We start from the raw sequence: 131,319 nt of genomic DNA, 5'->3' as shown, positions 1-131,319 counted from the left end.
ACCAGCTGTCTCCGGAGCGGAACCTGAGCCCCTAACCTAGAACTGTTACACAGGATGATGCCCTTCAGCATGTCCTACGCTTGAAGATCCTCCCTATGGAAACATAAAGTACGGCAGAACACAGGTTTACAGCCGTCATTGTAATCCTAATTGCCTATCGTCATTGCAAATCCTTTACCTGATACATGAAATCAATAACTCTTCCCAAATCATGAAAACTGTGGCTCATTCATGATACTGCAGCTACAAATACAGAGATGGCGACGATTTAAATGTTGCCTCTTTCTTAATCCCCACAACAGGTCTGACACCAGGAAAATTATGACTCATGGAAATCAACAACCGAGCAGGAAAAAGGCAGTCACTGAATACTAGTTTCATCTGAAAATGTTCACCACTCATGAGCTGTTCCTTCGTTAGGCTTAAAGGAGCCTAGATCTATCCCAGGACGCCTAAATGGAAGAATCCTAACATCGACAGGACCAGGCCTACGGTGTGGACCCTGATCAGGAAGGGCCGTTCTCCAGCATTCAGACAGGACAGAGGGAGAAGGGGACCCGGGGACGGGCTCTCCAAGCTCCAGGACGGACAGGGCCCTGGAGTCCCAGGCCCCTGCGCCCTCCTGAGCGGGACTGGGCGCGTTCCACGTCAGCCTGAGCACCTGTCAGGGCCCCCATGTCCTGCGTGGGCCCCCTGCTCTTGGGGTCACAGCACACACTCTGCAGGGTCCTTCCTGCCACCTGGGCAGAGGCCACAAGCCAGCAGCCCCTCCCCAACATCGGGGAGAAGGGGGCAGAGTGCAGGCATCAGAGGAGCCTCACTCAGACGACAACACCCCTGGGTGCCAGGGGGACGGGTGAGGCAGGTGAGGCTGAGCCCCGGAGGGGGACAGGGGTCGGGGTGAGGTCCCTCCCGGAGGGTGGACAGGGGCTCAGCGGGCAGCTGGGCGGGACCGGCTGTCTGTAGTTGCACCGCCTTCCTCGAGCACCGTGTCCCTGAGAGAAGCTTCTTCAGATGCACACAGGCAGATTTCAGACAGAGATCAGCTCTCCCAAAACGACGAGGCCTGCGGGGGAGGCCGCCCCAGGTCTCAGCGCCCCGCCACCTGCAGGAATTGAACTGCTCGGACTGAAGGCTCAGAAAGCCGCGTCCCGGCTCCCCGCGAAGCGCCCGCCCCAGCCCCGCACTTCCCGGCGCCGCAGCCCTGCAGCGCCGGGCCTGGGTGCCGCTCCCCGGGGGGACAACGGGGCTGGGCGGGGGCGCCCTGCGGCGCTGGTCCTCTGGGAGTCCCCGCCCCGGAGTCTCTCCCTCCCCTCCGCTCCCCCTGCCCCGCTCCTCGCCCTCCCCTCCCCCTCCCCTCCCTTCCCCCTCCCCCGCCCTCCCCTGCGGGTCCCCAGAGGAGCCGCCCTCGAGGTGCAGCCTGCTGAGAGTGAACAGAGAGGTCACTTCATTTCTGCTCGGTGGTTGAAAAAGACTGAAGTCGCTCAGTCGTGTCCGACTCTGCCACCCCATGGACTGTATCCTGCCAAGCTCCGTCCGTGGCATGTTCTAAGCAAGACTGCTGGAGTGGGTTGCCCTTTCCTGCTGGGTAGTTAGGAACAAGCAGTTTTTCCCTCTAAACGTGACACAGTCACCCCTCCGGCCTCACATCTCCTACCTACGGTCCAAGGTGGTGGCGAGCAGTGGGCATAACGTCCAAGCCAGCTCTGCAATGCCGGAAGCGACGTTAGGCCCACCTGAGGCCCTGCCTGTGGCCGGGCACTTGCGCCTCACAGTTCCACTCCGAGTTAGGACCTGTAGGTAAAGTCCCTTTACCCTTGGAGCTGAGGCTCACAGAGGCTGGGTGACTCATCAAGGCTGGGCAAGGCAGGACGTTGGCTGCTTTGATTATGAATTTAAATTATTTGCACAGTACACGTTTTACCAAATTGGGTGTCTTATAGAGGCCAAGGAAAGCATATTTTAAAGAAATTGCTTCCGTATTTTAGCCAACAAATATTTGAATAATTTCTGATTCTGTGAAGCAAAGAGTGTGTGAGCCGTCCTGATGGGAGGAGAATGTGTGGACTAGCATTCAGGTCTGTCTGTTGCCAACTTCCGCAGCTCCCGGGCGCTCAGCTGGGGTGGGGCTGGCCAGCTCGGGGTCTCCACTGTGCTTGCTCAAGTTAGCATCAGCCTCGCCCCTCGGCTGTGTGGCTGCTTTCCTCATCTCTTTCATCCACGCTGGGCCTGGTCATCTGTGCGGCCAGCGTCCCTCCACGGCGAGTGGCCGGAGGAGAAGACCGGAGGAGAAGAGTGTTCTCGGGCAGCGGCTCTGGGGCGGAATTTGACCATTCGAATATCAGCTACTGACGGGGAGGGAAAATACCGCCACAGCGGCGCATTAGAGCTGTGTTATCTTGGCTAGTTGCCAAGGTGCTGAATCAACCAGAACAAGGAAACTAGAAACGGAACAACTTTGCTCTAGAAAGGCTGAGTCCTGCCTCACTCACATGGTCTCAGTGTGAGCACCAGGCTGCCCTGCTCCGTGTTGACGCCATGAGGTCTTCCTAGACCAGGGAGAGAGAATCTAGACACTGAACCAGTGGACAGACAGACACTACTGTGCACACAGAGGTACGCACATGCACACACCTAGGTACACACTCACATGTACACACACACACCCAGGTACACGCTCACATGCACACACACACAACCCCCCAGGTACATGCTCACATGCACACACACACCCAGGTACATGCTCACATGCATACACACACCCAGGTACAGGTACATGCCCACATGCACACACACCCCCAGGTACACACTCACATGCACACACACACAACCCCCCAGGTACATGCTCACATGCACACACACACCCAGGCACATGCTCACATGCACACACACACCCAGGTACGTGCTCACATGCACACACACACCCAGGTACATGCTCACATGCATACACACACCCAGGTACACGCTGGACTTGAAAGGGAGGCTGGTGTGTGAGGACTAGGATGCAGTCTTTGTAACTGAGATGTGACTGTTGTAAGATGCAACTGTGCTGAACCAAAGTGGCTGAGCGGGGCCTTGATCAGAACCCGCTGCCCACAGGGCAGGGGCTCCCTGGGTGCAGGAGTAGCCCTTGTTGAGATGAAAATGAGACTCTCCTTTGGCGGGGAAGCCTCACCTCCTGGGGAGGGGGGTCGCGGGCGTGGAAGCTGCCTCCCCTGCCGCGCTGTCTTCTCCGCACCGGGTTCTCGCCGTTCGTCTTGTCTTTCTGTCTGTCTCTCTCTGTTCACTATAAGTGCTAAGCGATTCTGGATTTGTCTTTTTTTGCTGAATTCCCATCTGAATCCCCAGCGTCAAGAGCGTGGCTGGCATGCAGCCGGGCATGTAGCGTACAGCATGGCTGGCATGCTCAGTAGCCGTTTGTTGAATACTTGAATGACCGTTTATTCCCAGGGAGTCGAGGCTGGGTACTGGACGGGCCGCCCATCCCCCAGGGCCCGTCGAAAGGGCAGAGAGTCTTGCCGCTGGGAAAGGGAATGGAAACTCGGGGGCCCTGGGGCAGGGCAGTTGGCTATTTGGCGCCCTGCGGAGTCTGTCCTGGAAAGGCACGGTTTTCAGCTGGTGGAGGGGCCCGGGCTGCAGGCCCTGGATGGATGATTCCGGGGGACCAGGAGGAAAGCAGCTTTCCCCGGAAGGAGAACGGCCGCTTTGCCAGCCGACAGTGAGACTTGCTTCTGCCTCCAGACCCAGTCCTGCACCTGCTGGGCCGTTACCTGGGGTGGGGTGGGGGCCACCTGCCCCCCACATCCTGTTGTTAGGGGAGCAGCCTCTGAAGCCCGGCGCCCCGGGTTAATCCCAGTTCTGTCACCAACTTGCTCGGTGACCTCCCTGTGTCTCCGCTTCTTTGCCTGTAGGTGGGGTGCCATGAGCAGTCCCCTGGTGGTTGTGAGAATGGAAGGAGCTTGTTTGGATCTGCGAGCCTGGCAGTGTTTGCCGGCATCTCAAATACCGTGTCCGCCGTCCTCCTCCTTCTGGGGTGCCCACGCCCTCGGCTTAGGCTCCCCTCCAGCAGCTCAGGGCACAGGGAGGGCCCCTCCGGCCCCTCCCACCCTCCCCGTCCTAGGCACGCCTGGCACCTCTGGTCATGAGAAGAGGGGCCTGGCGTGAGTCAGCCCACCTGCCCCCTGCAGCCCCCAGCCATGGAGGCACGCCCTCTTCCGAGGAACTGGGGCTCACCCAGGCGTGGTCTCCAGCCTTGTGCCTGAATCACTGTCACCATCCCTGTGGGCCCAGGAGCGGGGCAGCCTTGCCCGGCTGCTCTGCTCCGGTCTGCCTCGTGGGCCTGTCTGCGCCTCCCACCCTGGCCCGCTCCAAGGCTGGTCCCCTGATGATCTCACTGTCAGACTCTCCCACATGCCTCTTACTCTGCAGCTCCAGCTCTGCTTTCTGCAGAGTCTTCCCTCCCGTCTCTCCTCTCCTGCTGGTCTGCTACTCCAGGAAGCCTTCCTGGACTGGGAAGGGATTCAGCATGGTGTGGCCCACACATGGCAGTGGGAGCATCCCCTGGGGGCTGGTGGGAACGCAGACGCTCAGGGTCACATTTAACCACAAGCACATTCCAGCCTGAGACCTAGTGAGCGAGGTCGCTCTCGCGGTTCCAGACTTACAAGATGGACGTTCTGCGAAGCTGCGTCAGCTGGTCGGGCTGACTGGGGCAGGGGTGGGGGGTGTCTCAGATTCTGTGAACAGCGAAGAGGGCTGCTCGGGCCCAACCCTGAATCTCCTTTCAACAGCAGGCTGCCCACCAGCTTCTCCTATTTGCTGGAGGCTGGACATGCTGACTCCACTGCGAGGCCGCCCCGTGGGGCTGGGTCAGCTGAGGCCAAGGGTCCTCAGGCCACGCCCGTGGGTCACTGCTAAAGTGCTCCAGGGGGGCCTCCGCCTGGGACCCCAGAATCTCCCTTACCTGGGCTCAGGTCGACTGAGTGTGGCTCAGACTGGCTCCCTGCAGGTAAACAAGGTGGGGTTGGGGCTCAGGTCACCCCAACCTTCTCTTCCTCTCTCTGCTACCACACTCGTCCACGTGTGGGCTCCTGAGTGATGATCGCCGTTTAACCTCACGTAGCCCAGATTTTCCGAAACTTAGATTCCTTTTGTCACTTAGCACCCATGAAGGTCTTGTGGGAATAACCTTGGGAAATGCTAATTCCATGCACATGCAGATACATGCATGACGACACACGCATACACATGCACGGGCACACATATACGCACACACGCAAACTTGTGCACACATGCACACACGCACATGTATACACACATGCATTCCCCACATGGACACACATACATGTACACACATGCGTGCATGCACGCACACATGTACCAGTCACTGGGGCTTTCGCGTGGGGCTCTCTTGGGAGGGGTAAGCTGAGTCTGGAGGCTTCTCCGAAGCCCCTCTGGACAGAGGCCGTGGGGTGGGGCAGCCTCGCCCAGGGTTGGCGGGGCAGGTCGTCCTCACCAGCTCCTGCTCTGAGTCTCAGATGTGGTTGAGTCCAGTCCACCACTGCCCCCGGAGCGGGCAGCCCTGCTGGCCATAACGGGGTGTGTGTCCCACCCGAGGGCCAGAGGGCAGGGCATGTCGGGGCTGGAGCAGTTTCCGGGAACCCCGGCCTGGACTCTTGCTGACACAAGGGTTGGATGGAGTAGAGCGGGCAGGGCCAGGCCTCCCCGGGCCTCCTGCAGAGGGCAGGGGCAGAGGAAGGGGGTTGTAGGGTCTGCGCACCCAGTGTGGGTGCCCCCGGGGGCCTGGCCAGGAGCTGGGATGGGTGAGGGCCGAGGTTCAGGCTCACAGGGTTCCCGGAGGGCAAGCCGGGAGTTGGCCTGACCGTGGGCAAGCGGTGTCCATGTGCTGCTAACGAGGGGGAGCAGCAGGGGCCTCGGACCCCATTCACCTCTGTCACCTACTAGCGGAGCCAGTTTCCTCATCTGTGACCTGGGAGTGGTCATGCCCACCTTGTGGCATCGCTGTGAAGACTTAGGTGATGACCGTGTGGCCGCGCCTCCCTGTGTCCCCGTCCCACGGCCCAGTGCTCCTCCAGGACGACGCTGGGCCCCAGAGTGCGGGGACGCGAGGCTGGGAATGTTCAGGGCGACACACCCGGCCGTGCTGGTGGCTCTGGGCTGGTCTGCCTGGGCCTCCCTGTCCTCTCAGAATCGGATGTTAGTGCTCTGAGCTCCGCCCGTCTCACTGGGGTGAAGAAAGGGAACACCCTAAGGCTTTGCAAGGTAACAGAGCCGTCTTGTGGCCCCTCAGAAAAAAGCCTACTGCTGACGAAGGGTAACTACTTCTGTTCACTCGTCCTCTGGCCATGCAGGGCGGCAGAAAGCCCTGCATTCCAAGAGGCGACGCGTGAGGCCTGTGGTGTCTCCAGAGCAGCCTGGGCTCCAGGGACCAGCTTCCTGGCTGGACGAGCCGTGGGCAGCCTGGACATGGGGTCTGGGACACTCGGGCTCAGGGCTCCAGAGGCCCTTCCCCCGTAGTCCAGGCTGCCGGCGGCTCCTGCAGCCCCACTCTGAGTTGTCAGTTTCTGGCCCAGTGGAATGTTGCACTCTCATCCGAAAGTTCTCCAAGAGGCCAGCAGGGCCTGCACCCTGCTGACTGGACACAGCTGGATTAAGCCCCTCTGGCAGCGCACACACCGAACGTAGCACCTCCCGTGGAATCGGAGTCTTTGACAGCTGGCTGTACTTTCCGACATCATGTCACCTCCAGGCATCCCCGGGCAGGGAGGCTCACCACGTGGTCTCCGCAGTCACACACACTGGCCTGAGGACAGCAGGCCATGTTGCGTCTGCACCTTAGGGTCGTCATGGACAGGCCGTCTCCCAGCAGCGCCCGTGGTGCAGAGCGCGGTGCAGAGCCCAAGGGCCTCCTGTTTACAGCAAGCGAAGGGTGGTTGCGTGGTAGGGGGCCCGAGGGCCTTGGGGAGCTGCTCACTTTCTGAATTTGACCTGCAGGCCAACGCTTGGCGGGTGGAGGTCCACAGAGCTGCCCGCCCTGAGGCTGTGTGGTTTCCCGTGCATACACTTTGCTTTAATGTGTGAGCGCCTGTTCAACTCTTTTGTGATCCCAGGGACTGCAGCCCGCCAGGCTCCTCGGTCCATGGGACTCTCCAGGCAAGAATACTGGAGTGGGTTGCCATTTCCTCTTCCAGGGGATCTTCCCGACCCAGGGTTCAAACTCGCGTCTTCTGCATTGCAGGCAATTCTTTACCACTGAGCCACCTGGGAAGCCCTTGCTTTAATGGCAGTTTACCAGTTAAGCATGTCCTGACTTCGAATCTGCAGTCTGATCTCACGTTCTGGAGGCTCCAGACCCAGAGCGTCAACAGTCTGGGCCGAAGACAGCTGGTCCTCCTCCCCCAGAGCTGCCCTCCCCCGGCCTTGCTGACTGTCCCCAACTGAGGGATGACTCAGGGCTCAGGGTCACAGGCTCGGAAAGGCCACCACCCTCCCAGGCAGGGAAGGGTCTTTCTCCAGCCTGCCCTAAGCCTTCCCAGGCCCCTCCAGCCGGGGAGCCCATAGCTGCGTGTCCCACCACCACCTGGGGCTTCGGCCCTGTGACTCAGGAAGTTCCCTGTGTCTGTCCTGTCCCTCGTGGGCCTCTTGGGGTGGGGGCCCCCAGCCTGTCCTGCAGGACCCGGGGAGAACAGGCCTTCAGGAAATGCATGCTCTTCTTTCAGCCCCGAGGTCCGCTTCCCAGGGGCCTGCCTGGGTGTGCTTCCCTGGACAACCTGTGTGAAGTTGGGCGCGTCTGTCCCCGCCCGAAGGGGACTTATCTGTAAGATAAGGGCTGCCACAGCAGTCTGGGCCGCAGAGTCCTCGCCGGGCGCAGGGAGGCGTGAGTGGCCCCTGGGGCCTTAGCGGCTCCCCCAGTAATCCACTGCTCAACAATGTTCAAAGAAACGCCAGCAATTTATTGATTTCCTATATTTCCAAAAAAGCAAACACATAGTGTACCCCACAGGGAAACAGGCCTGGCCAGTGCCCAGTTCTCCCACAGACACAGAGCAGGGGGCAGGAGCAGGCTGCAAAGGGACCCCTCGCCCTCCCTTGCCCCTCGCTCTGCTCAGCCCCGGGCAGATAGGAGCAGCTCGGTCTCTGGTCCCGGAGCAGCTGGGTCTGCGCTGCTGGGCTGGGCCCACCGGCTGGGCCTGCTGGCCGTGGCCCGTCCGCCTCAAGCCCTGGGCCGGGGCTGCGCAGGGAGAGACCCCCGCGGGCTGGGCCCTCCCCAACTTGACCCTGCTCTGGAGCGTCCTGTTTTGAGCGTCGAGCTCAGCAGCGTGAGGCCAACACGTCCTTCCAGCCCAAGCTGGGCCTGCAGACCCCGAGCTCCTTCTCTCGAGCCTCGTCCACAGCACCACCCACCCTGCAAAGGTCTGCCTCTTCTCGAGTGACAAGCCTGGCCAGCTGGCCGCAGAAGTCACGAGAGATGGCCAAACCAGGCCTGGTCTGACTGTCCACCTGGCCCACTGAAACATCACCCACCCCCCAGCAGAGGCGGGGGCCCTCCCTGGCACTGCCACAGACCCACTGGTCGTCGGCTCCTTCCCTCTGGCCCTGACTGGACTGGGCGGCCCTCTCTCCCTGGGACCCCTAAACCCAGGGACTCTGGACCCTCTCTTTCCTCCAGGAGAACGTGGACCATGTGGAAGGGGTGTGGTCTCTCATCACTGATGTATCCTAAGGGCTGGCAACACCGCCGCTCCTCGCATGTTTCTTGGAGAAACAACTCCCCCAGGGCCCTGGGGGTGGCAGAGGGGACAGTCTTCTGGGACCAGCTCCCTGTGGGCCTGAGAGGGAGGCGAGCCTGCATCACGGGGGACGGGGTGGACGTGGTGCAGAGCCCAGCAGCAGAGAACACTGGCCACGTGGCCCGCCGTCATGGGTCTGCGCCGACCTGGCCTGTCCAGTTGTCTCCGGCAGGGGGTCCTTGGGGCTGGGGTCTGACTGCCAGGGTGAGCAGTGGGGCTGGTCGGGGGGCAGGGTAGGGGACACGCAGTGGGAGGAGGTATGAGGTGGGCAGGGCCAGGTGGCCAGTCCCAATTGATCGCCGCTGGCGCCACTGGACAGGAGAGCCGCAGCCAGGAGGCCTGCCCTGTCTCAGCCCGCAGACGAGACGCTCTTCCCAAGCCTTCTCCGAGGCCTGCTCTATGCTCATACAAGTCTGGGGGTTTGGGGCGGCCAGTGCCCCTGGCGGGCTTCTCATCACACTCTCTGAGGTTGTCACAGGCGGCTGGGCGTCAGGGAAGGTGGGACGGCCTCTGGCTGATCCATGACATGACGCTCCCTTTCCTAGCCAAGGGCCTTCCTCCGAAACCCTGCCTTGCTGGGGTCTCAGCAGGTCTTGGGACCCAGGGGCCGACCCCTGCCCGACACGGGCCAGCTCCTCCACTGGGAACACGAGGATGGAGCTGCCGCTCTCCCACCGCTCACGGGCTTTGACACCACTCGGCCTCCTTCCTCCCCAACACGTGGATTACTCACCCCTGTAGGCCAGGGCTCCCAGGTGAGCCTGCTCTGATGGGTACTCGCCCCGCAGGAATGGTCGGCCGCCCCCCGGGACCTACTCTCCGGACAGACTGCACGCAGCAAAGCCAGCCTGCCTGTCCCGGCCGGTCCAGCAGACCCCGCGGCCGCCCAGCCCCGGCCCCAGGCCCCGTGGGAGAGCCGCACGGCCATGCCAGATTTCCCAGGAGATACACTGAGCCCTGCCAATCTCCCTTCCTGCAAAGCCGCCTCTTGGGGTGGGTGGCAGGGGGGTGACCCCAGCCCTCACTCACCCACCCCGACCCTGCAGGACTCCCCGTGGGCCTGGTGCTGGTGAGGGCCTGGCACCCACACTTCGGGATGACGGGGAGCAAAACCCCAAGCACAGGTCACCCACGTCTATGAGCGCGAGGCCTGCTGCCACCGTGAGCCCAGCCCACAGCTCACCCAGCCCTGCAGTTCCAGGGCCTGCCTTCCACACACACGTACGCACACACGTGCACGCACACACGCGCACGCACACACACACTATACATGTGTATATATACCGTTTCTCAGCGAAAGAAGTATTAACATCAAGACGTAAGCCCCCTTAACTCAAGAAAGCCCCCGGCTCCCCTCCCCCACCCCCAGTGCCTGTCAGTTCCCCCAAGGAAAAGAAAGAATCTAAAAATATTTTCATCCACCGCAGTGTCCCAGTGTGCTCGTGGCTGGCTTTGAACATCTCCAAACACTGCAGGTGGACAGACACGGCTGCAGCAAGGCCTGGGTCTGCTCAGCAGGTTGGATCATGTCTGGAAGAGGAGAAACCTCCAGTGAACACCCCGGTCTCACCAGCTGTCCCCTCCCAGCACGTCCACACAGACATGCCCAAGCCTGGGGTCAGGGCTGGCCCCGAGACGTTCGCAAGTTGCGTGCATCAGATCAGAGACCCCCCACGGCCCTGTGTCCACCCCGGCGGTAGACCGCGTGTGTCAGGCGCCTGCTGACTGGGCTCGGCTCTGTGCCCGTCCTTGAGCTGTTGGGACGCATTTGCCCGGTGGTGGGCGGTCTGAGGTCACCTTCATCTGAAGTTGCGGCCCCTGCCCCACCAGCACGCCCCAGGCCGCCGGGGCGCCCAGAAGTCCCTTCAACTCAGAAGGCCCTGTCCTCATGCCTGGCTCTCTGCAGGTGGGGCCACCTCCACTGACCCTCCAGGGCTGACCAGGCCAGTCTGAGCGTCTAAACATGGCCCTAATCCCTTGGGATGCTTGTTTAAAATGTATTTTCCTGGGCCTCACTCTGGAGGCACTGAGTCAGGACTGCTGGGGTGGGACCAGGCATGTGTGGCTGAGCAAGCATCCCAGGTGAGCTCGGGAAGGCTAAGGCTTAGGAGCCCTTGTCAGGGATGCTGGGTCTGAGTTCTTGGTCCCTAGAATTGTCAGCTAGAAACAAGTTTGTCCACGCTAGGCATGCTGCAGAGACTGCACAGTGGCCTGTAAGAAGAGGTGAACTGCAGATGCCCAAACCCAGAACCACATACTGTGTCATTCCGGGGTGCCTTTCACACTGCAGTCCACGCGAGTGGACCACCTGGGTTGTGCAGTGAGCAACCTACACGACTGTGCTCGGCAGTTCTGCCCAGACCTCTGGCCTGTTGATACTACCAGTCCATCCTAAAGGAAACCCGTCCTGAATATTGATTGGAAGGACTGATGCTGAAGCTGAAACTCCAATACTTTGGCCACCTGATGCGAAGAACTGACTCATTTGAAAAGACTCTGATGCTGGGAAAGATTGAAAGCGGGAGAAAGGGATGACAGAGAATGAGATGGTTGGATGGCATCACCAACTCAATGGATATGAGTTTGGGCAGACTCTGGGAGTTGGTGATGGACAGGGAGGCCAGGCGTGCTGCAGTCCATGGGGTTGAAAAGAGTTGGACACGACTGAGCGACTGGACTAAACTGAACTGAATGTCCTGTGTCGGACGTCGCTGGCCAGGCAGTCTACACGGCAGTCCTCACAGAGCCTATATCAACCAGACCAGCCTGCTTCTGCGTCCCTGGGGAGCAGGGCCGGGCCCCTCTCTCTGAAGCTGGCCGGGACCACGGCCAGCAGCCTAGCCTGGAGGTGCCCTGCCCTGGAGGGGGGATTCTCACCTGCAAGCTGAACGTGCGGGCGGCCCCTCTCAGAAGCGGGAGGTGAAGTTCCTGAGGCTGTTGGCCCCGGCCAAGGTCCCCAGCATGCTCCTATCGAAGCCTTGCTGCAGGAGGCACAGCAGCTGCGTGAGACACCCGGGGGCAGGCGCCACGGGCGTCCCCGCGCTCAGAGGCTGCCCCCAGCACGCTTCCTCGATGGCCCTGCCCGCTGCACCTCCTCAGCCCAGGGCGGGGGTCAGCCCTGGACCGCGTCACGAGGGGCCGGCCTCTCCCTCCCAAGGCAGAGCTGGGCAGCGCTGGCGAGCTCGGCGGCAGGGCCAGGCGGGGTGAGGCCTTACCTGCCTGAGCAGCCCCTGCAGCTCCCTGCTGGACCACATGTCGGACAGGAGGAGGCGGGCGGCCTCCGCAGCCTTGGGGGAGGTGCTGTGGGGCGGAAGTTCACCGGGGCTGAGACTGGCCATCTGAGGATGAGCCAACCCTCTGCCCTCCCCTGCTCACTCCCTGTGGGGCAGCCCCGCTGGCGGGCACTCCTCACAGTGGGCACACCCACGGTTCTGCCCGCTCAGAGGTACCCGGGGCTCTCTTTGGGGCCCCCGTCCTGGCCCTTGGCCTTGTCCTGGGAGGACAGAGCTCCGTGGACCGGATAAGTCCTGCACAGCGGGGGCTGCTGCTGCGTGCCTCCTGGTGGCCCACGGGACTCAGTGTCCCTTGGTTCCCGGCCGGGACGGGTGCTGCCTGGGGCCTGAGAGTTAGGCCTCAGCTTCTGGAACCTCCCTCCCTCAAGCCTCCCCACCAAATTCCCACTCTGCAGGCCCCCGCCACCCACCTCACCACTCCAGGCCCCCGCCACCCTCCACGCTACCTGCTGCTGCTGCTGCGGCCCTGCTGCCCTGCCCCTTCCACCCCCCCACCTGCAGCCCCCACCTACAGTTCCCTCACCTATGGTTCCCCCACCTGGGGTTCCCCCATCTGCAGTCCCCCCACCAACTATGGTTCCCTCACCTAGGGTTCCCCCATCTGCAGTCCCCCCACCAACTATGGTTCCCTCACCTAGGGTTCCCCCACCTGCAGTCCCCCCACCAACTATGGTTCCCTCACCTAGGGTTCCCCCACCTGGGGTTCCCCCATCTGCAGTCCCCCCACCAACTATGGTTCCCTCACCTAGGGTTCCCCCACCTGGGGTTCCCCCTTCTGCAGTCCCCCCACCAACTATGGTTCCCTCACCTAGGGTTCCCCCCCCTGGGGTTCCCCCATCTGCAGTCCCCCCACCAACTATGGTTCCCTCACCTATGGTTCCCCTACCTATGGTTCCCCCACCTGGAGTTCCCCCATCTGCAGTCCCCCCACCATCTATGGTTCCCTCACCTATGGTTCCCTCACCTATGGTTCCCCCACCTATGGTTCCCCCACTTGGGGTTCCCCCATCTGCAGTCCCCCACCTATAGTTCCCTCACCTATGGTTCCCCCACCTGCAGTTCCCCCCACCTGCGGACCCCGCCACTCACCTGCTGCGGCACAGGTTGATGACGTTGTTGACCATGCTGCTGGAGAAATGCTGCTTGGCCATGCTCGGCAGGGAGGCCATCAGGTTCCTCACGGTGTAGCAGGCCGAGGCCAGGATGTCCTCTGAGTTGCTGGTGTTGCCGGTGTGACTAGTGAGGAGTCTGGTCACCTCTGGGAACACTTGGGCCCCTGGGAGAGAGAGGAGGGGCGGGCATGGGGTTGGTGATTGAGGGGTCCCGTGGGGCCCAGTTCTAGGCTGCCCTTAGCCAGGCTCCCAGCCAGGTACCTCCCACTCAGGGCTGGTGACCCAGTGGAACCTACACATCCACTCCCCGCCCAGGTGACCTGCCCCTTCCTACGCCCAAGCCTTCCCGGGCCAGCTTCCGTTTCCGGGATGCTCCCCCAGGGAGAGGTCAGAGGGGGACTTCCCAGCAGGCTCTGGAGAGTGGGGGTCCCTCCAGCAGGGGGTGCCCGGGCCCCGGGGGGGCTCACCCATCACCCTGTGCAGCGCGGGGTGGCGGGACATGTTGCTCAGGAGCGAGGCTCCGGACCGCACCACGTCCGAGTTGCCAGATTGCAGGAGGCGAGCGATGTGGGGCAGCCCCTTCTCCTTCAGCCCGATCAGCTGGCTCATGCCACTGGACATCTGAGAAAGGACGCATGAGGCCCTTTCTGGGCTTCCCCAGGGCCACAGCAGGCAGGAGGGGGCCAGGAACCGCACCCTCAGGGGCCCCAGAACTTCCTCTTCCACGATGGAAGCACAGACTCGTGTTTGCTCCCACCTGGACAGCTACAGAACAATCCCCTAGGCAAAGCACCTGCGGCTCGCCGGGGTCAGCCTGAACCCGGCGGGTCTGGTGAGAGACGTCCCTGCCCCTCGTCCCCCGTGGGAGGGGCCCAGAATCAACCCCCAGGTGTGGCTGGTGCCCGCGGCCACTGCCCGGCCTCCCTCCCGCTTCCCAGCACTATCTGGTCACGTGAAACCTGGAATAGAGGGTACCTGCCATCTAAAGAAGGGCCGCCCGTCTCCTGCGGGCCTGCTGCCTCTGTGCTGACTGTGTATCGAGTCGAGGGTGGATGAATGGGCCTGCGCTGCATGGAGATGCAACCCGGGGTCCCCGAGAGGATGGGCAGCCCATCCGGGCCACTTGCGGGAAAGCCACGCTGGCCATAACCTGGTCCAGACTCATCCTCTAACAGTGGGGGGGGTCCCCTTTGACCCTGAGCTCACCCTTACCCCCTTCTGCCTGACTCCCTTCCGTCCTGAGCAGAGAGGGTGGAAGGGCAGCTGCAGGCCTGCCTCCTACCCTCCCCAATTCCATCATGTCCCCAAACTGCCTCTGGCCTCAACTCTCTCCCAATTCTGCCATGTTTTTCTCTGGAGCTGCCCACACCCCAAACCCTCTATGTCCACCCCTGTCCGCTCAGCACGCAGGAGACCCTTCACCTGTGCCCGGCTCCCAGCACAGCCTGAGCCCAGTCGGGCCGGGAGCCAGGAGGCAGAGAGGATCCTACAGCGCAGACAGAATCCAGGGGCCGGGCGTTCTGGCCCCTCAGCTGCCCCAGGCCTGGCCCGGAGCCCAGTGCACCTCCCTCCCTGACTCAGGCAGGCTGGTGGGAAGGGGCAGCCGGGGTCGGACCAGGGTGGAGAGACAAGTGGGGCGAGGCGGGGGTGCTCACCAGCCCCTTGCTGGCAGTCAGGTTCTGCAGGGCGCCCGCGCAGGCCTCCAGGGTGGCATCCTTCTTGCTCTTGCCCATGAGGTTCAGGTAGGTGCGGATGGCGTCCGAGTGGCACAGCCAACTGCTGCCCTTGGGGTTGGGCTCTTCCTCGGGAAGTGGGCAGTCATAGTTGTTGTTCTGGGGACAAGAGGACGGCTGCAGGGCTGAAGCCACACACGCTGCTCCTCTGGCCTCAGCATCGTGGTTCCCAGAGGAGGGCGTGCCCGCTGCCCCCTCCCCCAGGGCCTCTGCCTTCCCGGCGGGCACAGAGCCGTCTGCGCTCCTGGCCAGCTGGGCCCCCGCCTCCCGTGGTGAGGCTGTGGCTCTCACAAGGGGATGCTTCCCTCACCCCCCCGCCAGCAGGGGTGGTGCAGGGCCCGGCTTGCACGGCCTGCCCAGAGAAGGCGGCCAGCCCTTTCTCCCCAGCATCTCCCTGCTTCTGGGGAGACCTGGGGGCTCAGGAGGCATGAGTGCCAGGCTGCCCACCCCCATCAGGAATGAGGAAGCAGACGGGGGAGAGGAGGCCTGCAGCAGGCGGCTCTGGCTCCTTCGCCCCGAGCACACAGGGCCTGTGTCGTGGGCGAGAGGAGGCCCTCCCCGCTCCTGGGGCAGCGGGGCCCATGGCCAGGCGGGGCGGGGCCCTCCCTGGGGGCTGGTCTCAGGCTCCCAGGGCAGAGGCGGGGTGGGTGGGGCGGCGGGGCCGGGGCCACGGCACGCACCATCATGCGGTCGCTCTTGTTGCTGAAGCAGCCGGTGGAGGACTTGTCGGTGTAGGCATTGCGGGCGCTGTACTCCAGCTGGCGGTAGCGCGTGGGCACCTCGGCGTCCAGGCGGTAGGAGAGGTTGTGGAGGACGCACATGCAATTCTCCACGGACTGGGGGCCGAGCAGAGACGGCTGAGCCTCCACCCGCCCCCAGCGCCGGGCCCGGCCGCCCGGGACGGAGCCTGCGGCCCTGCCCCCCGGCTGTGTGAGCACCAGTGGCCTGCCCAGCCGCTCTGGGCCTCAGTTGCCTCAGCTCTGAAATGGGACCAAAGTCGCCTGCTTCCCAGGGAGATGACCGCCAGGAGGCACCTACGGGAGGCTGGTCGGCGGCAGGCACAGGCCGCAGCCACCGTCTCTGCTGCCTCGGCCAGCACGCCCATGACCAGCCTGGCTCTGGAGACACAGCCTGCAGGAGCGACCCTGAACAACTCCTCAAAGCCTCGGAGTCCCCGGACCTCCCCGCCCGAGAGGCCCCTCTCTCCTTCCTGAGGCCTCATCTGCGTCCCTCTTCCGTTCTGTCCTCTCTCCCCTCCTTCCTCTCCCCCCACGCCCTCAAGCTCTCCCCGTGACCTCCACCCCTCCCTGCGTCCTCCGCCCCTCATCGGCTCTCTCCTGAGGCCTGTGACCACAGCTGACCGAGAAGCAGGAGACAAAGTCTCCTCCAAAGAAAGCGCATGCAGGACCTGGGGATTGCAGTGCCCAGCCAGTCCCCGGGGCTGGCTCTCTCCTCCTGCCGTGTGGACGGACTGCACGGACTGCACGGACGCCTGTGGACGTCCCCCTTCCCGCCTCCGTCTCCCCTTCTGCCCGTCCGCGCAGGTGTGCAGAGTGTGGGTGGGCACACGGCTCTGTGGGCCTTCTGGGGCCGCACTCACCTTGTCGTCACAGCGGTTGGCCGCCACGCAGTTCTGGACGTAAGCCATGAGCGAGTCGATGAGCCCCGTGTAGCTGCGCATGGTCTGGCGGCCCGCGTCTGCGGAGCTCAGGTTCCTAGTGGAGGACACGGGGAGGGGTGGAGGTCACGGGGAGGGGGCAGAGGTCACGAGGGGGTTGGAGGTCACGGGGAGGGGGTGGAGGTCATGGGAGGGAGTGGAGGTCATGGGGAGGGGGCAGAGGTCACGAGGGGGTTGGAGGTCACGGGGAGGGGGTGGAGGTCATGGGAGGGGTGGAGGTCGTAGGGAGGGGGTAGAGGTCACATGGAGGGGTGGAGGTCATGTGGAGAGGGCGGAGGTCACAGGGGGAGGGTGAAGGTCATGGGGAGGGAGTGGAGGTCACGGGGAGGGGGTAGAGGTCATGGAGGAGGAACAGAAGTCATAGGGAGGGGACAGAGGTCATGGGGAGAGGGTGGAGGTCATGGGGAGGGGTGGAGGTCATGGGGAGAAGGTGAAGGTCATGGGGAGAGGGGAGAGGTCATAGGGAGCAACAAAGGTCACAGGAAGGGAGTGGAGGGCACAGGAAGGGGATGGAGGTCACAGAGAAGGAGCAGAGGTCACAGGGAGGGGTGGAGGTCATGGGGAGAGGATAAAGGTCATAAGGAGGGGCAGGGGTCACAAGAAGGAAGTGGAGGACACGGGGAGGGGTGGAAGTCATGGGGAGGGGGGAGGGGGTGGAGGTCATAGGGAGGGGGCAGAGGTCATGCAGGGTTGGAGGTCATGGGGGGTTGGAGGTCATGGGGAGGGAGTGGAGGGGTAGAGGTCATGTGGAGAGGGTGGAGGTCATGGCAAGGGCACAGGTCATGGGGAGGGGTGGAGGTCATAGGGAGGGGGTAGAGGTACAGGGAGGGGTGGAGGTCATGTGGAGAAGGCAGAGGTCACAGGGAGAGGGTGAAGGTCATGGAGAGGGGGTGGAGGTCACAGGGAGGGGGTGGAGGTCATGCAGAGGGGTAGAGATCATGGGGAGGGGTGGAGGTCAGGGAGTAGAGGTCACAGGGAGGGGTGGAGGTCATGGGGAGGGGTGGAGGTCATGGAGAGGAGGCAGAGGTCACAGGGAGGGGCAGAGGTCACAGGGAGGGGTAGAGGTCATGGGGTGGAGGTCACGGGGAGTGGGCAGAGGTCACGGGGAGGGGTCGGAGGTCATGATGGGAGAGGAGGGCAGGGAGAGAGGACAGAAATTGAGAGGGAAGCAGATGAGACCAGGCTCTGCTCAGGCCTGGCTGAGGCCGGGGCGGGGTCTCCCTGGGCTCCTTCACCCTCCTCTGTGCCCCCCTGGCCCCAGGCCCCGAGCTTCTATGTGTCTAGGGCTCTGATGCCGCTGGCAGCCTGGCACACACTGGACCCTCGTGGCACGTTCTGGGCAGGGCCCAGGGCTCCACCTGCCTGGCCCTGCCTGGGGCTGCTGGACAGGGGGCCGGAGGCTCCCTGCAGGCAGCGTCCTGCCCCCAGCAGTGGGCTCACCCTTGGGCAACCTGGGCGCCCCTGCCTGGTGCAGGTGGGGTATGGCTGCAGCTGCCCCATTAAGGCCTCCACGACCCAGACTCTGCACCTCCCCAGCCTCTCCCCTCCGCTCCTCGGAGGCTGCTGTTAGAGGGGGGTGTGACCCTGAGTGCAGTCTGCTCCTCCTCGGCACCCACCACCCCAACCCCCAGAGGTGAGTCCATCCACCAGCAGCCCCCAGGGCCTTTGCCACGGGCTGGGGCGGAACCCAGGAAGTTCTGGCCAAAGCAGCACCCTCCTCACACCAGGGAACACAGCAGACACTGTTAGCGTCACAGCCAGGAGGTGATGCACTGGGGCCGTCGGTACCTAGCATCTCAAAGACGCTCCTCAAGAACGCAAGAGCCAGGGCTGTGGGGTGCGGGAGGGCGGGCAGCTGAGCCAGTTCAGACATGCAGGTCCACGCGTCTCCACTCAGCTCCTGGCTCAGGCCCCCTGAGTGCAGGTGGGGGTCCGAGCCTCGTCCAGGCCCTCACCCCCAGCCCCTCTGAGCCTGGGCTTGGCCAGCTGGACCCCTGCCCTCACCTCAGGCAGCCGGTAGCATTGAAGAAGACCTCAGGGTCCACGGGCTCGCGGGGCAGGTTGCTGTTGCCGTCGCACCAGCCCGAGAAGGGGATGATGACGCGGTCAGCCAGCACGGGCAGCGCCTCGGCGATCAGCTCCTCCTTCAGCTCGTCGGTGGAGGACAGGTTCCAGAGCAGCCCTGGGGGGCCGTGGGCTCAGCAGGACCAGGCCCAGGGCCGCCCCACTGGACTCCGCCCCCATTGGACCCTGCCCACCGCCCCCCCCCCCGCCCCATCCCAGCTAGTCGCCAGGATTTCGAGGGCAGAGCACAGGGGGTTCTCTGTGCGGGTCAACGGAACACAGTGGCTGAGCCAAAGCTCCGACCCCTCAGGGTCTTCTCCCGGTCTCCATCTCTTCGAACACAAATTCCGCCTGGACACACTGCCCTCTCTCCTCAGATACCACAGACCACACGGATGGTCGGTGGGTGCACAGAGGAACCCAATACCCAGGGCACCAGCTAGGCACTACTAGCCTGGCCAGCACTGGTCTGTGGGGCTCCAGGGGTGTCCGCCTGAGGCCACCCCCGCCCTCACCCTGTCCCAGCCCCCAGGTGCCCCCCACCGTGGCTCCCGCGGCCGGGCCCCCACCGGTCAGCTGCTTCTGGATCTCGGTGCTCCCGGTCCTCCTCAGGAGGCTGACCGCCTCACGGATGCCGTTCTGCCGCCGCGCCTCCAGCTTGTTGGCGGTGCTGCGGAACACCAGGTTGCGCAGGGCCCCGGCCGCGGCCTGCTGCACGTTCTGGTTGGGGCTGCGGAGCAGGTCCACCAGCTTGCAGATGCCGCCCAGCTGGTACACCTGCGGGACAGCACCGCGCCGGGCGGGGCTCAGGCCGGGCTGGAGACCCGCCACCCGGAACCGCATCACTCTGAGCCAAACGCCCAGCGCTGCCCAGACGGACGGGCAGCCTGGGGAGACGCAGGGGCCAAGGCAGTGCCGGGCAGGGAGCCCTCAGCCCCCTCCCCCGAGCCCCATGTTCCTACTGGGGGCCTGCGGTGAGGACTGCATGGGGCACGCTTCAGAGTCCTGTGGTGGGGAGACCCCTGTGGGGTCACCTCCCACTGTGGCAGGGACTGCGCACACGGACCCCGCGCTAGGAGCCTGCCTGCTTCACAGGGCCACGAGGACGCCTCCCTGCCGGCCACGCTCGGGTGGCACAGACAGCCCTGCTCTCAACCACGGGAGAGACAGAGAGAGTCAGAGACAGACAGAGAGACAGACAGAGACAGAGACAGAGAGAGAGATACAGAGAGAGACAGAGAGAGATAGAGGGAGAGATAGAGGGAGAGAGACAGAGAGAGACAGGGACAGAGAGAGACAGACAGAGACAGAGATAGAGTCAGAGACAGAGACAGAGAGAGAGATACAGAGAGACAGAGAGATAGAGGGAGAGAGACAGAGAGAGACAGGGACAGAGAGAATCAGAGCGGCAGGGAGGGTGCCAGGGGAGGCAGCCGTCCTCCCTGTGAATCTGAGGAGGGGTCTCCTCTGAGCCCGTGGCTGTCACTCCAGGGAGACGTCTCTTCCACTACCAACGGCTGAGTGGCATCCTCTCCACAGATGCCCCCCCCAACCTCGGGCAGTGCCAGGCACACTCCCTGCCTTGGGCAGCCAGGCAGGGGGACGAGGAGCCAACAGCAGACGCCAGCCCCCCGGCTCAGGGGAGGCTCCGGCTGCCCCCAGCCCCCTAGCTGCTGACCTGCTGCTTGGCAGACTCGTCCTGGAAGCAGGTGTGCTGGATGTAGTAGGCCCCGATGGCCTGGCACTTCTCGTCCTGGGAGCTCAGGTACTGCACGGCCTTGGGGATGGTCAGCCCGCTGCACTCGATGTCTTCGCTGCAGATCCTGGGGGCGCGGGCGGGCCGAAGGGTTGCAGGCGCTCGGGGTCCCCATGCCTACCCCAGAGCCGGAAGGGGCCAGCCCCGCCCCTCCAGTGGACAGCTCCCCCAGAGCAGCGGACGGCTCACCCTGTGGTGAGCGCTTGCAGGGATGAGGCCCTGGTCACTGGGCATGCCCAAGTGGGCAAGTCACCTCTGTAGAGAGAAGCTCTGCCCTACTCCTGAGAGGAAGCGCCCACCCGCCCTGCCATCTCTCACGTCTGTGCCTGGTACTGGGAAAACAGAAGAGAATGCCAGGAGCCTGTGCGTCTGTCTGCATCCTTCCATCACCCCTCCTCCCGCCCTTCCTCCACCCACCCATCATCCATCACCCATCTTCCCGCAATCTGGTGTCCATCATCCCTCCACCACCAATCTTTCCTCCGTCAACTGTCCCTCTTCCATCCATCCATCATCACCTTCATCCATCTCTTGTCCCTCCTCCTTCCATCCCTCCATCCCGCCACCTTCCTTTCCTTCATCCATCCATCATCCGCCCATCAGCCGTCATCAGTCTTCCCTCCACCCACCCATGCCCCCGTCTCCCTCTCCTGCATCCATCCGTCGTCCATCTTCCCGCAACCTGCTGTCCATCTTCCACCCATCCCTCCATCCACCCATCATCCATCCCTCCATCGTCCATTTTCCCTCCATCCCTTCATCCATCCGTCTAGCCATCCACCGGCGTCCCTCTCTTCCTCCTCCCTCCGTTCCCGAGTCGAGCTGACTTTTCTGACGCAGACATTCCCACACCTACTCCTCCTCCTACCCCCACGGTCACCGCCTTCCTGCTGACCACGGTCACTCCCACTGGGGAGACAGCGAGACCCAGCCCCACTGGCTGTCTTCTCCAAGCACCCACTCCCACCCAGAGTGTGAGGCCCGTCCCCGGATGAGCGGTTCTGACGCCCTGTTTGCTGTGCTGCCCCATCAGCAGCTTCTCCATACTGCAAGTTCAAGTTCAGGCTCGACTGAGACTGATATCCAAGGGCATGTGTTAGGTCGAACCATACACAATGGCCAATAATCCACACTTTCGGAGCCACAGAACTAGAACCATCCCGTTCTAACCCCACAATCTGGTTCTGCCACGACTCGTACACTCCCAGCCCTAACTCGCGTCTGCCCCTGCAAGACTGTGCTCCACACTGCGCCCTGATCGGGGCTTGGGGGCCTCTGTCCCTTCCCCTCACTGCAGACACCCGACTGGAGCCCCCCTGGGGAAAGGAGGCCTCCTTCCAGGACCTGCTCCAGCTCCCACGGTGCTGAGGGCAGGCCGCCTCCCCAGCCTCTGGTTCCCACAGACAGCAGGGTAGCCTCTTCCTGGCCCCAGCCCCACCCCTAGAAATCCCCCCAGCATTTCTAGAGCAGCCCGCACCTGTGAGTCCCAGCCTCACGCCCCTCCACTGCAGGTGCCCGACTCCGTTTCTGGAAAGACCACCTCTGGAGAGGAGCTCCCAAACCTCTATCAGCGGTACCCGCCGTGTCGGGAGAACACCGCCGAGCGTCTGCTGGTCAGACCTCACCTCCACACAGCCTGCCACTCACGCCCCACATGGCTCACCCGACCCTGTCCTCTCGGGGCCTCTGCTTTGGGGGAATGAGGCGGAGCCAGACGCGGCGCTAGTCCGTCTCCCAGGGAGAGAGCCTCAGTGCTTCTCCAAAGAATCCTAAGGACCCGTGTGGCCTCCGGGCAGCCAGGAGAGGGCCAGCTCTACGACGGCCAGGACAGCGTGGCGAGCAGCGGAGGGTGTGGCAGTGGCGTGGCCTTGGGCGAGCTACCTGGCCCCTCTGAACCCATCTCTCCCCAGCTCCTAGCCTGGAAGGGCTCTGGGGGTCAGACACAAGAACTGCAGTGCCCCCAGGCCCCGCGGAAGGCGGTTAAGCCCACAGCTGCCAGCGGCCCAGGCTGTTCAGTCCATGCCGTCTCCCTGCTCTGCCCACAGATCAAACACGCTCAGCAAACGTCAAGGAAACAAGCACGGGACCCTGGTGGGGACCAAGGGCAGCTCCGAGGTTCATGGGGCCCAAGAGCGACCCTCAAGACACGGTGGCCACACCCAAGCCAGCCTGTGCCCAAGCCAGCCTGTGCCCAAGGCTCTCTATGGGCACCTCCCCAGCACTGGATCCTGCCGGCTTTTGTCATCTGCCCTGTAAGACGGACCCCACACCTTTCTCATCATCGACCCCGGGGCACACGCCTTTGCTCTTTTAGAAGGTGGGGAGAGGATTACCCCCAAGCCCAGGGAGCCTCAAGCCCTAACAGAGTCTGCACTCCCTGCAGGCTGGTGACGCAGGCTGCAGCCCCAATAGGGTCTCTGAGTTGGCAGTCTGGGCAGCCTGCCGAGGAGCTTTCCTCAAAAGCTCCCTGGTGACACCAAGGCTGCTGGTCAGAGGCACACAATTTAAGGATCACTAGCCCAGCCAGCCCCTCACTTCCCTCCTCTTCCGTTCATCACCGGAGGCCCCTTAAAATCCACACACTTGATGCCTCTTCGGGTTCTGCCTCCCCTGCAGCCTGAGACCCCGGGGCCAGCAGTCGGTCCCCCACAGCCCTGCCCACCCCTCGCCGTGGGTACTCACTTGGAGCTGGCCCTGGAGTGGCTGAAGGACAGGTCCTTGGTGCAGGAGGTGGGCGGGACATACACGGGGTCCTGCTTGGAGGTGCAGGAGGGTGGGCGCCCCGGGTACTTCTTGACTGCCTTCTGGCCGCTGCACGTGCTGTAGAAGCTGTAGCGGTTCTGGGTGGTCTTGTGGCCCTTGCTGCCCAGTGTGCCCTTGCGCAGCGTGCCCCGGGGGTCACAGTAGAGGTCGGGCTCACTGCGACTGGCCTTGATCTTCTGCATGAAGCAGATGTCGCTGCCGGCGCCGGGCACGGTGCAGCTGCCCCGCGGGTACTGCCGGCCCCAGCTCTCCATCTGGCTGTAGGAGCTGAAGCGCCTGTTGTCAGCCTCCCGCTTGAGGGTCCCATTGTAGATCTGCGGGAGAAGGGGAGAGAGGCTCAGCTGGGGTCCCCTCGGATCTGCGCCCGCCGCCCCCGCAGTGATGCTCAGAGGGTGCTGGGATGTCTGGTGTGGGGGGAACCTTGACCAGCCTCTTGTAGATGACTTCTCAAACTGCAGGCTGTGACACCTTATGCATAAGGAGATCGATTTAGCAGACTGACCATCATTAAAGAAATGGGATCAAATAACATACATTGGAACTGGAAAGCAGGAGTGCAGCACATGGGGAAAGGGCTGGGCTGTGGGTAGAGCGTGCTGCTCACTGTGGCTTGTGGCCAGGAAAAGTTAGAGAGCTGCTGACCCGGTCCCAGAGGGCCTGGTCCAGAGCGGAGCTGGTGGCTCAGGGAGGAGAAGGGCTTTCCCACGGAGGGAAGTGCAACCGTGGGGCTTGAACCCGCAGGCGGCCCCAGCTCCCGAGGTCACCGAGGCTGCCTGTGCTCCACGGGGGGCTGCTCCCACCCGGAAAGGACCCTCCCACTGTCCTTTCTCTGCTAAACTCCTCACCTCACCTCCTGCTGACCAGGGCAAGAAGGCATTCTGGGGGACCCCTCCAAGGCCAAGGGGGGTTATCCTGCTCCTGGGCCCCTGGCGCCCACGAGGCAGGCCCGGGGCTGCAGCGGGCTCAGGGTGGCCAGGGCTATGCTGTCAGACGGGCATCAGGGGAGCGGCGGGCAAGGCTCAACCAAACGGCAAACTTAGAGGACAGTGAGGTGCCCCCAGGGCCCCCTGTGAGCCCAGCAGGGGGAGCCCGGCACCCTGGGAAGAGCCTGCAGAGGTGGGGGCTTGAAGAGTGAGGCCCGCACAGAGCAGAGGACCCAACCGCAGGGCCGGAGCTGACTCACCGGAGTCCAGAGGACCCACACGCGCCGGAGTAAACGCATGCACCAGGGGCCGACTCGGACTTGGCTTTGCTGGGGTGAGCTGGGGCCCACAGCCTGCCTGCCCTACCCTGTGAGTGTAAGTGGGTGTGTGTACGTACGTGTGCACACACACGCCCACGCAGAGGGGCATGGTCGGGCAGCCCGGTGAGTCCCCTCCACCCAGGTCTAGCCACCGGCCCTCAGCCAGGGGCCCCTCGCCCCGCACGGAGAGCCTTTGGGGCAAGACGCCACTGTGGTCAAGCTCCGGTCAGCGTGACACCAGCTCAGAAGCCCCCGGTCACCCTGGCAACGGTGCTCCAGTGCGCTCCGCTCACACGGACAGGTGTGCACCTAGGCAGGCGCGGCGCTCACCCCCAAACTGGGTCAAACCAGCCAAGCCCAACGGCGTGTGGGCTGGGGGAGGCGCCAAGCGACCAGAAGGGACAGAGGTCAGCGGGGCGTGCTGCTGTCTGAGCGTCTGCGGTTGGCACGCCACGCGGGACACTGGAGACACGCGGAAGGTGAGAAACAGGAAGCAAGCCCCAGGCTGCGAGCCAGAGGCCACGCCCCCGCCTCCTCTGGGGAGGAAGCGGATGGCGAAACCTTGGAGCGAAGGCTGAGCCTTAAATGGAAATGCAGCCCAGAGCCTGCCTGTCCTCAGAGACGACACTCCCGGTCCTTGTTCCGACGGTCCCCGGGTCCAAGCCCAGCACACGTAGATGCCGGCATCCTAGCTGGAGCCTGCCCCAAAGGACGGGGGCGTGCGTGCTCAGTGTGCGGGGCAGCAGGGAGAGCTCGACGCGAGGTTTGGGGGGCACGGCACAGGGTGGGGCTCACAGTAGGGCAGCGGCTGCGGGCTGCCCGCGCGCTCAGACCGGGACCGCGGGCTGCTCAGGCACAGGAGGGGCCCGAGGCCTCACCCAGGGCGGCCCAGGACGGCTGGGGCTGCTCTCACGCCACCGCCTCAGAGCACGGGTTCCAGGAAGGCAGAGGAGCCTGGTCCGTCCACACGGGCAGCTTTCTGATGGAACAGCGCCGTGTTTCTTCAAGTGCGCAGGGCAATTCATTGTCCACAATGCCCCGAGCACTGCGGGATAAGTGCTGCGCGGTCCCCAGGCCCTAATTGCCAGGAGCACCTCACAGCCCCTTAGGCCAGGGAGAACGCCCCGTGCACTTCCCAACGCTGCCTCGCGGGTCCCAAGCAGCGGCCAGCCAGACCCAGGAGCGGGCAGCTCAGTGCTGACCAGGCCGGGGCACCCAGCTCACCCCACGCACAGCGGTCTGCTGGCAGTGTCCTCGGCTTTGCCTACAAAGGACAGTGAGCACACACACATGCGCACATACACACAAGCTCACATGCACACATACGCTCACACGTGCACACACATGGTCACACGTGTGCACATGTTCACACACACATGCTCACGTGCACACACAGGCGCACACACGTGCTCACACATGCACAAACACGCACGTGCATGCACACATGTTCACACACATGCTCCATGCACATGCTTGCACACACATGCACTCACATGCACAACATGCTCACACACCTGCAGAGACACACATGCACACATGCTCACACACACACATGCACACGCCCCTACACACTCACACATGCACACGTGCTCACACATACAAACATGCTCACACACACACACATACTCCACACACATGTGCCCTGTGGTCTGATTATCTCACGCTTCCTTGGGAAAGGCCAGCCTCAGGTGTCTCGGAACATGCCAGAGGCTAGAACCCTGGAGCAGAGCTGGCCAGAGAGCAGCCTGCGGACACCTGGGGGGCTCGGGGCAGAAACGCTTCTGTACCGGAACCACCCAGCGAGCGCCACCAGGCCAGGCCCTGCTCTGCTCCCACTTCAGCTAATGACCGAGCTCTCGTAACCCATTTTCTCTCCCTCTCCCCTTCCTTCATGGAGAAGTGGGGAATTCTGCCCACCTCTGAGTGCCTCCCAACCCGTCTCCTCAACGTAAGCTCTCTTCCCGCCCCTCCTGAGGTCGGGAAGTCCTCAGAGGCGAGGAGTCCGGTCCTATGGGCAACTAGACCCCAGAAAAGCAACCTGGACCAGGGCCTCAAGCCCCCGAGTGCAGGCACCCCCCACCTCCCCACCTCCTTGGGCTGCGGCAGCGAGAGGTGCACACGGCAGGCCTGGATGAAAAGGAGGTCTGTGTCCTGCCTGTTAGCCCATCCTGAAACCAAGCCTCGCCAGGCAGGTGGGGCTGGGCAAACCGGCTCGGGTGGACACACCCAGCCTTCCCGCCCAGACACGCCCAGCGGAGAGTCTCCGCAGAGGCCCTCAGTGAGAGCCAGCTGGGGCCACTTCGTGGGGTCCTCACCCTCCTGACCTGGTGAGGGGCTCCTGAAGAACCCAGACTGGAGATGCCTCGGGGACAGACCTCTCCTGCCATCTCACTGCACCCGCTCAGCACCCAGCCAGGACCCGCCCAGGGGAGCAGCCCACCATCCTCCTGGACAGCGGTCAGGATGGCACCACGCCCAGTGTAGACAGCAGGGGGCCTTCCCACGTGGCGCACTGGCCCAGGGGTCTGGAGGGCACGGAGCCCCTCCCAGCAAGGGCTCCCCAGGGACTCGGGGCCCAGGGCGTGGGGAGCTTCCCAGGGATGGGGCGACTGCTTGCTCGGCAATTTGCATCAGCGTGGGAACCACTGGTCTGAGTCACCAAAGGTGGGACCTGGGCGGGGGTGCGGTGGGGGCGTGCCTGCCCCTGCCCCCTCTGGCACACCACTCCTTCCCTGGCTGGGGGCAGGAGCCCGCCCTGGGCCAGCCTCCCTTCCTTCCCAGGCACGGGGCTTGGTGTGGAGCAAGAAGGACAGTCAGAGCAGCCCTGCCGTCTGGGCCTGAGGCGGCTGTGGTGGGTGCCCTGCCCTGCGGTCCCCCAGGCCAGGAGAAGCTGTCCCAGGGGTCCATCACCTGCACCCACAGACAGCAGTGCCCACTTGGGGGCCCCTGGATTGTGAACTGGACGCTGCTGGTGGGTGACCAGCTTGCAGGCTGCAAGGGGGCACCACGGAGATCTGAAATCACTGATGCCAGCTGCCAGGCGTCTTCTAGAGCCTGATTTGTTTAATGTGGGTAAAATGAAAGTGTTGATGTCCATTCCGGGAGCAGAGATCTCACCAGAGAGCTGGCTGACAACGGCTAGTGTCCCCTGTAACCTGGGACGGTGGGATTGGGGCTCGCAGAGACCAGGCGGTGGTGAGAACCGTCACGAAGACCCAATCTCTTGGGTGTTCTTGGGCAACTCTTCTGAGTTACCGTCATGGCAACTCAGAGAGGCCTTCTGAAGTGTCTGGACCGTGAAGCCTGAGCAGAAGAGCCTGTGATGCTCCAGGCTGCAGCCTGTGGTGCTGTCTCAAGGCACTGCTCTCTCCAGGGAGAGAAGTCACGGCCCTGAAAAGGAGCATCCTGCTGTCCCGGGCTCTGGGCCCACGTCTGCTCTCAGAACGGCAGGCGTCAGGCCGCCACGGCTCTGCTGTTCCCGGTGATGGGGCAGGGGCGGGGCCGGCATACTTGGTCATCCTGCACCTTGAGAGCTGGCCTCCACGACATGTGATGTCCAAAGAAACAACGGTGTGAGCTCCAGCTCCAGCACCCAGCTTAGGTACTCAGCTCCAGCGCCCATCTCCAACACCCTGCTTGGGTACTCAGCTCCAGCGCCCAGCTCCAACACCCTGCTTGGGTACTCAGCTCCAGCACCCAGCTCAGGTACTCAGCTCCAGCACCCAGGTCTGCCTTCACGTCCTGCTTCCTGCTCCATCACTGAACTGTGGGAGAGACTGGGTCTTCTGAAACTCTCGCCCTGCACACCTGAGACACAGGCTTTCTTCAGCTTCTGACCCCCTAGGATAGGTCTGGGGAACTGGGACTTCGGGTTTCGCATGTGGACATCTCCGCTTCACTTTGGGAAGGACCCCCCGGCAGGGGACTGCCTTTCAGAGGCAGCTCTCAACAGACCCAAGAGGCAAACGACCCCTGAGCGTCAGCCACTGTTCATGGGCTCAGATGAGTCTGAGGCACGGTCCTTGGACCCTCTCGGAGCCCCAAGCTCTTTTGAACCCAGAGGCAACTCACTGGTTCCAGTGGTGGTTCATCCTGGGGACCCTTCCACGGCCCCCACGTGAAATAACCCCTGGAACCTCAGACAAAGGGTGGACTCCTGAGAGACTGCACCTGAGGGTGAGGGAGACTCCCGGGCCAGGCACCCCCACCTTGTGCCAGGGGTCTGGGGGATCGCTGGGCCCCAACTCACCCCCGAGCACTGAGCCAGGAGATGAAGGCCAGACGCCCCGAGGTGGCAACATCCTCAGGGCAGATTCTTCCTTGGAAACTCCGTGGTGAAGGAAGCACCCCTGCTGGGGAAACAGCCATGATTTCACAGGAAGGTTGGCTGGAAGCTCCAGGGTTTGGTGGCCGAGCCCTGCTGTGGAAGCTGAACCTATGCACGCGTGCACACACTGCTAAATGCACACCTGCCTGCGTGGGAAACGCGTGACTCCACTGAGGTCTTCACACGCCACATCACTTCACAAAGAAACTCCACGGTGAAGGTCTCTGGACGTGCCTTGAGCCTATCCTATGATCACTGTTGTAGCAGGGCTGGTACTTCAGTTTTCAAAGATCCTCCCCAGTCATCCCCCTGGACATCAAACTAGTCCATCCTAAAGGATATCAATCCTGAATATTCATTGGAAGGACCGACACTGAAGCTGAAGCTCCAATACTTTGGCCACCTCATGTGAAGAACTGACTCATTGGAAAAGCCCCTGATGCTGAGAAAGATTGAAGGCGGGAAGAGAAGGGGATGACAGAAGATGAGATGGCTGGATGGCATCACCGACTCAATGGACATGAGTTTGAGCGAGCTCCAGAAGACAGTGAAGGACAGGGAGGCCTGGCGTGCTAGAGCCCACGGGGTCACAAAGAGTCGGACACAACTGAGCAACTGAACAACAACAGCTCCTCTTGCTGGAGCCTCACAACCCCCGCCTCCCGCCCGGCCGACGACGCTCAGGACAGACTGCAGAGCTCTCTCCCATAGCTCTCTCTCTCTTCTCTCTTTTTTTGGCTGCACTGTGTGGCATGTGGGATTTTAGCTCTCGGACCAGGGATTGAACCCGCAGCCCCTGAAGTGGAAGCCCAGAGTCTTAACCACTGGGCCACCAGGGAAGGCCTTGAAAGCGTTTCATAACTTCAGAGAACTTGAGGCGGGGCCAAGGCCACACAGCTAAGATGGGGCAGACTCTGAAGCAGGACTCAGACCTTCGACCTCTCCCGGAGTTCGCCCTCCAGCCACCTGGCCACCAGAGTCTGGTGACACGCGTGCCGTCTAGCGGCCCAGAGTCTGCTGACATGCGTGCCATCTAGCGGCCCAGAGCCTCTGCAGGTGGGGCCCTACAGCAGCCGTGGTCCCCGCCCCAGCACCTCCAGTGCTAGCCGGCTCGGCGCCTGGGAAACCGCCTCCCCTGGGCCCTGACCCCGGCAGCGCCTGCCCCCGTTGTTGGCTGACGGTGGGAGACGTTCAAGAGCGCGGGTGCCTGGCTGGGTGACACGGCTCCATGCCCACAGGGCCAGGCAGAGGCCCTCTGTCCCAGGGGACGCCTGTGACCAGGACACGGCTGCCTGGCAAGGTCACGAGAGGAGGGCGTGACGAGTGAGCGCTCTGCCCTGCACCCGAGCTGGGTGCGGAGTCAGGTCAAGGCCGAGCTCCTGGAATCAGCCAAGCCTCGCTGTTCTTCCCCGGGACCTGGAAGCCCGCCACCTTGCTCCCCACCCTGGAGGCGCTCAGAGGGAGAAGGGCCTGCCCCAAGCCCCTGGCTCCTTCCCGGCCTCCTGCACGGCACCCTGCCCTTCCCCCCTGATCTGTGGGCCTCCTGGAATTTTTTTTCCACCTTGATTCCCACGAGGAGAAGGCCCAGGCTGGTGCCAGGATGTGTCTTTAACGTTTGCCAACCTCCCTTTTCTGGGCAGGGAAAAAAAAAAAAACAACCATCCCCCTATGGACTTAAATAAGGATACTTTTTTTCTCTCTCTCTTGCGTTACTGATACAAAGTTTCCTTTCAAAATGAATGCACTGAAATTTAAAAGTCAGTCTATTAAAATTAAGGAATAGTTGTTGGTGTGATGATTTTGTGAAAAGCAGAGATCAGATGCCTAGGTTCCCCAGCAGGGACAGCGGGACAGGAGTGCTGGACAAGGGGCCCCAAGGTCAGTGCCCCAGGGCCGGGTCTCCCCAGGGTCGCTGTGCAGCCTTGGGCCGTCCCCTCATGCCTCTGAGCCTGCATTTCCCCAACCAGGGTGAGCCCTGCAGGTTTCTGCCTTTGGGCGTCTATGATTCAGCCCGATTGCAGCTGGACGCGTCCTTCTCCCCAGCTCAGAGCTTGGGAACAAACCCACCAGCCTACCCTCATCCCCTTCCTGGCTGTGGGGGTGCAGCCCCCAAGCTACCTCCCTCCCCAGCTGTGTCTACGTCCCATCGCCTGTCCCAATTTGGGTTTTCAGCTGAGTTTGCTCTCCCCTGGTGGTGCAGAGGTTAAAGCGTCTGCCTGCCATGTGGGAGACCTGGGTTCGATCCCTGGGTCAGGAAGATCCCCTGGAGAAGGAAATGGCAACCCACTCCAGTATTCTTGCCTGGAGAATCCCATGGACGGAGGAGCTTGGTGGGCTACAGTCCACCGGTCGCAAAGAGTTGGACACGACTGAGTGACTTCACTTTCACTTTTCACTTTGCTCTCCCCAAGCAGGAAGGCCTCCGTAGAGACAGCGGGGGGGAGTGGGAGCGGCGGCTGGGCTAGGAGGCTGGGCCCCACCCGAGCGAGGGGTGGGGGCCTTATCCACCAGCTTGGGAAGAGCTGCTGGCTGCTCTTGTTCCACTAAGCATGGTGACAAGACCCCCCTGCCGGTGTTTCGGCATCTCCTCCTCCCCCCGCCCCCCGCCCCCTGCTCCCGGCTCTGCCTGCCCCGCCTCCACACCCCCCCACCCCCCCACCGCCCGCAGCGCAGACTGGGCTCCAGACCCAGTTCTGCTCAGCAGACCTGTGAGGCGTCTGCTGGGCCAAGCCCTGCACCGTGCTGGAGCCTGGCCTGCCCGCTAATAAATCGGAACCCCAAGGCCCAGTTCGCTCCGACCCCACCAGGATGCCAGGACCGGAAGTGGAGACAGGATGGGGGAGAGCAAACTGCCCCCTTGCCCTGCCCCAACCCGGCGTGACGGCCGGGCCAGCCGGCCCTGCCTGTCTGCTCGCCCGGAGCCCCGGGGTCCCGTCCCCAAGCCTCCCCGACACGGGGAACCAGGGCTGGGGCTGACCAGGAGACGAGGCTGGAGGTTAGGTGGCTCTGCCGCCCGCCACAGCGCCTCACCCCAGCCTCTGACGCTGTTGTTTAACGGGCGAGTTAGGGCTTTAAAGACTCGTTGGCTGAGATTAGTTCTTCTTGGGACTTAAAAAAAAAAAAAAAGGCAAAATCAGAACACGCTAATTTTCTTCTAGCACGAAATAAAGAAGCTTATGATCAGCCCTGAGTCTTCAAATCTTCTCTCCAAAGTTTCGGAGGCTCTGAGGTGACTCATGAGAAGGAAGGTAAGGCCAGCGGTGGCTCACGGGGAGCGGCCCTCCTAGGAAGACACTGACCGGAAGTGGCAGGTGGATTAAAGCCAAGAGGTTAAAGCCTCTCCAGAGGAGGGGGCGCCCCTTCCCAAGCCCCGTGGGGAAGGCCCACTGCAGACTGTCTGGGCGGGCAGAGTCCGACCTTCTGGCGCACTGAGGCCCTGCGGGCACACGTCTCCCTGAGCACGCCCCCCGCCCCAACCCCGGGCCCACCAGCTGGGAGCCAGCCAGGTGACATCCTGCCTTCTCCGGGGCCTGGCCCCTGGCACTGCCCTACTCGGGGGCAATGGCCCTGCATGGTGAACTCTCAGACAGGAGTGCCAGGGGCCCTGGTGCCTGCCCCAGGCCTCGGCATTCCCCTGCCCCTGCTGACTGCAAAGGGCAGCCCTCCGAGCTCAGCTCCCTGCCCAGAGCTGCCCTGGGACTCCGCCTGCAGGCTCCCCGGCTGCACCCTCTTCCTTCCAAGCCCCCGGGTGCCAGCTTCTCTCCCCCAAGTGAGGACACCTGACACGGGACCTCAGAGCCAAGGAGGCCCTGCTGGTGAAGCTGGAGGCCGGCCGGGCCAGACGGGGCCGCTCCCACCAGGAGGGCAGCGGGGGCACCCCTGGCCCCACTCCCTCGTCTCCTCTCTCGGGCACATTCTGTCCCACGGCAGCAGGATCATTGCCTCTTCTTGCCCAGCGAGAGACCGGGGCCCTTGGGACTGGGTGGGGGTGCGTCACCGCTGGCAGAGGACCCGGGCTGGCAAGCACCTAGACCACTCCCTCTGGGGGCAGGAGCCGTGCCCGCCTGGACGGGGCTTGCTTCTCCGCCGGGACTTTCCAAACCGATCAGACAACCCAGAGAGGGGAGCAGGGCAGGAGGCAGGCCTGGGCTTTCAAGGCGGCAGTTTCCAGGGGCCTCCCCTCCTCTGTAGGGAGTTCGAGGGCCCTCCTCCTCCCTGCAAAGTGAAGAGCAATGAAGCCTGAGCAGCTCTGCGGCTGCTGCAAGGGTTAATTAGCCACTGTTTCCCTGGTGCCCGGCCCAGATGAAAGCAGAAGGCAGTGCTCCCACAGGCCTGGGGCGGCCCCACCCCACCCCACCCGGAGACCACCGTGAGGCCCTGGCAGCCGCTCAGGGGCCGCTCGCCAGCCACAAAGAGCCTGAAAAGTCAGGGCTGAAGGAGCCCTCCGCTAGGATCTCGTCCAACAGCCTTCCTCCAAGGCCGAGAAAGGTCTCGAGAGGAGATGAGCCCCAGGTCCCTCTGCTCGTAGCAGCTGAGCTGAGAGCAGAATCGAGGCCTCCAACTTGACCGGTACATCCTGTCCACAGCCCTGCCTGCCCTGGAAACAGGAATTCTCACCCGTTGTGGGGACAGGCAAGCTGAGGCTGAGAACAGGCCCCTCTGTACCACCTGCCTCTGGGAGGAGTCTGTTCGCTGGCAAAGATAGGCTGGTCCTCTGCTTCCAGGGCAGGAGTCCCACCACATTCTCTCCGGCAACCCCGCGCCCGGCCCCCGCAGACCCTGCGCACACGCGGCTCCCAGAGCCTGGATTCCCATCCCCCACAGAGCCTTGCACAAGCCCAGCCCTCTCTACAGAAGGGGGCCTCCGGGCACCTCTGGGTGTTGGGTACCCACCCCCCTCAAGAAGGGGGTCCCAGCACGTGGAGACCGGTTCGTGATGGGCTCATCAACCACTAACATGTCAGTGAGCACGTATAGCTGAGAAGGGACTGGGAGGAAGATTCGTAGTGAATCCTGGGTGTTTTCTTTAAATAACTTTTTTTTTTTTCCCCAGCAGTGCCATTCTGCTTGTGTGATCTTAGTTTCCCAAACAGAGCCTGGGTCCTCAGCAGTGAGAGCACAGAATCCTGAGCACTGGACTGCCCTGAAAAAGTGAGAGTCACTCAGTCATGTCCGACTCTTTGCGACCCCATGGACTATACAAGGAATTCTTCAGGCCAGAATACAGGAGTGGGTAGCCATTCCCTTCTCCAGGGGATCTTCCCAACCAGGGGTTGAACCCAGGTCTCCCACATTGCAGGCGGATTCTTTACCAGCTGAGCTACAAGGGTAGCCCAAGAATACTGGGATGAAGTGGAGAAATGGGGTCAGTGGCCAGAATGAACACAGAATCTCCCCTGATCATTCTCCTGGGGAGTCTGGCCCTCCAAGTGCTGGTCTGGTGTAACTGAGCACGGAGAAGGGGTTCAACACGGCGCCCCTGGGGGTACCCTGGCCCAGACCGCCTGGCAGCTGCTACCGTATGGGATCGTCTCCCGGCAGGATGCTCTCAGCCCGTCCACAGCCAAAGCACCTCTTTCCCATGTGACGCCGGGAGGGATGGAATGCTCCTGTCGCACTTCTTGGTTTGTGGAAAACCCTTCAGGCTGGAGGCGCAAGTGAAGGAGCCTGATGCTGTAACCCAGAACCTCTCCCAGGAATCTAACCTGTCCACGGGCTGCAGCCTCGTCCAGGACACGCCAGGGTGAGAGCAGCCCGCTTCCAGGGACCCGGTATAAGGACCCTCATAGGGGCCAGCAGCCTCCCTTCACTCCCCTAAGAAATTCTGTCTGGGTCCCCAGCCTAGGAGACAGGCACTTAGGGGGTCTTGTTTATATTACAGGGAATAAGTGGAAATACACAGTGACCTGGGGTCACCAGATCCAGCAAATACAGGACACCCAGCTAAATCTGAAGATCAGATAAACAACAAATAACATTTTAGGAGAAACAGGCCTCCAAAATCGCATTCCTTTATGTTTTACAGGGCCGCCCATCCTGACCTCCATTGACGCTGACGGCTGAGGGACTCGAGTCCAGGAAGGAAAAAGGGGCCACTGCCCTGCAGCTTTCGGTGGTGGGGAGCAAGGGGTGGGCATGGGTGGGGGCGGCAGGGAGGAAGTGAGCGGATGTGAAGTCATGGGTCTGGTCTGAGTCTCCAGGAGGGGCTGCAGTGCTAAAAGATGGGGACTGATGTCTGGAGTGAGGACAGGAAAATCTGTCAGGGTGAGAGCCAGGAGGCAGGGTCTAGTCTGCGGCCCCGCCCCCAGCCATGAGACCCTGGGCCTCACCGGGCCGGGTGTCCTCAGCTGTGGAACGTCAGCCTCGGTGGGCTCTGACACTCCCCGAGCCCGGTCCTGAGGACACGGCTGGGTGTCCGCCACCCTTCGCCTCAGCTGCCCCACTCCTCGTTCCCCAAGGTTCTGGACTCTGGGCTCTAGCAGTGTGCCGCCCCGTAGATCTGATCTCCAAGGGCCAGGAGGCTGGAACGAACAGAAGAGAATGGACAACTGACCGGCCAAGGGTTTTCTCTGGACTGGTCCTTTCCCTCAAGCCCCTGCATGGTGTCAGATTTACTCTGCCTCATTCTATTGAACACCCTCTACGTTCAGCTTTCTTGACTTGTGAAATGTGTGTGTGCACTGTGCTGAATCACTTCAGTCGGGTCCAGCTCGCTGCGACCCCATGGACTGTAGCCCACCAGGGCCTCTGTCCATGGGATTTTCCAGGCGAGAGTACTGAAGTGGGCTGCCATGCCCTCTTCCAGGGGATATTCCCGACCCAGGAATCAAACCCTTGTCTAATGTCCCCCGCATTGGCAGGCGGGTTCTTTACCACTAGGCGCCACCTGGGAAGACTGACATGTGGTACAGATGGTCGTAGATCATGAGTAGTGTGAGTGATACGACGACAGCATACATAAGGACATATATATATCCGGGGAAGGAAACGGCAGCCTACTCCGGCACTCTTGCCTGGAGAATCCTTTGGACAGAGGAGCCTGGTGGGCTACAGACCATGGGGTCTCATAGTCGGACACGACTGAGAGGCTGACACACACATATATATATCTCATCTGTAGTTTTTAAATTAGAAGACTATTGCTGAAATATAATATAAGGTAGAATCATAAGGCTTTTTAAACACCTTTAGAACTTTCCTTTTTGGAACCGCCCACAGGTGCTTGGCGTACTTAGATAAAATCCATGCTCAAGGGTGACTAATCTTTGTTATCTGAAGTTGATTCAATGTTTCAAGCCTGAGAAGTGAGGGTCTCAGAAGGCTCACTGTCATTTCTGATCAAACACAGGTCCTGACAACACAGAAATGGGGTTGGTTTTCTTAGGGGGCCCCTAAAATGGCACTAATGACCAGCATATTTTATGAAGATTTTTAGGGGTCACGAGTAACGGCGGAGCTGGTACATTCCCGCGGCTCAGCCACCGACGCCTGCCTTCGCCTTGCCCGTGTCCTCTCTGGGTTTCTCCCAGCTCCCTGTTTCTCCGAGGGCAGCTGGAGGCTCCTCTGAGGAGGGTCCGTGTGCCCTGCGCGCCCCCAGCCCCACCCTCTGGTTTCTGGGGAGGGGGCGGGCTGAAGCCCCCTGGCGCGGGCGCACCGTCCCCCCGGGACAGCCCCTTGGCCTGAGGCTCGCCCCCTGCTCCGGCCGGAGTCCCAGCCTGCAGGGCTCTGCCGTCCTGGCTGACATGTGCTGGCTCCAGCATCAGTTCTTCCACACACACACCGCCCCCACCCGCCACCCCTCCCGCCGCCAAATCCCCGTGTGTGCGCAGCTGTGCGCTGTTCCCAGAAGCCTCCTAAACGGAGCAGAGCCAGGACGTGCCCCGACAGCGCCGGCCCTGAGTCACGTCTGAAGTCCCGCCAGTGGAGAAGGAGCGAGGCCCGGGAGGGAGGGGTTCTCACCAGGTGTCAGCAGGCAGGCACCGCGAGGGTTGGGGCAGGGGGACGGGCTCAGTGGGCAGGAGAAACGCTCAGCCCTGACACACTGAGGCTCTGGGAGCAAGCCCTCGGGAAGAGCTCCCCGTAGCCCTGTCCAAAGGTCCGCTGAGACAACCACTCCCGGCCCACCTGACGGTGCAGCCCGGGGGACGGACCCCCGCCCCAGGGCAGGTGAAGCATCCACGGAGGGGAGTGCCGGCACTGATCCAGAACCACAGCGCCCGGGTTCCGATTGGGCAACGCACCGCCATGAAGACAGACAGCAACTGCCCAGTCAGCAGCTTACTCATCCTCACCGCCGGTCCTGTCCAGGGACCTGCCCTCCTCTCTCCTCACCCTCTCCGTGCCATTGTAAGCCATCTCCAGATTCTGCTGGGTCATCAGTCTACGCGTCTACAGCCCTTTGCTCACATCTGTGCCTGAACCACCAACCTGCTGGGCTCACGGTATTCAGCAGGTATTGGCACTGGTGTTATCAACTGACATCAAGAATCTGAAAAAGGAGGGCAGATGAATGCATAGCAAACCTGGGTAAAGCTGTGACATGCAAGAAAGGCAAGCCCCCTGCCTGAGCTACCAGGGAAGCCCAGTCCTCCCTAAGGAGCCTCAGTGAGAACTGAAGGAGGAAGGAATCAAGGGGATGACAAAGAGCATGTAACCTGTCGGCCACCCACCTCTCTCTTGCCCGGGACCTGGACGATCAGGGTGACGTTTGTGAGCAACGTGGGCTCAGAGCCAGAGCTGCCGAAGCCCGAGCCCCAGGGCACAGAGCCCAGTGTCCCCTGGGAAGCTGGCCCCGCTGCACAGGCCTCAGGGGCCTCGCAGAGCTCCTGGGCAGTGCAGGCTGATGTAGGCGTTAGCAAAAATAAAGTCATGGAATCTGCAGACTGGGCGAAAACCTGGGCGTCACCTAACCCAGCACCGCGATTTGGAGTAGAAGACGCCTCCTGTACGGGCTTGTGTGGCTGAACCAGAGCATCTGGTTCGGTGCTTGGCGTGGAGTTAGGGCTAGAGAGGTATTTGCCCAGTAATGGGTGATGGGCACAGAGAGTGAGGCTAGAGAAGGACGGTGACAAGCCAGAATGAAGGCATCGAGGACAGTCTCGTTGTGCTAATCAAGCTCAGGTTTTTTAACGCATGTTGTTTCATTTAGTCCTGATGACAACCCAGAGGTGGACTCTGTCAGACCCATCCTACATGTGGAGAGACTAGGGCACAGAAGGCTCTCGCCCAAGGCCACAGACCCAGTAGCAGCACAGCCAGAATCTGAACGTGGGTCTGTCCAGCTTACAAACTCAAGCCACGCTGCGCCCTGGCACACACCCTCTTACTCCAGAGCTGCTGCCGCTGAGGACGCCCCCACCCCCAGCCTCAGGGGACCTCCAGAGTCCCGTCCTTGGTCATCAGCACACATTGAGGAGAGGGGGGCCCTGGGGCTTTTTCTACAAACATCTAAATATGCCCATGACTGGACCACAAGAATTCAAACTTCTTTCAGATCCATGAGTAAATCGAACATAGGATAAAATGGACTTTAAAAAAATTATGTTTTCTTTATGCCTTTTCTAAAATGCTCTCATTTGATACATTTAGAAATACCCACTCTGCCCTGAAGGAGGCTGCGATAGCACAACATGTGAGATAATGGCCAAGCAAACGGACCGGTCAGAGATGCTGCCCCCCACCCCCTTCTCAGCAGCCAGGACACTTTCTCCTGCTCAAGCCAGGGACTGTGCCCGCAAGCGCCCAGGAAGCGGCTCCTTACCGGGTAGCCCCACGAGCCGTTCCCCGCCTGGAACTTGGAGTAGAAGCTGCTCCGGCTGCTGGTCCCGTAGCTGTTGTAGTTGTCGGCCAGGCTGTCGTACATGGAGCCTTGGGGACAAGGACAGGGGTTAGGACGGTGCCAGCCCTGCACTGCCCCCAGGCCTCGTCCCCCGGGGCGTCAGTGCCCGCAGAGGAGACCAGGAGGACAGGGAGCAGCCCTGTCCCCGCCTCTCCCCCTCAGCCAGCCTCCTGCACAGCCACACAGCTGCGGGCTCAGCTCTCAGGGCCCCGGGCAGCCAGCCCTCTTCCAGGGTCTACCTGTGGTGGGCTGGCACCAACAGGTCAGGAGCTGGCCTGGGGGGCCTCGGGCCCCTGCCGCCCCGGTCCAGGGAAGCAGGACCCCTCGCTCCACGAGAAACGCCTTCCTGCTCAGGGGAAACAGCCAGGAGGTGGACATGCTGGGCCCAGAGGCTGCACTCAGGGCTACGGGGCAGCACCCGAGGATGCGGCCCACGCCCAGCGGACTCTGGTTCCCGACCCAGGTGGAGCGAGGGGCCTCCTTCCTCTCCCAGGCACCCCCGCCGCCAAAGGGGGAGCAGCCACCAACCTCAAAGGACCAGGAAGGAGTAATTACTGTTTTCCCAGAGCGTGTGGGCCCACAGATGACAGGGTCCCATCATGATTATTAGGGGCAGGGTGGCTTCGGCTTGCAGAGGGCGGCCTGGAGACATGCCCCCTTCACCGGACGGCGGGGGTTGCCCTCAGGACAGCCAGGCTCTGCCCGCAGCCCTGGAAGCTGACGGTGACCTAGCCGGGGCTCCGCTCACGCTGCGCCTTGTGCTAAGCCTCGGCTGCAGACGCAGAATTGTAACCGTCAATGAACCCAAGCTCAAAACCTGGGACCAAGCTCCACCTGAGAGGCTGTCCTGGGTCCGGACCCCGGGCCGCATCCCATCTGGCGCCCCATTTCCTGGACCAGGAGCTGTGGCTCGACGGCCAGGGCATCGGGAGCGAGGCTGGCCCCACAACCTCATTAAGTGACAGCCCTGGGGAAGGCGGGTCCCGGCCGAGGGCCCGAGCTCAGCTCCAGGGGCAGGGTCTGGCTCAGTCCGCTCCCCACCGGGCTCTGGGCCCCACAGACCCCCACACCTCCAGGGGTGGGCACTGAGCCCCCGAGCTGGGAAAGAACACAGAGCAGGGGCAGCTTTGCAACGTGCCTGGAGTCCCCGCCTCAGGCCGCCTCCTCTGCCTAGAGCCAGGTGACCCCAACAGCTCGTAGGAGGGACCCTGCCCTTGATTCCCCAGGCCCCCACCATGGAGGGCGGCTGGGGTCACTGGCCGTGGCAGAGACCCCTGCCCTGCAGCCTACAGGTGTTGAAACTGGGCCTGGCTCTGGGCCTCGGTGGGGGCTCCCCAGGTGGCTCAGGGGTAAAGAACCCGCCTGCCAGTGCGGGGTGCGCAGGGGACGCAGGTTCGGTCCCTGGGCGGGGAAGGCCCTCTGGGGCAGGACTTCAGGACCTGGGGAGGAGGTGAAGCATACTGAGCACGCTTCAGTACTCTCACCTGGAGAGCCCACGGACAGAGGAGCCTGGGGGGCTACAGTCCATGGGGTCACAAAGAGTTGGGCACGAGTAAAGAGACTTGGCACGCACTTGCCCTGGGCCTGGCCTTCCTCTTCTGGAGAAAGAAGGGGTGGCCTCTCTGCACCTCCAGGTCCCATGGCTGTGTGACCATAACGACTCTCGCCTCATGGCATTGAGGGAAGCCGGCCTTCTTGTCTCTAGAGACAGGCTTCAGCAAGGAAGCCTTGGGCACCAAAGGCTTCATCATCATCTGCTTGGCTGCCAGCCTCAGGGTCCCTCCAGAGGTGTGCCCGTTGCAGGGTGCCCTGGGCCCAGGCCTGACTCCCGAAGGGGCTCCCCTGAGGCTCTGACTCACTCCAAGCTCCCTGATGACCAGGCGGCTGCATCTCTTCCCTTCTCAGGAAGCCGTCCCTCTGAAAGGCGACCTTCGTCAGGAGGAGTCTGGGGGCAATCTTGCAGGCATGGACACCCAGGGGAGGCAGCTGACAGCCGGCATGCTGCCCACCTCCCCTCTGTCCAGCCCACTCCCACAGCCCTTCTGGGTGGGGGGGGGAGGACAGACCAGGGTCCCACAGGGCAGGAACTCCTCACCCAGGGGCGGGTGTGGGCCAGCCAGCCACTTTGGATGGAAATCTGGGCTGAAGACAGACACGGGGTCCTGGGACAGGCATCCCCAGGAGGCCCCACAGAGGGCAGGCTCCCACGGGACCCCCGCCCTGCTCGAGAGGGAGGCAGTCAGCAGTGATGTCACTTGTCTTGTCGGTCACCAGCTGAAGCATCTCTTCCCCAATGCCTGCACCTGCCCGCCTCCCTCTTACTTCCTTCCACATGACAGGGGGGTGGTTCTCTGCCGTGGCTCTGGGGCACCCTATCAGCCAAGGCCAGTCCCTGTGACCCAGGGGACTGCGGTGGTGACAGGTGTGGGTGGCAGCTCTCACTTCTGGTTGGACCAAGGTCTCCAGGCCCTTCCAGGCAGCTCCTGAAGGCACCTTCCCAAGATCACCTGCCACGGGGGGTCAGACTTCCTGACTCCCACTGTGAGCTGCCTGGCTTGGCCTCCTTGTGAGAACGAGGCTGCCATCACACCGGCCACCACTGCTTCTCTGGCAGAAGGCAGCCGCTTGTGGGCTGCGGTTTCGAGGGAGGGGAGTGCAGAGACCTCACACACTTGCAGTCACAGCTTGCCGTGTGCCAGATGCTCGAAGGGGTGCAGGCGGGAGGGGAGCCGTTTGTGAGCACTGCTCCCACAGCAGAAGCAAGGCCCCCTCTCCTGACTCGGGGGTCTGGTTGGTGAGCACCACCCTCTGAGTCGAGCGCAGCAGGAAGAACATGGGGCTTCTTCCTGAGAGTGATGGGACAGCTCTGATGGCTTCCCCACCGGCCCCTTGACCTTTCTGGACACCACTCCTAGGAAGCCTTCCACGATGACCCCCACCTGGCCCCTGCACCCCAGGGTGCCGTCCTCTTGGTGCTGGGCATAGTGAGGTATGGCGCCCCCTGCCCAGCCCACACCTGCAGCAGGGCACTGGGGTCCTTCCCTCCACTCGGCCAGGTCCCCCCTCACCCAGAGAGGCACCTGGTTGGTCCCTGAACTGGGGAGAGACTGCAGCCAGAATGCCCACGGCCATAGCCCTGGACAGGGGTGGGAAGAAGGGTCCCAGCACCGCTCACTCCACATTCAGCCCACCTCCCGGGGAGCACGGCACCCACAGTCCTCTCAGGAAGGGCCGTGGGCCTCTCTGTCCAACATGCGTCTGCCACGAGGTGTCTGCCCACCCCAGAAGTCTGGGGTCAAAGGGCAAAGGTCTGCCTTCCCCGTGGGGTCAGCATCATCGGCTGCTCTGCCCGCACAGAAGCCTCATTTGGGTCAGCGATCAGGGGAGACCCATGCCACAGAAGACAGCACCTGGGGCCCTCCCCTCGGGCCGCACAGGGGGCGACTTGCCCCGGGTCACCGGGGAGCCCTCGTCAGGATGCCCAGGGCTCTTCCCACACCGGGCAGGCGGACCCACCCGGGGTGACTCATCCTTCCACCTCCAAGCTTTCCGTGGCCACACCCGCCACACCTGAAACATTCCTGCTCTCCTCTTGGCGGGCCCCGCCCGCTCCCCCAACCGGACCACGGCCAGCTCCTCCTGGGGAAGACCCGGGAGCTCGGGCCTCCCATGGAGCCGGTCAGCACTCGGCCACCTGCTGGACGCACTCCATGCTGTGGGCTCCTCGTGTGTGTGTGTGTGCGTGTGTGTGTACGTGTGTGCATGTGTGTGCATGTGTGTTTGTGTGTGTGTGCATGTGTCTGTGTGTGTGTGTGTGTTTGTGCATGTGTGTGTGTGGGGGGAGGCCCCCACCCACGCCAACACCAGGACCAGACCCCACCTGGAGGAGGCTGCTCCAGGGCAGAGCCCACCCCCCTCCCCAGCCCCTACACCCCACTCCCACAAGCCGCCGGCCCTCAGAGAGGGGCGCCTCTGATGCCCCATGAGGGCGTCTTCCGGCTGCTCTTGCGCTTACGTCGATTCCTCAGCACAAAAGCTTGAGAAAGGACACCCGCTACCTTTTGGCCCCGAAACGCCTTTGCTTCACCCCCTAAATCCCTCCCATCAGGGGTGCCCAGCAGAGCGGGGCCCACAGTAACAGGGACTTCAGTGAGAGAGTAAGGATTGTCAGGAGATGGCACGGGAGACGCCTGGGCGCCTAGACCGTCCGGCAGCCCGGCGCCTGCCCTCCCACCCCTGGACATCGCAGGAGATGTTCCGCCCTCGCCCAGGCCAGCAGGGAGCTCCGGATGTGCCACCCGGCCCTGGACGGGGGCGTTCTGCCCAGCCCCACAGCCAACCTGGCACAGTCTTGCCCGTCCCTGCGCACGTGTAGGAACAGACACCAGAGCGGCCTGGGCCGCCACATCCCTGTCTCCCCCATCCCTCGCCAGCACACGTGACTCCCGAGGGCCGGCCGGGGCCTGCTCAAACCAGCTCTGAACCTGCTTCTCCTTCTGATGATCTGTGCGCGGCCACCGCTGAGCCTGAGGGTTGAGCCAAGGGCAGGGCTGGCACAGGGGGCGGGGCTGGGCAGGGCTAACCCCGAGGGGGGTTCCAGAGTAAACGACTGTCCCCAGCTACTGCTGTGCTGGGTGCCATTTGTGTGTGCGTGTGTGTGTGCGCGTGTGCGTGCGTGCGTGTGTGCGTGTGCGTGTGTGTGCGTGCGCGTGCATGTGCGTGCGTGTGTATGTGTGTGTATGTGTGCGCGTGTGCGTGTGCATGCGTGTGTATGTGTGCGCGTGTGTGTGCGTGTGCATGTGCGTGTGCGTGTGTGCATGCGATGGGGTGGTCCCCACACTGGGTCTCTGTCTGAGGCAGGGCGGGGACACGAACAAGGCTTCTTGAACTGTTGAAGCCCATCTGCCCACACTATCCCCACAGTAACTGAAGCACAGCTTCCAGGGTGGCGCCCGGGCACGCGCATTCTTTAAAACCCCCAGGCGCTGCCAGCGTGTGGCCACGGCTGAGAGCACTGTGCACTGGGAGATGGTGTTTCAGTGGGTCCGATCTTCCTGGAGGGAGACCGGGAGGGCTGTGTCTTGTGAGGAGCGGCCTTTTGCCGCGGCAGGTGGTTTGCGGAAACGGTCTGTAGAGGCAGCGAGACAAGCAATCTGCTTCCAGTGAAACATCTGGGGGTGATCACGCCCCACCTCTTATGGCTGCATGGACCCAGAGAGAGGCAGGGCTGGCCTGAGGTCACACAGCAGCTGGCAACAGCTCCAGAGAGCGCTCATGCCTCCTGGGGCTGCACGAGCTGGGAGGCGGGGTGGGTGTGCGGGTGTGTGAGGACACCTGTGCGAACACATGTGTGCCTCAGGGGTGCGGCCAATAAAGAGCCTTGCACGAGGCTACCTTCCACTCCCGGGAAACACTCTCATTTTGTTTTGTTCAAACATCACACACCTTCTAGGAGTCATGCCCTGTAGCAGAGGCAGCTCCCAGAGTTTTAAACCCGGAGCCACTGGTGTATTGATACAGAGAGTTTGGTGCGTGGGGAGAGGAGTTTGTTTTATTTGTTTTTTTAAGCTTTATCAATGAGCTTAGCAAAGCAGCAGGAAGCTGGGACGTGTGTGCCGTGGAACAGCCGGACTACTCGGCGTTTCTGCATGTGTTGTAACAGGCCGGTGGAAATGCTTGCTAAATCCTCAGCTCCAAGCCAAGGGGTGTTGTGAAGAAAGGAGCACTGGCTCCCGCGAGGTTTAATCAGGACACTGCTCTGGGACAGGCCGCCACAGACACCCTGCCCTCCTCGTCCCTCGGCACTGGTCCCGAGGGAGAAGCCCAGCAGAGCCTGAGCCCGGCCCGTACCTGGGACAGGACACCTTCCCAGAGAGCGGAGATCAGACCCCTGCCCTGGGCGCAGCCTCGGGCTGAGACACGGCCCACGCAAGCCCAAGAGCCGGCCAGCGCGGCCCTAGATGGGACCGTGCCACCCCTCCCCCTGGGTGCGAGCCTCCGCCAGCAGGGTCTCGGGGAGAGGACACCTGCCCCGCGCACCCCCCACCTCTGCCCGTGCTGCAGAGGAGGGTGCAGATGGGACCCCCAGCTGGTAATGACGTGTCTCAGGGCAGTGGGCAGAGCGGCAGGTCAGTACTACCTGGAGTGAGGAGTGGTGTGCAGAAGGGAATGGGCTCCAGCATGTGTGTGTGTGCGCGCGAGTGTGTACGTGCAGGTGTGTGTGTGCACGTGCGCGTGCGCGCGTGTGTGTGTGGGCGAGGTGGTGGTAGCAGGTTTGGGTTTGAGTCTGAGTAGGCTTGGCCAGCTTTCAGCAGAGCTCCGAGCGGAGTGTGAAGGGCGTGAGCACAGCCGGGCCTTCTCTGGGGCGGGACGACAGTGCGCCAGCCCCTTCCTGCACAATCCGCCCCACATGGACTCCCCCTCAAGGGGGTCACATTTTCCAGCCCCCATCTCCCACTGGGCTGCCACCTCCCCAGGTTCCGCCTGCTTCCCACCTGGGCTTACACCCTTTGCCCACGGGCACCATCAGGAAGAAAGGGTAGCCACACCCCAGAGCCCCTTCAGGAAAAGACGGGGGGCAGGTTCCGAGCAGATTCCTCCTGCAGGATCTCCAGGCCCCACAGAGCCCCTCCCTCCATGGGGACTGCCTGGCTGGGCAGGGCATCTGTCTGGGCCCAGGTTTTGGGGGAGGGCATGGCGTCTGCACCAGACCCCTTCCACGGGCCCCTTTCACCATCCTCCACGGCTCCAGGCCCGTCACGGACCAGGTGGAGAGCAGCCTTGAGGGGCTGGAGCCAGGACGGGGGCCGGGAGAATCAAAGACCCCACAGAAGCCTGCTCTCCTGTCGTGGGAAACAGAAGGAGAACCGAGTCTGTCCTGGGGCGGAGGGGGACGGCCTGGCATGTGGTCCCCCCAGGGACCCCGTCACCAGTCCTGGGAACCAGAGCACATGCGCCGAGTGAAACCAACGGGACAAAGAGAGGCCAGAGCCGGCAGCGGTGGTCACGGAGCAAACAGGGGGCGCCTGGGCGGCGCTTGCAAAAGGAGGGCATCCCTCCTAAGACAAAGCCAGACAAACCAGAAACACCAGCTCCAGGTGGCCTGATGGCCTCGCCCAGTTACAGCGCCCGCTGGGGAAACTGGTCCAAGCCAAGGGTAAAAGGGACACGCCTACAAGGTCAGCCCTCGGAGAGGGACGCGCCGGCCATCGGCAGAGTCCACGCACACCTGCTGACGCCCCCAGAGGACCTCGGGGAGGAGGCGCAAGAAGGGGAGGGGATGTCACCACAGACAGGGAGGCCGGGGCGCCCAGCCGGCACCCTGTTGGGGCTGGGAGGGGGCATCGGGCACCTCGACTGGCTGGCTGTCTTCTCCGGAGCTGCGGCCCCCAGCGCAGGCCAGGGAGGAGCGGGCGGGGAGGGACCGGCGAGCCCTGCCCCAGGGAGAGAGGAAGCCGGCGTGAGCAGCGACTGCGCTGTGCCCAGAAAGGGGCGCTTGTTTTCCAGTCCCACTTCCAAAAAAGGCTGGAAGCAGCCGCAAAGGCACCAAGCAAAAAGGAAGCTGCGACTCTGAGTGGGAGCCTGGCGGGAGAGGAGCCGGGGCAGGAGCGCAGAGCCACCGGCGTGCGGGCTTGGGCGCAGAGCAGTCCTCTGCCAGCCATCTTCCCGGCCTCAGCCCTACCTGGGGCCAGTCAGGGGAGAGAAAGAGGCACGGGTGCAGAAATCGTGAGCTGCCGTGTGTGTGTGTGTGTGAGAGAGAGAGAGAGAGAGCGAGAGCTGGTGTGTGTGTGTGTGAGAGAGAGAGAGAGAGAGCTGGTGTGTGTGTGAGAGAGAGAGAGAGAGAGAGAGCTGCTGTGTGTGTGAGAGAGAGAGAGCTGGTGTGTGTGTGTCTGCGTACCCTTGTGCATGTGAGTGTGGGCCACGGGCGGGGGTCCATCCCCTTTGTGTCCCCCTCTTTGCTACTCTCATCTACCCCACTCTCTCATGAGCTCCTGACTTGAAAAATATACCTCTTTTTTTTTTTTTTTTTTTTCCAATAAATAAACCTTGGTTGACCTGTACTGGTTTACAGTCTGCAGCTTTCTTATTGGCCTTAAACTACTGGGCTTCCCTGATGGCTCAGACAGTAAAGAATCTGCCTGCAATGCAGAAGGCCCAGGTTCAGTCCCTGAGTTGGGAAGATCCCCTGGAGAAAGAAATGGCAACAGACTCCAGTATTATTGCCTGGAGAATTCCATGGACAGTGGAGCCTGGGGGGCTACTGTCCATGGGATCCCAAACAGCTGCACACACACGACTGACCCGACTTTCACAAACTTAACCAAATAATTAAGTAGAAGGTACCTGCTGGCTTACATGTAATTCTCACTGGGAAATGCTCTGTATGAAAGTCTTTGGTCTAGAACTTCCACTAAGGCGCCTGTCAGGTATCAGACCTTCCTCCCTGAGTTTCAAGGGTCCTGCCCCTTTCTCCTGCCCTTCCCTAACAGCTGGGGGACCTCAGTGCAGCAGGGAGGGGCTGGCCAGGCCCATGCCTAGATCAAGGAGTGCCCAGCACCAGGGCCCAGCCAGGGGTAGGGGCGGTTCGACCTCCAACCAAATTGCCTCTGGCCTCTAAGAGGCATACTTCTACACTGGCTGAGTGGGCAGGTGAGTCCCAGGGAGAGGGGGCTGCTCTCAGCCTCGGGGCAAGGGCGTCCTGTACCCCTCTCCGGCCTCAGCCCCCAGGGTCCGCGCTGCCCTGGGGCGACCTGGGAAGCACACTGCCTCCTCCGGGTGCGAGGCTCCGGCGCTGGCGCCATCACAGGGGCGCCTGCCTCCTGGGCCCGTTCCCGGAGTGCGCGCCCCTCCCGGGTTCTCGGCGGGCTCCGTGACTCCCCGCCCATCCCAGCCAGGCACTGGGCGCCCCGCTCCGCCCCGGACTGGGACCCCACAGCTAAGTCCGTGAACGTTGGGGCGGGAGGGGTGAGGGACGCTCGACCACGGGCAGCTGGGCAGGATCGGCCTGGGGAGAGACCCCCGGAGCCGGCTGGGGAAGAGAATCCCTGGACCCGAGGTCGGCCCTGACTGTCCGCCGCTGAGCGGTCAGGGCCGCGGCTCCAAGGTGGACCAGGAGGCAGGGCGCGCCCGCTGGAGCCCTCCGCGCGGACCCTGCCCCGCGCCCCCGGATGGGGACGCGCGCGCCCCTCGCCCTGCCACCTGGGAGGCGCGTCGGGGAGGGGCGAACGGCCACGCGGGCATCCGGCCTTTACCTCGGTTGGAGTGACTCAGGGTGGACGACTGGGAGGACTTGGACTTCTGCCGCTTGACGGTCATCATCACCTGCTCCTGCACGCGCTGCCGGCCCGACGTGCCGGTCTTCATCTTCTGGTCGGACGGCAGGGCCAGCGTCGAGTTGTCCTGGTCCTGGAAGCACTCGTAGGCCAAGGCGGTCTTGAGCGGCGAGTGGTTCATGGCGGCGCGGGCGCGGGGCGCGGGGCGCGGGGCGCGGGCCTGGAGAGCGAGCCGAGCGGCGCGAGGTGCGGGCGGCGGCGGGAGCGGGCTCTTCTCGCGCTCAGCGGCTCCCTGTGCCCATAGAGCGACGGTCCGCGCGCGCGACGGCTCTCGGCTGCTCCCGGCGCCTCCACCCGCCGTCCGGGGCCCGGCACTGCAGGGCCCGCCCTCCGCCAGACTGGATATACCGCCCCGCCCCGCGCCGCCCCCTCCCCGCCGCGGCCGCTCCGCCGGAGCCCCGGGCGCCGCGAAGCGGGCCGGGCGCTCTCGGGGGCAGGGCTTCCAGTCCCGAACGTGGACCGTGGCGGCTTCCTCCTTTCTCTCCCTTTGTCCCCGTCCCTCTGGCCGCGACCTGCCGAGGCGAGGCCGCCTCCGGGGAGCCGCCCTCTGGCCCCGTCCTGCGCGCTCAGGAGTAAAGCGTGCGCGCAGCTCGGGCCGCGGGAGACTTCTCTCCAGGAAAAGAGTCCTTCTCCACGGGGCGCCCCGCACAGCCCGACGCCCGTCTCCCTCCGTCCAGGGGTCAGGGCAGAGACCAACCCTGTGGATGGGGGCTCCCAGGCTGACGCAGAAGCACAGCCCTGTCCAAAGGCTCGGCGCTAAGACAGCTTCCGACCTGAAGGGAAGAGGTGGGGGCCCGAAGCCCACCCAGGGCGAGACGTGAGATGCAAAACCACCGGGTAGCACCCCCACCCCCATCCCGGGCATGGGTTCCCCAGGGCAACACTGGTTGAACAGTGGATGTCTCTGAAACTCTGGACTCAAATCCTAAAATGGGCTCCTGGCCCATCTTAGGGGCTCAATAAAAGTCAGTTTTAACCGATGAATGAGGACTGGCTAACTTAAGGTAAATTAAGGTAACATGAACTAAGTAACTCGAATCCTGCTGAGATCCTTACAGACAAACTGGAAGGTTGCCTGGCCTTTTCAAAGTACCCGGTGGTGGATTTATTACTCTGGGAAGTTGCGCCCGCTCACCCACACTCCCTGGGGACATGTCTAGTGACGCTTCGTTCCTATAGCCTTGACTTCAGACCTGGTGTGTAACAGAAACTGAAGATTTTAAACTTATGTGGATGGAAATCTTTCTAAAGGCAGGCACGCTGCCTTTCCCCGTTAAGCAAAAGGCCCTGAGCACAGTCGTGCCCTTCCTGACACACTGGACATCCAGTGCTGAGCTGCAGTGAGGCCCAGGGGCTCCTCCAGCCGTCGCCTCTGCTCTCCTTTGTAGCTGGCACTCAGAGCTCATGTCCTTCCCTTTCAGTTTGCCCTTCTGCGCTGTAGAGGGGACGCTCAGAAGCTGCGCTTGTAGGGATGCTGTGAGGAGGGATGGAGAAGCCCGAGGACGGTCTTAGGGCCCACGTGATGGTCCCTCTCTGGCTGCCTGAGACGTGGGTGTTACACGCAGCAGCCCAGCTGTTCTCCGTAATGCATTCCTGGGAGCCACGTGCAGAGCAGAATACCGTAAAGCATGTCATGGCTTCAATAGAAATAGTTTGATAATTGAGGGTTAGGTCCCTAAGAACTTAGTGCCAAGTGAGCCAGAGGTGGGACCAACGATAGGTCGCAGATGGCCAAGTCCCCCCCTGCAGACCTTGACCATGGCTTCCAGCTGTAAGATCCCACTTCTAGCCTCAGTCTGTCGGGGCTGGCCATCATCGGGCCCACCCTCTGCAGTTCCCTGACCCAGGGAACAGTAGCTTGCCCCTGGTCACCAGTTAATACACGGCGAAGCCTCCATTCCCATCAAACCTGGCTCTCCCTTCCACACGACCAGCCTCCTTGTAAAAGCCCTATAAAATGGGCCTTAAAGTTCAGGGCACACTGATGACAGAAGTGCCCCATCGTCCTGTAAACACATAACAACATATAAAAACACGAGTCCATTGTATCACACACTTGGACCATCTACAACCTAATATGCTGGCCATAATAAATGTTAATTACATCTTTAAATAATGAGAGTTTTGCTACCTGTAGGATGCAGAAAGGTCCCTGAAGAGGGTGATGGAAGTAGCCCATATTGCTACAAAAGGCCCCTGGAGGGCAAAACTGATTCTCTTTAGAATCGCTTCCAGATATGAAGTTTTTCTAGATGCTTCTCTATGATTTTGGTATTAATATTGTGATACATTGAAAGCCACAGCAAGTATTCGCTGTGCTCCCACCAATCAGCACGGTCTGGGCCGTTACATGGACAGCCTGGTTTGAATCCTTACGATCTTCCTATGAGCTGAGTACCAGCACCATCATCTTCGTTTTTCAGATGAGCAAACAGGCTTGGCACGGTCGCCAGGCTGGTGAGCACAGGCAGCCTGGACCCAGCCCTGGGGCACCTGGGGACAGTGAGGCACTGCCTCTTTGAGATGTCCCCATGACAAGCAGCCGCTGAAAGCCTTCCGTGGACCAGCCTTTTTACAGCATCTGTTCCATCACATGGCATGAAAGCCAGGCCTTCGGGGACCCAGCCCCAGCCGCGTCCCAGGTTCGCTTCATGGTGCTGGACTGGTCCCCTCCTCTGTCCTCCCCACCAAATTTGTGGAGTGAGGAGGCAGACTTGGTAGCTCCCCAGCCCACCATCACCCTAACGCCCGGACCAGTTACCTTGTCTCTCCTGCCTCCAACATCAAGGAGAAAGGAAGTGTGGACGCAGATGTGGATGGAGGGCGGGCTGGTGCCAGGAGCCCGTCCACGCTGCAGACACGATTTTATCTCCCCACACCGCCCCCCCAACCTGCAGGAGATATGGCTTTGCCAATGAGAAAACACACTCAGAACCATGAAGTCAGTGGTGCAGCAGAGACCTGAACCCAGTCAGACCTCCACCTGGGAGAAAGAAAGGAAGGGGACTAGGGCTTCCCCCGTGGTCCAGCGAACAAGACTCTGAGCTCCCAAGGAGGAGGCCCCGGGTTTGATCCCTGACCAGGGAACTAGATCCCACAAGCTTCAACAAAGAGTTTGCAACTAGAAATCCCGTGAGCCACAACCAAGACTCCATGCAGCCAAGAGAATAAACAGAAGTTTTAAAAAGAAGAAAGGAAGAGGGCTCATGCCACAGGTCTGGGACCACGGTGAGGCTTATTCTGGCTGGAAGACTGGTCTCAGGCCACAGCTCTTGCCATCCATCACCTCCCTTCTCCACCTGCCCCAGCCCTGCCCCATGGGGCCCTGCTCAGAAACAGGCTGAGAGGGCCACGGTCCCCAAGGAGAGAGCAGAGGTCATGACGGCCCCTGAGATGAGCATGCCTGTAGATGGTAAAGATACCTTGGCGGGTGTGGGTGACTTGAGTCGTGAGGGTGTGGGGCGGTCTAGGGAGAAAGCATCTTGTAAGAAGTTAACTCTGACTTGATTCGGAAACAAGAGTCGATTTCATCCTCAAAGATGTCGCCATGACGAGTACGAATGGGGGTCTCACCCTCTCCCTGCCCGGCAGGCCGCCTGTGACCCCGAGTCCACCACTCCCAATGCTCAGGCTCGCAGCTTTGTGACCAAGAAGTGGACGACGGGTTCCTTCATTTGACGGTGTTCCGTGAGGACCGCCCGCTTGGCAGGCCCTGTCCTAGGACACGATGCTCAGAGAGACCAAGTTCCCCTGCATCCAGCTCACCTCCTGGAGGCGGGGGAGGCAGCAGTAGCCGATCCAGTCTGGAGCCCTGGCCCGGGTGGAGGCTGAGAGCAGGCCCCTGGGGCTCCTGTTTCAGTCCCCCGGGTGAGGCGGCCACCTCCACTCGAACCCCAGATGGAGCCAGAGCTGGCGGCTCCCAGGTGGACCCCGAGCTGGAAGGCACGGCCCGCCTGGTGCAGCCCAGGCCTCCGGCCCCTGCCTTGTCCACCCGCACCCGCCCTCCGCTGCAGGCAGCCGTGAGCCTCCCGTGACGCCTGCCCAGCTGCTCTAGCTGAGTCCCTGGTCAGCTAGTGGGTTCCCCAACTCGGGAGACAGAACCTTCCCGGGGGACCCCGCTGCCATCCCCAGCCTCTCACAGCCTCCTCTCGCTCTCATCCCTCCCAGCCCTGCCCGCTCTCCTGGTGCCCAGTGCCCACTCCCTGTCTTTGTGTGGCTGTCGCTCCGTGTGCAGCTTGCTCAGGCTGTCCTGTGAGCTGTCCCGGGGCTGAAGGGCTGCACTGCGGGCCAGTGCCTGCGGACAGCACTGTGAAGGGTGGCCTTCACCCTCTGAGGTGGTCTGGGAGGGTCAGAGCCCGGCACTCAGGCGATCGGTCTCAGCCGTGTGAACCATGGGTGTAAAGGCCACAAACCTGACCATGTCCTCAGGACCCATAGACCTGCGTGGCCTCGGGGTGTGTAGGGGAGATGCGCACAGGTGGGCACAGGCAGGCGGGGTCCCGCACGGCTCTGTATGGTGACGGGAGTGCCCTGTGTCTGTGCTGACTGCTCCAGCTACAGCACAACGAGGGGCGGGTAAAACAAGAGCCTGGAATTAACAGACACTCGCGCTCCTATGCCTGCGGGTCTCCCAGGGAGGGCAGAGCTCCGAAGAATCGCAAGGAGAGATGAGAAAGCTTTCCTCAGCGATCAGTGCAAAGAAACAAAGGAGAACAGTAGAATGGGAAAGACTAGAGATCTCTTCAAGAAAATTAGAGATACCAAGGGAACATTTCATGCAAAGATGGGCTCGAGAAAGGACAGAAATGGTCTGGACCTAACAGAAGCAGAAGATATTAAGAAGAGGTGGCAAGAATACACAGAAGAACTGTACAAAAAAGATCTTCAAGACCCAGATAATCACTATGGTGTGATCACTCACCTAGAGCCAGACATCCTGGAATGTGAAGTCAAGTGGGCCTTCGGAAGCATCACTACAAACAAAGCTAGTGGAGGTGATGGAATTCCAGTTGAGCTGTTTCAAATCCTGAAAGATGATGCTGTGAAAGTGCTGCCCTCAATATGCCAGCAAATTTGGACAACTCAGCAGTGGCCACAGGACTGGAAAAGGTCAGTTCTCATTCCAATCCCAAAGAAAGGCAATGCCAAAGAATGCTCAAGCTACCACACAATTGCACTCATCTCACACGCTGGTAAAGTAATGCTCAAAATTCTCCAAGCCAGGCTTCATCTGTATGTGAATCGTGAACTTCGAGATGTTCAAGCTGGATTTAGAAAAGGCAGAGGAACCGGAAATCAACTTGCCAACATCCACTGGATCATCCATTGGAAAAAGCAAGAGTTCCAGAAAAACATCTACTTCTGCTTTATTGACTATGCCAAAGCCTTTGACTATGTAAAGCACAACAAACTGTGGAAAATTCTTCAAGAGATAGCAGTACCAGACCACCTGACCTGCCTCCTGAGAAATCTGTATGTAGGTCAAGAAGCAGCAGTTAGAACCTGACATGGAACAACAGACTGGTTTAAAATTGGGAAATCAAGGCTATTTATTGTCACCCTGTTTATTTAACTTATATGCAGAGTACATCATCCACAAGCTGGAATCCAGATTGCCGGGAGAAATACCAATAACCTCAGATATGCAGATGACACCACCCTTATGGCAGAAAGTGAAGAGGAACTAAAGAGCCTCTTGATGAAAGTGAACGAAGAAATGAAAAAGCTGGCTTAAAACTCAGCATTCAAAAAACTAAGATCATAGCATCTGGTCCCATCATTTCATGGCAAATAGATGGGGGAACAATGGAAATAGTGACAGACTTTATTTTCTTGGGCTCCAAAATCACCACAGATGGTGACTGCAGCCAAGAAATTAAAAGGCGCTTGCTCCTTGGAAGAAAAGCTATGACCAACCTAGACAGCATATTAAAAAGCAGAGACAACATTTTGCCGATAAAGGTCCATCTAGTCAAAGCTACGGTTTTTCCTGTGGTCACGTATGGATGTGAGAGCTGGACCATAAAGAAAGCTGAGCGCTGAAGAACTGATGCTTTTGAACCTTGGTGTTGGAGAAGACTTTTGAGAGTCCCTTGAACTGCAAGGAGATCCAACCAGTTCACCCTAAAGCAGATCAGTCCTGGGTGTTCACTGGAAGGACTGATGCTGAAGCTGAAACTCCAATACTTTGCAACAAGCTGACTCATTGGAAAAGACCCTGATGCTGGGAAAGATTGAAGGCAGGAGGAGAAGGGGACGACAGAGGGTGAGATGGTTGGACGGCATCACCAACTTGATGGACATGAGTTTGGGTAAACTCCTGGAGTTGGTGATGGACAGGGAAGCCTGGCGTTCTGCAGTCCATGGGGTCGCAAAGAGTCGGACACGACTGAACTGATACTACTATCCATAAAACAGATAAGTGAGAAGCGAGTGCGGTCTAGCTCAGGGCGCTAGACAGTGTCGCCAGGTCTACAGCACAGGTCCATAGCCAGCTCTATTCTGCTCAGTGCCGTTCAGTCCAGTCGCTCAGTCGTGTCCACTCTTTGCGACCCCATGGACTGCAGCACGCCAGGCCTCCCTGTCCGTCACCAACTCCCGGAGTTCACTCAGACTCGCGTCCATCGAGTCAGTGATGCCATCCAGCCATCTCATCCTCGGTCGTCCCCTTCTCCTCCTGCCCCCAATCCCTCCCAGCATCAGAGTCTTTTCCAATGAGTCAACTCGTCACATGAGGACGCCAAAGTACTGGAGCTTCAGCTTCAGCATCCTTCCTTCTGCTGGATAGTCAATATTCTGTGATAATCTATGTGGGAAAAGAATCTGAAAAAGCATCTGTATATATACACACATATGTATAGCTGAATCACTTTGCTGTACATCTGAAACTAACACAACATTGTAAATCAACTATATTTCAATTAAAATGTTTTTAATTAAAAAATACTAAATGAAGTAAAAAAAAAAAAAATTCAGTGCCTCAGACAAAGCGGCCACATTTCAAATGCCTCAATGCATGAGTGCAGTTATTAATAGCACTTTAGCTCAGAAGGTAAGGAATCTGCCTGCAATGCAGGAGACCCAAGTTCTATCCCTGGGTCAGGAAGATGTCCTGGAGAAGGGAATGGCTATCCACTCCAGTATTCTTACCCAGAGAATACCACGAGGTCACAGCGTCAGACACAGCCGAGAGACTAAGATGACGACGGGCCCGGGGGCCACCAGCACGAGACCTTGCCGGCCTCTCTAGGCTTCTGTCTGGGGCTTGGATTTGTTCTAAGAGGGTTGAAAGGCCACTGAGGGACCTGAAGCAGGAGGGACGAGTCGCTCCACAGCCGCCTCCTGCCACCTGTCAGCTAATCAGCCCTGTTTGCCCAGGAATTCCCCCAAAACAAGTGAATTCAGTGCCCCCTCCAGGGGGCTGTGTGCCTGGCACCTACCTGGCAGCCCCTGGCACTGTATGAGCCTGAGGGAGGGCTGAGAGCGTCCTTTCTCTCCCCGCTGCTCACACCGGCACACACTGCATGCTCAGAAAATCCTTGCTGTGTCACCCAGTGCACCTGCCTGCTCTGGGGCCAGGTCTCTGGGACAATGGAGGCCCAGCCTTCGATTTCCTAAAGGCTGGCTTCTCCCAGCACCTTCCTATTCCTCTCACCACCTGCTGGCGGGGGTACCCCCAGGAGGCACGCGGCCCCAGCCCTCCTCTCCGCCTCCAGGGAGCGCAGGGACCCTCTCTGCACACCTCCTGAGAGAAGCCCGCCCCGGGAAGTCAGAGTGCCCTGCCCCTCTGCCCTTCCAGGTCATCTTGGGGAAGACCAGTCTAAGGAAGTGTCCTCCCAAGGATCTGAACGAATGAACTCTGTGGTGGCCCCTCGCAGGGTTCTGGACCCCTGCTGCGCTCGGGGGACCAGGGTAGGACTGGACAGACCCTGGACTTCAGTCCTGGTGTGACCTCATGCCACCCTAGGTGTGGGTGCCCGCAGCCCTGTCGTCCCAGGCCATCGCGCCTGGAGAGTCCGCCCTCGAGGGGGACGTGGAGCGGCAGAGGCCACGCCCCAAGCCCCTCGCGGGGGTCCTGGTTGGACGACGGGAGCACGTGACCCGGGACCCGGTCCCCGAGGCCGCGCGGGACCCGGGGGCGGCTGTGCCCCTTGATCCATGCCACCAGCAGGGGCCGGGGGCCAGCTCCGGCCGAGTGGGGCGGGGAGCGGGGGCCTGCGGAGCCGGCGAGTCTGGGCGGGTCCGGCTCAGGGCCCAGGCCGGGCTGTGCACGCGGCCCCCGACACCCGGGACTCTCCGGGAGCTGCCGCTCTGGTCTCCCTGGGTGGGGGGGGGGGTGCGGGGCGGGGCGCCGGGGGGGTTGGATGGCGGTGTCCGGGCTGGGGGCTGGGCGGGTGATGAATAACAGCGGCGGCCGGCCCCGCCCAACTGGCTGCTGTCAGCGCGGGATCGGGATCTGCTCCGCCCCGCCCCGCTGCCAACCCAAAATTCCAGTTCTGTCCTACCCACGCGGCCAAACCCAGCGCCCGCCCCGGGCCAGCGCTGCTGTTTTGCAAACCTGTGACAGGACTGGGGTCCGGGCGGGGCCTGGGCCTCAGGATCGGGGTGGGGGCGGGGGGGGAGAGGGCAGGGGCACATGGCTCCCTGCAGGACTGAAGACCCCGGAGCACAGGCTCCAGGGGGTCCCCAGGAGGCGGCCTGGGGAACAATGCAGCCACTACTAGCTGTGTGACCTTGAACCAGCCGCTTGACCTCCCTGCCTCAGTTTCCTCCTTTGTTAGGTTAGTCACACCCAGCTCACAGGCTTCTTGTAACCATAAACACGTATAAAATGTTTACCACCCGTCTAGCCCCGTGCCAGGTGCCCTGCAGGAGCTTAATGATAAGCGGAGCATCCTTCCCTCCTCCCTGAGGCCTCCTGTCCACCCTCCCCCCCCAGAGCCCCCTGCACTGCCGGCCACTGCTGCCCCTCCCAGGCTTTGAGGCCTGGCCTGGCCCCTCCCCCCTGCATCCTCTCCCCTCCCCCTCCCGGCCAGGACCGTCCTCTGTGGTCCTGACTCTGGCGTCATTGACTTTGGAGACCTCAGAACGTCACCGGTGAAGGGGGTCTCGGAGACCATCTGCTCAAGCCCTGGATCCGTCAGAGGAGACATCTGAGGGCAGAAACGATGGGACCCCGCCTCACACAGGCCTCCTGCACCCCAGAGGCTGGGCCGCGGCTCCCTTTGGGGGACAGTGGGGGGCGGGCCGACTGGTGAAACCGCAGGGAGACTGAGACCAGGCCTTGCTGGGAGCGTCCTGGTATTTGGAGGCCGTGGGAGCCGGGAGCTGGCAGGGCTGAGGTATGAGCCACCCCCCGCCTCGCCTCGGGCTCTGTGCTCCCCTGGGTCCCACAGTCACCTGCCCCAGCCCTCACAGCCTCCTGGTAATAGGATGAGTCACCTGTCCGCGCCCCAGACAGGGGCCACACCCAGGCCAGCTGGCACCCCACGGTGTTTCTGCTCTGAGCTGCTTCCTGGCAGCTTGCCAGCCGCAGATGGGCACCAGTGGGGCTGGGCTAAGTCCCGCTGGGGGCGGAGCCCTGTCTTCATCGACCCCCCTCAACCCCCGCCTTGGCTGGGAGCCCACCCAGTGCTTTCTTAGCAGGAGTCCAGACAGCCAGCAGGCCAGGTGCCCTGGCTCCTGGGCCCTGTGGGCGCTGGGCTTCAGGCTGCTCCCAAAGGTCTGCCGTCTCCTGCTGACCCTGCCTGCGTTGGGGGCCACAGGGGTGTGATTTGTGGCCCCTCTGCCCTGCTCCTCCTCCCAACTCAGCTCCATCACACCCTGCCCTCACCCCCCACCCGCAGGCACCCCCTCCCCACAGCATCCTGAGCTGGACAGCTTGCCTTCCCCAGCGCACGGTGAGGCATCCGCGTCACCAGCATCCCTGAGACAAGGCCCGGTAAAGCAGTGCTCAGATGTCCCATCGGTGTGTTCTGTTAGGACATCCTGTGGCCAGTGGCCTGTTTGGGCACCGCTCTGCCCAACTGCCCTCCTCCCACCTTCCAGGAGGTACTGTCATCCCAGAGGCCCTGCTTGGGGTGTGCTGGACCGGGCCCATTTGTACAGGAGCCGGAGAGAAACGGGGGGTCCTCTGATGCCGCCATCTGCAGCCCTGGCCCTGCGCTGGCCCCTAAGCTCTGGAGGGGCCGGGGGGCCTCTCCTCGCCCTGCAGGGCCACCCATGCTGGCCTTCTGCCCCCAGGAGGCCAGGGCGGCTTGTCACGGAGGATTCTGCCCCCACCCTGCTGGCCTGGGAACTGGTGACTTTGAACTCTGCTGAAGCCAGACACACCTGCCCACCTCACTGCCCTCAGCTCAGACCTTGGGCTGGGGAGGGTGGGCACAGTGCCGTGGTGGTAAAATTCGCGGCCTTTTGGGAACGGGCCGCTGGGGGCCGAGGGCGGTGGGAGGCAAGTGTGCGGTCCACGCAAGGAGCCCTGAGAGGGGATGTCCTGGGGGAGGGAGCACTCCCTGGCGTGGCTCACCTCTGGTTTTTGCACAAGGCTTCGTGACCCTGCTTCCTGTCTGTCCAGGTCTTCAGTCTCCAGAGTGGTCTGGCATCTGCCCATCCGTTTCCCTCCCAAGAAAAGTGTCGCCCCGTTAGCGCCCCCACTGTGCAGCCAGGGCTCAGAACGACTGTGGGACTCAGTGGCCGAGCTGAGCCTGTGAGGTCATCCCTGCAGCCCTCAGTGGGGGACTTCCCTCCACACCCACCCCCAAGACAGCACAGGACAGTCTGGGGTGGACTGAGCTGCTGGAGAGCACAGTCATCATGGGGGCACTGGGGCACCCCCCAAAGGATGTGTCCATATCCTGCCCCCAAAACCTGGGGAAGGGACCTTGTTGGGAAGGGGTCCTTGCAGATACAGTCAAGCGAAGGATCTGGAGATGAGGTCACCCTGGGCTGCGGGTGTGCCTGAAGCCCATGACCAGTGTCCTTCTTGGAGGAGGCAGAGAGCGATGGAGCCAGGGAAGAAGGGCATAGAGTCAGCAGCAGGAGTGGCCGTGCCACCAGCGCTGAGGACATCTGGGCCCCGGAGGCCATTCCACGGGCTGGGCTCTCCCGCAGAGCCCCTAGACCATGAGATGGGACCCTGTGGGTGTGAAGACATCGGATGGGTGCCAACGTGTGCGGCTGCCCTGGGAAACAGACTCAAACCCCGAACGCTCTCGGTCACCTGGCCTGAGCTGTTGGCCTCCTGGCCAGCCCCAGGGGAGCCTGACGCGGTGAGGGTGTGAGACCCAAGGCTGGGGGACAGCACGGCGTAAGACCTCGACCAGGGGAGGGGGCCCCGGCATGGTGCGGCCCCGTGGCCTGGCACCCCACACAGGCCCGCTGCTCCTGCCCAGCACCTGCCCACCGCCTGCCTCTCTCCCCTCTGCCAGCCGGCTTTGGTTTCACTCGTCCCCAGAAAAGAATGTGCTCCAAGAGCTCTGGGAAAATTAGCCAGGGAGTCACCTCCCCGGGAGGAATTCACAGGAATTTACGAGGCCAGCTACACCTCTGCGGGAAGTCAGTCTCCACACCCCGCCCCTGCCGCCCCCTCCCCAGGCCTGTGGCTTCATGCACCCCACTTAATGGGATGTCTTCAAGCAGCGAGGGGATGCGGCCGCAATTAAGCCCAACGGGGAAACACAATGGGGCCCTGTCTCCGAGGGGGCGGTCACCCTGAGAGCTTACGCAGCCTCACGCGCCCTGGGAGGCATGATGCCTTCTTTCATGCGGGTAAACTGAGGCGTGTGCCTGGGAGGGGAACCAGAGCAGGGCTCCGGTTCAGTCACTGGTTCACGACACCGGCCAAGTCCTTGGTCCCGAAGGTCCATCCTCAGGGAGGGATGGTCTACCAGCCTTCAACAGGAAGTGCAGTCTTTCTTTTTTCAGAAATCCCTACACGATTTGCTGGAACTGCTCAGAGATGTCAGATTGGGCTCGACCAGCTTAGTTTAATAAGCAATGGGACGTGGTGGGAGAAAGGAGGATGGGTTTCCAGGGGGAAAGAGCCCTGGCCTGGGGGTCCTTGCCCCCCAGCTGCCTGGCCAGGCCCCCGTGTGACTGTGGACGAGTCACTGTGTCTCTGGGCTTCATTGTGTCTCTTGGCCTGTGGAATGAAGGAGCCTGGTGGGCTACAGTCCATGGGGTAGCAGAGAATCGGACACAACTGAGCCACTAACACTTTCACACTTTCTGAGTCACTGGAGAAATACCACAAAGGTCTGAGTTTTTCTTTTTCTAGTCCCCTACCTGGATTATGCAACTTTTCATCATTTAAATTTTCCCCTTCAGCTAAAAGAAACAGACATAACGCAGATTTGGGAATAATGGAGAAAGTGATATGGATTGCAATAGAGATATCTGTATATCGGTATAATCATTTCTAGTTTGGAAACTGTTTACCATATAAGCTCTGCCCTAAGTCAGAGCTTCTCAAATCTGAACGTGCGTCGAACGCCCTGGGAGTCTCCTTATGACGCAGGTCTGGGGAACACCCGGGGCTCTGCATTTCAGATGGTGCAGGTGCTTAGACTGACGGCTCTCAGGACAGGCCGCCGGACGGGCTACGGCCAACACTGTGGTCCCCCGGGCACCGCCCTCCCGGGGCGCTGCTTGAAGAAGAGACAGGTTCCTGGTGTGAGAGATTGTTGGCTGCAACGTCCAGAGCACATGTGTGTGTCTTTAGAAGCCCGCGGCAGTGTGATCAGGACTCCTCCGTGTGGGAGACAAAGGCTTCCCTCAGCAGGGCCCCGTGGGTAACCCTGTGAAGTGGGGGCCACAGCACCCCCCTGGCAGGCTTGTTATGAGGATTAAGCAGAGCAAGATGGCTCTGGGCAGGGCCACAGAGCAGGGGCCTGGCCGCCAGCCCCTCTCGAGCCCAGTCCCCTTTGTGGAGGGCACAGCCGGGGAGCTGCCGCGGCCGAAATCTCACTCTGGAGTCCAGCTGCCAGGTGACAGCCCCCGGGGTGCCCCGAAGTCCCAGCAGCTCTGCTATCCCTGGTGTCCTGGAGGCAGGGCCCCCTGAGTGCGTCGAACCTCTTGGAAGCAATTGGGGAGCCTGCGAGGGGCCTGGGGAGGCGGGGGTGGGAGGGAGAGCGTTTCCCTTGGGAGACAGCCCTCTGCCTGGAGGTGCTCAGAGTTCACGATCAGTCTCCATGGCAAAGCAGCCCCCGTGAGTGTTGGGGGCAAGCTCAGAGACCCCCAGCGGGGCGCCCCATTTCCCCACCCCGCCTTGCATCACCCTGCTCCCTCCGCGGGCCCGGAGTGGCCGCCGTGATGGCCCTGCGGCCTCCTCCCCAGGCTGCCCGTGAAGATGCCCTCACCCGTGCGGTGAAATCTGCGAACTCTCTCAACAAAACGATTACCCTAATTGCTGTTTGTGCTGACTCTTGCTTCTCCCATCAGCTTGGGTCTGACAGTGGGACAGGCATTACTCACCCCACCGGCTGTGCAGAGCAGAGCTGGCTGCGGGCCAGAGACGGGCCCCTGTGGAGGGGCTCGGCACGGCCCGCCCGCCCAACCCGCCCAAATGCCCGCCCCGCGCTCGGGAGGGGCTCTCTGACCACACTCGGGTGTCTGTTTCTGGGTGCGGAGCTTTAGGTTTGCAGACGTGCGGTGTTTACATAATACAGCTAAATATGCAAAAAAAAGTAAGGTGAGCTACCTTATTGTCCAGACCCGACCCCAGGAAGGCATGAGCCCCTTTCTGATTCTGATGACGGTGCAGAACCCAAGCAGGAAATGAGCGCCCCACCACGGGAGGTCGAGGGAGGCCGGTTCTCAACAATCCCTCCTTGTCCCTCAGTCTCTGGTGAGTGATGAACTCAGCATCGAAACTCCGCGTCACGGCTGCTCCTGCCGCCCCAGGATTGCCCGAGGGCACCTTCCTGGTGGTGGGTAGTGGGGTCTGCCCTTGCCCTGGGTTTGCAGGCCCCATGCCGCATCAAGGCGAGGCCCTGGGGCTGCTCCTGGGGGCACAGCGCCATCTCCCACCCCAGCCCTCCTGGCCCTGAAGAGGCCCAGCCCTGGTCGTGACACACACTCTGTCCCAACCTGGGTGTGCCCCCGCAGCCTCCTCGGACCTGCCAGTCAGCACTCTCAGCCCCACCTGCAGCTTGGGGAGGAGGGGCAGGGGAGGCCCTGGAGGCATGGGGGGAGGGGGGAGGGGGAAGGGGTGGAGGGATGGGGGAGGGGAGGAGGGGGAGGGGGTGGTTGGGGGAGGTGGGTGCCCAGGACCGCCTCCTCTCCAGACTCCCCATCTACTGCCCTGTCCCGGGTGGATGGGGCCCCAAGGGGACCGCTGGGCTTTCCTAAGGGGCCTGTACAGGACGCTGGGAAGGGAAGGAGGCTCCTGCATGGGGACCGCCACCGGTCCCTGGGCATCCCCACCCTTAATGGAAGGCTTCTTCCCTCCTCCAGCCTAGAGCCAGCTAGTGGGAGAGGAGGGCAGGCCCCTCACACCTCTGGCGCAGGTCTCGGGAGGGCCGTCCTCTTCCTCCTGTCGGTCAGGAGCATCTCTGCATCATCCTCTTCTACGTGGGCAGGAAGCCTCCTGCATCCGTCCAATCACAGGGGACCTGAAGGGAGAAGGAGAGACAGCCAGACCCCGGGAGGGGAGGTGTGGGAACCCGCTGCCGCCTCCCACAGAACCTGGGGGGCAAGAGGGGGCTGGCGCCCGGAGGACTGCTGGTGTCTGGGCTGCTCTGCCCGGCGCTGCCTTCTCTGGGCAGGAGAGCTTGGCACAGACACGGACTGGGGGGCGTTTGGAGATGGCGGCGGGGCGGCAGAGCCTGGGGCCCCCCTGGGTCGCACATGGGTTGGGGCTCTTGGAGCGTCCTGCTCCTGCTTGTGGGACAATGACCCCCTCCTCAATCCCCAGGGGTCCCAGAGCCTGTTCACCGGTGGTGGGCTGGTCCAAGCAGAGGAAGCCTGAAAGTGGGGCAGGGGTGCTTTGGGTGCTGGGGACCCACCTGTCAACCTCGCTGCCTGGCAGGCAGAGAACCGGGGTGCAGGGACCAAGGGTGAGGCAGGCCCAGGGGAGAGAGGGGAGGAGGGAAGGGATCCCCAGACCCTGATTCCGGGGCCTGGCCTGGCCCTCCTGTTTGGGCCCTGTGATAACTGAGAACGGGCTGTTCTGTCAGAGGAGGGGCTGGATCCACGGGGAACAACACAGCTGTGACAGAGCCCCCCCAAACGGCTGACCCCACTTGGTCCGGCTCACCCGATCACAGCCCTCTGGCTGCCAGCTGGTGCCCACTCGCTCCCAGACAGCTCCTGTAGACGCTTCTCCGTGGATGAAACTGTGGACTGTGAGTCACGCTGGACCCAGGGGTGGGTGGTCACAGTGCCAGGGGAACCAGGAACCAGATGCCTGCTGGGCCCTCCCCTCTCGAGAGCCTCTGTCCTAAGGGAACAGCCCTGGCGGGGGTGCCAAGGGGTGGAGGAGCATTAGTCTCCCTGCCCTGGGGCTCCCTGGAGCTGCTGCCCCCAGGCTTCTCCCAGAGGTGCCTGGCTGCCCACAAGGAGGTCTTGCACCAGAGGGAAGAGTGAATCTCCTGGGCACAGCCCTGGCCTTGGGAAGACGGGTTCCACACACTCCTCGAGCTGATGACATCTCGCCCACCAGGCCTCTGTTCTGGCCCGTGATCTTATTTTTTTAATATAACAATCTAATTTTATTGTATTTATTGTTTTATTTTTTGGCTGCACTGTGCAGCACGCAAGATCTTAGTTCCTCAAACAGGGATCGAACACAGGCCCCCTGCGTTGGAAACTCGGAGCCCTAAGCCCTGGACCACCAGGGAAGTCCTGGCCAGTGGTCTTTAAACTAGAGAGCATGGGAACCATCTGAATGCCCCTTTTAAAAGGCACACTTTAGGAAGCCACCCAAGTCTTGGGTGAGGCTGAGGAAACTGAGTTTTTAAAGAACATTTAAAGATCGAGCTAATTTTAAAAATTGCGATTAAATAACATGAAATTGAGCGATTCACGTGCTCAGTTCAGCGGCATTAAGGGCGTCACACTGTCCGACCACCACCGCCATCCATCTCCAGAACTGTCTCATCTTCCCAAACAGAAGCGCTGCACCTCCACCTCTTAAAAACAACTCCCTACCCCACACCTCCAACCCCTGGCACCGCTCTTCTACTTCGTCTCTATGAGCCTGACTATTCCAGGTCATGTAAGTGGAATAACACAACATTCTCCTGCTCAGTTCAGCTCAGTTCAGTCGCTCAGTCATGTCCGACTCTGACCCCATGGACTGCAGCACGCCGGGCCTCCCTGTTCATCACCAACTCCTGGGGCTTGCTCAAGCTCATGTCCATCGAGTCGGTGATGCCATCCAACCATCTCATCTTCTGTCGTCCCCTTCTCCTCCTGCCCCCAATGCCTCCCAGCATCAGAGTCTTTTCCAGTGAGTCAGTTCTTGCAAACCAGGTGGCCAAAGTATAGGAGTTTCAGCTTCAGCATCAGTCCTTCCAATGAACACCCAGGACTGATCTCCTTTAGGATGGACTGGTTGGATCTCCTTGTAGTTCAACGGATTCTCAAGAGTCTTCTCCAACACCACAGTTCAAAAGCATCAGTTCTTCAGTGCTCAGCTTTCTTTATGGTCCAGCTCTCACATCCATACATGACCACAGGAAAAACCATAGCCTTGACGAGATGGACCTTTGTCAACAAAGTGTTGCCTCTGCTTTTTAATATGCTGTCTAAGTTGGTCATAGCTTTTCTTCCAAGGAGCAAGTGTCTTTTAATTTCATGGCTGCAGTCACCATCTGCAGTGATTTTGGAGCTCCCCCAAAATAAAGTTTCTCACTTTTTCCATTGTTTCCGCATCTATTTGCCATGAAGTGATGGGACTGAATGCCATGTTAGCTTTTTGAATGTTACGTTTTAAGCCAGCTTTTTCACTCTCCTCTTTCACTTTCATCAAGAGGCTCTTTAGTTCTTCTTTGCTTTCTGCCACAAGGGTGGTGTCATCTGCGTATCTGAGGTTATTGATATTTCTCCCGGCGATCTTGATTTCAGTTTTTACTTCATCCAGCCCGGCATTTCCCATGAGATACTCTGCATATAAGTTAAATAAGCAGGGTGACAATATACAGCCTTGACGTACTCCTTTCCCAATTTGGAACTAGTCTGTTCCATGTCCGGTTCTAACTGTTGTTTCCTGACCTGCATACAGGTTTCTCAGGAGGCAGGTCAGGTGGTCTGGTATTCCCATCTCTTGAAGAATTTTCCACAGTTTGTTGTGATTCACACAGTCAAAGGCTTTGGCATAGTCAATAAAGCAGAAGTAGACGTCTTTCCGGAACTCTCTTGCTTTTTCCATGATCCAGCGGATGTAGGCAGTTTGATCTCTGGTTCCTCTGCCTTTTCTGAATCCAGCCTGAGCGTCTGGAGGCTCGTGGTCCACGTGCTGCTCTGTCTGGCTTGTCTCACTGAGCCTAATGCCTTCCAGGTTCACCCGTGTGTAGCAGGTGTCAGAATCCCCTTCCTTTTCAGAGCCGAGTAACGCTCTCTGTGCCATGGGCTGCGCTGCACTACGCTGCTGGTCCGCCGGTGCACGCTGGTCTGGTTCGTGTGGGCGACGCTGCTGTGAATGTGTGCGCACGTGCCTGCTCAAGCCCCTGCTTTCAGTTCTTTCAGGGACAGACTCACGCTGTCGCTTCTGTCTCTGACTCTTCACCCTTTCTCTCCATGACTTAGGACACCTTCTTGACTTCTGTCTTCGCAGCTCCATCCTATTTCCCGCGCCTTTTCTAGCTCTACCCAGCCTTCCCGGAGGCCAGCTTGGGAGGCAGCGGTCAGAGGCAGGCTTTGGGGGCACAGGGTGGTTCGTGTTGCTGTCTGGGAAGGGCACTTGTCTACGTCCTTGGACGAGTCACCTAACTTCTTTGAACTTGTGTTCTCGTCTCTGAAAAGAAGCCATCCTACAACGTCCAGGATAGCTTGAGAGGGTTCAGTGGGAAGGTAAACACAGCGCTGGCACAGAGTAGGAATGTAATAAACGACCGTGGTGCTGGAGCTGTTCAAGACAAAACTACCCAGCAGGGCGGATGTGAGGTGTGGGAGCCTCTCGAGCACACTCTGCACCCAGAGAAGATGGGAAAACAAAACCTCCTCCCCAGAAGATATAAACTCAGGGTTTTTTGGGTTTTTTTCCCGCTCCTGTGAAATTAGCATCAGGCAGATTCTTGGAATTGAGCAAGTTATGTTTTTGGAGTAACCTCAACTTCTCTTGTGTAATTTAAGCACATTTTCTCATTTTTATCTTCCCTAAGCTCCCAGAACTGCTGTGGAGAGTCCCCTGTGACTATAAAGATGTCTCTTGGGGCTTGAGAACCTGGTGCGGCCCCCACCCGGCTCGCGGGAGCCCGAGCTCAGCAGCATCCTCTGCGGCCCGGCCCTCAGGGAGCAGAGCCCAGGGATCACGGCTCTTGTCTGCGGCGCCCAAGGCAGGAGGGCGAGATTTACATGGATGAGGCAATCCGGGGAACAATACAAGACAGGTGTGATTCATCCGCTTTATATCACAGCTAATAGAGGGTGTGGACGGGGCCGCCGTGTCAGCAGAAGCAACGTGGAAAAGAGAGCACAGCAATTCTGCCAATCGGCCATGGTGGAGGGAGGGGGAGGGAGGCCGGGGCGGGGCGGGGCGGGGCGGGGCGGGGCGGGGGGAGGAGCCTGCCAGAGACCGGAGAGTCGGCCTGGAAGAAAACCTAAGCCAGCGGGAGCAGCAGCAGACTCCTCCCCAGCGCTTCCTCTCTCAGAGAAGGCGCCACCGCCGTATTCGAAGACTGGATGATCAGACTGAAGACGGAAAGAGATTGCAGGGTCAGGAAGACAGACTGAGAGGCAGTTACTAACCCCATACGTGATTTGGGAAGCACCACAAACAAGCCTGGGAATAGAACGGCTCGAAGGAGAGGCTTGAAACGATCACAATCAATGCAAAGAAAAGCAGTCTTCAGAGAGACAAAAATAAACGCAGATCAGCTAATGTTTTAAGAGTGATATCCCTAAAGCAGACAATCACACAAATGAAATAGAAAACATATTTGAGGGCTCTGTACAGAAAAGTTTCCCTTAAAGGAAAGACTGGATTTACCAGCAGAAAGGGCACCAGGAAAAACCCCAGGGAGAAACAGAGAATGGCTGACACAGAGGGGTAACCTGCTTAGGTTCAGTTCATTTCACTTCAGTTCAGTTCAGTCACTCAGTCGTGTCCGACTCCTTGTGACCCCATGAATCACAGCATGCCAGGCCTCCCTGTCCATCACCAACTCCTAGAGTCCACCCAAACCCATGTCCATTGAGTCGCTGATGCCATCCAGCCATCTCATCCTCTGTCGTCCCCTTCTCCTTCTGCCCCCAATCCCTCCCAGCATCAGAGTCTTTTCCAATGAGTCAACTCTTCGCATGAGGTGGCCAAAGTATTGGAGTTTCAGCTTTAGCATCATTCCTTCCAATGAACACCCAGGACTGATTTTCTTTAAGATGGACTGGTTGGATCTCCTTGCAGTCCAAGGGACTCTCAAGAGTCTTCTCCAACACCATAGTTCAAAAGCATCAATTCTTCGGCGCTCAGATTTCTTCATAGTCCAACTCTCACATCCATACATGACCACAGGAAAAACCATAGCCTTGACTAGATGGACCTTTGTTGGCAAAGTAATGTCTCTGCTTTCCAACATGCTGTCTAGGTTGGTCATAACTTTCCTTCCAAGGAGAAAGCGTCTTTTAATTTCATGGCTGCAGTCACCATTTGCAGTGATTTTGGAGCCCAGAAAAATAAAGTCTGACACTGTTTCCACTGTTTTCCCATCTATTTCCCATGGAGTGATGAGACCAGACTCCATGATCTTAGTTTTCTGAATGTTGAGCTTTAAGCCAACTTTTTCACTCTCCACTTTCACTTTCATCAAGAGGCTTTTTAGTTCCTCTTCACTTTCTGCCATAAGGGTGGTGTCATCTGCATATCAAAGGTGATTGATATTTCTCCTGGCAATCTTGATTCCAGCTTGTGCTTCTTCCAGCCCAGCGTTTCTCATGATGTACTCTGCATATAAGTTAAATAAGCAGGGTGACAATATACAGCCTTGACGCACTCCTTTTCCTATTTGGAACCAGTCTGTTGTTCCAAGTCCAGTTCTAACTGTTGCTTCCTGACCTGTATACAGGTTTCTCAAGAGGCAGAGCAGGTGGTCTGGTATTCCCATCTCTTTCAGAATTTTTCAGTTTATTGTGATCCACACAATCAAAGGCTTTGGCATACTCAATAAAGCAGAAATAGATGTTTTTCTGGAACTCTCTTGCTTTTTCCATGATCCAGCAGATGTTGGCAATTTGATCTCTGGTTCCTCTGCCTTTTCTAAAACCAGCTGGAACATCTGGAAGTTCATGGTTCACGTACTGCTGAAGCCTGACTTAGAGCATTTTGAGCATTACTTTACTAGCGTGTGAGATGAGTGCAATTGTGCGGTAGTTTGAGCATTCTTTGGCATTGCCTTTCTTTGGGATTGGAATGAGAACTGACCTTTTCCAGTCCTGTGGCCACTGCTGAGTTGTCCAAATTTGCTGGCATATTGAGGGCAGCACTTTCACAGCATCATCTTTCAGGATTTGAAATAGCTCCACTGGAATTCCATCACCTTCACTGGCTTTGTTCATAGTGATGCTTTCTAAGGCCCACTTGACTTCACATTCCAGGATGTCTGGCTCTAGGTGAGTGATCACACCATCGTGATTATCCGAGTCATGAAGATCTTTTCTGTACAGTTCTTCTGTGTATTCTTGCCACCTCTTCTTAATATCTTCTGCTTCTGTTAGGTCCATACCATTTCTGTCCTTTCTCGAGCCCATCTTTGCATGAAATGTTCCCTTGGTATCTCTAATTTTCTTGAAGAGATCTCTAGTCTTTCCCATTCTGTTCTTTTCCTCTGTTTCTTTGCACTGATCACTGAAGAAGGCTTTCTTATCTCTTCTTGCTATTCTTTGGAACTCTGCATTCAGATGCTTATATGTTTCCTTTTCTCCTTTGCTTTTCACTTCTCTTCCTTTCACAGCTATTTGTAAGGCCTCCCCAGACAGCCATTTTACTTTTTTGCATTTCTTTTCCATGGGGATGGTCTTGATCCCTGTCTCCTGTACAATGTCACAAACCACTCTCCATTGTTCATCAGGCACTCTATCTATCAGATCTAGGCCCTGAAATCTATTTCTCACTTCCACTGTATAATCATAAGGGATTTGATTTAGGTCATACTTGATGGTCTAGTGGTTTTCCCTACTTTCTTCAATTTAAGTCTGAATTTGGCAATAAGGAGTTCATGATCTGAGCCACAGTCAGCTCCTGGTCTTGTTTTTGCTGACTGTATAGAGCTTTTCCATCTTTGGCTGCAAAGAATATAATCAGTCTGATTTCGGTATTGACCATCTGGTGATGTCTATATGTAGAGTCTTCTCTTGTGTTGTTGGAAGAGGGTGTTTGCTATGACCAGTGTGTTCTCTTGGCAAAACTCTATTAGCCTTGCCCTGCTTCATTCTGTATTCCATGGCCAAATTTGCCTGTTACTCCAGGTGTTTCTTGACTTCCTACTTTTGCATTCCAGTTCCCTATAATGAAAAGGTCATCTTTTTTGGGTGTTAGTTCTAAAAGGTCTTGTAGGTCTTCATAGAACTGTTTGACTTCAGTTTCTTCAGCGTTACTGGTTGGGGCATAGACTTGGATAACTGTGATATTGAATGGTTTGCCTTGGAAACGAACAGAGATCATTCTGTCGTTTTTGAGATTGCATCCAAGCACTGCATTTCGGACTCTTTTGTTGATCATGATGGCTACTCTATTTCTTCTGAGGGATTCCTGCCCGCAGTAGTAGATATAATGGTCATCTGAGTTAAATTCACCCATTCCAGTCCATTTTAGTTCGCTGATTCCTAGAATGTCGACGTTCACCCTTGCCATCTCTTGTTTGACTACTTCCAATTTGCCTTGATTCATGGACCTGACATTCCAGGTTCCTATGCCATATTGCTCTTTACAGCATCGGACCTTGCTTCTATCACCAGTCACATCCACAGCTGGGTATTGTTTTTGCTTTGGCTCCATCCCTTCATTCTTTCTGGAGTTATTTCTCCACTGACCTCCAGTAGCATATTGGGCACCTACCGACCTGGGGAGTTCATCTTTCAGTATCCTACCATTTTGCCTTTTCATACTGTTCATGGGGTTCTCAAGGCAAGAATACTGAAGTGGTTTGCCATTCCCTCCTCCAGTGAACGACATTCTGTCAGACCTCTCCACCATGACCCACCCGTCTTGGGTTGCCCCGCGGGCATGGCTTAGTTCCATTGAGTTAGACAAGGCTGTGGTCCATGTGATCAGATTGACTAGTTTTCTGTGAGTATGGTTTCAGTGTGTCTGCCCTCTGATGCCCTCTCATAACACCTACCCTCTTACTTGGGTTTCTCTTACCTTGGGCGTGGGGTATCTCTTCATGGCTGCTCCAGCAAAGCGCAGCCGCTGCTCCTTACCTTGGACGAGGGGCATCTCCTCACGGCCAGCCCTCCTGACCTTGAACATGGAGTAGCTCCTCTCGGCCCTCCTACGCCCGCGCAGCCACTGCTCCTTGGATGTGTGGTAACTCCTCTTGGCCGCCGCCCCTGCTTAGGTTACCAAACTTCAAATCATGAAGAATTTTTCAGGTGCCCAGGCAGAAAAAAGCCAAACCAATACAAGAGGGAAAGTTGGGGTAGCATCAGACTTCTCCGTATTCAACACCAGGAGACCACGAAGAAATGCCCTCAGCACATGGAGGGAAAAAAAGTGTGGTCAAAGTCTAAAGGCGGCAGACGGGCCTTCAGCCACGGGAGCCTGCCTTGAAAACACTATCTGACGAGGAAAGGCAGGAAACTGGGAGTGATTCAAGCTAAGGAACCCATACAGAAGAGCTGGTGGCGAGCGGTGCGTCCGTTCACGCTCAGAGCAGAATAGGAGCGTGTGGAACTCCCAGCAAGATGAGAGCCCTGTGAAAGAGCAGAGGTGGGGTGTGCGGGAAGCGGAGGGACGGAGTGCAGGGGGTTGGCATGCTGTCTATAGTGACACGGCTGGATGGTTGGATGGCTTCAGCGGCTCGATGGACTTGAGTCTGACCAAGCTCCGGGAGTTGGTGATGGATAGGGAGGCCTGGCGTGCTGCAGTCCATGGGGTCCCAAAGAGTTGGACACGACTGAGTGACTGAACTGACTCCAATGAAAGCCTAATGCAGAAACACCAGCAGCTACAGCCTTTTGAGATGGTTTCAAAAAATAATTTATTTCCTTGTCTATAGAGGGATCCTATAGGTACAGATATCTCTTGTGGTTCTGAAGCATTTATCGAAGGTGAAATAATGCCTCCAGCTTTCTTTTTCTATCATATCTAAGCGCAAAATAAACTTAGCCTTCTCATATTTTCAAAGTGTGTAACATGACTCCATTCTTACCCTGTTATTTCTGTTTGCCAACCATCTGCCTACCATTTCACTTGTATTTAGGCTTAGAGATCTGTCGACACTGACATTCAGCAAATGCTCATGCTGGTTATTTGTGGGCGGTGGCATCTAGGGTGGTTTGCGACTTTCTCCTTTGCGGATTTATGTGCCGTTTGGATTTTTATGATAAGCATGTACCATGTTAACCAAAAAACATCAAAACCACTACTCAGAAACACTGAAGAAAACGTTATAGTGAGTGTAGCCAACACCAGCCTGGAGCAGGGGGGCTCCGTGGCCTGTCCTGGGCTCAGCCCACCTCCAATCACGGGTCAGTGGACACGGGAGGAGGCTTCTGGGGGCAGATGAGTCTCGCTGGACATTGAAGGGCAGGCTTGGAGCCTCTGTCTTGCCAGGCGTTCCAAGGATCTAACCTTCCTAGGTCTGCGAGGTTGATAGGTAGATGGTGTCACCCCATCTTATGGGTGGGGAAACTGAGGCCAGAAAGAGAGAGAGCAGGGGCAGGGCATGGCAGAGCCCAGACCACGGGTGCACAGCACAGGCTGGACAGGAGCCTGGTGCAGAAAGGTGACAACAGAGCTCAGAGCGGGGGTCCGGACAGCAGTTGAGCGGGACCCCGAGGGCGAGTGTCCCGGGCAAGGGGAGGGAGGTCACTCACAGAGGCACTGAGGGCGGACCTGGGGGCACAGTGGGGATGTCCTCTGACTAGAGAAAGAGGCTGCATGAGGAGGGGGCGGCGGTGAGGGCCGACCCACCCCCTGCAGACCTGGGCTGCCCGCAGCAGTGGGCAGTGAGGGGCTAGGCGGCATGACCCGGTGGGGACCCCCAGGCCCAGAGAGGAGGGGCCAGGGAGACTGAAGCCCCAGTGCAGCAAAGTCCCTGTGTGACCGCGGCCACACCCGGCTCTCAACCGTGCCACCCTCCAGGAGGGCAGGAGGGCTCCGTCACCTCCAGAGTCATCAGTTACGCAGCGAGTGGCAGGACTGGCTGCTGCTTCCTCGTCCTCCCCAGCCCAGGGCCTGGGACCTGCAGCTCAGGACTGGGCTTTGGACCCGCTGTCTGGCCGCGTCTGACCGTCTGGGAGGTGGTCACTGCCTAGATAGCAGAGGGGCCACCTCCCAGAGGTCTGGCCCCCGAGTCCAGCCTGCCGCTGGGTGGCCTTGGCCCAGCGGGTCAGCCTTCTCACCATCCAGGCCCAGACCCGCACAGGGCCCAGGACACCTACCAAGAACATCAGTCCTGCCCCTCCTCACGTGGACCTCTGAAGCTCCCCCCTCCCTCCCCGCGGATGGAATTCCCAAACCCCGCTCCACCCTCCAGGACTCAGAAACCACCCCACAGGACAAGCTGGGGGTAAACAGTGCAGGCTTTGAAGTCCCATAAACTTTATCTGAATCACAGCTCTGCCACTCACCACCTTTGACCCAGGCTGAGTGCACTAACCTCTCAGAGCCCTGGGCTCTTCAGACGTAAGATGGAGACGATATTATCCACATGTGTCTCTGTCACAGGTAAGGGGCCTGCACACAGCAGAGGCCCCTCCTGCTGGCCCTGCCTCCGAGTCACATCCACGGCTTCCTTCCCACCTGATCCCACTCAGCTGACGGCCTTGGGCAGGCTGGGCCTCGTCTCCAGCAGCAGACAGCCAAGGACAACCGTCGACCCTCTCGGGTCTGGGGGAGGGCAGGGCAGGCTGTGGGCTGGACACCTGGTGATCACGGCTGCCCAGTGTGATAAGACCCCACATGCAGTTTAAGTCTTTGGGCAGCTGCATTTAAAGAAGTGAAAAGAAACAAGTGAAATTAATTTTAATAATATTTTTATTTAACACAATATACCCAAAATATTAGGGCTTCCCTGGTGGCTCAGCTGGTAAAGAATCTGTCTGCAATGCAGGAGACCCTGGTTTGATTCCTGGGTCAGGAAGATCTGCTGGAGAAGGGATAGGCTACCCACTCCAGTATTCTTGGGCTTCCCTTGTGGCTCAGCTGGTAAAGAATCTGCCTGTAATGTCGGAGACCTGGGTTCGATCCCTGGGTTGGGAAGAGCCCCTGGAGAAGGGAAAGGCTAGCCACTCCAGTATTCTGGCCAGGAGAATTCCATCGGACACGACTGAATGACTCTCACTTTCGTCCAAAATATTATCACTTCAGTATGTAATCAATACAAAAAAGTTCCAATATTTTGACATTCTTTTTCTCCTATGAAGTATTTCTTCAGACTGGCCCCAAGGTTTCTCCCCACTTCACCCCACACATCAGTGACAGCCTGGGAGGGGTGTGAGTCCCAGGGTGAACCCACTCTCCCAGCTCCACCTCAGAGGGGAGCAGACACCCGGGCCCAGGCTTGGTGCTTCCCTGGAAGGAGCCAGAACCCCTGCCCCTGGGGAAGCCTGAGAGGCCCTGGCCTCCTGCCTGGTCTTGCCCACCGGGCGGCCGGGCGGGCTTGGGATCCTGGGGAGGTGGGGCATAGCCACACCTCATGGTGATACCCCCTCACTTCGGCCAGCACACATTGCCCACCTCAATCCTGGCACGTCTGTGGGTGGTTGTTGGGTGATGGGAACTCCCAGCCCAGCAGACGCCCACTGGGCGCACTCTCCCTTGTGCCCACTCCTCACCTCGACCCGGCCCCCTCCCTGGGGCAGCTGTGGGTCCTGGCAGGGCCCCCTCTTCATCTGTACAACTGGCAGGGACACCCCTTATAGGGCGTGAGAAACATACAAGGTCGCCGGTAAAGACCCAGGGCACACAGACGTCCTTGCTGAGTGCCTGGTCACTTCCTCCGGTCCCTCCTGCTAGGATACTGCCCCATAAGGGCCTCCTATCAGCCCCCTTCACAGTGAAGGGGTGTCCCCGGTGACCTGACTGCACCCCTCTCTGGACCAGGCCCGGTGTCAGGCCCTCAAAGTGGGTCTCTCAGAGCCCACAGCGCCCCTGGGCCCCTGGACTTGGGCGCAGAGCAGGGCTGCTCCTGGTGGCTCCCTCTGTATCTGCTTTTGGTATTAAGGTTTCAAATACTGTTATTTGAATATCCATTTGCTCATCTGGCTGTGCCGGGTCTCGGCTGCAGCACGGGGGATATTTCATTGCAGCGTCTGGAATCTCTAGCTGTGGCTGTGGGATCTAGTTCCCTGACCAGGGATCGAACCCGGGGCCCCTGCACTGGGAGTGTGGAGTCTTAGCCACTGGACCACCTGGGGGGTGTCCCCAAGTACTGATATTTGGAAGGAGACTTCTGGGGCCCCTAAATGTGTAAGTCTCACATTTACAGCCTCTCGCCTGATGGACTGGGACACGGAGGCGCCATCACACATAGCGAGATGCCGACTGGGCGCTGAGGCTGAGGCTCTCATGACTGTGGTGGGGGGCGAGGGGGGGGCAGGTCTGCAGCAGGGGGCTGCCAACACCGGCAGGCCCCACTGCCCTTCCCCAGGCCAGGGTGGGGGCCGGCCTCCCCAGCAGCTCAGACTCACCCTCATCTGTCAACACCCAAGGGGCAGAGCGCCAGCCCCAAGCGCCCAGCTTCCTGGGGCCCCGGCGGGCACCACACTTGGGCAAGCGGAGAGCTCAGAGGCACGAGTGGTCTCAGCCTGGACCCTGCTAGCTCAGCGAAGTCACCAAATCGGGCTGGGGGCACCCAGGGGCCCTCCACTGAGGACACTCAGGGGCCCTGTGTCCAGGAGGGCAAGGCCGTCGAGTAAAGGCTTTGCACACACAAATTGGCACCTGGAGGAGGGGGGGGAGGGGGAGACAGGCCAGCGCGGGCAGTGGGGATGTAGGGGCCGGAGCCACAGGAGGGTCCCCGCCCGACGCTGCTGAGTGACTGCCCATCAGGCCCCGCCCCGCACGGCCGCGCTGCGCTCGGAGCTTCCCGGCCTCACCCGCCGGGGCAGGCCGCAAGTTCTTGCCTCCTTCTGGTCCTCAGCTCCTCTGCGGGGCGGGCAGGGTCCTGCTGAGTCCCAGGAGGCTCTGCCGGCCTGCGACCTCATCTCCCTGCGTCTACTGCCCGCCGCCCTCCTCCCTCGGCCAGGGCCGGTACACCGACGGCCGGAAGGGAAGGGGCCGTCACGGTCCTCGCGGAGAAGGGCTGGGAGCACGCAGATCACAGGGCGTGAGCTGCCGGCGGCTTGGGGAGGCAGGCTGGGAGCCGCGTCTCAGCGCTTGGGAAGCGGGGTGCAAGCTCGGGCAGCTCCCCTGACGCAGGCGGGGAGGGGGGGCAGGTGCCGCGCCAGCCGCCACCCGAGAGCCGCCCCAGGCCCGGGGCGGGGAGGCCCTCCAGCCGGCGTCCTGCGCACGCAGTGAGCGTTTCCTGGGAGTCCGGAGCCCACACCCTGGGCCTGGCCTCCTGGTGGGGCCGGGCGGCCTTGCCTACATCTGGAAGAGGAGGCTCCCGGGTGGCAGCTCCCTGGGCGAGGCCGGGCCTCGGGGCCGGGCGGGTCCACTAGCCGCAGTGCCCAGGGATCGACAGAGCTGCACCCCCGCCGCCTGGAACAGTGGGAGCGCCTCATCCCACCTCCCGGGACCAAACCCACTCCCGCCTCCCCGCCATGATATGGTCTGACCGGCCCTGGCCCTATGGAAGCAGGAGCAGGCCTGGCTTCCACAGCTGCGGGGGGAGACCAGCAGCGTCCTGCCAGAGAAAGGAGTTCGGCAGGCGCCCGCCCAGGGGCTGACAGGGAGCTTGGCGGTGCCTGAGATGCTGTCGGGATGCGCCAACACGGACCAACTCCCTAATCGTTTAAACACGAAAGACACCTCTCAGGAAGTTTGAAAATGGAAAGCTCGGCAGCACGGGGGGCCTCCTTCCACCGAAAACCCAGGAACGGTGGGAGGAGCTCGCCTGCCCCCATCCCTCCTGCCCTGCGGCCCTACCCCCCGCCCCCAGCTCCGTGGGTCGCAAGCACACACGGTCATTCCAGCCCGCTGTCCTGGGACAGCTGCAGCGGTGGAACAGGACAACGGACGGCGGTGGCACTCAGCGCCGGCCACAGGCTCCCTGAGTCCACGGCCCTGTGGGCGCCTGGCTGAGCTGTGAGCGGGGCTCAGCCTCAGGGGCGGCGCGGGCTGGCCTCCCATCCAACAGGGACTCCCACGTCCCCCAGCAGCTGGCCCTGAGCTAGGAGGGCATCCCGGCTCCCCCAGGAGGAGGGTGTGAGGGGCAGACAACACAGAGGAGAGCCCCGCAGAGGATGGCCAGGGGTGGGGTGCAGGCTGGCCCGGCTCCACCCTGGCCGTAGGTCTGGGGCTTTGCTAGGCAGGGCGGTCACCCCCAAGGCAGGTTGGTGCTGGCCGGCCACAGACCCAGGTGGGTGAGAAGGTCGCTGCCCTGGGAGATACTGAGAAGAAGAGCATGCCTGCCCAGGGGTCACCCTCCCGGGGCCTGTGCCCAGCCTGCCCCCACATCACGGTCATCATGTCCCAGGAGACAGTGAAGCAGGCCGTCCTCGGCCACGCCCTCCTCCGGTCACGCCCTCCTCCGGCCATGCCCTCCACCGGCCACCCACCGGCCTGCTCCTGGCTGGACAGGAGGGGCCCCCACCGCCAGGGAGGGTGTCCCGTGTGAGCTTCTGCCCATGCCTGCCATGGTGTCCTCTGCCAGCGCCCTGTCCACTCTCCTTGGCCAAGGCCATGCTCTGTCCTCGACGGGCCAGTCTGCAGTCCTGCCTGGGCCGCTGAGCCAGGCCCTGGGGGCTCCACGCTGGCAAGGCCCCTGGCAGCACTCCCTGACCCTCAGAGGGACCCCAGCTCACGGCCCGGGGAAAAGGGACGGGTCTGCCTGTCTTCCTGAGTCCCGGGGGGAAGGTGCTGAGGATATCTAAGCAGGCCCGGGTGGCAGTGCCAGAGAGAAGGTGGCATCTGGCTGGGTCCTGCTGGCCCTGCCCACCGCCCACCCCCACAGGCCGTAAAGGACACCCAGACCTCAGGGGCCTGCCTCCCGACCACCCCTGGGAAGCCCCTCCTGGTGATACCTGGTGCCTGAGCCCCGACACTGAAGACCCCAGACTAAGGATGGCGGAGGGTGGGGGTGGGGGCTGGGGGAGACACCCTTCCGCCACGCTGGGGACAGGGCCCCTGGTGCAGCATGAAGGTCTCCCAGAGGACCCCGAGGAGGGAGAGGGAGGACCTGCTGGTGCCCACCCTGTGGTTCCGGCTCCAGACGCCTGCTCCGCCCCACGCAGCCCCCTTTACTGAAGGGACGGTTTGCTGGGCCCGCTGCAAAGCCTGTGGCGCCACCTGGTGGTTACCTCTGCGATGGCAGGCCGCCCCGCCCGGGACTCGGGAGGGTGCTAGCGTTCTTGCCTGGAGAATCCCAGGGACGGGGGAGCCTGGTGTGCTGCCGTCTATGGGGTTGCACAGAGTCGGACACGACTGAAGTGACTTAGTTTAGGGTTAGGTATGGACCTAACAGAAGCAGAAGATATTAAGAAGAGGTGGCAAGAACACACAGAAAAACTATATAAAAAAGATCTTCATGATCCAGATAACCACGATTGTGTGATCACTCACTTATAGCCAGACATCCTGGAATGAGAAGTCAAGTGGGCCTTAGGAAGCATCACTATGAACAAAGCTAGTGGAGGTGATGGAATTCCAATTGAGCTATTTCAAATCCTAAAAGATGATGCTGTGAAAGTGCTGCACTCAATATGCCAGCAAATTTGGACAACTCAGCAGTGACCACAGGACTGGAAAAGGTCAGTTCTCATTCCAATCCCAAAGAAAGGCAAGGCCAAAGAATGCTCAGACTACCACACAATTGCACTCATCTCACACGCTAGTAAAGTAATGCTCAAAATGCTCCAAGCCAAGCTTCAATAGTATGTGAACCGTGAGCTTCCAGATGTTCAAGCTGGATTTAGAAAAGGCAGAGGAACCAGAGATCGAATTGCCAAAATTCGCTGGGTCATCGGAAAAGCAAGAGAATATTACAGAAACATCTATTTCCGCTTTATTGACTATGCCAAAGCCTTTGACTGTGTGATTCACAACAAACTGGAAAATTCTTCAAGAGATGGGAATACCAGACCACCTGACTTGCCTCCTGAGAAATCTATGTGCAGATCAGGAAGCTACAGTTAGAACTGGACATGGAACAACAGACTGGTTCCATATTGGGAAAGGAGTACGTCAAGGCTGTATATTGTCACCCTGCTTATTTAACTTATATGCAGAGTACATCATGAGAAACGCTGGGCTGGAAGAAGCACAAGCTGGAATCAAGATTGCCAGGAGAAATATCAATAACCTCAGATAAGCAGATGACACCACCTTTCTGATAGAAAGCGAAGAAGAACTTTCATAAAAAAAAGAAAAAAGCCTCGATGAAAGTAAAGAGAGTGAAAAAGTTGGCTTAAAACTCAAGATTCAGAAAACGAAGATCAGGGCATCCAGTCCCATCAGTTCAATGGCAAGTAGATGGGGAAACAATGGAAACAGTGACAGACTTTATTTTGGGGGGCTCCAAAATCACTGCAGATAGTGACTGCAGCCATGAAATTAAAAGATGCTTGTTCCTTGGAAGAAAAGCTATGACCAGCCTAGACAGCATATTAAAAAGCTGAGATGTTACTTTGCCGACAAAGGTCCATCCAGTCAAAGCTATGGTTTTTCCAGTAGTCATGAATAGATGTGAGAGTTGGACCATAAAGAAAGCTGAATGCCAAAGAATTGATGCTTTCGAACTATGGTGCTGGAGAAGACTCTTGAGAGTCCCTTGGACTGCTAAGAGATCCAACCAGTCCATCCTAAAGGAAATCAGTCCTGAATATTCATTGGAAGGACTGATGCTGAAGCTGAAACTCCAATCCTTTGGCCACCTGATGCAAAGAAGTGACTCATTGGAAAAGATCCTGATGCTGGGAAAGATTGAAGGTGGGAGGAGAAGAGGATGACAGAGGATGAGATGGTTGTATGACATCACTGACTCGATGGACACGAGTTTTAGTAAACTCCAGGAGTTAGTGATGGACAGAGAGGCCTGGCATGCTGCAGTCCATGGGGTCCCAAAGAGTCGGACGTGACTGAGTGACTGAACTGAACTGAGGGGTTCCCCAGTGCCCCACCAGCCCCTCCCCCTCCAAGCCCTGCCCTGCCCACACCCTCCCCACTCCTGGCCCCCAGGCTGCCAGACCCCACTGCCCACTTGCCTCTTCCTCCTCCTCCTCCAGCCTGGCTCACAGCCTGGCCCCCTGGTGTGAGCACAGGGTGGGGGGTCTGGGGGGGGTCTGGGGGAGGTTCTGTGATCACCTCCACCATGCCAATCAAAGCCTGGGCTGAAGAACAGTGAGTAACTTGCTCAAGGCCACATTTCCGGTAAACAACAGTGCTGGGATGGGAGGACACCGGCAGGACGCCCAGAGCTCCCTGTTGGGGTGGGGGGGCGTGGTGTAGGGGCCCTGCAGAGCCCCAGGAGCCTGCAGCCTGGGACAGGCCCTCCCTGGGCGGTTGGGGGGACAGTGAAGAGAACACTAAACTGAGAGTTAGAATTTGAGCTAGCCCTGCCCTAACTGGCTGTGGGGCTCTGAGCAAGGCGCTCTCCCTCTCTGGGCCTTGTTGGTCCCTACAGGAAGTCACGCCAGATGATTTCCATGGGCTGGGGTCCCGGCCTTAGCTTCTTGGGTGCCCGAGAGTCCTCATCCAATGTCTGGAATGGGCCTCAGGCTGCAGGTGAGGGTGGTAAGCCCTCCCCCTTCCACTGCAGGGAGCAGGGGAGCCAGGCCTCTGGTCCCCTCTGTCCCAGCAGCTGGAGTGAAGAGGCCGGTCCAGGAGCTGGGGCTGACACCATCGAGTTTCGGCAGGGCTCAGAGTGCATTCCCGCTCAGGACCCCGGAGGCAGGCAGGACCACAGTGCCAGCCAGTCTGGGGGAAGTCCGAAACTCAGGTGGTTGGGTGAGCTGCCCAAGGTCCCCCGGTGGGCAGCCAGATGTCCTCTACCTGCCATGCCCCGGGACCACTGCTTGGGGATGTCACACTCTCCTTCACCCCACCTCCCCGGGGTCCTGTCACTGCAGCTGCGGATTCTGGGAGAGCTGCCGCCCTGGCCTCTCTGCCTCTGAGGTTCATGGACCACGATGCCCAGGCTTGGCTCCAACCTCCTAGGCCTCCCACAGCCCTCTCCCCTGGGGCTGGAGCATCTCCCAGACGCTGGTGGCCAGGGACTGGACAGGACACTCCAGGCGGGAGCCTGATGCCTGGGCCTGGTCCAGCCCTGGGCCAAGCAGCCCGTTATGGGCCTGGAGAAGCTGCACCAGCGTCTCAGCAGAGACCACAACCAGTACGTTGGTCACCCCGTGGCCAGAGCTGTGTCCCCTGAAGCTCGGTCAGCTCCTACTCCAGGAGGCCCAGGCCACACACGGCCCTCTAACCCAAGACAGTGGGTCCCTTTCCTGTTGAGAAATGCCAAACTCCTGCCATTTATTATCAGCCAACATCACAACATTATTACTATCAGTGCTAATATTAGTGGTGGGCCCTCAGAGTAATTTTGACATGTACTGAAGTTTGGGAACTACCCTCACCCGGGAATGGGACATAATGTACGAGCCCCAGCGAACTGAAAATGTGAAGCCTCTTGTTTAAAAATGATTATGAATTTCAAGATAGCAAGAGCAGAACCTTAAGCCAAGTGAGAGCCCGTGCAAGTGTGGGCTCTCCCAGCCACAACCGGAGCTGTCCCTAAACTCATTCTAAGACCCAGGGAGTCCCATCTTCCACCCCAACACCACCCCGTGGGCTCACCACTGTTCTCAGCAGGAGGTTCCAAGGACTCCAGAAAGGTGGAAGTGAGAGTTGCTCGGTCGTGTCCCACTCTGCGACCCCATGGGCCATACAGTTCATGGAACTCTCCAGGCCAGAATACTGGGTGGGTAGCCTCTCCTGTCTCCAGGGGATCTTCCCAACTCAGGGATCGAACTAAGGTCTCCTGCATTGCGTGTGGATTATTTACCAGCCAAGCCGCAGAGGAAGCCCAAGAATACTGGAATGGGTATCCTACCCCTCCTCCAGGGGATCTTCCCGACCCAGGGATGGAACCCAGATGGTAGCCCCAAGTCACATTTCATTGTCATTGGTTGGCTGCCGCCACGTTTTCGCAGCCAATGAGAGAGGGAGGCGTGGGCGTGTCCGGGAGGAGGGGCGGGGCTAAGGGGCACCGGGAGCTGCGGGGCGAGGCTAGCGCACCTGGGCTGCGAGGGCAGGTGTCCGCCACAGGTGCGCTCACAGGAAGAAGGTCAGCATTGTTTTGTTCTCTTTTCGTTTCCTCTCACCACTGCAGACGTCCCCCAGCAATCCTCTTCTCTTCTATGACTCAATGCAGATGTACTTAGGAAATTATGTACAAATAAAAGGCAGTATCATGTAGCTTAAGAGACGGACATGGGAAACATCTCCCCGCTTTAAAATTTGGAACCGAAGACACGAAACTCAGTTGAATAAATCTGCAATGTTTGTGACCTGAATTCATGCATTCAATACCACTCTTTTGAGTAAGATATTTTACATTAAAAAAACTTCTTAAAATGAATTGGGAGAGGAAGGGGAGAAATGAGAGGGGTTTTTGTGTATGTGTGTTCAGAGAAAGAGAGGAATTCTATTCAAGTGCTTTATGCAACAGTTACACACGAGTGTAAAAAAAGTTTTGTTTTCTGTTTTAAATAATCATTAACAGAAAACTGCACGATACTTGCACAAATGAAAGAAAAAGATCTTGGTAGGTTCCCGGAAGGCCTCCCCTTGGCCAAGCTGCAATTGTTCCCTTTTCCTCTAGCTCTGCACCCCCACCCCGAGGGTAACCACTGGCTGGCACCTGTGTGGATTAATCACCTATATCTCTTTATAGCGGTGCCACTTGTGTGCACATCTTTAAACAGCAGCCTGTTTAGTGTGCCTGGCATTGACCCAGACGTAAATGGATGGACACAAGTGTGTATGCATACATCATTTGTTTCTTTCTATCAAGTTGCTTTTGAGGTAAATCCATGTTGATTAGTAAAAGTTTTTCCAGTGAACGGATGGAAAAGTTGGACCATGAAGAAGGCCGAACACTCAAGAACTGATGCTTTTGAACTGCGGTGCTGCAGAAGACTCTTGAGAGTCCCTTGGACTGCTAGGAGATCAAACCAGTCCATCCTAAAGGACATCAACCCTGAATATTCATTGGAAGAACTGATGCTGAAGCTGAAGCTCCAACACTTTGGCCACCTGATGCAAAGACCAACTCACTGGAAAAGACCCTGATACTGGGAAAGATTGAAGGCAGGAGGAGAAGGGGACGACAGAGGATGAGATGGCTGGATGACATCACCGACTCAATGGACATGAGTTTGAGCACTCTGGAAGATAGTGAAGGACAGGGAAGGCCGGCATGCTGCAGTCCATGGAGGTGAAAAGAATTGGACCACAGCTTAGAGGCTGAACAACAGCATCGTGTTTCTCTTCTGTCCATATTCTACTGATGTGGATATTGGGTTGTTTCCAGCCTGTGGTTCTTGTAGCAGTCACAGTGCCACTGTGAAATCTTTTCTAGTAGGCACACATACGAACATTTCTTGTCTAGACTATACACCTGGGGGTAGAACTGCTGGGTCAGAAGGGATCCTTCCTGGGATGGTCAGTTTTACGTGTGAGTTGGCTGGGATGAGGGAGGCCCTGATGGCTGGTGAAACATGGCTTCGGGTGTGTCTGTGAGGTTGCTTCCAGAAGACATTGCCATTGAAATCTGCAAACACTGCAGACATTTCTCACCAGGGAGGTCTGAACAGAACAGGGAGGTGGAGGTGGGTGAGTCAGCTCTGTCCGAGCTGGGCCTCCACCTTCTGCTCTCAGTCATCCAGGGTGCAGGCTCCTGGGCCTTTGCAGTCACACCAGGATGTACACTGTTGACTCCCGGGGTCCAGCTCCTGGGAATTCGGGTCTGGGCTGGAACTCACCCGGCTCCCCTGGGCCTCCACAATGAGCCTCCCCAATCCCTCAGAGTAAGCCTCTTTCTATCCATCCATATGTAACCTCTTGGTTCTGTTTCTCTGGAGACCCTCACCCATGTGATTGCCACGCTTCACCTGCTCAGGTAACGGTGGACTTTCTCCAATTCAAACCCCTACCAGCTGTGGGCCAGAGTCCCACAGTCACCAGAACTGGGGCAGGCCATTAATTTTAGCCAGTTGGATAAAGGTGATGTGTTATACAACTGTGATTTAAATATTACAAATTAGGGTTTAGAGTTTAGGGTTACACATGAGGTTAAACATTTTTCCATGTATTTCTGAGCCTATAATTGTGTTACCTCTTCTTGGGAATGTCTGTTTGTGTCTTCTGTTCATTTTTCTCTTGAAATGTTTATCTTTTTCGAATTGATTTGAAGGAGTCTTTTAAAACATAATTATATTTATTCATTTTCAGCTTGGCTGGGTCTCCATTGCTATACGGGCTCCTCTCTAGCTGCAGGGTGTGGGGGCTCCTCTCTAGCTGCAGGGTGTGGGGGCTCCTCTCTAGCTGCAGGGTGTCGGGGCTCCTCTCTAGTTGCAGGGTGTGGGGGCTTTTCTCTGGCTGCTCCGGCTTCTCATTGTGGTGGGTTCTCGTGTTGCTGAGCACGGGCTCTCGGGTGCGAGGGTTTCCGTGATCGTGGCTTCTGGGCTCTAGAGCACAGGCTCAGGAGCTGCGACGCACAAGCTTTGTTGCTCCACAGGTGTTTTCCCAGCCCAGGGACTGAACCCACGTCTCCTGCATTGGCAGGCGGGTTCTTTACCACTGAGTCACCTGGGGAGCCCCTGAAGGGGTCTTTATAGCCACGAATCATGGACAGTCTCTCTGATGTGACTGGGCAGCAGATCTCTTGTCCATTCTGTGGCTTATTCTTTCATGTTCTTTGTTCACTTTTGATAAAATGTGTTTAATTTTCATACATACATATTATTTTTTTTCTTTTATGGCTTTGCTTTTGGAATCTTAACAAAAACCTTCCCTACCTCGAAGTAATATTTGCCTATTCTAGCATTCCCTAAGATTTAGCTTTGCCGCTTACACATACATTTTTCATACACCTGAAATTCATTTCCATGTTTAGACTAAGGTAGGGACTCAGTCTCAGTTGGTAGACCAGTTGTCCTGGAACAGACAGTAAACACCTCATCCCTTCCTGCTGATCTGTAACACCCACTGTGTCATGAATCAAGTTACCAAACAGGACTGGATTTATTCTTCCTGATCTTCTGTGTAATTTGTGTGAAACACCCTGTTGGAATTTTTATTGAAAATGCATTGAATCTATAAATGCATCTGGGGACAGCTGATCGATGTCCTTGTGATATTACCTTCCTGGCCAGTGAGGCAGTCTGTCCATTTACTTATGCCATGTAAAATTTCCTTCAAGAAAGCTTTATAATTTCTGCACTGTGCACATTTCATTAGACCAGTTCCTAGGTATTCTACTTGCTGCTGTTCTAAATGATGGCTTCCCTGGGGGCTCAGTGGAAAAGAATCTGCCTGCCAGCACAGGAGACACAGGAGACCCGGGTTTGATCCCTGGGTCGAGAAGATCGCCTGCAGAAGGAGATGGCAACCCACTCCAATATTCTTGCCTGGGAAATCCCATGAACAAAGGAGCCTGGCAGGCTATAGTCCATGGGTAAGAGAGTTGGATGTGACTTAGCAACTGAACCACAAGAACTGTCCTTGTGGTTCTGGCATCAGATTAGACTAATCTTATTTAATAAGGTGAAAAAACCCCTTCTTTTTCTAGTCTCTGGAAAGAATTGTTAAGATTGAAAATGTTCCTGAAACATTCCCACCTATCAGACTTCTGGGCTCTTCTTTGTGGGAAAATGCTTAGCAACCAACTGAATTTCTTCAACGGTATAGGACTCCTCAGGCTTTCTGTTTCTCCTTGAGTCTGTTTTGGTCAATGGTTTTATCTAGAAATTCACACGTTGTTGAAATTTTCAAATGTCTAAACGTCATGTTAAAAAGTACCTTTTGTCTCTACTGAATCCATGATATGCTCTCTTCTTCATTCCTAATGTTTATTTTTGCTATTGCTTGTTTCACTTGATTAAATCATAACAAAAGTTTGTCAGTATTTTAACCATTTCAAAAAGACAGTCTTTGAATTTGATTTTCCTGTTGAAAAACCTGTGCTTTAATTCACTGGTTCCTGCTCTTCATTGTTTCCTTCTAAGTTATTCAAAGCTTAAAAAATTTTTTAAGCTATTTGCTCTATTTTTTAAAAAGTTGTTTCATTTATTAGGGAATTCCCTGGATGTCCAGTGGTTAGGACTCTTGCTCTCACTCCCAAGAGGCCCGAATTCCATCCCTGGTTGGGGAACTAGGACCCCCAGGATTTGCACAGGATTTGGTCAGACAGAGGTGGGCCAGAGACACGGGCTGGGGCTCAGGGAGGTCTCTCCACCACGCAGACCCTCAGGACAGGCTCAGCTTTCACAGCCTTGGAACTAACTGCAGAAGAGCCCAGTTCCAATTGAACTCTTCCCTCCAGCCAGAAACCCGCCCTCCCCCCACCCATCACCCCCCCACCCCCCAAACCCCACACTCCCCCCACCCCCCATCACCCTGGAGGCTTGCACAGAGACTCCGCACAGGAAATCAATCTCTCCCCAGTATGCAGACCCCAAATTCATTTGCAGAGGGTTTGTCTGTGTTAGCCAGCATTTTAATGAAGAAACAGCATACAGAAAGCGTCTCCCCCTAGCGTGCATGCATACACACACACACACATACACACACACACACACACACACACCATGCAGCCTCGGCCCCGCCCAGGTCCTCTGACCCCTCGATTTCCCCTCACCATGGGCACACGGATCCAGCTCTTCCCGCCCTCCCTCTAACAGCCCAGCCCAGGGTATCGAGGACTTAGGCTCCATCCTGCAAACAGACCCCTGCCTTCTGATCCCCAAGCGGGAGCCTTGCGGCCGTGCTGTCCAGCAACTCAGCTCAAGGCTGGGAGTCTGAACGTCTGCTTCCTCTGTGTCTTCCCCGAAGCCTCCACACCCCCCTGAAGGAGCTTCCTCCTCGCTCGCCTCCCCCTGAGGCTCTGGGCATGGCCAGCATCCTCCACCCCCTTGGATGGGCTCCCCAGGCGGGTGTGGTGTGAGGAGTGGAGCTTCAGGGATCCGCGGTCATCCAGCAGCTGAGGGGCCGGGCAGGGCCATTCCAGGGTGCGGCGGGGCTCATCGCTGGGCTCTGCAAAACACAGAGGACCAGGGTGCCCGGCTTGTCCCAAGGTGAACACAACTCCACAGGGGGCCAGGCCTGGGGGGCTCTGCTATGGGGCCACAGCCACCAGACACTCTGAGTGTGGGCCAGGTTCTTCTTCCCCGGCCCCTAGGGTCCCCAGACACTAGTGTGTGCATGAGCCGGGAACTTCGAAATGTTCCTCCCCAGGGTTGAAAGGGTCATCACTGCACAAAAGTCAATTCTGAATAATTCAGAATGTTAGGAGTTACTTTCCCTTCTTGCTTTTCAAAATATAAGATGTTATCAGGGCAAAATGTTTTCTTATTAACACATATTATTTGTCTTACTGAAAAGGAGACTATTGACAAGAGAGCCTCGTGGCCTGGGGGCACTACGTGTCCGTCGCTGGGCATGTTCACAAAGGCGTGTAGCAGCTTTCTCTCTCGTTCAAAACAGGGGCAAGGGCAAGGCTGTTCTGGGACACTTAGGTGGGTGGCATGCAGCCCCTCAAACCAAGAGCTGCTCACCTGTGATCTTGCCCACCGCATCTTACAGGTGAGCAAACCAGGGCCCCAGGAAGACCAGAGGCAGACGTTAAGTCAGGGAGTTCACAGAGAGCCAGGCTGCAAACCTGCCCTCCTGGCCCCAGCCCACCCTCCCAGGGGGCTCCCTGAAGACAGCTGGGGCTGCGCTGGCTCTCCCCTGGCCCCCCCTCCCCGCAGCCAGTGCAAGCCCGAGCCGGGCAGCCTCACCCACGACGATGAGCGTGGCGGTGCTGACCGCCTGGCCCAGCGTGTTCTCGGCCACCGCCTTGTACTGGCCGCCGTCCGTGGCGGAGACGCTGGGGATGACTAGCGAGCACACGCCCATCACGTCGGTGGTGTACGCGGCGGGGTGGTTGGCGAGGCTCTGGTCGTTCTTGAACCAGGAGACGTGGGGGCGTGGCTGGCCCTGCACGGCGCAGGTCATGCAGCACTCGCTGCCCAGGGGCAGCAGGTGGGGGCGCAGGCCCACCAGGAAGCGCGGCTTCTGGCTCAGGTCGGGCTCCCGGTAGCTCGGGGCCCTCGCCGCGACCTTGTCTGTGGCGGAAAGCGGAAGGTCAGAGAGCCGGAAGGGCGGTGGGGAGCCGGGGGTGGGAAGCTCCTGGTGGATTTTTTCCCCCTGTACTACAAGCTAACACACACGCACTGTGGGCAAATTGGAACATACACGAAATCAAACGAAGAAATGAAAACTGAGCAGGATCTAAACCTACGGATGACCACAGCTAGCATCTGATGTGGAACCTTCAGACGCTTTTCCATTTTAGAAAATCGTGAAAACGTACATCTGATTTTAGGGCCTGATTTTTCGGGCGACTACTTTGAAGTTTCGAATCTATCTGGCCGCAAAGGACTATCTTCAGAGAAGCACTGACCTCTGTCTACGGCATCGCCCGCCTCTGACTTGAGAAGCCCCAGGGCCCCGCAGGCACCGGGCCCTCGCGTTCTCCCCGCAGAGGCGGAGCCTGAGGACAGGGACGGGGACCCGCCTCCAACCCCGCCCCTGGCGCCCTGGACGCCGAGCTCACCAGGCGGCTGGCGCGGGACGACCCAGGGCTGGCGCGTGTCCGAGGGCTCGCTGTCGCCCAGCTCGTTCTTGGCCACCACGCGGAAGTGGTACTCGTGGCCCGGGAGGACGCCCACCAGGGTGAAGCGGCAGTTGTGCAGGCGCTCGGCCGCCGGACACCAGGGCGCGTGGGCCGAGGTGCGCATCAGCACCGCGTAGTGCAGCGGCGCGGCGCCCGCCTCCGCCTCGTCCGGGGAAGGCTCCCACTCGATGGTCACCGAGCCCAGCGTGCCCTCCCGCAGCACGATGGGCCCTGGCGCCCGCGGGCGCGCTGTGGGGACAGAGCGGGAAGGCTGGGGCTCGTGTGCGCCTGACTGGGCCGGGGGGCCCGTGGTGAGCCCTGCCCGGGGCTCCAGTCCTGCCCAGGTTCCCATATCCTGCAAGGGCCTAAGTCCTGCCCCAAGTCCCCGAGTCCTGCCCGACCTGAGTCCCTGAGAACTGCCCCGCCTCCCTGTGTCCTGCCCCAGGGCCTGAGTCCTGCCTAAGTCCCCAAGTTCTACCCTGAGTCCCCGAATCCTGCCTGGGTTCCCAAGTCCTTCCCAGGGCCCCTCTTCTTCCAAGGCCCTGGAAGACACCGTCTCCCCAGGCAGGGGAACCGGAGAGAACTGGGCCAGCCCCGCAGTTACTGCTGGAGGGCTGAACGCCTCTGAAGAGGCTCATTTGGATCCACCTCGTAAGTGACACAGCACACGGGAACAGAGTGGGGCTTCTGTAAGACCAAGTTACAGAGCCCCCACTGTCGGCTGGTGGCTAGTTCTGGGTTTGAGAAAACCCCTCGGGGCCAGGCCAGGGGACCACCTTCATCCCAGGTGAGGACCACGGACAGTTCTTCCCAGCGCTCCTTGGGCCGATGGGATGGCAGTGACTGTCTCTGCTCACTGACCCAGAGGAAGGACAGCAGGGTCCTGAAGACTGTGCTCAGCTGTCCCCAGGCCACCCGGAGCAGAAGAACGGTGAAGCCCCGCTTCCTCGGCCCCTCCTGCTCTCTCCCTCTGGGGGGGCACGCAGCAAGGGTCTAGGAGTGGCCCGTCTGAGTCCAGCCCAGGGCAGGCTAGCCTCACCTGCCACCCTGAGGCGGAAGCTGTAGGTGGCCTCCTCCCCGCGCAGGCTCCTCAGCACCACAGTGTAGACGCCACTGTTGTCGAGGCTGGCCGACGGGACCAGGAGCTGGGTGAGGCCGTCCTTGACGGAGGCCACACTCCGCTTAGGCAAGGGCAAGCCGTCCTTCAGCCAGGTCACCTCCGGGATGGGCGCGGCCTGGACACGGAGGAGAGGGGGTGAGAGGGGAGTTTGGTGGGAGGGACGGCTTTGCGCTGGGCTGGGGTGTGGGTGCGAGGAGAGGCCCTGGGGCGGAGCTGGCCCGGAAGAGGCTGGTGGACAGGTGGGCACGGCGGGGTTGAGGGGAAATGAGCGGGTGAGGGAGAGGCAGGGCGGCCGAGGGGGTAAGGGCCTTGCACGTCGCACGCGTGCAGACACCTGGGCTTCATTTTACGAGCCATGAGCTGCTGTTGTGAGGTTTGACCAGGAAAGCATGATTGGCTCTGGGTTCACCGGACGAGGGGGCGCAAGGGCAGGGGGGAGTGGGGAGCTCTCGTGGGAGGGGAGCGCTCGTGGGAGGAGTGTGCTGACCAGCTGGTGCCCAGGCCCAAAAGGCCAGTGGCTCGGGGGTCCCTGCAGGGGTCCAGCAGGGAGAGGATGGGGGCCTGACCCTGCCTGATGGCCGGGCCCCTCTCTCTCAGCACTGGGCGTGAGTCACCTGGGGCCACGAACAGTGACCGACTTCACGGGCTTGTCTGAGAACCCGAGAAATGACTGATAGATGGGAAGCTCAGAGCAGACACTCAGTGCGTCTTCCATGTTTTGTCATCATTACCACTGTGATCATCGTGGTCTTAGTTAAGAACACGTGATTTAGAGATAGGCTGGGGTTTGAATCTGGCTCTACCACCTGTGAGCTTCCTACACAGATGATGATGGTTTTAACAACAGCAATAGCAACAGTAATAATGATAGGTGATACATCCTGGGTACTTGCCACTTGCCCAGCACTGTTTATGTGCTTTCAATTACGGATTCCTTGAATCCTCAGAACAACTCTTTGAGATGTTACTACTGTTAAACACGTTTGACAGAGGACGTGGGAACACAGACGTTGAGATATGTGTCGAAAGTCAGTCAGTGCAGGCTGGGGTCAGAATTTGAATCCAGGCCACCCGGGCTTCTAACCACCCTGGCTGTTCAACCACATGCCCACAGACAGGTGCTGCTGCTGGAGGTCGTCCTGAGTCAGAGGCAGGCTGCGTGCTCACACAACACTTCTGAAGTCAAGGACCCCCTTCCCAGACCAAGGTGACGTGGGGTGGGCTTAGAGACGCAGTCCCGGGAGCCACCACCAGAGGGGCTTGCAGATGGGGGCGGAGCGAGAGCCGGCGCTCAGCACAGGGCTGTCTGCAGCGGGACCCCCACACTCCTCTCCACCGCCGGACTTCCAGCACGAGCCAGGTCCCCAACGAGCAGGGAAGAGAGGAGACCCTCAGGGCTGACACTGTCCCCCGAAGCTCAATACGTGTGCTCACCTCAAAGTAGATGGGCACACGGACCGTGTCCCCAGCTCTGACCGTCAGCAAGTCCTTCATGCCGGCATCTGTGCGGAACTTGGGGCGGACTGGAACACACGGGGTGGCCTGTCAGCTCCCTCTGCACTTGGGCCCCAGCCCTGGTCACGGCCGGGCGGGGCTGCAGGGGGACGCTGGGCTGCCCTGGGACGCCGAGACCCCGTGGGACATCGGATGGGGGCCCCTGCAGGACCTGGAGAGGGGGCTGGAGGGGATTCCTGCAGGGGAGCTGTGCTGGGCAGCCTCGGGGTCAGGCCTGCATGGAAACACTCCTGTGTCTTGTGATGAGACAACGACCCACTTGAGGCAGGAAGTGGCGGGAGAGCCCTGGAGTGGGGGCAGGGCCAGGACAAGGCTCTGGGCTCTGGACACAGACTCGGGGAGCTCTTCTCTGTGCGTCCCCCTTATCGTCACATGGACACCTGGGCTCCACTGGGACAGCCCAGTTTCAGCTTGGGCCAAAGACAGGCCAGCTGCTCCAGCAATGAAAGCCCCCCTGGGAAGAGACGGTCCTGCTTCCAAGGAACAGGGCCTGGGGGCCCTCTGCTCTGACGGGAGCTGGGCAGGAGCTGAGGGGCACTGGGCCCTCTTGAGCCACACTCGGGAAGCAGCAAAGAGTGCTGGAGCGAGCCTGGGCCTTGGGGTCGGTCACCCAGGCTCTGCTGAGCGCCAGCAGCCAGGCCCAGGGCAGCGCACCCCTGACCCCTGACCTCGGTGTCCTCATCCGAAATCTGGGGAGAGTGCTGAGCAGGTAGGACTTGGCATGAGCCGTGATGAAAATGCATTTCCGCAAGGCCTCCCTCGCCCAGCGCCCTGCCCCTGCTAGGCGCCCAGGATGTGGCCCTTCTCTGAACTGGGGAGAGGCCCCGGGAAGGGCCTGGCCTGGAGGAGGGAAGGGGCCTCACCCGAGGCGGGCACGGCTTCCACCGCCGAGCCCAGGGCGGTGGGCTGGCCAGGGCCCCCGGCGTTCATGGCCGTCACCTGCAGCAGGTAGCTCTCCCGGGGCCGCAGCCCCTTGGCCGTGTAGGTGGTGCCCTGCACCATGCCCGCGTGGCACGGGCTCCACTTCAGGCTGGCCGAGCCGCGCAGCTCCACCACGTAGCCCTGCGGTTCGTCCCCGTCCTGGGTGTCGGGCTGAACCCAGCTCAGGGTGATGCTGGTGTGCGACGTGTCTGTGACCTGGAGATCCCTCACGGGCCCCGGGGGTCCTGGGCGGGCACCACGGGGCGTCAGGAGTGGCATCACCGCTCCTGAGGGAAGCCCCCCTCAGTGGACCCTCCCTGGGTGGGCAGCCGGGGGTTCCTTTCTCTTGAGCTCTTTGCTGAAGCTCCTGCCTGGGCCCAAACCCTGACTGTCCTGGGCTCTTCCTGCGTCTGCACCACCGCCGCCGACCCCAGCTCTCCTCCTCCAGGAAGCCTCCCCCGACTCCTTCCACCCACTCCCCAGCCTGCCAACCCCCTTCCCCTAACTCCACCCGTAATTCCCAAAGCTGCTGTGTTCTTTGATGCGTCCTTGGGTCCCAGGATCTCTAAAGGCTAGAATTCTGCGTCTTTCTGTTCTGAGCTTTGAGCTCCTGGTTGAGACTGCCTCGGTGCCTGGTCCACACTCTGTGCTTTTTACCTGTAAAACGGGGCCCATCTACCCGTGAGCTTTTCATAGCAAAGCTGTGATGTGTATAAAGGGCTTTGTGGGCTGCACAGTGGCCCAGGGCTCTGGCCTCCCAGCCTGGGGCACCACGTGGGGGTAGCCCCCCAGACTCCTTGAGTCTGTCCAGGCCCCATAGCCACCCTGCTCAGGGCCCGGCTGACACGGAAGGACGCCTCCGGCCGATCCATAGTGGCCAGGAGCTTGCTGCATGCCTGGGCTTGTCAGCAGTGGGCCCTTGAGGTTAACAGCTCAGGGGAGGTGCACAGGGCAGCCATGTGCTGTGGAGAGATGCTTTGACGGGTGTTTTGTGGGAAAGAGTCTGTGCTCTAATTTGGAAAATGCGGATCAAACAAAGCAGGGCAGCTTTCTCTCCTGGTGTCCCGGCTGTCTGCCGTGGGCACTGGGACCACAGGTAGGGCAGTTCCACTCTAGACCGGGAGTTTCCCAAGCCCGCACGTGCTTCCTGGGACCATGCCAGCACCCAGTAGGTGATGAGTGAATGGAAAATTGGCGGTGAGCCTCCTCTGAGACCCCCCACCCCCCAGGGATGACGCCTCCTCGTGGGAGAGAGTGGGAGCTTGCAGCAGTCGAGCCAGGGAGAGGCTGACCTGGGGACGTTCCGGGTGGGACTCTGCCAACCCCCACCTCTGGCCTGGGTCTGTCTCAGTGACGGCTCCCTAAATCATTCCTCACCCTCAAGGCCTTTCCACCTTCATTCCGCCCCTGACCCCTGCCCCCCGGGGGTCGGTACCCCACTTACTCATGGGGTCACGGGCGAAGACAGCCTCCGACGGGGGTCCAGGCTCTCCCCGGCCGGAGGGGGCCACGGCCGTGACCCGGAACTCGTACTGCCAGCCTTGCCGCAGGTCCCCCACCGTCCACTTCTTCTCTGTGGGAGGCCCCTGCACATCAGTCCTGCCCAACGGGGCCGGCCTGGCCCTACACCTCCGCACGTCCTGCTGCCCCGCTGGGAGGCCCGGTCCCCTCAAGGCGGAGGGCACTGTGCAGGGTCTCAGGGTCCCTGTGCGGTTCTGCCCCTGCCCTGCAGGGCAGCCTGGGGCAGGCGCCCCCAGCACTCAGCATCCCCCACCGCCTTGCAGGGCAGCCTGGGGCAGGCGCCCCCAGCGCTCGGTGCCCCCGGCACCTTAGACCTGCTGTCCCACCTCGATAAAGGGAGCCTGTCAGTGGCGGAGCCCAAGGTTCCCTCTTTTCAGAGACACGGAGGCTGAGCCCCAAGGAGCACGGCCTGCCGGGCATTCTGAGCCCCTGTGTCCTTGGGCCCGGGCATGGGCTTTTCTAAGTTCATCTGGGCCCAGAAAGCAGTTTCTCAGAATCGACTCCGTAGGGCAGGCATGCTGAACTGCTGCAGCCCGAAGGCCCAGGGCCCCTCCTCCGCAAGGGAAGCTCACAGTGTGATGCGCGTGCACCCGGCCTAGAGAGGGGCCCCTGCTCTCCAGAGCGAGCGAAACCCAGCCCAGCATGGCCAGGCGAATGGAGAAGAAGCAGTTAAGTCATCTGGCTTGATGCTGTCCCAACAAAAGACCTGGGCCGGGGGTCCAGCGAGGCTCTGGAGGCCAGGACGGTGCCCACCAACCCCAGGCTGCTCACCGGGCACTGGATCCTGGTTCACAGCCACCCAGGTGTTGCTTCCCTTCTTGCGCTTCTCGATCAGGTAGCCGAGGATGTGGGCGCTGCCGGGGCCCCGGGGCGCCGTCCAGGACAGAGTGACGCCCTGGCTGGAGGCCGATAGGATGGACGGTGGGGGCGGGGGCCCAGGCCGAGCTGCGGGGGGAGGAGGTGCTGGTTGGCCGGGGCCGGGAGAGGCCCCAGCTCCTGGGGGGTGCCTGGAGGAGGAGCGGGCCCTGGGGGAGGCCAGGGTGGGAGCCAGCCCACAGTGGAGGCAGGAGTGACGGAAATAGGGAGGCACCATGCCCTGGGGGAAAAGAGCCAGCCCTGAGCCCCTCCACCCTGAGCCCCTGGGAGGTGCCCCAGAAGGAGGAGCCTTGGAGAGCGGCTTTGCTGTCCACCCCGCCCCACAGAGCCACAGCTGGACAAGACCCCTGCGTCCTGCCCACTGATCCAGCCTCCAGGTCCCAGAGAAGCCTGGAGACCTCCCAGCCTCGGGGCACAGTGTGGAGCCCAGCAGTGTCCCCGCCCCGGTCCTCCCGTCCACTCACCCTCAGGTGCCACCAGCACCTCCTCAGACTCTAGGGCCTCCCCGGGCCCCTCCGCAGTCACGGCCCGCACGCGGTAGGCATACTTCTTGCCCTGCTCTGCGTGGGTGTCCGTGAAGGTGGTGTTGTCTGAGCGGGGCTCGCCCACCTTCAGCCACGCGCTCCGGCCAGCCTGCCGCCGCTCCACCTCGTAGTGCTGCAGGGCCCGGCCGCCGTCGTCCTTCGGGGGCCGCCAGCGCAGGTGGACTCCAGCCCCATGGCCATCCTGCACCTCCAGGGGGCCCTGCGGGGGCTGGGGCTTGTCTGGGGACCCCCAAGAGGAGCGGGAAGAGAGGGGGGGTCAGGGGGGCCGCACTGCCCCCTCAGTGGACACGCTTGCCTGCAGTGGAAGGCCTAGGCGGGCTTCACCTCGAGGGGCCCTGCTCTCCACCCGACACGCACAGCCCTCGGGAACGACACGGAAGGCGCCCGCCTGCAGGGGCTCTGGCTACAGGCAGTGCCCCCGGTCGCTGTGGGCTACAGAGCGGAGCCTCCCTGCCTGGGCTCTCCACGTGGACCACGAGGAGCCCAATTGACGTGACTCCAGGCAGGGGCCACCACCCACCCCATGACACCCCCAGGAGATACTTGGCCAGTCTCCCCCGAGGAGCCCCCCTGGTTTGTCTAAGCTGCATCTTCCAATCAGCATGAGGAAGGCAAGTCCAACTTGGGCAGGTTTGGTCATGGGCAGTGCACACACGAGGGTCAGTGTTGTGGGGGGCTAGGCGGGGCCCAGGATGGGGTGAGGGCCAGGCTGGCACCTAGGACTTCCAGGGTGAGCTCGGCCCGCGTGGAGCCGCCCTTGCTCCTCAGGGTGACGCTGTACTGGCCGCAGTCCTGCCTGCTGGCGCTGGGGAGGCACAGCCGCGTGAAGCCATCTCCCACGGCCACCTGGGCGCCATGGCCACTGCCGCTGGCCACCTCCTCCCCATCCTTCCTCCAGGTGGCCTGGACCGGGAGGCAGCTCTGGAAGGGGACCTTCATGGTCACTGGCTTCCCAGCCTTGACCACCAACGGCTCCCTCAGCTGCGCGGTGACGTCCGGAGTGATGACTGGGGGGTCTGGGGGGCACAGGGCACGAGAGTCAGAGCTGCGGGAGGAGGGGCCCCGGGGGTCTGGATAGCACAGGGCCCGGGAGTCAGGGGTGGGGGTCCCCGGGGGCCAGACCTCCCCGAGGAAACGCTGACGAGGAGGGGGAGTGTCTGGGCTGCTCGTTGCAACAGCATCAACCTCTCGATGGAGAGCGAGACGGGACGTGGGCCACAGGCCAGGGACACATCCAGGCTTGCAGCCCTGGCGTGCACCACTGGCTGAGAGCTGGCTGGCTGGGAGGGCGGGGCCGGGCCTCACCGTGGACGGTCAGCGTGGCCTCGCTCTGCTGGCCGCCGGCTGCAAAGCTGTACCTCCCGGCCCGCGTCCCGTCCGCCCGGGTGATGACGAGCCTGTGCGCCAGCCCGTCCTGCTCGAAAGCAACTCCGTCCTGGGCGCTGAGCTGAGAACGGGGCCACAGAAGGCGGGTCACCCACCCCGTGCAGCCCCTCCCGAAGCTGCCCAGGGCCTGTTACTGCAGCTGCGAGAGGGAACGCCCGTTCGTGCTCGGCAGGAGCCAGGCCCCCCGTTTAGCGTCTCAGCTGTCCAACAACCCATGAAGTGGGCAGGGCTACTGGGCCAGAAATCAGCTGAGGACAAAGCTGAGCTCCAGAGTCCTGGGCCTACCCCCACTGAGGTGTTAGCAGAGGGGTGGGGGCTGCTCAGGGAGTCCAGAGCCCCAAGTACAGACTTCACCAGGTGCTGGGACAAGAAGGCAGGCTGGATGGTAGCAGGAGGGCCAGGGGCCTGTCCAGGGGGCACTGGGTGGAGTACACGTCCCCTCAAAGAGTCAGCCCTTTCCAAACACACCAAGTTACTGGCCATGTAAACTTCTCCCAGAGTTGGCGCTGTTACAGCGAAGAGTGAAATCTCCTTCTTGCAAAGCCGCTGCTGTCTGCACCCCTCTGCTTCGCTCAGCCCTCGCCCACAGGCTGGTTGGCAAAGCGGGGGTCAGCAGGGCTGGGGGGGCAGTACCTTGACTCCGTCCTTAAACCAGGCTGCGGGGCCCAGGTTGCGTGTGAGGGTGCAGGAGAGCACGGCGGCCTCCCCACGCTCCACCTCTGTGTCAGCCAGGCCCTGGGAGAAGTGGCCAGCGGGGCCTGGAGGGACATAGCGGGGAGGGGGGCTGGGTGCCCAGGGATCGCCTCGCCCAGCTTCCCGCCGTACCCTGGGGGCCACACATCCTGTCAGTACGGCCAGACCACCCCGTTTTCTCCGCAGGGCTCAGGCTGGTACAGGGGGTCTGGGGGCCCAGGGAGATGAAGGGCCCAAGGTCACCCAAGGGGACGTCTGGGTGACCCACCAAGTCCAGTGCCTTGGACACAGGGGTCAAGACAGACACCAGGAGGGCTCTCAGCCCCGAGAAGCCTGCGCCCCACCCGCTCAGGGAGGAAGAGTAGCTTCCTGATTGGAGAAAAGGTCCCTGGAAGTGGGACTCAGGGACGGCAGCAGCGGCCTGGGGGCAGCCCCGCCCCAGTGTCCAGGGAGACCCCTGCCCCCACCCCCAGGGCCAGGACAACGGAGAGGCACCTACCTCGGGCGTCCTCAGAGAAGCCGTCAGTGCCAGGCTTGCGTCTGGATCTGGGGCTCAGGGTGGCGTCCCTCTTCCGGCCGTAGGCGTCTGACCCGCCGTCTCTGCCAGCTCTGCCACTGCCCAGGTGGCTGAGGGGCTCCCCAGGGTACCCCGTGTCCTCTCCGCCAGGCGGCTGCCCCAGGTCTCTGGCCTCATCCGCCCCCCCTTGCTTTGCTGCTCCAGGATCGACCCTGGACCAGGTCTGAGTCCTGCTCCTGTACGGGCCCAGCCTCCTCTCTACCATGCCGGCCTCATCCACCGCCTCGTACTCTGCCAGGGCCTCTGGGCCGTGGGCCCTGTCATCCTCAGCGTCCAGGGAGCCCCTTCCTCTCCTGTGTCCTGCGCCCGGCGGAGCACCAGGCCCCTGACCCCACGACTCATCGCCAGGCTCTTTTCTGCCATAGCGACCATCCAAGCCATCCCGGGCTCCCTGTCGTCCCGAACCCCCAGGCTTTCGGGAGGAGCCGTCCTCCCCACCAGCAGAAGTCCCCTTTCTGGGGACACTTGAGTCCCCTGGGCCGCTAGCCCTGCTCCTTCCCAGACCCGAAGCTTTGCTATCCCAGAAGCCTGGGCTTTGCCCCCCACCAGCCTCCTCTCCATCTGGAGCCCCCTCCCAGCCCCAGGAGCCTTCTGGCCTTTCTTGGGTTCCCCTGCGAATGGCATCTTCCCCCTGGAGGGAGCTCGAAGCCCAGGGGCCTGGGGACTGGTCCCAGGATCCAGAGCTGTCCTGGCCAGACCCCGAGTCTTCCCCGCCTGGGCCCCACACGTGTCCTTCCCCACGCCCACCGGCGGGCCCTGATGTGGATCTGCCCCTTTCTGCGGGCAACTGGCTGCCGTCCAGACCCTGGCCTGTGCCCACAGGGGCCCCTCGTCCGGCCCCCGCCCTCTTGCCACCCAGCTGTGCAGCCCCGGCACCCTGAGGGGCCAGTGCTCCCGGGGCAGATGCCAGACCCCTGCCTGCCGCCCCTGGACCTGATTTCCAGGAGTCCTGGTCACGAGTGGATTCCTGAGCAGCTGACTCTGCCCAGGTCTCGCCCTGCAATGCCCCCCGACCATCAGGGACCCCGGAAGCCCCGCCCTCCCCACTAGGAGCCCCTCTTTCCCCAGGGTACCCCAGGAGCCCAGAGCCATCCCGCTGCCCTGTGATACCTGACTTCCCTTCAGAACTCACAGCCCCCCACACCTCAGGGGTGCCTGCGTGTCCAGAGCCCCTCAAACCACTCTCGGAACCCCACCCATCTGAAAGCATCGATGGGCCTCCCGGAACCCCCAGCATCCCTGGGCCCCTGGGGCCGTCCCCATGAGCTACACCATCCACGGGACCTGGACGTCCGGCTATGCCGGAGCCCAGCCCCACACCTGCACCTCCCACCAGCCCCGTCCCTCTGCCCCCCTCTGGACCATCCTTGGGGCTCATGCCACTGTAAGGCCCCTCTGAGGCCGCCCAGTATCCCGAGCCATGCCCCATGATCTCCTGGCCTCTGCGTCCACCGTCCTCTCCCACCCCAGCCAGTGAGCCTACTCCTCGAAATCCCCCTGAACCATCCCTGAAGCCCACCTCATCCTCTGGGCCCATTGCCACAGGTCCTTTTGAGTCTCCTCTGTAACCTCCCTTACTCCCTGACACCATAGCCCTAGCCCCTGCCCCCATTCCTCCAGAACCCCCTAAACCATCCCGATAACCAACCTTAGCCCCTGAATCAACTCCCCCAGAACCCCTTAAACCATCCCTATAACCAGCCTTAGCCCCTGAATCAACAGCCCCAGAACCCCCTAAACCATCCTCTGCTCCCATTCCTCCAGAACCCCCTAAACCATCCCCATAACCAGCCTTAGCCCCCAAATCAACTTCCCCAGAACCCCCTAAACCATCCCCATAACCAGCCTTAGCGCCTGCCCCCATTCCCCCAGAACCCCCTAAACCATCCCCATAATCAGCCTTAGCTCCTGAATCAACTCCCCCAGAACCCCCTAAACCATTCCTATAACCAGCCTTAGTGCCTGCCTCCATTACCCCAGAACCCCCTAAACCATCCCCATAACCAGCCTTAGCCCCTGAATCAACTCTCCCAGAACCCCCTAAACCATCCTGATAACCAGCCTTAGCGCCTGCCCCCATTCCTCCAGAACCCCCTAAACCATCTCCATAACCAGCCTTAGCCCCTGAGTCAACTCCCCAAGAACCCCCTAAACCATCCCCATAACCAGCCTTAGTTCCTGAATCAACAGCCCCAGAACCCCCTAAACCATCCCTATAACCAGCCTTAGCCCCTGCCCCCATTCCTCCAGAACCCCCTAAACCATCCCTATAACCAGCCTTAGCCTCTGAGTCAACTCCCCCAGAACCCCCTAAACCATCCCCATAACCAGCTTTAGCGCCTACCCCCATACCTCCAGAACCCCCTAAACCACCCCTATAACCAGCCTTAGCTCCTGAATCAACTCCCCCAGAACCCCCTAAACCATCCCCATAACCAGCCTTAGCTCCTGAATCAACTCCCCCAGAACCCCCTAAACCACCCCTATAACCAGCCTTAGCTCCTGAATCAACTCCCCCAGAACCCCCTAAACCATCCCCATAACCAGCTTTAGCGCCTACCCCCATTCCTCCAGAACCCCCTAAACCACCCCTATAACCAGCCTTAGCTCCTGAATCAACTCCCCCAGAACCCCCTAAACCATCCCCATAACCAGCCTTAGCCCCTGAATCAACTCCCCCAGAACTCCCTAAGCCATCCTGATAACCAGCCTTAGCACCTGCCCCCATTCCTCCAGAACCCCCTAAACCATCTCCATAACCAGCCTTAGCCCATGAGTCAACTCCCCAAGAACCCCCTAAACCATCCCTATAACCAGCCTTAGCCCCTGCCCCCATTCCTCCAGAACCCCCTAAACCATCCCTATAACCAGCCTTAGCCTCTGAGTCAACTCTCCCAGAACCCCCTAAACCATCCCCATAACCAGCTTTAGCGCCTACCCCCATTCCTCCAGAACCCCCTAAACCACCCCTATAACCAGCCTTAGCTCCTGAATCAACTCCCCCAGAACCCCCTAAACCATCCCCATAACCAGCCTTAGCCCCTGAATCAACTCCCCCAGAACCCCCTAAACCATCCCCATAACCAGCTTTAGCGCCTACCCCCATTCCTCCAGAACCCCCTAAACCACCCCTATAACCAGCCTTAGCTCCTGAATCAACTCCCCCAGAACCCCCTAAACCATCCCCATAACCAGCCTTAGCCCCTGAATCAACTCCCCCAGAACTCCCTAAGCCATCCTGATAACCAGCCTTAGCCCCTGAATCAACTCCCCCAGAATGCCCTAAACCATCCCGATAACTAGCCTTAGTGCCTGAATCAACAGCCCCAGAACCCCCTAAACCATCCCTATAACCAGCCTTACCTCCTGAATCAACAGCCCCAGAACCCCCTAAACCATCCCTATAACCAGCCTTAGCCCCTGCCCCCATTCCTCCAGAACCCCCTAAACCACCCCTATAACCAGCCTTAGCCTCTGAGTCAACTCCCCCAGAACCCCCTAAACCATCCCCATAACCAGCTTTAGCACCTACCCCCATTCCTCCAGAACCCCCTAAACCATCCCTATAACCAGCCTTAGCCTCTGAGTCAACTCCCCCAGAACCCCCTAAATCACCCCTATAACCAGCCTTAGCTCCTGAATCTACTCTCCCAGAACCCCCTAAACCATCCCTATAACCAGCCTTAGCCTCTGAGTCAACTCCCCCAGAACCCCCTAAACCATCCCTATAACCAGCTTTAGCGCCTACCCCCATTCCTCCAGAACCCCCTAAACCACCCCTATAACCAGCCTTAGCTCCTGAAACAACTCCCCCAGAATCCCCTAAACCATCCCCATAACCAGCTTTAGCGCCTACCCCCATTCCTCCAGAACCCCCTAAACCACCCCTATAACCAGCCTTAGCTCCTGAATCTACTCTCCCAGAACCCCCTAAACCATCCCCATAACCAGCCTTAGCCTCTGAGTCAACTCCCCCAGAACCCCCTAAGCCATCCTGATAACCAGCCTTAGCCCCTGAGTCAACTCCCCCAGAACCCCCTAAACCATCCCTACAACCAGCCTTAGCCCCTGAATCAAAACCCCCAGAACCCCCTAAACCATCCCTATAACCAGCCTTAGGCCCTGAATCAAAACCCCCAGAACCCCCTAAACCACCCCTATAACCAGCCTTAGCTCCTGAATCAACTCCCCCAGAACCCCCTAAACCATCCCCATAACCAGCCTTAGCCTCTGAGTCAACTCCCCCAGAACCCCCTAAACCATCCCTATAACCAGCCTTAGCCCCTGAATCAAAACCCCCAGAACCCCCTAAACCATCCCTATAACCAGCCTTAGCCCCTGAATCAAAACCCCCAGAACCTCCAAAACCATCCCTATAACCAGCCTTAGTGCCTGCCCCCATTCCTTCAGAACCCCCTAAACCATCCCTATAACCAGCCTTAGCCCCTGAATCAAAACCCCCAGAACCTCCAAAACCATCCCTATAACCAGCCTTAGCGCCTGCCCCCATTCCTTCAGAACCCCCTAAACCATCTCCATAACCAGCCTTAGGCCCTGAATCAACTCCCCTAGAGCCCCCTAAACCATCCTGATAACCAGCCTTAGCCCCTGAATCAAAACCCCCAGAACCCCCTAAACCATCTCCATAACCAGCCTTAGCCCCTGCCCTCATTCCTCCAGAACCCCCTAAACCTTCTCTATAGCCTGCCTCACCCCGTGACTCTGACTCCCCAGAACCCCCCAAACCACCCCTGTGACCCGCCTTAGCCCCTGCCCCTATTCCTCCAGGGCCCCCCACACCATCTCTAAAGGCCGCCTCCCCGACTAGCTCTACCCCACCAGGCCCAAGACCCCGGGACCCTCCTCCATAAGCTGACCTGCCTCCTATCGACTGAGGCCCTAGAGCACCTGACCCATCCTCACAGCCCAGCGGTTCACCGGACACATCAGCCCACCGGCCCTCAACGGCCACCCCAGCGTGAGACGCTAACACCTGGGGGCCCCCGTGGGGGCCCCCGGGACCAGCCCCAGCTCCAGAGACCCCCACACCGAGGCTTCTGGCCCCACCCCGGCCATGCACTTGGCCTGCCGCTCGCAGAGACCCGGACACCCCGGAGCCGCCTTCACCCGCTGCTTCTCCAGAAGCCCCCAGGCCCCCCAGGGCTCCGCAGCTCCCATCGTCTCCAGTCTGACCCCAGGGCCCTGCTCCCCGCCAGCCCCCCGGCTCTGCCCCTGTGCGTCCCTCCCCAACAGTCTCTGCTGCAGCTGAGGCCCCCAGGCCACCTCTCCCCACTGACCCCGCTGGCCCAGGCTGGCCCAGGCCACCAGGAAGATGCTTGCCCCCAGGGCTGCTGTCTCCCCAGCCTCTGGAGGTGCCCCCAGCCTCTGCACACACCCCGCTCCCGCCCATGGGGCCCCCGTCTGGGCCGCCTGAGCCATTCTTGAGGCTTGCAGGTCCCTCAGACGCCCTTCCTGCAGGACCACGACCATCTCTGCCTCCAGACCACATGCCCCCGGGCACCTCTGAGCCCCAGCTGCCAGCAGCCCTGTCCCAAGACTCTGCTCCTCCCGGGCCCCTAGCACGGCTGAAACCTGCGGCTCCTGGCCCACCTAAGCCATCACTGAAACCAGCTCTATAGGCTGGGCCTGCTCCCCCGGGGTACCCGGAGCCCTCACCCAGCCCAGACTCCATCCCCTCCGGGCCTCCGAGGCCACCCACGTGGCCCACCCCACCTCTGGGTGCTTTCTCTCTGGAGCTCTGGGACCCATCCCAGAGACCTGGCTCAGACCCCATGGCCCCTGAGCCTCTCAACCCGTCTGTGTCTTCCAGGGTCCCACCAGGGCCTGAAGACTCACTGAGCCTGTGGCTTCTGGCATCAGACCCGGTCAGCCCCGCCGCCTGGGGGCCACCCTCACCCCCTTGCTCCCCACCAGACACTAGCGCTCCAGGCCTGCCGTGGGCCCTGGTTTTGCTGGGGTCGGACCCAGTCTCATCCCAAGGGCCTGGGCCCACAGCCTTGCCTGGAGCCCTCCAACCGGTGGTCCAGGCCCGGGGATCCCGGACCCCGCTGGAGCTGCGGCCCACCTCACCCAAGGCCCCCATGGACTCTGGGCCCTCCCCTGCCCTGAGCCCCCGTGGGCCGCTTCCCCAGCCCCTGGAACCCCCTGGGCCTCCGTCATCTGCCTCTGTCCCAGTTTCGGCCTCAGGAGCCCCGCACCCCTGGAGGAAGCTTTCAGCCCCAGATACAGGTGGCTCCTGGAGGTGCCGGCCTGCAGATGCCCCTGAGCCCCAGGAGCCCCTTGCATCCCCGTGGTCAGCAGCACTCCCTTTCTCAGAGCCCCGGGACTCAGGGCCCCCGCCTGCCATGGAGCCGGAGACCCATCCTCCTATAGGCTCCAGCGCTCCGGGATCCCCTGCCCCACGGCCGCCTCCAGCGCCCCCCGGGCCAGCCCTGTGGCCCCACCCTGGGCCTGCCATGCCTCTCCCCACCCCACCACTCAGGCCGTGCCCTCCCCTCAGCTCACCCAGGCTCCCCCCCTGCAGAATCTCTGACCCTTGCCCTTCTAAGGCAGCCCCCGCAGGACCAGCCTGGGCTCCCCACGGGGCCCGCTCCCCCAGCCCTCCAGCCTTAGGCTGCCAGGACCCCGCCTCCCAGGCTCCCGTTGGCTCTGCACCGTCTCTGCGACGACCTCGCTGTTGGCCTCCCGTGAGTCCCAGCCCGGATTCCAAGCCCCCTTCTACGCCCCCCGGAAGGCTCCAGTCCCCTTCTCTCCCTCTGTGGAGCTGGTCGACCCCAAGACCCGGGACTCTGCCTCCCTCCTCTTCCAGAAAGCCCTCTCTGGCCTGTCCAGGGCCCCAGGCTGCATGAGCTGCCTCCTCGTCCCCCGTCGAGGAGTGACCAGGCCCTCCCAGGCTGCCCCTGTCTGGGCTGGCTGTAGCCCCAGAGGCCAGCCCAGCTCTCTGGAGGAAGCTCCCTGTGGGGCCCCCCTCTCTGGATCTGTCCCCCTCCCCATGGGTTCTCCTGAAATCTGCTGGGCTCTGGCCTTTTGCCTGCCTCTGGTGGTCAGCGTCTGCAGTCAGAAGGCTCTTATCCTTCCCAGCTTCGGTAAGAGGTCACGCCCCCGGAGAGAGAGAAGAGAAAAGCCCTGTTAAATCAGGCTGAGGCGCCTCTCAGACCCCAGCGGTTTCCCCAGTTGCCTGACCCTCAGTTTCCCCAACAGAGAAGCAAGCCAGCCATCTCCGGAGGAAGCCAGGTGGGCCAGCTCACTGGTGGCTCACCCCATCACCGCCTCCCTGGTCCTGTACCCGAGGCCCCAGCCCACCCTTCTCGGTGGTTCAGGAGGACTTTGGGAGAAAATACAAAAGCCAAAAGCCATTTGCCACCGGCAGCTGCCTCGCTGTTTTTTCTTCCCCTTTGAATCAACTTGTTCTATTGCCTGTCTTATGAATGTCAACTTTAGTTTCCTGGGGTCACCTTGAATCCAGAACCCTAAGGGGGTTTAAGGATGTTCTCTGGCCTGACCCAGGGGCTCCTCACCCGTAGTGGACCTAGCCCACTATCCTCAGCCCTGGCCAGGACCCCAGGGCCACCTTGGATCTGTGCCCAGTGGAGCAGACGCCACTAGGGAGGGTGGGCTGGCCGTGGAGGGCCCGCACTGCAGGCGTGGAGAATGGCTCTCGGGGCCTGCCTTGGCCAAGGCAGGGAGAGCCCGGGGTCCCTACTCACCTTCCACCACCAGCCAGGCACTGGAGGCGTGGAGCTTGGTGCCCAGAGAGTAGAGGCCCATGTCGGAGAAGCGGACCCCTCGCACCAGCAGCCGGTGGGTCCGCCCATCCGGGGACACGAACACCTCGTACTTGTCACTGAGGTGGAGAGGCTGGTGCTGGAACCTCCAGGCAGCGCTGGGGCAGGGGTTGGACAGGGTGCACTCAAAGACAGCGTCCCCCTGCTCCTCGCAGCGGATGTCGGCCAGCGGGACCACCACGCGGGGCGGGATGGCTGCGGGCAGACGCGGGGCATGAGCCGACGCGGGGCACCGGGAGCCCGGGGCGCCCGGGGCAGGCCGGCTGGGCCACAGCTGCCTGCCTCACTTCGGACAGGTCACCCCTCACCCCAGGTGTCAGATTCTCCACATAAAGTGAGGAGTTATAATTAGGCTGTGAACAGTGAGACGCGGCTGTGAGATTCTGGAATTCTAAATCTGAGCCTTCTCTCCGGGGGCAGGTAGGTTCAGGAAGGAGACGGACAGGCTGAGTATGGAGGCTTATACCTGTCGTCCGACCAATCCTCACGACCACCTCCAAGGCAGGTGTTGCCATTACCCTCTATGAGGTCTGAAAACTGAGGCTTTACAAGCTAAATGGCTCCTGCAGCTAAGAGGTGGTCCAGCCAGAATTCACAGGCAGGCCTGGCTGAGCCCAGGGTCCCTGCCCCCTTCCCTGTCCACCGCGCCGGGCCAGCTGGAGGTCTCATCCTTTTAGCCTGACTCAGCCTCATCCTCCATGGTTTATCGGCAGAAAGCTTCCCCCACCCTAAGGGTCAGCCCCCTCCAACGCCCCTGAGCTGCCAGGTGCTGGGAGGGGGGTGGTGTGGTGGAAAGGGACAGAGTTTGATGATGGAGAGAAGTACCATTCCTGGGGGGGATGGGGGAGGCAGGGAGGGGAGGGGTGAGACAGTGGAGCTTCTTGCTGGGGGTCATGGGGGCCATGCCTCAGAAGGGAGGCTGTGGAACTGCGCAGCTCTGGCCTGAGAGGGAGTGGATGCTGAGGACGGACCGTGAGCGAGGGCGAGAACCCGCGCCCGGAACCCTCAGCGCCCAGCCCAGCACCAAGAGAACACGGACTGCAGCTTTTGAAAAGGGACCGTCAACATTTAACCGTCGGGCACGGGCTCCTCTCCTGGACCATCCAGCAGCCCCGCTGGGAGGTGTGCGTGTGCCCACCCAGACGCTCAGGGCAGACCACTCACCGCTGGCCTCCAGCTCCGTGGAAAAGACGTGGGCATCCTCCAACCAGACCTGGTAAATGCCGGCATCCTCTGGCTGCAGGTCCTGAATTTGGAACTGGTAGTGCTTCCCCAGACGCCGCAGACAGTGCTTGGTTTGGTTGTCGAAGCCACAGGGGACCATCTTGCCATCCTGGGGCCAGGGGAAGAAAAGGGGGGCGCAAGGCCTCCGTGGATCCACGGCTCCTCCTGCCCCCATCCTGCTTGCCGACGACCAGCCGTGCTCCCCACTGGCCTCGGCACCAAACGACGCGGGACCACGAGGGGTGGGGCAGAGAGGGGTGGGGAGGAGGCCCGGAGCGTGTGGCGGAGGGAAATACATGCCCTAGGAATATCCATGGCTCTGAGTAAATGATCTGCCGGCATTATGCAAGAGACACCCGAGAGAGCGCTGAGTCGGCAGGTGGGCTGGCGGAGCAGACCTCCTTCCCGAGCAGGGCAGGGAGGCAGCACGGTGGCTGGTCCCTCGTGCTCTCATTCATGAGGTACCAGAGTACTACCGGCGGCCCTTGCACACGCCCACTTCAGCCAAGCCCTGGACAGACTGGCTCCTTGCTGGTCATCCCTGACCCACCACAGTGCGCCTGGTGATTTTCTGACTTTGATGCGAAAGCAATGCACGTTCAGTAGAAATGCTGCTTGGAATTCTGATCTTTCCCAGGCTAGCGACGGGCAGTGCAGCCCCCATGGCCGGGTCACGAAGGTGACCCACCCAGACACTTAGAACGGCTCTGTACTAGGCCATCGTCTGTTTCTCACTTTGGGTACAGGCATGCCTGCTCAGTCGTTCAGGCGTGTGCAACTCTTTGCGACCCCATGGACTGTAGCCCACCAGGCTCCTCTCTCCGTGGGATTCTCTAGGCAAGAATACTGGAGTGGGTTGTCATTTCCTTCTCCAGGGGATCTTCCTGACCCAGGGATCGAATCCAGGTCTCCCACATTGCAGGCAGACGCTTTACCATCTAAGCCACCAGGGAAGACCATTATCAGCTATGCTGCTGCTGCTAAGTCGCTTCAGTCGTGTCCGACTCTGTGCGACCCCGTAGACGGCAGCCCACCAGGCTCCCCCGTCCCTGGGATTCTCCAGGCAAGAACACTGGAGTGAGGTGCCATTTCCTTCTCCAATGCATGAAGGTGAAAAGTGAAAGTGAAGTCACTCGGTCATGTCTGACTCTTAGCGACTCCATGGACTGCAGCCCACCAGGCTCTTCCGTCCATGGGATTTTCCAGGCAAGAGTACTGGAGTGGGGTGCCATGCTTTCTCCGATTATCAGCTATACTCCAATATAAAATAATTTTATTTTTAAAGCAGTACATGGGGGACCAGGGAGTCTCTGTAGGGCGGAGTTAGCCATGTGGATGGCGGGGAAGGCCATGGTGGACAGAGGGACAGAGGAAGGAGGTGAGGCTGGTGAGAGGTGGGGAAGGGTGCACAGGAGGAGGGAGCTGGGGGGAGGGCGCGCACACGCTCATTTGTCAGCGAGACGCCCCAAGAGACTGGCCGGTCCTGCCTTATGCTGGTGCCACAAATGAGGCAGCCAGCACAGAGAGGCAAGCGTCCTGCCTGAGGTCACACAGCCGGCAAGTGTGACCCCCCCAGCCCACCTCCTCTAGATCCCTGCCCCACCCCTACCTGGGTCACTCCTCGTGGGGCCCATGCAGAGGTGTGTCTGGAAGAGAGCTCAGAGGCGAGGGGTGCACTTCTAAGAACCCTCTTCTGACCCAGTGCCCTGGGTGGACACCCTGGACCTGACCGCAGCAAAGCCGGAAGGGGCTCCACGGGGTGCAGGGCCCACCGCCCGTGTCCTCACCATCCCTCACACGGATCCTCCCCGGGCCAGCAGCAGCCCTGCCAGGCCCCCTCCGCGATGCCTCAGGCTCACCTTGTACAGGTAAATCTTGCTCTCAGGACTCTTGAGGTCCAGCTCCAGGCCAAAGGTTGCGATCCCCTCCTTGTTGACTCGGACATGTCTCAGGTTGGCGATGGTATTGAGGTACTAGGGGAGATGAACCCGTCGGGGGCCCTCTGAGTGCGCTCCTCGGGGCTCCGGGTCCCCAGGCCCCAGCCCCCCGCAGCCCCTGAGCCCACGTGTGCTGGGTTACAAGGGGGAGGCGGGGTCCTGCGTCAAGGCTGTCTGCTCAGCAGGAAAGCTGGGCCCCCGGATGGAAGGTTGGATGAATCGCCTTCAAGCTGAAAACACTGTTCTCAAGGTGATGCAAGCAAGTGGCTTCGTGTTTCCAGAAGAGAGAGCAGACTTCTACTAGGGCTATATTAGACCCAGGGAAAACTTCCCGGCTCTCTTTCAGTTTGTAAGCGGCCGAAGCCGTCTCCCCGGAAGCCTTTAGAAATAAGACAGACCCCTACCGTCGGGTGATGGCGTGCTGACGGCAGTGGGCGGACCTCAAGCCTTTGCGGAGTTCAGTGCTTTAAGCACATCCTCTGACCACCGCTCAGTAAGGGATGCCTGTAACACCCACTTTACAAGGAAGGGAACCAAGACCCAGAAGCCCTAACTTCTCCAAGGCCCCAGATTTCAGCGAGTGTCCGAGCCAGGCTTCAAAGCCAGGACGCAGGTCCTTAGATGACGCCGCGTGGGGACAGGTCGGGGGCGGCCCCTCCGCGGCTGGCACTCCAGACGTGAGCTCCCCCGACCCCACCCCCCGGGCGCCCCCGGCAGCGCAGGGGCCGCGGGGCGAGCCGTACCGGCGCCAGCTTCTCCTCGCGCTCCTTGCTCATCCGCTGCAGCCGCCGCAGCATCCCGCGGAAGTCCACGATGCCGTACTTGAGGCAGAGCCGCTCGTAGTCCTTCCGGTCCGCCGTCATCAGCAGCTGCCACACCTGCTCCATGTCCACCTTCTTGGGGGCGGGAGGCGGGTCCCTGGGGAGCGGGGTGGGCAGGTCAGAGGCCGCGGGGCCCCCAGGGGCTGGTCACCCACCGGGCCGGCGCCCTGAGCGGGTGAGCGCTGCGCTGGCTTCCTGGAGGAAGAGGCCGCGGCGGCGGCACTGGAGGGGCCCAGAGACGGCCTCTCCAGCTCCCAGGAGAAACCCTCTCCTAACGACTGTCTTGCGGCTTTCAGACCAGGGTGTCTGAGGGGACATTATTCTGTGGCTCGAGTGGAGCACATTTTACAAACAACCCAGAGAGTGGAGATGATTTACTCAAGGACACAGAGCTTAGCACTGGAGCCTAGGGGCAGCGCTCCCAGTAAGCCCACGGCCAGCAGAAGCCCCGCTCCCCTGGCCAGCAGAAGCCCCGCGGGGCCTCCAGACGCCCTCCCCAGGACAGGCCCAGGCCCACCTCTTTTTCAACATCTTGCGGAAGTCCACCAGCTCCTTCCTGAAGTCTAGAAAAGGAAGAGGAATGAGCTCCAGCCTCAGGTGGGGCTCCGCGGGGCTCACACAGGCTTCTCTGTAGGAACCCCGGGGGGCTGGGGGAAGGGGGCTGGAAAGGGTTCGGGGTTCGTGACAGACCACCGGGCTTTGGAAAGGAGCCCACTCCTGTGGGCTGGTGATGTCCTGTGAAGCACCCCGAAGGCTTGACCAGGTGCGGGGAGCTGGCAGGGAGTAGCCCCTCCCCAAAAAACCCTAAGGAGGTTTGGGACAACTTTCCACCTACCCTCCTGGGGCTCCTTGGGCCTCTTCCGATTCTTCCGAAAGCCAACTAGACCATCAGGAAGAGAGGAGGTGGTTAATGTGGGCAGGTGGGGAGAGAAAGGAGAAACCCTGGTAGGATTCGAGAACCAGCGGAGCCCACCCCCAGTCCTCTCTAAAGTTGGTGGCCACCCAGGAAGAGGAAGAACACGGCCGAGGGTCCGGCTATCTCCCTCTCAGAGCGTGACCAAGGGAAGCAGCCTGTTCCCCATATCCTTCAGGGCGGCCCACTCACATGTCGACAGGGGTGGGGGTGGCGTGAATGTGGGGGGCAGCCGCTGGTGACTGCACACTGAAGGGCATCTAAGGGGCAGCTGTCCTCCCCCTCCACCTGAGAGCTGCCATTTCAGGGCCCTAGCCTGGGGGCATCAAATACGCCCCCCGGGGAGGCCGGAGGGCAGGCCTCTCGCCTTCCCGGCTGCCTTCGAAACCAGGGATGGCCAGGAGGCATGACCTGGGCAGTGGGCGTTGAGAGCAGGAACACACGAAATAAACGAGTGTTTAAATAATAATCTCCCTTCAAAATCCTAGCTTGCCACAGGTTTCCCATCTGATTTTTGCACTGGTTACCTTAACAAGACAAGTTACCTATGCCTCTGTCTCCAGGGGAGAAGTTCTCTAACTCAGTTTTCCTAAAACCTTAAAACTTTTACTGAAGAACAAAGAATTTACAGTGTACAGGACAATATGAATTTCGTGCTTCTTTCCTTGGAAGTACTATTTTCACAGTTGTAAGATTCTTCTTTGTTGAAGTATAGTTGATCTACAATAAAATATTAGCTTTTGTTTCTTGATAAAAGGACCAGATGTCCCAGGGCCACTCCTTCCCTGCTTCCTGCCTGCGCGTGGGTTAGCCGGCTCTGTAGCAGCCAGCCTGTGAGGTCGGGGTGGCACACCGCGGGAAGCGTCTGGCTCCCTCCAGCAGCCCCGAGCTCTGCCGGAGCCTGGATGCCACCCTGGGACTTGTCATTGTGGGCCTAGGAAAGTGGCTTTGCTTCTTGAGCCACACCGAGGAGGGTTTTCTGTTACTCATGCACAAAAGCATAACCAACTGAGAGATGAGATCCACTTTCCAAGACACGTTTACTTTCGATTCCTTGCTGACAATTTGAAATTTCGGAAACGAGCAAACCAAAGCAAAGCATGTCTGAGGCAGGATCTGGCCTTTGTGTTACCTGTCCCCCCCATCTCACCCCACTCCACGCAGACTTGTGCAAAGCAGCAGAGGCCAGGAGAGGAAACCGAAGCCCCCTGAGCAAGTTAGCAGAAGACTGGACTAGAAACCAACTTTCAGACCCCGACCTCACGCCTCAGGGCCGAGAGGACGTCACCCAGAACAGCTGCAGGGCCGCCTGCGGGCGTGAGCCTCCCCAACCAGGGGCAGAGGCTGCGGGCAGCGGATGAAGCCTGGGGCCCCACACCTGGCCGGGCTGCGCCTCCATGGCCCCCCACACCCTCCCAGCCTTGAGGCCTGACCCCCTTAGGGCTCTCCCACACCCTGAGCTCCAGTGGGGCAGGAGGGAGGGGGGCAGAGGCGGGGGGCGGGCAGGCCCACCTTCGATGACTGTGAGCCTGGCTGAGCACGTGGCCTCTCCATAGGCATTCACGGCAGTGCAGCGGTACACGTCCGTGTCCTCGCCGGTCAGCTTACTGATCTGCAGAGAGGCCGAGGGCAGGGGAACAGGGCTAGCCCCCCTTCCTCCAGTCACTGGACATAACTACGTCATAAAGATGAACAAGGCAAGCTCTTGTCTTCATGGACCTCACCGTGTTCATCAGGAAAGCAGACCCCGAGACCAAACCTAGGTCAGGGCTGCTGTGGGCAGAGGGTGGCTTCCCGGAGTCCAGCGGCTCCGGGACTAACTACCATCTCTGGTGTGTGCTGCAGGCCCCTTACCTAACCTTCCTGGACCTTAGCTTATTTACTTTTAAAATGAGGATAATAGAACATATAGAACCCTGGTCAGTGAGCTAGGATCTTGCAAGCTGTGCAGTGTGGCAAATAATATTAATAAAATAAATAAATAAACAAAAGAATTTGGCAGTTTCCTGGGAGTCCTTGGTTAAAACACCAAGCTCCCAATGCAGGGCGCATGGGTTTGAACCCTGGTCAGGGAATTAAGATACTGTGTGCTGCGCAGCGTGGCCGAAATAATAATAATAATACCCCAAAGCGGCGAGTGGTCAGGATTAAAATATACAGTCTAGGTCAGACGATTAGCCCGGGAGCAGCTCGTAGTAGCTGTTCTGTGATGTGTAACTGTAAATATTACTGATACTGACCTATATCGACTGAGTGCTCACTGCACGTCGGGCCTGGAGGAGGTTTATTAGCTAAACATTCAATGTTCATAAAAGCCCCATGAAGGAGGCACTATCATCACCCCAATTCACAGAGGAAGAGAGAGAGAATAAGGTGACTTTTCAAGGCTGGGGTGGTAACCCAGGCAGCTTGTTTCCAGGGCTTGAAGGAAGCTCCAGCTGTCAGCAGAGGTTGGCCGGCCTGCTGGTCTACCTTGGCTCTGGGAGGAGAAGCGAGGACCCCCGCCCGGGAGGACCGCAGCCCCTACCTGCAGCACGTGCTCCCTGCTGCCCGTGCTGGGCGAGACCTGGTACTTGCTGGAGCTGCTGAGGTCCCCTTTGGAGCAGTGCCAGCGCACCCTGGGCCTGGGCTCCCCGCAGACCACAGCCCGGAAGGTGGCGGTCTTCCCTGCAACCGGAAGAGGCAGGCGGGCAGTTTGACAGGTTGGGGGAGGACAGACGGGGATTTTAACGCATGCTCTCTGTGTTGCTCTGGGCACTTCAGCTGCTCATTCCAAGAGGGGTGCCTGCCCTGGGTTCTGGGGACCCGAGGTCCCCAGACAGGAGCGCAGTTTCAGGCACCCCAAGGACGCCCCCGCCCCCCCGCCGTCTGTGTGTGCCCCTGAGGGCCAGGGCGGGGCAGGGGCCTGAAGGACTCTTCGGGGACTGGGAAGGGGGAGTCCTGGGTGGGTCCTGTGTCCACTCTCTGGGGGGAGGACCGTGACCTTGGAAAAGCCAGGTGGTGGTGCTCGAAGGGTCCGGTCCTGAGACCCGAGGTTCCAGCCTCGGGAAAGAGCCCAGCTCCGTCCCTGCCTGGAAGCCGGTGGGGCGGGGGGTGGGGGGGGTGCTTCCTGCCCTCAGGCCCCCAGCCCCACCGGGAGTGGGGAGTGTCTCGGCAGAGAACAGTTTGCAGTAAAGATGCGAGTCCCCCACCCCCGATGAGAGACGCAGTTTCTCGTGACAGCGTTGTTGGAGACAGAGTCAGATCTAGTCGGGGAGGGGGCGTTATTTTCCTTAGGTGAGAACGAGGGGCCCTGAACGGGCTGGGGGCCTGTGCTGGGGAAAGGGTGCCCACTCACCCTCCCCACGGCCCGTTCCCTCTGCTTCCCGGGCTCCATTCTCTGCGGGCCGTGGGCCCTGGGGCTGCTGTAGGGCGGCCCCATTTCACTCCGTTTCGAGGGTGCCTCTGCAGAGCTGCTTGTGGGCTGGGAGAGGGAGGGTCCCAGGGCCGCCTCATGAGCCCCTGCTCCCCGGCTCACCACACCCCCACCCTCCTTCCCAGATGCCTGTCCCGGGGTAGGCCTGCACCCCTTTACCTCCCTTCTCCTCAGGCCCCGTGCCCTGCGGGGACCCGGCACCCCCAGGTGTAGGGTGAAGTGGCGGACACGGGTTGGGGGCTGGGCTGGAGCAGGCCCGGGGTCCCCCGTCCCCTCCAGTCCCCTCCCGGGCCTCACCCTCCTGCAGTGCCAAGGCGATGGGCCTCTGCACGAAGTCGGGTGTGCTGCAGCCTTTGGGCACCTCCTCCACCAGCTGCCAGATGTTCACGCCCGGCGTGGAGGACTTCTTGAGGGACTTCCCTGGATGAGGTGACCGGAAGGGAGGTGGGCCTCAGCTTAGACCTGTCGCCGGAGGGGCAGCTGGCTTCTCAGCTCCTCTGGGGAGAAGGGCTTCGGGGTTTTCTAGCAGGTGTGGCGGTGGTCTTCCCATGTGTGAGTGCCGCCCCAGGGGAGTGGCCATGGGTGCCCTGGGGAGACCCCAGGAGGGTCCCAGGAGAGGGGGGTGGGGAAGGGAGAGTGGAAAAGGGCTCCTGGTGGGAATCGGGGCCCATGGGGGGGCTCTGCACCCCAGATTCAGGAAAACAAGTTCAAACCCAAATCCGGAACTAACAAGGCACATGCTCTTTGCCCTGCCCCCCGCCCTCTCCTGGCGGGCGCCATGTGGGGTGAGCAGAGTGGAGGGGGCGCTTCTCCCACCTGCCATGGTTCTGGCTCCTCTTCGGCACTGACTGATCTGAGAACAGAAGAGGGGTTGCTGAGAAAGGTCCAGGCTGGTCACCCCGTCCTTCCCATACTTCGGCACCCTGGCCGGCCGGGAGCTCCTCTCCCCCACTCGCTGGCCCAGCATGGCCAACCTCCTGGAGACCAGGGAGGGTAGGGCACTGCCCGCTTGGAATCTCATCCAGGGAAAAGAAACCATGGGTGAGCTACAAGCTGTGCTGGAGATCTGGCCTGCTGGTGGGGCCCCAGGCCCAGAGGACGCTCAGAGCGCGGCACACAGCCATCCCCAAGTCAGGAAGGCTAACTCCAGACCTCAGGGTCTCCCAGCTGTTTCCTGCCTGGCCCCTTGACCGGGGATGAGAACTCTCCAGCGGCATCCCCTGGGACTGTGGGCCCCTCCACCAGCCCGGAGAGTTTCGAGGAGGGCCCGCAGCCCTCCAGCTCCCACCCCACCCAATCTGGAATCCAGATCACCAGGCCTGTGGGCAAGGATCCCTAGGCTGCCCGTAAGGTCTTCTAGCCCAGGACATCCAGATCTCCATAAATCCATCCACCCCCTCCAAAGCCAGTGAGTTATAATGTCAGGTGGGCAAGAGTGCCTCCCAGACCCCCTCCACCACCAGCAGCACCCCTCTGACTCCCGCTCAACGGCATCCAACCGCCATCCATTGAGGCTGACGGGGCGGGCCACCAGGAGAGGGCAGGGGGCCTGGGGCTGGGCTGGGCTGAGAGCAGTAAGGAGAGCCGTGAGTCGAGCAGGAAAGGGGTGTCTTGAAAGAACTTCCCAGCAGTCCCACCCCTGGTGCGGTTGGCCCGTGGCCAAGGGTTCCATTTTGGAGATTCCATTTCCTGCCCAAAGAGCCCTCAGTATAGAATCACATGACAGGGCACATTCCGTCCTCCAAGCAAGGAGCCTCCGTTTCACAACTGCCCACCCGCTGGCACCCCGGCCCCGGGGCGTCCCCCCCAGCCCAGCCTCTGCCCCAGCGCGCTGGAATGCCGCAGTGCGCCAGCCGCGTTCTGGGGCGGTCACGGGCCACAGCCGCCGTTCTGCGGGGAGTCTCCGGGCAGGGCGAGGGGGACGGCGGGGAACCCAGCTGGCCGTGGCTGGGGGTGAGGGTGGGGGGCTCTGTCCCACCCACGCCCAGGACCACCACCCCTAGCCTGCCCACCGCCTCCACCCTGGCGCAGCGAGCGCGGACCTCTTAGTCAGCATCGTCACCCTGTGTCTCCATCACCCTCGAGCGGCTCTCGGTTACTTACTCAGCGGTTCGTCACATGCCAAGAAGCATAATCCTCCCGCGTCTGTCCCTCCAGCCTCCCGCCTCCAGACCCCAGCTGAGACGGGAGAGCAACTGAGCCCCCACGGGCACCCTGGGGCCCACTTTGACCAGCTCGCCTTCCCGACCTCTGCCTCTTCAGGAGTAAGCCAGATCCGGGACAAGGTCAAAGGCGAAGGGCGAGAGATCCGTTTGGTTGGAGACCAGAGGGTCGTGGTCCTCATGGAGGGGAGGAGGCACTGGGGAGGAGACGCTCTGCTCCAAGCTTTCTCCCACTTTGGAGAAGAATTTTAACTCTCTGCACCAAACGGCAGCTTGAGTCCCTGCAAATGTCTCCCGGTCTCCCCCAGGCCCTCAGCCCTCCGCCCCCACCCCAGCTTCATCCAGCCCTCCCGCTTCCTGCTGCCTCCAGCTTCTCAACGCGTAGGAGTCAGGGCAGGGAGAGACACCCGGGGCTCTTCTCCCTGTTTGACCGTGTTATTAATCAAGATGTGCTGAGTTCCAGACCGGAGGTCCTTATTCTGGACAGCTGCTCAGATTATTTAAGCTGGTCGGCGTTGCCAGCTGAGCAGCGCCGGGAGAGTCTGCGCCTGGAGCAGAACTGCCCCGACAGACTCGCCGCAGCTCCGTCCTCCAAGTGTCTCCAGCCATCGCAGGGGATGCACCACCCAGGGGGCTCCTGGGTCCCTGCCCTCTGCCTGCCCTTCCTGAGCAGAGAAGGGCAACAGGATCCCAGCCTCGCCCTCTCTGCCCCGGCCCCGGTGGGCAGCCAGGTGTGCAGGGCCCACTGACCTGGGTGCACAGCCGGCCTCCGGCCTCCCGGCCGCTCCCGCCTCCCCGTGGCCAGCTGCTGCCGGAGGCTCTGAATGGACTGCCGGTGGCCTGGTGGCGCCGAGACAGATGTAGGTCACGGCAGACTCCCGCTGCCCCCGCCCCTCCCACTCAGCCCGCCTCCCTCCTCCTCCTCCTCCAGCCTGGGCTTGGCAGGGCAGGGCCCCCCGGGGTTCCCGCCCTCGCCTCCCGGGAGGTCAGAGATGGAAGGTCCTGTGACATGGACTCATCCAACTCCTCGGGGAGCATTAAGCTCTCAGATTGGCTTGGTCCAGTCCGCCCCGCGTGGCCTCGCTTATATGATCCTCTTAGCGGGCGCCTTCTCATCATCCAGGGCCTTAATTTTTCCACTAAGCTGACCCCTGGGGACCCTTGACACCATAAGGCATGCAGACACCCAAAGCCACTGCCCTCGGGAATTGGCATCTGAAGTGGCACCAAACAAGCCCAGCCTTGGGGAGCGAGTCTCAGCCCCCCGACAGATCAGAGGGCGTAACCCCTGAGGGGGCCAGGGGCAGGGTGAGACCCCGGGAGCCTACAGCCAGGAGGCCTCCCAGGAGGCAGTGCGCTTCCTGAGGTGGGAGAGCTGGCCCTTCCAGCCAGGCTGGGGGCTGACGCCTGGGTATTAGGACATGCAGATGGAAGGTGGGCATCGGGGTGGGGGGCTGATAATAGGTTTCCTTTAGGACGGGGGGGCAGGCGGGCCCAGAAGGAGCCGGGGCACAGGGCCGCCCGGTCTGCTTGGGGACAATACCCATTTGCTCCTTCAGGACAGGGAACCGGTTTGTCTCCCCCAGTAAGCAAGGCTTGATGGCAGATCTGGACACAGTGGAAGGCAGAGGGGCCAAGGTTCCTCTCAGGGGAGGGCACGGCGGTCACACACACCCCAGCACACTGCGGACCCGGGGCTCGCTCATGTGTGTACTCGGGGGCAGGTGTCTGATCTCTCACACTCAGGGTGTGTGTGTGTGTGTGCATGGGTACATACACACGGGTTGTGTGTTTCCTGCCTGTTTCTAACTCTGGGTATCAGAAGTTGGTGCTTTATTTATTCAACAAATAGGTGTTGAATGCCCCACCCACCCCTGGGGCCCTGGGTCTAGCGCTGTGGTGGGCTCTGGGGAAACACAGGTGAGTGGAGACAGGGTGCTCCTCATGTTGGGCTAACGGGCAGACAGATGCTATCTAGCCAGGGACAAAGTGCCCTGCCTGCTCCAGAGGGACCCCGAGCAGGTGGGGAGCCAGGAAAGACCAGGGGGGTGGGCGTGGACAGGTGAGCTTTGGAGGCCGTGGCGAGACGTGATTTGTAATCCTGGCGGGGGACAGGATCCGTTTGCAGTTTTCAAGCAGCCCGCTCTGCTGCAGGGCAGACAAGGGGCTGGAGGCAGCTGGGAGTCAGAGGCAAGAGCCCGGCTCCCAGGAGGGGGTCCGGTTGCCCCAAGTGCTCTGCCTTGTGGGGCCCTGCGGCCCTTCTCCGGGGGCTCCTGGACTGCAGTGCTGCGTCGTCTGGGCTAGCACGGGTAGCTCGTAGTCTCCCCAGAGCCCGAGGTGGCCCCCAGGCCTGCTCGGATGAGCCGGTCTGCTCTGCACTGGCTGCAGTTGAAATGTCAGGACTCTGATGAGTCGGGCCCACGGCTCTCACGCGTCCTCTACCCTCCGTCCTGCGTCCTATGCCCTCTGTCAAAGGAACGTGATGTGCAGCCAAGTCGGCCACACACACCGTGAAGGTGAGAGTTCCCTGCATCACCCGTCCGGGGCCAGGCAGTGGCGTGGGCCTCTGTGATGGCGCAGGGTGAGAAAAGTGCACAAATGTGGTCGCCGAGTCCCCAGCCCAGCCCTCCGCGGTATTTGCCGGCCACCACGCTCGCTGACGTCAGTGTTCTGACTGTCCTCCAGGACCCTTCCCAGCGAGCCAGGGAATCTCACACCCTCCCCGAGCATGGCCTTCCCGGCCCTCCTGAGGGATGGAGGCGCAAGCCCGTGGGGCCCTTGATTAGCGGAAGGCTCCCCTCAGCCCCAGGAGTGCTCTGGGCGGGGGCTGTGCTGTTCTTTCTCCCTCGGTGACTCTGGGTGAAGACACGGCCCAGCTCACTACTGCTCTCCTGTCGCCACGGGGTGCAGAGCTCAGGCCCCCACGGGACCCCTCTTGCTCCCCATGGCTTGGGGCGAGTGGGATGATCTCCGGAACCTTTTGGAGTCCTGTGACCTGCTTCCTGAGTGGGTTCCCGGGGTGAGGCCCAGGGATCTGGAGGCCGGGTGACTTCCTCTGATGCCGGGGAGCACTTGAACTCAGAGGCCAGGGCCTCTGTGCGGGGTGGGTTAGGACCATCTCTGCCGGCCGGGGGTGCAAGCGAATGTGCTGGACAGGCTTCTGACTGAAGACCTGTACACACGTGCCCCCGTGCACATATCACAGTCACACCAGAAGACGGGACTCTGCAGAAAGGGAAAGGCCACACGCAGCCCTGTGGAGACGGCCCCAGGATCTGGGCCGCGGATGGGCCGGGGTCGGACCCAGGACTCCACTCTACCGCTCCGTCCCTGGGGAGGCACAGCTGAGAGCTCGTGGGCGTACACCCCTGCCCCGCCTCCCTCCAGCCCCCAGCTGCTCTCCGGACCTGTCCATACCCACCCCCAGCACGCAGCTGTCTGTGCCTCCCCCAACCCCCCCAGCTCCAGCCCGCCACCGGTCAAGCTCAGTTCACGTCTTTCTCACCTCCTGCTTGTGACGAACCCCTGTGGCCTCCCAGGAATGAAGCCCTCGGCCCCGAGGACAATTTCATGCTTAAAAGGCAGCTTTCAGCATCGGAGCCACTAGCCTGGGCCCACGCTCTCATGCGAAAGGGCCTGCAGACCCGAGGCCACAGGCGGGCAGAGCCCCCGCTCTGGCTTCCAGGCCTCGGCACGCCCCGTCTCCTGGGGCAGGTGGGGCCACAGGGCTCGGGGCCGGGCAGAACCTTCCAGAGCCTCCAGCAGCAACAAGACGAGCTCCCTTCCGGCGGGACACTCGAGTCTGACGACTCTGCATCGTCTTTCTTTACGTGAACACGGCCGCCGCACAATAGCTGCTCTAAGCCTCTCCAGGGCCTGACATTTGCTCCATCATGAAACGCTCCCCACGACGAGCCAGCTTTCCCCAGAGTCATCCCTGTCCTGTTTGCTGGGTGCCTTGTGTTTTCCGGCCCTGCTGCTTGCTTTTTTACAGCTGGAGATGGAACCCCTTAATGCCCTTCCTCCATCCCCCACCTGCACCCCCATCACCCGTCTGCTCTCTGTGTCTCCTGGGGCTCTAACCCGACTCATCCCTGTTCAGAGATGCACTGAGATGCAGGGGAGGGCGACCCGCCTCAAGGCAGCCGATGAACGGCCAGGGTGGCAGCCGATATTGGGGGAGGGGAAGTCCCCGATGACCAGCCCAGACAGCGGCTCCGTGGAGGCAGCTGTCGGGTCAGCAGCGGGAGGGTGACCGGCTCCTGCTCACAGACGCACACCCACCCCACAGGTGAGCCTGCGTGTTGCCCAGCACGTCACGGGGCTGACTGTGCACAGAGCACACACTCACTGCCCCCAGCTGCTGCCGGGTGCTCACCCCGGAGCGACGTCTGCTCTCGTGACGGCCCCGGAGGTGGACTCACCGCGTCGGCTCACGGAGGACGCCGGCCTGAGAGCCGTCGCCCAGTGGTCCCTCGAGCCACTGCTCCTGACTGATCCAGGCTGGGGCAGCGAGGGTGGGCTGATCCTGTTACAGCTCAGCCTCCTCCCCTTGACATTCTGACTTTGAAAAATTAGATAAAAGTCAACATTTTCAAATTTAAAATAATGATAATAAAGAAGTCGACATTTTCAGCCTCCATGCTGTATTCTTTGCTCGTGAACCTCATTGAAAGGCACACCAGGGTGTCTCAGAAGTTGAGAAGGGCCCACCTGTTTGCAATTTTTGAGCCTGCTGGTATTTTTTTCAAGGAAGAAATGACAAAACAAGGCTAAAACATGAGTAGTAACCTGAAACTGCTATAGCGTTGTTTGTTAATCAGCTGTGTGCTCAGTTGCCCAGTCGTGCCCGACTCTGTGACCCCGTGGGCTCCTCTGTGGGACTGTCCCAGGAAGAGTACTGGAGTAGCTGCCGTTTCCTCCTCCAGGGGATCTTCCTCACTCGGGAACTGAGCTCGTGTCCTCTATGTCTCCTGCGTTGCAGGCAGATTCTATACCACTGAGCCAACAGGGAAATTCCATTAGTTAGCTATACCCCAATACAAACTTAAAAATATATAAAATATGAGCAGCCTATTTTAAACATTTACATTCGAGCACTCAACACCTGTAGCCCACGTGCCAGGCACGGTCGTGGCTCCAACCTCAGATGACCACCGGCTAGTCCTCAGGGCCCTGCCAGCCGTGCCACGTGGATGTGAACACCACCTGTGCACGAAGATGTCAGACGTGTCCTTGTCTTTCGCTCCCGTCAGTGTCTTCTCTGACCACAGGAATGACCCGCTGGAGATCGTGGGGGCCCTGCCCTGGGAGCCTGGAGGCCGCCCAGCTCAGTCTCCTGACTTAGACGCTGGGGCCCCTTGGAGCCCCAAGCCGTGCAGAAGCCTGTTTGTCCTGAATCTGAGCTCCTGGAGGTGGCCAAGCTTTCTCCACCCACTGTCACGCTCCCCTACTCCCGTCACGCTCCCCTACTCCCGAACCGCACGCTTGTCGGCTCCAGCTCGGGCACGCCGGCCTCTCGACCCCCGCGTTCACCCTCCCTCCTGTCCGCAGGACGGACCCCCCCGCCACCCTCCCGTGACCCCCACGTGGAGTGTCCTGTCCCTGTGACCCCACAGGCTCGCCTGCGCTCCTGTCTCAGGCCTGTCTCCCTCTGAGCCAGGGGACCCAGGGCCCATGATGCCTGCCTCCGCCCTGCGCCCAGGGTGGTTTCTCCCACACACACAGCCCCCTGGGCTGGCGGGTGGTCAGAAGCCTCTCTACCCTGTGCCCTGCCCGCCCTGCAAGGACACGTCCCCTCTGGGCAAAGGAGAGCTCCGCCTGTCCTGGGAGAGCCTCTGGGCTGGAAGGGCCTGCTCTAGCAGGCCCACCCCCGCCGGCAGTCGTAGTGATTTCTGCGCCTGCCAGAAAGCTGGTATTTGTTTTGGAGTGGGTGAGGAGCCGCGAGAGGTTGCCAGGCAGAGAAGTGACAGGGCTGTGTTTTAGGAAGACCTCTTGGGTGTCAAGTGTTGGCTAAATTGAGTGGAGAAACGCTGAAGTCAGGACCTGTCTCCCCAGTAGACTGGCACTCCCAGGGGAGGGGCTGTGTCTCCCACATCAGCCCAGGGCTTCCAAGGACGGGGATGGAGACCCCCACCCCTATGCCTAAGCCCAAGACACCCCCAGGGAGAGCTTGACGCTGTGGGCTGCTTGACCTGAGGGAAATTGAGCCACTGGGCCACGGCTGCCCCCAGACCCCACTCCCACTGCCCAGCTGGGGCCAGGACCCCTGGAGGGCACAGTCTGAGGCTGCCCGCCTCCGGTCCCAAGGGCAGCAGGGCTGCCTCTCAGGGTCGGCTGTGCTCCGTCTGGCACCAGCTCCCCGAATTCCCAGCAGCCCGGCCGCACGCAGCTGGTGCTAAAGATCAGGCTGAAACCCCATCCCCGACCGGCGGCGTGGCCTGGGGGCGCCGTGCCCAAGCAGGACGCCAAGGGCAGGGTCCAGCCCAGGGCTGGGCAGGAAGCTAGGCTGCGGCCAGCTGGGGACTCGGGTCCTCAGGGGCCCAGCCATGGAGGAGACGTGGCTGTCAGCGCCCTGCTGAGAAACCCACGGATGAGACCCCCCCCCAGGGGCCTGGAGCGGAGCCCGCCTGCCCTGGGGTGGAGGGCTGGCTCCTTTCTGGCACCATCTCTCCTTCCTCCTCAGAGAGCTTCCGTCCAACCGGGAGGCTGCAGCTGCACGGCCAGGCCGCAGGAAACGGCGTCTGTCGCCGCCCCAGGCAGCACTGGCGGCCACAGTAGCAGTGCAGACCCGCAGGTTCTGAGCCTCCGCAGCGGGCGGCTGAGCGGCCTGGGCCCCGTGGTGTCACTAATCACTGCGCCTGCCTTTCTGGCCCCCCGGGGCGGTGGGCAGTCTCTACGCCCCCCCTCCTCTGACTGTCTGAGGCCGCTCCGCTGACCGATCCTTGTGTTTACGGACCCTCTCCCCAGTTCGCAATGTAACCCCCACCCCACTGGGAGAGACTGTCTTCTTTCCTAAGTTGAGAGTGTGCTTGGCCCTCACTGGTTGAGGGAATGACCACCTCCCAACCCCACCCAGAGGGTCTTCGGGGTGCAGACGCTTCCGGTCACCACTGCTTGGCTTCAGGCGGGCACGTGGGGACCGCTGGGAAGGATGGCGCCTGAAAGGCAGGGAAGCGCTCTGCGCTCTGGGCAGGAAAACTGGGGGAGGGGGTGAGCCTCCAGATGGAGCGGGGCCGCTAGGCGTCACACAGGTGCTTCAGCAGCAGTTGTTAGAAGAGCGCTTGGTCACAGCCTCAAAGTGGGGCCTGGCAGTTGGGGGGTGGGGCGTAGGATCAGTCGAGGGACCTTCCTTCCTCCACCCTCGCTGCATCGTCCCCAAGCCATCCACTCCCCCGATTCTGGGTGGAGAGGAGAGTGAAGTGAAAGCCAACGTCGCTCAGTCGTGTCCCACTGTTTGTGACCCCACGGACTGTAGCCCGCCAGGCTCCTCTGTCCATGGGGTTCTCCAGGCCAGAAAACTGGAGTGGGTAGCCGTCCCCTTCTCCAGCGGATCTTCCCAACCCAGGAATCGAACTGGGGTCTCCTGCGTTGCAGGCGGATTCTTTACCAGCTGAGCCAGCAGGGAAGCCCTGGGTGGAGAGGGAGGCTTGGTTAACGTCCGAAGATCCAGGGGGAAACATAGTCCACAGGCAAACCCCGCTTCCCTTTATCGATCAGGGGCTCAGCTCCCCAACCTGAATCAGATGTGCAAAGTGTTGGAACTCCAGCAAAGAGTTACATGTTCTCAAACACAGATACCAGAGCAGCAGCAGGCGGTAACCCCCGGGTACAGGAGGACCCAGGTCACGACGTAAGGATGAGACTCGCACTTTACGAGGGCCGTCCAGTGAGACACAGGCACGGTCTGCAGACAGCAGAGGAGCCAGCCTGAGAGGCCTCGGTGCTTTAGACACGTCACCTCCCTAACCTCCGCCAAATGTTTCTACTGCAATTGGTCCCCATGCAGTTAACTTCTCAAACCTGGCTCCAAATAAATACTTGATTTCTTTTCCAAAGCCTACAGTTCAAGATCCCAGGAGGTGTGGGCTGCTGTCAGAGTCCAGTTGACGATGGAAGGCTCAGGAGGACGTGACATGCTTGACCAGATGGCCCAGGGCCAGATGACCAAGGGCCCTGACCTCCTGCCAGGTGCGTCCCGGGCTCTTGCGGGCTTGGGCTCCTCTAAGCCCACAGCTATTCTGCGGGGGGCTCCTGCGACCATGAGATGCTAGGGCTGGGGAGCCCTGATGACCCAGCCACACAGCTGGGAAGGCAGCCAGGTGGACATGCCTTTTGTCCCTCAAAACAGGGGTTTCTCCATTTATAAAATGAGAGACCCACGTCTGCTCGCCTGGAAGCCTGTCCAGTCCCCACTACAGAGCTTCCTCCTAGGAACCAGAAAAGACAGGAGAGGAAAGGAAAGAAAGCAAGGGAGGAGAGAGGAGGAGAGAGAGAGTCCCTACCCCCGGGAGAAGGGAGAGAGAGAGAGTCCCTACCCCCGGGAGAAGGGAGAGAGAGAGAGTCCCTACCCCCGGGAGAAGGGAGAGAGAGAGAGTCCCTACCCCCGGGAGAAGGGAGAGAGAGAGAGTCCCTACCCCGCAAAGCAAGGAGGATCCCAGCGGAGCCGTAACCCGGCGCCAGGCACGGGGGAGGCGACCGAGCCTTCGGCTTGCTGGCTCAGTGACTTTGATGCTCCTCCTTCCAAACGCCCGGCCAGCACCCACAGGTGACTTCAGGACCCGGAGGTGCACCTTCCCCTAGGGCCCCACTTCCCTCTTCCTAAAACCCTCACGCCTCCCACCGTCCTCGGAGAGAATTCTGGAGAACGCCCCCAGGCCTCCCCTGGGCTCCCCACCGACCACATCCGGGGAGGGGGCACCTGCCAGCCTAGGTCCTTGGATGCCTGCCCCGGGGAGACTGACAGCGGCTGGCTGGGTCTCACTAATGCCCACGGCGGAAAAGGGATTTACTGCCTGGTGACGGGTTTGTGCTCCTGGAGGCACACGTGATGGGGCCCCGGTGTGCTGGCTCCAGGGACCGGGAGCCTGACCACCTGAGGCCCAGTCACGTCCCAGCCTGGTGTCCACCCTGGAGGAAGTAGCCCTGGGCCCACGTACGGCCCTCTTGTATAGGCGTGATCTGAACCGTGTGGCGGGACACGTTGCCTGGAGCTCGTGGGTCCCTCGGGGGCCTGTAGGCTTTCCTCTGCTCCCCAGCGATGGTTCTGCTGATGATACAGCAAAGGCCGACGTCCTCTGAGACCGGCCCGGACTTACCTGTCTGCAGAGGCTTGGGGCAGATGTGAGCTCAGGCCTCCTGGGGCCAGAAGGCTTTATTTACAAAAATTATGGGGATGAAACAACTGCCCTTATGTGGTGGGTAGCATGAGCATTTAAAGAAAGAAAAATGTCATCTCCTGGCTTTCTGAGATCGGTCACAAATGTTCGCAAGCTAAAAAGACCAAGCCCACACTTTGGGCTGTTGTTGCGGTTGTTCAGTTGCTAAGCCGTGTCTGACTCTTCGCGACCCATGGGCTGCAGCACGCCAGGCTTCCCTATCCTTCACTGTCTCCTGGAGTTTGCTCAAACTCATGCCGATAGAGCCAGTGATGCCACCAGACCATCTCATCCTCTGCTGCTCCCTCCTCCTGCCTCAGTCTTTCCCAGCATCAGGGTCTTCTCCAGTGAGTCGGCTCTTTGCATCAGGTGGCCAAACATTGGAGCTTCAGCTTCAGCATCAGTCCTTCCAGTGAGCATTTAGGGTTGATCTCCTTTAGCGTTGACTGATTGTTTGATCTCCTTGTTGTCCAAGGGACTCTGAAGAGCCTTCTCCAGCACTACAGTTCCGAAGCATCAATTCTCTGGTATGCCCCCTTCTTTATGGGCCAATAAGCTGGGCAGAGATAAAATCCAGGGGAATTTGGTGGTGGAAGTGAACAGCCAATGACCTTACTACCTGGTCAACACTAGTGGACATTTGTGATCTTCCAGAAGTGATGGGGTCTGCCCCAGGGTTTAATTCTATGGATAATGCTGATATAATTCCCTAGTCACATAAGCATAGTCTGATCTCAAACTTATTTATTTGTTTACAGGTTGCAAAGCAGGTGGGACTCAGTTCCCCAACCAGGGATTGAACCTGGGTCCACAGCAGTGCGACCACGAGTCCTAACCACTGCAGCGCCGGGGGGGTTCTCTAAACGTATTGAACATGTTTTCTCATTGGGGAAAGAGGATGACACTGTTCTCAGTGGAAAGGGTGTGAACTCTTGAATCAGATGGACTCGGGTTTAAATACCACTTTTACAACCTGGAGGCTGTGAGCTGGAGTGGCTGAGACGGAGGCAAGCAGAGGGAATTTTGTCAGCCAGGCAGAGGGTCATCAATCACCAGGGCCATGGGCCGTGGTGATGAGTGGCCTCGTACTCTGAATAAGACAGCAAGCTGCTGAGTGTCCTGAGCGCAGGGATCATGAGATCTGACGTGAGCTGGTAGTTTTTAATATTTATTTATTTATTTTATTATTTGGCCGTGCTGGGTCTTCGTGGCTGTGCGCGGGTTTTCTCTAGCTGTGGTGAACGGGGGCTCCTCTCTACTTGCGGTGAGCAGGCTTCTCGCTGCAGTGGCATCTCTTGCTGCTGAGCACGGGCTCTAGACACATGCACTCAGTAACTGGGGTGCGCAGGTTTAGTTGCCCCACAGCATGAGGAAGCTTCCCGGACCAGAGACCGAACCCACGTCCCCTGCCTGTGCAGGTGGATTCTTAACCCCCGGAGCACCAGGGAAGTCCCTGGTGTGTGTTTCTAAAGGGCCCCTCTGGCTGCTGGAAGGGAAATAAGAGGGCGTGCAGGGGAGCAGATGGCTTCCTGGGGAGCCAGGGGTAAGGAAGCCCCTGCCAGTGTAGGAGACGCAAGAGACGCGGGTGCGATCCCTGGGTCAGGAAACCGGGAGCAGGAAGTGGCAACCCCTCTAGCGTCCTCGCCTGGGAAATCCCACGGACAGAGGAGTCCACGGGGCCACAGAAGAGCCGGACACGCCTGGGCAGGCCCACGCCGCCGGGGGAGGACATGAGCGGCCCTGCAGTCATTCGGAGAGAGGAGGTGCCCGGGACCGCAGGGGAGGGAGAGCTGGTCAGGTTCTAAAAGCACCTGCAGGCAGGGCAATGATAGTGTGGCTGGACCGCCACAGTCTGGCATTGAGTATCAGGGGTTACATCAGGTGTCGTTCCCCTGGACCGAGCTCCCGGGCAGAAGCGTGAGCCTCTATCATCCATCGATGGAGCCCAGCTCAGCCAGACTTGAAGAACAGTGAACCACGGCTGCACCCGCGTGCCCTGACCCCATGCCCTCCTGCCCGCCCCGCCGCCCTGCCCCAGAGGACTGAGGGTCGGACGGGGCTGCAGCCGCAGCCGAAGGGCCTGGAGGAGCCGTGATGAGGCGAGGGGCAGGGAGGGCAGGAGCAGGAAGCCTGAAAACCCCGAGGCTGAAAGGGGAGCGGTGAGGGGAGGGCCCGCGAGGAGAGAGAAACAGGCCGGGATAATGGCGAGGACTTTCCCGCGGTTCAGAGGTTAGGAATCTGCGCTTCCACTGCAGAAGTCACGGGCTCAATCCCTGGTCGGGGACTAGGATCCCACGTGCTGCGTGGTGCAGTGCAGCCAAAAAGAAGAGGAAGGCAACAAGATGAGTGCGGCTGACCTGACGCTGGCCCTAGGGCAGCCCGCCAGCCACGTGGCTCAGGGGACGGGGAGGGGGCTGCCTGCACACCTGACGGAGGCGCCGGCCGTGCTCCCCGCTGGGTCCCGAGGACGCACACACACCTTGGTGCCAGGAGGCTTAGCCTTCAGACGGAGGGCCCTGCCTGGGCCCGATCTGCAGAGAAGAGTCTCACACTGGCCAGCAAACCTTCCTGCCCACCCGAAGCCCCCCGGCTGCCTTGAGCCCTGTTTGGATGTCACTTAATCCTCCCTGAAGGGGGGGGTCACTTTCTTTCTATCAAGCACTATTCTTCAAAGCCTGCAAAGGCCCTCCTCTGCCAGAATCCTTCCCCGGTTCATTCCTCTTCAGCCACACTGCCCCCTGCCCTCCCGTTCCAGCTGGTGCCATTCCAGCGTCGCACACGCCCTCCTGTGAGCAGTCCCCTCTGTCCTTTGTACCCCCCAAGGAGAGGTGGCGCCATCGTCTCCCTCTGGCCATCCCTACTGCCCCATCCTGGGTGCCGCCTGGGAGTTACTCAGCCTTGGGAGCCATGCCAGGAGAGCCTTCAGGCAGAAACCTGAGCAGATGCAGCTGATCACGTGTTCGCAGATGACCGCGAGGAGACGGGAGGGTCGGGCCTGGTGGGCGGGATGGTGGCCGTGGCCGCCCGGTGCTGCCAGGGAGCCAGGCCCAGAGTCCTTCCCGCGTGACCTACGGGCAGTGCCCTTGACGGCCGGAGAAGGTTTAATGGGTCTCAGCGCTGGTGTTTAATGAGCCGGCCAGGCTGTTAATTGCTTTGTCAGCTTTTCTGCCAGGGCCGCTCTCTGGCGAGGACAGGAGCCGAGAGGCTGCAGAGTGGCCTGGAGTCATGAGGGCAGGTGTCTGTGCGGCCGGGGAGGCCCCGAGGGCAGTCAGGCTCCTGCCTCCAGGGTCCCCAGGGCGAGGAGCAGAGCAGAGGCCAGCAGTAGGAAGAAACGATGTCTCTGTCTGAGATCTATTTTTGCTGTTTTGCTCATCACCAAGGCCTGGCTGAGTTGTCAGGCAGGCTCTTCCCAGTTGCGGTTCCCCCCCACCCCCACCCAAAGGTCATCCCATCAAAGACACAGAACGCTGAAATCAAAAGAGGCAGCCACTTCCCACTCGCAGGCCAGTGTAGTGGGGCTGTGAGCCCGGGGGCCCTGGGGCTGTGACGGTGGGCATGTTCTCTGGCCCAACGAAGAGCTGACAGACGTCACCAGACAGGCTCACCGGGAGGCGAGGAGAGGTGGGCGTGGAGGAGAGAAGCCTTGAGAACAGGGCTCTCCCCGTCCCCCTCCCCGCCTTTCCCTCCCCCACCACGCGGAGCCCCGTGCAGCCCCTCTGGACCTCAGCCCTGGCGGGTGGTCCTGGGCCCGCGTGGAGCAGCACCACCCCTGCAGTGACCACGACAGGGGAGGGGGCCAGGGACACGGCAGGAGCTGGACAGGGGGCAGGGAGGGTGGGCTGTGGTTTCAATTCAAATTCCCATGGGCTTTTGACCTGATTTTCTTCAGCTTGCCTCCTAGGCTACCCAACTCTACAGCACCCATGTCCGCCCCTCCCGTCCACTGGGGACGTGGGTTAGCCTGATGCTGACCCTTGGGAGACGGCTATTGTACCCAGTGGGGTACTTCAGTGCCTCTGGACTGGAAGCATGGCCTCTGTGTTCTAGCCGGGAGGTGGGGGCTGAGGGTAAGCAGCAGCAATGCGAAATCCTGACCCCAGAGCTGCCAACAACAGGTGAGTTCAGAAACCTCCTTTTAACAAGAAGACCCCTCCAACCACTCAGAGATAATGTTCACTCTCCAGACGGTTTCTTCACAGACACAGATGCCAAGTGTGACTCCATGCTGGATCTGTGACTTTCAGTCCAGTTCAGTCACTAAGTGTGTCCAGCTCTTTGCGACCCCACGGACTGCAGCACGCCAGGCTTCCCTGTCCATCACCAACTCCTGGAGTTTGCTCAAACTCATGTCTATCAAGTCAGTGATGCCATCCAACCATCTCATCCTCTGTCGTCCCCTTCTCTTCCTGCCTTCAGTCCTTCCCAGCATCAGGGTCTTTTCCAATGAGTCAGGTTTCTCGTATCCGGTCCCATCACTTCATGGCAAGTAGATGGGGAAACAATGGAAAATAACATGGGGCCAAAGTATTGGAGATTCAGCTTCAGCATCAGTCCTTCCAGTGAATGTTCAGGACCGATCTCCTTTAGGATGGACTGATTTGATCTCCTTGCAGTCCAAGGGACTCTCAAGAGTCTTCTCCAACACCACAGTTAAAATGCATCAGCTTTCTTTATGGTCCAACTCTCACATCCATACATGACTACTGGAAAAACCACAGCTTTGACTAAATGGACCTTTGTTGGCAAAGTAATGCTTTTGAATATGCTGTCATATTAAAAAGTCTCTGCTTTTGAATATGCTGTCTAGCTTTTCTTCCAAGGAGCAAGCATCTTTTAATTTCATGGCTGTAGTCACCATCTGCAGTGATTTTGGAGCCCAAGAAAATAAAGTCTGTCACTGTTTCCATTGTTTCCCCATCTATTTGCCATGAAGTGATGGGACAGGATGCCATGATCTTCATTTTTTGAATGTCGAGTTTTAAGCCAACTTTTTCACTCTCTTCTTTCACTTTCATCAAGAGGCTCTTTAGTTCCTCTTCACTTTCTGCCATAAGGGTGGTATCATCTGCGTATCTGAGGTTATTGGTGCTTCTCCCGGCAATCTTGATTCCAGCTTGTGCGGCATCCAGCCTGGCATTTTGCATGATGTACTCTGCATGTAAGTTAAATAAGCATATAAGTTAAAAATCTGTGACTGTAACCTTGGTTTTTCATTGCTTTTGTGATTATAATGATACTTAATGACCTGCCTGGGGAGCCCTGCCCCTCTGCTGAAGAGATTAACACACTCCCGTTCTGATGTTGCCCATTCCTGGAGATATTTGAAAGATAATGGTCTTTCTTTCCTCACCTCCTCCCTTTCTCTGTCCTGTAAAAGAAACTGGCATCCAAACCCCAACAAGATGATTAATTTGAGACAGTACTTGGCCATCTTCTCAGTCAGATCGCTTTCTGACTAAAGTCACATTCCTTGCCTCAACTCCTCATCTCTGTTAATCGGCCTGTCATGGCACAAGCAGTTGGAGCTTGGACTCGGTAACACTACCACAAGCATACACAACACCCCACAAACACACACCATGAAAACACTGTAAACACACACAACCACCAACACCCCACAAGCATGTACCACGAACACACCACAGACACGCACCATGAACACACTATAAACACACACACCACAAACACACAGCAGGAACACAGTAACTTCCTACTTGTGACGGTGTTGACTGCAAGCGGCACTCGCCAGGAGCGTTTGCCGACTGAACACCACAGCAGCGTCTGACGTGGCTCAGACGGTAAAGCGTTGTCTGTGATGTCTGCAGTGCGGGAGACCCGGGTTCGATCCCTGGGTGGGGAAGATGCCCTGGAGAAGGAAACGGCAACCCACTCCAGTACTCTTGTCTAGAAAATCCCATGGATGGAGGCGCTTGGTGCAGGCTACCATCCATGGGGTCGCAAAGAGTCGGGCACGACTGAGCGACTTCACTTCACTTCTCTTCACTTCTGTGGAGACTGAACACTGGGCTGCTGCAGCTGTTGATCTCAAGACCCCCTGAGGGAGTTCAGGGTGGGGTGAGGCACTCTGTGCTCCAGGGAATCTGGTGGGACAGGTCTCTACGTTGCTAGATATTTTCAGGAACTGGTTTCCTGATCCCAATCCTTGTATCCCCTCATATCTAGAAAATCACTACATCCCTTCATGGT

At 60.2% G+C, this 131,319-nt stretch overlaps 3 protein-coding genes across 3 annotated transcripts; all 3 read right to left on the bottom strand.

Moving 5' to 3' along the window:
- Window positions 1-10,247: 10,247 nt before the first annotated feature.
- PKP1 (plakophilin 1) lies at window positions 10,248-48,070 on the bottom strand. Its single transcript, XM_068986487.1, has 14 exons — window positions 47,869-48,070; window positions 38,540-38,646; window positions 23,129-23,523; window positions 20,369-20,513; window positions 19,260-19,467; window positions 18,631-18,808; window positions 16,549-16,663; window positions 15,629-15,784; window positions 14,871-15,047; window positions 13,683-13,836; window positions 13,193-13,379; window positions 12,026-12,110; window positions 11,688-11,791; window positions 10,248-10,340 (listed from the first exon to the last, which is right to left on the bottom strand). Exons 1-13 carry the CDS (start codon window positions 48,068-48,070, stop codon window positions 11,717-11,719), a joined length of 2,184 nt encoding a protein of 727 aa, XP_068842588.1. The 3' UTR covers window positions 10,248-10,340; window positions 11,688-11,716.
- Window positions 48,071-60,685: 12,615 nt separating this feature from the next.
- Window positions 60,686-114,540, bottom strand: LOC138090318 (immunoglobulin-like and fibronectin type III domain-containing protein 1). Its single transcript, XM_068985805.1, has 27 exons — window positions 114,390-114,540; window positions 113,871-113,993; window positions 112,686-112,825; window positions 111,671-111,770; window positions 110,081-110,125; window positions 109,763-109,808; window positions 109,168-109,342; window positions 108,347-108,460; window positions 106,428-106,596; window positions 105,186-105,458; window positions 104,514-104,559; window positions 97,381-97,496; window positions 96,822-96,946; window positions 96,108-96,249; window positions 95,519-95,818; window positions 94,722-95,021; window positions 94,153-94,326; window positions 93,305-93,433; window positions 91,803-92,105; window positions 90,859-90,947; window positions 89,344-89,539; window positions 88,245-88,553; window positions 87,427-87,753; window positions 86,489-86,680; window positions 70,463-70,650; window positions 63,203-63,300; window positions 60,686-60,986 (listed from the first exon to the last, which is right to left on the bottom strand). The coding sequence occupies exons 1-27, from the start codon at window positions 114,538-114,540 to the stop codon at window positions 60,686-60,688; spliced, it is 4,671 nt and encodes a 1,556-aa protein (XP_068841906.1).
- Window positions 98,725-101,968, bottom strand: LOC138090671 (fibroin heavy chain-like). The gene is made up of 2 exons (XM_068986364.1): window positions 99,305-101,968; window positions 98,725-98,754 (listed from the first exon to the last, which is right to left on the bottom strand). Exons 1-2 carry the CDS (start codon window positions 101,966-101,968, stop codon window positions 98,725-98,727), a joined length of 2,694 nt encoding a protein of 897 aa, XP_068842465.1.
- Window positions 114,541-131,319: the final 16,779 nt, after the last annotated feature.

Source organism: Capricornis sumatraensis, chromosome 14 (genome assembly GCF_032405125.1).
Source record: "Capricornis sumatraensis isolate serow.1 chromosome 14, serow.2, whole genome shotgun sequence".
In the NCBI taxonomy this organism is placed as follows: domain Eukaryota; kingdom Metazoa; phylum Chordata; class Mammalia; order Artiodactyla; family Bovidae; genus Capricornis; species Capricornis sumatraensis.
This window is presented reverse-complemented; position numbering and strand designations above follow the sequence as displayed.

Coding starts and splice junctions, on each gene's coding strand:
- LOC138090318 (XM_068985805.1), bottom strand. CDS start 114,540: ATGCTGGGCCAGCGAGTGGGGGAGAGGAGCTCCCGGCCGGCCAGGGTG. Junction 109,809..110,080: donor GCCCAAGGAGCCCCAGGAGG/GTAGGTGGAAAG, acceptor TTCCTTTTCTAG/ACTTCAGGAAGGAGCTGGTG. Junction 90,948..91,802: donor GGAAGCCGTGCCCGCCTCGG/GTGAGGCCCCTT, acceptor CGTGTGTTCCAG/TCCGCCCCAAGTTCCGCACA.
- PKP1 (XM_068986487.1), bottom strand. CDS start 48,070: ATGAACCACTCGCCGCTCAAGACCGCCTTGGCCTACGAGTGCTTCCAG. Junction 20,514..23,128: donor CACTCCAGGGCCAGCTCCAA/GTGAGTACCCAC, acceptor CCGCGCCCCCAG/GATCTGCAGCGAAGACATCG. Junction 19,468..20,368: donor ACGAGTCTGCCAAGCAGCAG/GTCAGCAGCTAG, acceptor GCTGTCCCGCAG/GTGTACCAGCTGGGCGGCAT.
- LOC138090671 (XM_068986364.1), bottom strand. CDS start 101,968: ATGGGGGCAGGCGCTAAGGCTGGTTATAGGGATGGTTTTGGAGGTTCT. Junction 98,755..99,304: donor GAATGGGGGCAGGCGCTAAG/GCTGGTTATGGG, acceptor GCTCCGGCATAG/CCGGACGTCCAGGTCCCGTG.